Source organism: Thermobia domestica, chromosome 1 (assembly GCF_964235325.1).
Source record: "Thermobia domestica chromosome 1, izTheDome1.hap1.1, whole genome shotgun sequence".
NCBI classification, from domain to species: Eukaryota; Metazoa; Arthropoda; class Insecta; order Zygentoma; family Lepismatidae; genus Thermobia; species Thermobia domestica.
Window position 1 is genome coordinate 1,779,649 of NC_137454.1, and position 144,179 is coordinate 1,923,827.

Consider the following 144,179-nt stretch of genomic DNA (forward strand, 5'->3'; position numbering starts at 1 on the left):
TTATTAAAATACTGATGTTCATTTCATATCAAAATGGAGAGTACACTACACATGTTACAAATAATGTTTTTCTGTCGTATTGTGTTGAGATTTATTCCAGATTTTTAGTCACAGGAGCCTTATTTGTGTATTCAAAACTGAGGGTAGTACTTATACAACTATTGCAAGAATGTTTGTTTAGTTTGCAGTCATGGGAGATTGAAACCCTTTCTTGGGACGTTTCAGTATTTTCACATCATACTAAACTTGCTATGAAACATAATCGTGTTTCGTGAAAAATACTGATAACCTTTGATTAACCTATTAACGGTGTTGAATTTGTTAAGAACACTCCTCGGCCTTGTTTCCTTTTCAGCCCTATTGATTTTATTGTCTGTGGAGAATAATTCTTCTGTTTTCTTCCAAATGAAGCGAAATATTAATTAATTGTTGGATGTTACTGCTTTCTTCATCAAATCTCGTTAAAAGTGTTTTTCTTCGTGAAAATTGAATTTTGTTATGGCATGATTTTAATATTTATAAATCGAATTTAAGTAATATTATGTTTATATCTGATAGAAATTCCTTTTCACAAGATAAAGGACTTTTAACTGGACTTGAAGAAGAAATGAGTAAAATGACGTAATTAAAATTCCAGTTCACCTTACTAATTTATTTATTTATTTATTTACTGTAACAACAATATAATAGGGATTTCACCCATTTACACTGTTTTTGTTTATATTTACCTATATGACATTTATATATTTTCTTCTTGCCGATTTAACACCGTACATAAAACAACGTGTGTGTGCCATTATTTCGCACACCCGGTGGAAGAATGTTACAAGTCAAAATTACTCATTTGTGGGAACATGACTTTTAAAGTTTGCTATTTTATCAAAGTCGCTCCCTGAAATTCTGGCATTTTTGCTATCTAGAGATTAATGTGTTTATGCGAAAATACCACCAGCTAGAGCTCGCTTCTCTATATATATTCTCTTTTGAGCGATGATAACTCAAAATTTCAATTTTTTAAGTTTTTTTTTCACTAACAATGTATTCTTTATTATAACAAGTAGTAATGTCATGTATACACCACGAGAAGGAATTTGGTAAGAATATTGAAAGTAACTGAGTGAAATGTAACTAAAAAACTAATAAGTTTAAATAACATGTACATAAACAGAACAATCCTAATGCAAATCACATACTAGAGATAACTTTATATACAAATCAAATTTCTTCTTCTTCTAGCATAAAACAATCAGATGACTTAAAGAAACGTGTTTTAAAGAAGAAAAATCTCCTCTAGCTCTTTACCTGGTGGTATGGTTCCTAATATAGAGGTTGCATTACCTCTTTGTACTGCCATACTTATTCTCTGAATTAGGAAGGTGCTTGCTCTATCATCACCAGACAATTGAGTGATGCGTTTACCTACTTCCTTTATAAAACTGAGACCTTCTTTGCCCCAGGATCCACTGGATTCAATGGCAATGGGTACAAATTGGTACTTCTCTGTTAGGTTGCTGTATTTTCTTCTTTTTTTCTGTTTCCTTTCGACTGGCTACATTGCCCGCTTGGAGTGAGGAGAAAGGAAGGTTGGAAGGAGCGAAAGTATCTGTGCATGTAAAATCCCAAATCAATGATTTTTTAAGTTGTAACACCCTTCCACCGAGTGTGCGATATTTTCACATACAAAGAAGCGACAGAGCCCCCACATTGTTTTACACAGGCAGATTTCCACCAGATCTAAGCGCGTACGAAGCCGTTTCTTTCGATATTTGACTCGAGAAGGAGATTGGGTCGTCAGACGTTCTGGAGGTTCAAAATATATAGAGTATTTCAGAAGCCCCTCAAATTAGACAACTCGTACTACTCTAATGTGTTGCAGATGGTATAATAATCAGCCATGTGAAGAACAGATAATTCTGCTAGTTTAAAACAAAACAGAAAAATACTTCTCCACGTGAAACAATGGGCTATAAAGCAAAGATGACTTAAATACCTCTCATTGATGCAGTCGACAATGTGGAATTTCTCAGATTATATTAACCCTGAAGAATGCCCTTAGGGATGATAAGAACGAAAGTTCTTAACTCCGTCCGAGGTAGAAACACCAACCCTAGTTAGTAAAAAGATCACAAATACTCGTTACGAAGAAAGAAATAAATGCCCTGTGTATCACATACACAATATAGTCCAATATAGTCTTTGCACCCATCACACATGTTGGTTCACTTATTAATGAATGCCCTCCAACGGTGAGTAGGCCTTGTACTGGTACAGCTCTGGTCCTCCGTAGCCGTACAACAATTTCCCTCGTCCGTGTTCATCGTAGTAAGGGTACCGATACTTTGGCCTGGAACAGAAAACAACAATTAGTTTGTAAATAATTAGGTTCAAGAGCAGCAGGCTAATGATTCTTAGGAGAGACATATACATTTTCAGAGCAGCAGCTGCTTTCTTTATACTGAAAATACCATTTTTATACTGCTTGATCTAAAATACAACAAAACATGAGGGGGTGGGCGTTGGGGAGCAGTTGATGCTACCGGGGGGCGTCCACCTTGTCCCTATCGTTGTCAGTGTTCAAGGGTAACGTCTAACTTTGCAGCCATTGTTAACGGTTTACAATTTATAATTTAGATTTAAAAATGTCGAAAAATGAAGTAACTTACATTTCATATCTTATAAAATTACTTCTGCTATGGGATAAGAGCAGAAGGGTCTGCTGGATTTTTTCAGGAGGGAGAAAAGACGGACACACAAACGAAATTGCAAATATACAAGCTTGATGCTCATAATACTGCATTTAAAACAATAAGATATTATTGACACGCATTGCACAACAGTAAATATTTTAAACACTGCTGTGGGTGATTAATCACCATGACGTAGCGAGTCTAACATGTTTTGACATGTATTGACATGTTGACATGTATTAACATGCATTGACATGTATTAACATGTTTTGACACGAAGAACTAAATCTTTTTTTTCGTACTCCAGAAGAGAGCAATTGCCCCGTCCTACCACCCGCTGCGTGCGCTCAAGGATGAGGGAGGGGGGAGAATCTGGATGGACAACACTGTGGTAGTCAGTATGCGGTAGTTGGGAATAGAATGAAATATAGAACAGAATGGAAAAATAACCATGTTCACATTTTTCACGCACCAGTTTTAAAATTCCAGGAAAGAACGGAACGCTTATATGTAGTAGGTCCTAAATTAAGCAAATCAACAACAATCCGAGTGACTTCTTAATGTGGTACCGATTTTCAACCAGTCCATTTAAGCTACATGAAAAGACATTATGTAGCTTTATGCCTGTCGGCTTAAAGGAAATTGATGCCTAATGAAAGTGAATGGTTACAAAGAATTGGTAGAATGATAATCTAGGAGGAAACTTAAAATAGCGAAAAAAAACTACAAACACGATGTTGTCAACCAAAAACTCACATGCTCTGAGATCGAACCAGAATCCTTCACTAGAGTCGAGCACTCTATCACTGAGCCATCATGCCCCGTCCATTTTATCAAGTTTTTAAGGGTCTTCACACTACACCCGGTATCTTAAAAAACTGATCTTCTGGCGCAACAGCTCTTCGGGAGCGAGAGCCTACCACTCGTTCTGTGGTCAGCACATCTGCTCCCGTAGTCGCTTATACTGGGTCACTCTTAGAATGGAGTTTGCTACTTCTTTCGTCAAGTAGCTCCGCAGTTTTCCTTACGATGATGGTGACGCAAAATCCCAACAACATTTGGTGAGTACGAAGGGTAATCTATCTTTCCTCTGACCATGCCTAGCACTGCTTTATTTCTCTGGTTTCAAAGAAGCTATCTTGCAGTACGGCTAGGACTACTTTCTTTTTTTGTTTTGCTATATTTTGGAAAATATTCATTTAAGAATATGTAATATGTCATTAAACTAAATAACTTTCTAATATTTTCTAATCTTTTAATGGGTACAGGAATTTGAGTCTCTGATAACTATGACGACACAAGTTTCCTTAACTGACATCATTTTTTTTTTAAATTTTATTTAATACCACTTCGTACATATCATCTGGCTTCAATTTTGTTATTAAGTTATTGTTTATTAAGTTATTCGTTATCATTGCTGAAATTATTATGTAGTGGGGAACATTGGAAAAGTTCTTTATGTTGCGTATAAAATTTGGAAGCAGCTGCAGGTTATGGAAAAGAGACCGTAAATGACATGGAATTGGTACAATGGGAATGTGGGGGGAAATGAAAAACTCCGAGAAAATTCACAGACATGATGCTGTCTACCAGAAACGCACATGGCTGAAATAGAAATAAGAACCTCTCTCATTAAAGGTGAACCACGAGGACAAAATAACAGAATTGTGCTGACGTCTACCTATAAATTACAAATCTAAGATTTTTTCGCTACTATCTTCACGCATTTCATTATTCAAAAACCTTTTCTAGTATTTTCCGTCAACTTTTCAAGTCTGTCCCAACAATCCAATTATCATGCAAGAACTAATATCATGAATATTAGTCAAGTATCAAACAACTAACTGCTTGAAGCCTGCAAAAGCAACATGTATTCGTGTGTGATGTTTCAAATATTAGAAATTGAGTTTCAATGTTTCTTTCCGGAAGGTTTATGATATGACTAGAAAATGACTTTTCTCATCGAAGAAGACTCCTCATATTGTTTTTGCTTTTTACATTAAATAGGTAAAATGCTAAAAAAATAAATAAATAAATAAATAAAAAAAAATGCACAGTAGTTTCATACATACATACTATTACTATTAATATCTGTTTTGTTAAGAACAGAAAGCAAAATACTTATTTAAATATTTGAAGACGTAGGCTATACGAGTCAAAATCTTTACTTGACAACCCAGCATACGATTGGGACTGAACTAACCGTAAAATATAACCCTTCAGCTGATTTTAAATTTTATCTGTATGTATGTAACATTTTCCGTTTTAAAATGCTATCTTCCACACTGTTTATTTCTATTGCCAATATACTATTCTATTCTACTTATCTTGCCACGATACTATTTTATTTCGTGTAGAAAGAGTTTAGGAATCATAAAATAACCTCAACTGCAACTGTTCAAACTTGTGAAATGTTCAATATCACGTTATTTGCATATGCATTGGTCTCTAATGCAGTGGTTCTCAACCTTTTTTGACTGACGGCACACATTAATGAACGCTCAGGACATCGCAACAAATTGTTTGATATTTTTACTATAAATAATAATAATAATAAAATTATATATATATATATATATATATATATATATATATATATATATATATATATATATATACATACACTCTGTAAAGAAAAAATAGCGACACTTGCTCTGATATGGTTTTCGCAACATACATTAACCAATATGATTTTTTACATGAATTCCTGATAATACTACAATGTATATCACCAATGAGCAGTTCATTCTTAATACCTGCGCCACAGTTTCAGGCTTTTGACATGAATTTAGTGAATTTATATGCATATGCAAGTAGCTATGTGTGTTTTGAGCAAAATCGTTTATAGGAAGAGTTATACATAAAAGTGAAAAAGATCAACAACAATAGCAGAAAACAAGAAATGGAATTTCTTAAGGGTAAGATATATTGTGTACGAACATCGGGAAGTACAATACAGCAAACTATATTTTGTATATGCACCATAGACTTTCTGCAGTGCAGCGAATCATCGGGGCCCTTTGGTAACAAGGCTATTGTAAAATGCAACCTCGAATTCACGGAATCACACCCGGATTATCTGTTCCTTGAATTTCATTTTATTCGAGATAGTTGTCTATTGAATCATCTTCTCATATCGATCCAAATTTTCAATTGGATTCATGTCAGGTGAGTTCGGAGGCCACATGAGATTCTAAATAGTCATATTCTTGAACCATGTATTAACGATTTTCTCTCAGTGACATGAAGCGTTATCATCCTGGAAAAGGAAGTAATGCATATTTTCTTCAGAAAAGTCATCTTTAGCTGTTGTAAAAACTTTACGTACCAGAATTTGAAGATATTTTCGTGCATCAAACGATCCTTCACATATATCCATCGTTCTGACGTCTTTAGCGGTGAACCAAGCCCATACCCTCACTCAGTAACTGAATATTTGTACCTCTTAAACAAATTCCTTGTCACGTTGCTTGCTCGTTCGTATCCACAACTTCACACCACCATTGTTTCCCACTATGCTAAACTTCTTTCCAACGAAGAAAATGACGTGCTTCCAGTTGTCATAAGTCCAAGTTGCATATCGACTCACAAACCTACATGTTGAAGTCTTCTGTGTTTTTTTCAGTTTCGACTTTCTACACGGTTTCTTCTTCGTAATATCCTCTTTAAGCAGTCAAGACAATAAAGTTGTACGAGTAACTGCAATTACAAGATTGTGTCAAATTACAGAAGCGATTTTTGGGGAAATCATTCCTTAAATCTGCAGTGTTATTGATTTCATTTAGCAATCTGCTCTGGGTGATGCTTTCTTTTTTCTTTCACACTGTTGACAAAGGAACGATTTGTTATGCTGTTTCCGCTTTTGAATTATTCTTCCTGCCGTCGAATGATGGATTTCTACTATTCCATCTATCTCCCTTGGAGATTTGCCTTAGCTGTGCAAAGCAAGAATTATATCTTGTTTACATTGCGACAAATCACATTTCTTACCCATCCTTCTTGTTTAGAATCCACATGTAGCAACAATATCACACAAAAACAGAGCTGCACAACAACAATATTGCCACTTGACACTCTCCAAACAGTGGGAAAGTAAAGAACAATCATAAATTGCTATTTATCTCAGCCTACACATCAGAAATGCAATGCAGAATTCTCACTACAATAATTTACGAGACGCACTCAGTGCCATCTAGCGAAAATATTACAGATACACAAACAATTGGCAAGCGATGTCGTACACCACAGGTGTCACAGATAACGCAAATGAACTATCCCACTCTTTATTTCCTTCTATTCCTCTTCTAACGGGCTGCAATTATGGTTTTCTGTGTACGTTAGTTTGAGAATTGAGGTGTCGCTATTTTTTCTTTACAGAGTGTATATATATATATATATATATATATATATATATATATATATATATATATATATATATATATATAGATGTATTATAATAGTGAAACCAATTAGTTTTCATAATGGCTGTATATAGCACTGAGAATTATTGTTGCCGCTGGAGGTGTTGACTGGTACAGTCTGTCTCGATTTAAAATTAATTATTAATAAATTCTTCATCATTTTTAAATTCTAAAATTTTGTCACATATTAGGGGACTGCGTGACACAGCAGTGTGTCGGGACACCAGTTGAGAACCACTGGTCTAATGAATGAAATGATTAATTGGTGAATTTTTCGTGCTGGATCAGGTGAAAGTTGTCAATTTTAATCAATTGATTATAAAGTTAATTTTAAGCTTACTTTGTTCTTTTCATATTCTTAATTTTTAATTTTAATCTTCTAATATGTTCATTAATTTGTTGTTAATAGTTTAAAATGTTCGTTAATAGTTTACTGAGATGCATCATGAAATTTTGTTTGAAGACTTACCTTTCGAAATATTGGAAATTAGGTGCCCTAGGTGTCAGGGTAGCTTCAGCGGTGTGGAGAAGTTGCAGGAGAACCACAACAGCAAATACGGCCTGTTAATCAAATAAAAACAGTAACACGATTGAGTTAAACATAAACAGAAAGTATTTTAATGGTAATTCTTTACTATAAAGTTCATATCAATCCTTATAAATAGAAGGAATTCTTTAAAACCAGTGGAAGAAATGTTAAATATTAACTGAATAATGACGAACTACTCGACCGCAGTGTTGCTAGATCTAAACTTTAAAAAGAATTAATTTGAACTTTTCGTAGTCCAAACATAAAAATAAATTATTTTGCAACTTCACAATTTTATATATATAGGGTGTTAAAGAACTACACCGACAAACTGTAAGAGGTGACTCCTCTCATCGAAATAAGAAAAAAGTTCACGTGGATCTATGTCGAAGAGTGCATAGTTTCAGAGCTACTGCTGTCCAAAATCTCGCAAAAGCCAAATATCAACCGGCTCTATTTCGAATTCCAGAAACTCTTGATGGTGGTCCTTATCAGCGTAAAGGAAACCACGCATACACAATCTAAAAGTGCATATTTCGTCAATTTTCAATAGGTGTACAGGGAATTCCTACAGGATGTAATTCTCACATATACTCTCAATAGAGTTGTCAGATATACCCTGACTTCAAGGAGGGTCCAAAGTAGGCAGAAGGAAGGCCTTGACAACCATGGACATCCAATATTTCGGAGGGAAGTCGAAAGTGTTAGAAACCGGCAGCTTTATGTTTTTTGGTGTTCGGAATAACGCGCGAATCGATGTATTTCGTGATGGTATATTTCACGTTTTCTTCACTTATTAGCGTGAAATAAAACATGACAGCATGTGTTCTCCCGAGTACAAGAGAACATGCTGCTGACGATCCTTAACACTTCCGACATCTCGCCAAAGGGTTCTGTGTTCACTGCAATCAAGGCTTATCGTTTGCCTACTTTGGGCCAATCATAAAATCAGACCATATCTCAAAATTCGGTTGATGGCATGTCTGGGAATTTCGCCCTGCATGCAATACTCTGTACATCCATTGAGCGTGGTTAGCATACGCGCCTTTGGCGTGGGAGACTCGGGTTCGATTCCCGGCGGGAGCACATGTGCTTCGGATTCCACATTAATCAGTAGGTCCACGTCTCATATAGCCTCGCTACTGAACGGGACGTTAAACTAAAACTGAACTCAACTCAACCCTGTACACCCATTGAACATTAATGAAATATGCATTTTTGGATTGCGTATGCGTGACTTCCTTTACGCTGATAAGGAGCACCATCCACAGTTTCTCGAATTCGAAATAGGGCCTCTTGAAATTTGACTTTTTTTGGGATTTTGGACAGCCCTAGCTCTAAAACTATGCACTTTTCCCTACAGGCCCAGGTCCATCTGAACTTTTTCTCTTATTTTGATGTAAGGAATCGCCTCTTACAGTTTGTTAGTATAGTTCATATGTATATATATGTTCGACACCCTGTATATATATATATATACTTATCAATTAATGGAAACACCTAAAGTTGAAATTACATCAGGTGTCCGAGTTGCCAGCGGTGAGGCGGCGACCGCAGCCCGGGCATGTTGGTGATGGTGTATTAGAGCAATTTCCGTTCTACGTGAGGAGCACTACAACTGTAGTGTGAAGTGAACTAAACGTATTCTAATAGTGTAGAATAGGAAACCTTTCCGTTTTCCAAGGAGGAGAATGTTTCCTTAAGTTCGTTCTGTGGGCTCTGAGATACACTTTACAGTACGATTTTCCCTGCTATTCCTTGCTTCTTCAATTCACTTGCTGAATTCTTTATCTGCGAGACATGAATTTTGGAAGTTTTATTTGTATTTACTTCACTTACTCTTTCTTTATGTTAATATGGATAACGCAGTAACGGAATTAAATGTACAATGTTTACGTTTACATAACATCGTTTAAATACTAGGGTAGGCATTAATTGAGACAGCAACACCATCAGTGGTGCTGCAACACAAACTGTGAACAAAAGTGAAGTGTTATCAGATCTGAGGATTAAAAAGTATTGAAACAAGAATTGAACTATAATTGAAAACGTTAGTATTAGTAAAACTATTGTTCATTGCGAATAGAAATATGCAACTAACAAAAGCTTTATTCCCCTGTACAAAACTAATAATAGTTTATCAATTTATATATGAAAATAAAACAAGAAACGTATTCTTAAGTGTCATAGCGTGCAGAGAAATAAAAGTAGCCCAAATGAAAGAAGTATGTCTCTCAATTTTGAAATTTTTGTAACGAGGGTACTTAAAATATTACCCAATCCGCTACTTGTAGCCCAATCTGGCAACACTGACTCGACTAACAAAAGTAAAATGGGAAGAAATAAGAGTGCATAAAGAAAGAAAGAAAATTAAACTACGTTCGCAAAATATATTCATCAAAAAATCAACATGCAAGAACTCAGGAAGATTTGGTGAACTACCTCCAAGTTTACCATAGGCTATGTAACTAATTCTCAAAGCTAGAAGAACACTAAATAATAAGGCAAGTGCAAAACAACATCTGTATTTAAAAATCGTGTAATTGATATTCAGCCATTGACAGTTTACTAGTAACAAAATACTTTAGTACGTATTTGATTAATTTGTCTGAATAAATTTATTTTAATTCATGTGAACTCTATTTTCAATAATTCTTGATCATTTTTATATTTGCCCTAGTTTTCTGCAATGTTATTATTATATAACTCTGTATCTTCAATTATATCATGTATTCTAAAACGTATTGAACTTTTTTTTTTTTTTTTTGTGCACAAGAAAGCGTTAATGTTCCGAATCTGAGGGTACATGAATCGCAGCAGATCAGACTTAACGTCATTAGTTGAAGCCTGTAGATGTGCAAATTGTTTTGGAATACTTTTAATCAGACGTACTGTATTGCGCCATGAAAATGAGTAAACTTTGCACAAAACTGTGATACATTTTTTCGATTTTATTTCCATAAAGGCACAAGTGCTATGCAGATCCTTGAAGAAATTTGTGCTGCATATGGGCAGGATACGTCATCAAAAGCAGCAATCGAGAGATGGTTCAGTCGCTTTTGTTCTGGAAATTTCGATCTTCAAGATGCTTTTCCAGTGGGCGACATATCACAAATAAAGTGGATGATGTTCCGGCAAAAGTTGAATAATACCGGCGGCACGTAAACAGTCATAACATTGCCAATGACCTAAATATCAATTACCAAAATTTTCAGAAAGTTGGTTTCAAAATAATAATAATAAAAAGCTTATGTTTCGATGCCACATAATCTGCCTCAAAAACTTCTATTCAATCTAATTTCTATCTGCGAGTCTTTGCTGAAACGTAACGAACTCGAGCTATTTCTGAACTGTTTGCTCACGAGTGACGGAAAGTGGATAACCTACCTAAGACAACAACGTGCGAAAAAGATCGTGGTTACAGTGAGTAAAAACTCCACAGTCTGTGGCAAAGTCCACACTGACGCCCAGGGAGGTTGTGTTTGGTGGGATTGGAAAGGCATCGTCCATTACGAGCTGTTGCTGCCGAGCAGAACACTACACTCTGATCTGTACTGTTGACAATTAGCATTTTTTTAAACGGACAGAATAGGTCAACAGAAAGGGTGTCGTGTACCTACCGAGTTGACCATGCGAAATCAAATACATCTTTAACCACCTGTTAGAAATTAAGATATTTGGCTGGAAGGTTTTAATGCATTTATTTTATAGTCAGGATCTGATAATGTTATACTACAGTAGGAAGTTGAAAATCCGAACTAATTGGAACCACACGTAGTTCGGATTTACGAAAATGATCAAGAAAATCCAGTTTAGGCTTACATATAGTATACGATATGTTCTTGTATCGATACAGTGGTTATTCAGTACATACAGTAATTACAACAAAGTACGTAAGGCTATTTACATTTAATGTTTCTGAAGAACCTGCTCGTACACTAAATTACACTGATCTTTTAAGTCACACTTAAAACTTATAGGCATAAGAGAAAATAAAAATAAAAGTATGTATGACAAACAGTTACATATGAATGAACTTTTGTAAAAATACTGACTTCACACGTCGACGGACTTGGAAAAAGCTTCTAGGGACCGCGTTCAGATTTTTGATGTTCAGATTTTCGACGTCCTACTGTATTATTTTTTTCAGTCTCTGTATAACTTCCTGAATGATGTTAAGTTACTTTGAAAAGAGGCCTGCGAAAACTACGTGTCACAAATTATTGACCATAAACCACAAAAGTTCTGTAGAAATTAAGGAATGTCGTGGTGTTGGAAAAATAACAGAAAATCGTCAAACAAAATGGTGTGTATCAGGTTTCACATTGTTATTGTTAGGTCATAATAGATGTATTCTTAAAATGAAGTCCTTAAGTTTTACGTCCCACGGTTTTGCCGGCCAGGCTAAAGGAGACAGTGATGATGAGAAATGAATGATATGGTGGAATAAAAGAAGTGGGAGGAAACGGGACAACCCTGAGAAAACCTACTCACATGGTGTTTGTTCACCACGAAGTTTACTTGGCGCGAGTTGGGAACGAACCCAGAACCCTACACACCAGAAGTGAACGCTCTATCACTGAGCCACCGCGGCCCGCGTGTATTCTTAATTTTGACGTCCAGAGCCTCAATATTTTTTTAGACAGCTTGATGATAAAGAAGTTTTAGGTAATTCAGCACCTTTCACAGATAGAAACGCATTTGTAAGGAAAGAAGTATGTGGCTGTTATAGATAAGGAGGCTTACGAAAACAAAAATTAAATCTAATTTAACAGCCCACGGAAGATTTTTTTTCTTTCTTTCTTTTTGTTTCATTCAATTAAGCATGTCCTTGCTGATGTCAGGTTTCATTACATGAAAGTTTATTGTTCTATCTAAAAATATTACAAAAATAGATTTTAAAAAAAGTATTGATCGCAAAAAAAAAAAAAAAAAAAAAGTTTCAGTGCAGAAACAAATTTTCATGCTATCTGTAACATAAATATACCTAGACAAAGAATAACTCTGTAATGTTTTACTGTTATATTCTGTTTACTAAATATATAAATCCAGAAAGTTCCGCTATGAGTAAAAAGCGGATACAATTTCTCATAAAGTGACAATTGTGGTTGGAAAATTTCTCGAACGTGGCCCACATTCTGAGAAGGAAAGCGACGTGTGTTGCTCCGGTTGTAAACTCTCGCCTGAGTCTTTCTTTTCCGACGGTGAAAGCATTTTATTCTCATGTGTGGCGTACAAATGCTTACAAAAGAGATAAGTATATAGAGAAAGACAATAGCATAAAATACAATTATTTCTGTAATAAATCATATTGTTCCATATGGTAAGAATTTGTCCTCTTCTTACAACAAATGCATTTTACTTTTGCTTTTCTCAAAGCAAACGTTACTAACTACCTCTATTCAACCTGAGGTGCGCGTGCCCCAGGCTTACGCGATGACGGCTTGTTACGGGTACGTAAACATATAAAGCAATACATTATACTATAGTACATGTATAGTATTCTAGTACTATAGTCAGGGATGGTTCTACCATATGTGCATCACGTTCATTTGCACGGGGCGGTAAAATCTGTCGAAAGTATATTACATAAAATAAAGATTTCTTGTTGGAAGGAGACTTCATGATGATGGTGGTTAAATTTACTAAACTGAACTTCTATCTGAATACTACATTCATAAATCATGTTTAGGTCGCATTAGTTTAAGGTCATATGGAAGGTGCTAAAGCAAATAGTCAAACAAATCCCAGCATGAATTGCTTGATTTTTGTCAAATTTAAGGACTTAATTCTCGAACAGTAGCGAACACGTGTTTCATTTAGTTAGTTACCACAGTTTTGATATGAAAACTAGTCTTGTATTTGTCACAAAGAAGTTTATTATCATTGAAGATGGAATTTTTTTTTAAAAAAATTTTTACCAAATGTAGAAGAAAAATCAAGAAACAAAGATAAAAAGCTAGTTGCACTGGAATTGCAAACTGATATACTGAGTTTAAAGTTCGGTATTGATTTCTATAAAAAGGTTTACCATTTTCCTCTGCAGCTGTGTTTGCTTTATCTTTCAATAACAGAGTAGATTATTATTTAAAGAAAAAAAACAGACGCAACGAGATTGTAGTGTTTAGGCCTTTCTGAGTGCGAGTGCACTTTTCCTCTCCTTCGTTGTTCTTGATAGGGTAGCATACTTAAAATTGTGACTTTTTAGATTTGTTCTTTCTGGAGAAAAGGAGGAGCGGCCAATGATATCATAGAAAAAATTACACGATAACACAGTGAATAGAGAAGTTGAAATTAAGTAAACTTTGGAATATCTTAATAATAATAATAATAATAATAATAATAATAATAATAATAATAATAATAATAATAATAATAATAATAATAATAATAATAAATTGTTAACATAAATTTGAATTAAAGTATAATTAGTAACAATATTTAATTGTTAAATAATGGAATATAAAACTATAACAATTTTAAAAGTAACAAAATTATATCACAATATTGTGTAATAAGTCCTTGAATTAGAATAACTCTGAAGATAAACGGAGTGATTGCGTTTTTAAAGGTCAGTCAAGCATAATAAACGCGGTGGAATACTAAAAGCCTTATTTATTGCATTATGAACGTCTCCGTGAAAATTATGTGGAATATATAACTACCGACATGTTTAAATTAGTGAATACAACTACATTCATAAGTATTCATATTCTCAAAAGAGCACTTGTTGAAATAAAACGGAAACTATAACTCTGGACGTTTAGTACCAACAGTAACGACACTACGCGAGAGAATTGTAAAGTTTTTGCTTCCACCAGACTCGATGCTTAAATTCACACTGCTCCGCCAATTAGTATACAGAGTGGCCCATAAATAGGTATACAGACCTGTATGTTTTATTTATGTAGGTCTGTATACTTACTTTTGAGGCACTCTGTATAAATAATTTCTTATTTTTAGTTTAATGTCCCTCGATTATGCTCCAAGGCTAAGGACGATGTTGATTATGAAGGAAATAGTGGAATAAAGAAAGTATGAGGACATGGGATAACTCCACGCATCGAAGACATCCACGCAACATCGCTTGGTGCATGCTGGAGCAATGTTGCCACAGTCCTAGCTCTGAACTTGACTGAAAAATAGTACCCAATCGAAACACAAAGGGCTGAATTTGTGTACCCAATCGAAACACAAAGGGCTGAATTCATTATTTTATACCAATGTAATACATATCTCTATAACACGAAACTAAAAGTTTTAGAACACTCCTTCTTCCTAGAACCAAGAATCAAGAAAGTGCTCTTTTTAAAAATTATTTTCTAAAAACATCCAAATAGGAGGGCCCCAACAGCAGTGGAAGTAGATGAAACTTTTCTCGCACGTAGGAAGTAATAACAGAGGTCGCAAATTAGATAAAAGGGAAAACAGTAATCATTCTCGGTGTGTATTGTAAGGAAACCAAACGCGCCTCTGTTTCAAAGTGACAATAAATCAAAACGGTATTATGGCCAAAATTTCCACCATAGTGCTTCTTTCTCGTCTCCTTTATGCGCGGCGCGCATGCGCCCATCTAGCGTCATTTGTTTCCCGGTATAATTCGAATTACGAATTTTCCACACAAAGTTCGTAGGGTTCTGTGGTGCAACACTACAGAATGAATATTCAACAGCATTTTTAAAGAATTCTACACACTGTATGAGTAACGTGAGATGTAGGAAAAGTTTTACTGACATTTTTGAAAGTGTGACAAGTATTTGTTAAATTGTGCTCAATTATGTAGATTTACAAGTACCAACTTTTTCATAAAAGGGGCTGAAAATGGTGCCAACGGGCGTATGAGTAATGAAAAGAGCTGAATTTGGTACAATTGTATCAAGTGTGGCAACACTGTTCTGGAGTCAAGCTAGAACCTACATAGCAGACGAGCGTTCTGTACCACTGAGCTACAGCAGCCTCCATTTTTTTATTTAATAAAGTTAATTGAATTTTTAAAACTCGTAGTAGATGAACAATTCTTAATTTACTTATGAAGTGCCAATACTAAGAGAATATTCGTGATTGCAAAGATAAACTGCAGTAGACATATCACAACGTTCAAAACAATTCTTTTCTCTATGTCATTGTGAAATCTACGTTCGTCGATGAAAAAAGAATAAGTGTTTTAATGTCACCTTTAATTGGTTTATTTTGTAGTCGGGAAGAATAGAATGTGCATTGTAATTAGCCTCATGAATACTCGGTTCGTGACATCACGACTGTAATTCACGCTCCATGCCTAATGGTGGAATAGAAAAGAAAACGAAGAAAGAAGAAAATGACAATGTTAGGTAACAGACTGTCGCTTACTACTCCATTTGAATCAAAATTTCGCATTTATTGCTGGTAAGCCTTATAGCTTCCTATTCAGAACTAAATACAACACGAAAATAACAATTAAAAATCTGAAATGAGTTTCAATCCGACTGAAATGAATGCTGTCACAGCTTTTGTTTAACCAACTGCAGCACAATCATTTCTAAACACATCCACGTCACGTATTCATCTGACTTGCTATTTCAAGTGTTTAACTTGTTTTTAATATGTGAACACATTAAACTAAAACTGAAATCAAGAATGTGAATGGGAAAAGAATCGCTTTGGAGGAAGAAAGCGACACAGGACTCTATAGGATCATACGCTTTCCGAGATCAGACGTTATATTCACTACATCTTTACGAGATGAGACTTTAACTTTCGAACCTTCATTGAATAAAGAGTTAGGAAAAACACACCAAAAGGATCGTCTAGGGCAGGGTTTCTCAACCTGTTGGTCGCGAAGTGGAAGAGATAAATATAATTAGAATCTAATATCAGAAAATATTTTAAATACTAGGAATGCAATGGATATACCCGATTGCAATGAAATGAGCTGAGCGAGCTTAAACTACGTAATCAGGAAGCGTTTTTCGCTGATTATTCCTCGATGGTACATCGGATTTTTGATTTCGACCTATGTTCTCACTCAGCACGACATACTCTATCAGCGTGCTAAGTTTGGTTGAGATCGGCCAAACGGTCTAGGAGGAAGCGTTTTTCGGTGATTATTCCTCGTTGGTACATCGGATTTTTGATTTCGACCTATGTTCTCACTCAGCACGACATACTCTATCAGCGTGCTAAGTTTGGTTGAGATCGGCCAAACGGTCTAGGAGGAAGCGTTTTTCGGTGATTATTCCTCGTTGGTACATCGGATTTTTTATTTCGACCTATGTTCTCACTCAGCACGACATACTCTATCAGCGTGCTAAGTTTGGTTCAGATCGGCCAAACGGTCTAGGAGGAAGCGTTTTTCGGTGATTATTCCTCGATGGTACATCGGATTTTTGATTTCGACCTATGTTGTCACTCAGCACGACATACTCTATCAGCGTGCTAAGTTTGGTTGAGATCGGCCAAACGGTCTAGGAGGAGTTCGCGGACAACCAAACGGCTAACCCGAGTATAAGAGCTTAGCTTCGCTTCGCTCAGCTCAATTATTTTGAATTTTGTTCTGTTGGGCATATTTTTATATTTAAGAACAACTTTTAAGAACAACAAGAAAAATAGGTCTACTAAACATTTTTAACAGGTACAGAGTTGCTTAAAAAATGAATTTAAATAAAAGAGGTACGATATGAAACTAATGAGAACTGCATATTAAAATACCAGAAAAATACAAATGTAAAAAAATACAAAAAAAACTTTATATTGAAATATAATTAAATTAAAAGTTAATGAGATATCTGAACATGGTGTGATTTCCCTAGTGCGGCAAAGTCCGGTTCAGTTTTTGTGACGCACATTATCAAGTCATTTAAAATACTCAATGACTTTTTTTTAAAAAATAAGTATCCAAGTTTTTTAAACCAAAATTAGAAATCACTTTATATTTCTATGATACGTCCCAAAATTAAGGGAGTTATGAAGTTTTAACATTTTCAAACGGCCTCCATTTTGAAACAGTACCACAGATCGGATTCGATATTTGTAATATAAGTGAACTGACCAAAGTTGATTTTAATCCATTCCCTTTTAGGGAAGTTACTGTATCCACTATATACAAGGAATGGATTCTACTATTATAGAAATAGATGGATATCGTAAGATCCCCTAGGTATATTAAAAAACACCTGCAAACCAGAAATTATAAGGGGGTTGCTGGCAAGAGGATGTGACACGTTGACCGGCGTAATGTGACATGTTGACCTACAGCTTAATGTGGGATTTGTACTGTACCACATGAGCTCCAGCCTGGAATCGAACTCGGATCACCTGCGACGAAAACACGAATGAAAATGGCAAAATTGCTAGTTTGGAGGAAAACTAAAGAAGAAGAAGTAAGAACGGTAAAATATGATATTGAACGAAATTAAAAAGAGGAAGACAGACGTTGTCTAAAAAGAAACTCTAGGATATTTTAGAAAGAAAGAGGGAGAAGAGGACAATTGCAATAGAAATTAATATTTGTTACGTGGAAACGAAGAGTCCCTGGTTCGATCTCAGCTCGCGCCAAGTTTACTTTGTAGTGAACAAACACAAGGTGGGTGCGTTTTCTGGGGTTTTGTTGCCTCCCACTTTTACCTTCCATTATTTCATTCACTTTTATTAGTGCCTTCCGTAGCTTACACGTCATAATCGTGGGACGTAAAAGTGAAAGACTTTGTGAAGACGAAGATATTCGCTGAGGATCGTGGTTCTTGGAGGCTTGCAGCCGCGGTGGCTGTAGAAGAGCGTTCACCTCTGGTGCATAAGATCTTTAGTTCGATCCCAGTCGCACCAAGTGAGCTTTGTGGTGGATAAACATCGTGTGCATGGGTTTTCTTGGGGTTCTCTCGTTTCTTCCCACTTTTTTCATTCCACCATTTCATTCATTACTCATCAGCTCCGTCTCCTTTAACCTAGCCGGCATAACCGTGGAACGTAAAACTTACAGATTTCACGTTTATATGGATGCTTCTCAGCAGTATTCCTTGCATGCATACTTAGCCATTTCGAAGTCCAGCCTTTCCAGTTCCACAGCTAAGATAAATTGCGATTATGTTGTTAAGTTCAATCTTCAGATGAGGCAGATCTTGGCAACTGAATATGTGTTGCCATGTTGATGGTCTGATACAAGCAGTGGTCGAAGGGAGACGGTATGCGGTGGTATGCCATACCGCCTCTGGTTTTTCAGTAATGAGGACATACCGTCTGTGGTTTTTCAGTGATCAAGACAATGTTTAAATAGCCGGAATGTTGAGTCAATATCATAATAAAACATACCGCCTCTGCTTTTTTTTCCCACTTCGAACACTGGATACAAGAAGATAAAAAATAGACTGTTAATTTGTTATGGCTTTATGGTTCGTCTTTATGAAGCTCACTGTTAATACTAGTTTGTAAAGATGCTTTTGTTATATACAATTGAGGTAGGCCCGAATTATAATTTGAAGCTGTAACCTATTACGGTTAGCAGGGTTTTGAGCTATAATTACGGTTGTAGATAATTAAATCTCGTCTGACAAGGAGTAGCAGTTTTCTATTTCTTCAGATTGGAGCAACCGAAATGACCTATGTTTTAAAACTCACTTATTATATATATTTGTTGATTTCCCGTAAGCTCCGTTAGGCAAATACCGAAATGATAGCTTTCATTAGAATCAGGGATTTTATTTCTCCAGTCATTAAAAAAAAAGTAAACATCATATATACACACCCATAGAAGGCCATGTTTCTGACAACATTGGATAACCATTGACGTTAATATAATGACTACCAATACACAAAAGACATCCAGGATTCCATAAGTCATGTCAATCTCACCAGATATGGATGAAGGTAGAGTCATCCGGACAACCACTGGCCCCTCTACACAAAATAAATATCCAAAAGGTCTTCCAATACGTATTGGTCAATTTGTACCTTACGTTAAAAGTAATTTACGGCAATATCAGTAGTGTAGTTGTATTTATAATGACAAGAAACAAAAAAGCGTCCATTATGAATTTAATCCCTTGGTAAACTGTAGATCTACTGGTATGTTTCATATAGCCTCGATGCTACATAATGAGGCTTCAATTCCAATCAAGCAGGCAGGGATGCCTACACTCGAGTTTTGAGGCACAGATTGTGCCAATGAGAGTTTTTCAGAGAAGAGGGGGCGGATAGTTAATTGAAAATGGCACCATTGAACTTTAATCTTACCATAATTATCCTTTTAACAGCGGTAAAAGAGTTCCAGAATTCAATAAAATTTAGTCTACAAAAAAAGTTATATTGGTTTAGCCATAACCAATTCCAGCATCTACTTGGTGTGTAAGGTTTCTGGTTCGATCTCCGGCTAAGTAAGTTTGTGGTGGACAACATTGTGTCCGTGGGTTTTCTCGAAGTACTTCCGTTTCCTCCCACTTCCTCCTTCGCCTGAATCATCGTCTCCCTTAACCCAAAGGACATAATCGTGAGACGTTAAACTGAACATTTTCAACTTTTTCCCGTTTCTACTATTTTAAGTGGTGGTGGGGGGAATCACACATTTGGGAGTATTCTACCCAAGCACTTCGGGGCATAGGCAGAGCACCACAAAGCAGAAGTATAATGCAGGCGATTAAAACACATCCAATGAACCATAGATAGCTATCCAAATAATAAATAACGAATGTCCAACTGTCTCGATGTTTGTTCATTTTAGGACAGACACTTTGTTCACGTAGAAATACCATTGTGCAGCTATCGAAAGAATGAATATTCTTAAAGCATTTCAGAACAACATAATACTTGAAAAAAAAAAATGAAATCTTTAAGTTTTACGTCCCATGGTTATGCCGGTTAGGCTAAAGGAGACGGTGATAATGAGAGATGAGTGAAATGGTGGAATGAAGAAAGTGGGAGGAAACGGGAGAACCCCGAGAAAACCCACGAGCACGATGTTTGTCCACCACAAAGTCCACACGGCGCGAGCTGGGATCGAACCAAGGACCCCAAACACCGGAGGTGAACGCTCTACCACTGAGCCACCGCGCCCCCCAACATAATACTTGAGTCAGCTAATTACGTGGACTTATAAGTATTATAAATATTATAGTAAATAACTGGACTATATCTCTATCTTTATATTCTTGCAATAGAAAGTACGGCGCTGTTAATTGCATTTTTTGTTTACTTGTAGGCCATTCTGTCTTTGTGTACCAGGGAATGTCCTTTAGGCTAAGGTAAACAGGTGATTGAGGCAAGTGAGTGATGACGGAAGAATTGGTGGAATGAAAATATGGGAGAAAGTGGGAGACCCGACAAAACCCACGGACACGATGTTGTCCACCACAAACTCACTTGACCGGGGATCGAACCATTGATTCTACGCACCAGAAGTAAACACTCTACCACTGAGCAACCGTGCCCCCTTTCTGTCAAATTGGACATCACAGTTTGAACCAGTTATATCACAGTATCAGACCAATCAACTCATTTCTCTAATCAATTAAATAGTTCTTGTTTCAACATTAGACTACATACTACTTTACAAATGCATCGAAATGTAATTTTTCCAATATGATACACCTAAATTGAAACACAGGGATCAGCCCACCGAAAATCTCTTTCGTTTCCACCACGAAAGGAAGAATATATTAATCTGTGATGCTCATGTGAAACAATCACAACTCTCTACAGCCTCTTTAAATCAATTTTTAAAAAAATCTAAGAACCTTCCCTGGAAATGCTTGAGCAATTTTTGAAGTACTAGTTACACGAGTGAGTGCGCACGTGTGTTCACTATTATATCTCGCAGATACAGTACTTACCCAACAGACAACTTTTGATGACAACATTTTGCCACTCCTCCCAAAAATCTTTCCGGGGCAATGTGCTTTAGCTCTTCAGCTGTTACACTTTCGTGATTTGCAGCGAAGGAAGGAAGGAAACTGAAAAGTGCACTAATGTACTGGAACGGCAGCTGAAGTTCACGGATAACATATGCCAAACACTTCCAACAGAACTGCAAGGCAAAGGATACAGAAAGTTCTTGAATTGTTGCTGTCACTATTTCAAAGTGAAAGTCACTGCAGTGATTTTGTCACAGTACCAAGCAAAGAACCAAAGAAAGTCACATCCAACATACGTATCCTGTATCAATGACGGTTCAATTGCCTCAAATTGAGAAAATTACATGTTGTGCTTCTCCCAGGTGTACTTCCGGTCCTCTAGATTAGGGCAACCGTCCCTCCCTTCACTGCTATTACATGTCACGCTTGTGCAGGGCACATTCTTTAGCAAATAACGTCGCAGCCGCATCACATTTTAATATTGCGTCCAAATATTGAAACTAGAAATGGTTCATTTTAACCACTTCTGAATTCAATAAAGGGCTAAGAGGGGAGATAAAACCTAATCTTCAGAAGCTAAATCGATTGAAAAAAAAACTACATCTCAACATCTCTTACTATTTTTGTTCTACAGAGATCAGTATTGAAATCGGAAGTAGTAGTAAATTTCAACCACTTCCGGTTTTGGTAGAGAGTTGCGAGTTGTGATGGTACGTTGTCTTGACAGCCTGAATCATTTGCAGAAAACTGCTAGTCGCTACTAATACCAATTTGTTCTACGGAGATAAATGTTGAAACCGGGAATGGTTTATTTTAACAACTTTTTTTTAAAATAGACGGTTGGGACCAAGGATGTTATAAATAGAGGATCTGCCCATATGTATCTTCATGCTACTAAATCGATGAAGCCAAAAAACAACCGAGCATCGGCACATCTGATTGGCTACTCTCGTTTCTGCCATCGTCTGATTGGCTACTTTCGTTTCCGCCATGATTGGTGGCTCAAAACATTGCGATTCTATTGGGCAGAATGGGCAGAGTAGGAGTGGCGAAACTGTGACGTATGGCTTCAAGATTTTGTTGTAGGGGCACATTCTCTATTTTATAAGATCCTTGGTTGGGACGCTGAATCAATTGCAGAAAACCGCATCTCAATATATATATATATATATCTTACTGTCTTTCCTCTACGAAAATAGTATTGAAACTGGGAGTAGTAGCAAATTTCAACCAGTTCCGATTGTTTTAAAGACTGTTCGGGATAGTTATGAAACGTTGCCTTGAGACGCTGAATCGTTAAAAAAAAAAAACCGCTTTTCGCTACCTGTTTTCGTTTACGTTCTATGACGATAACATTGAAATCATAAATGACTAATTTGAACCACTTCCGGTTTGAATAGAGAGTTAACGAACGATATGGAATCTTTTTTTGGGACGATCAATCGAGTTTAGAAAACTACATCTCGGTATGTTTTACCGCTTTTTGTTCTGATACCTGTCGACAGACGGACAGGCGGACAAAGCCGTTCTATTAAATCTTCAACACTTATGCCTAACATAGTTTGGAAGTCTAAAAACAAAGAGGAGTAAAGAAATTATGATCAAAGTCTTCAGGAAAAACATTTAATTTGTGGGTCGCTAGATACGGAGTTAAGGAACAGAACTCATCGAGTGTTTCAAACTTCCTCTCGTCTAACTACAGTGAGGATAAACAAAACATATGTGGTGTACGTGAAAACGTAGGTTACATACGTAAATCCTGTAGTTTTTGGACTTAACTTACAGCACACGTATAATTGAAAAATTATGCTTTATACGTATTTTCCGTGTAATGTTCTGAATAAACATACTTTCCGTACGTATATATGCGGTCGGGATCCCACAAGGATGTATATAACATATAGCTGACGTATGTAAGATACGTATACGTATGTAATATACAAAGAACTGTTAGATGCCACAAATCCTGCAATGGCATGATGTAACATCTAAGCGGCAAAAAGTGCAGTACGTATGTAGCATATGTATAACGTGTGCTTCGTACGGACTTCTCTAGTAAACGTAAGGATTCCATATATTTGTACAGTATACTGTTGACCGGATAACGGACTTTTCTCATGTCAATATATAGTGAACATGTTTGTATCGCCCCAATCACCATTGATTTCATCTTTTTAATATTTGGTTTTTCAATCCCTATTCTTCGATGCGTTCCTTATAATTTTCGTTTCAGATTCCATTACCAAAGGCGCATCATCTGCAAATTGTCGTATAACATACTTGACCTTTCTATCTCTTACCCAAAAGTAATCTGCTTTAATATTGCTTCTGAATAAATGGTAAACAATGTTACATAAGGTTTGTGATTGATTCGAAGCGTTCCTTCCAGCAGCGAGGCTATATGAGACTTGAATCTATAGCTTAACGCGGGATCCGAACCAGATAAGCTCCCAAAGGGAATCGAACTCGGGCCTCCCACGCCAATCGCACATATGCTGACCGCTTACTCAAGAGGGAACTCTGTTGCACGAAGGCAACACTTCTGCCAAATTCGTCTTTTATACATTGCCCTGCGTTATTTCATATTCTGTTCTCTAACATATTAACACATGCATAAATTACAAATGTGTGAATGTGTTTTAAAGGAATATTAGGAACTTACAAAGCAAGTGTGCTGCGCTTGTCTCTGGGAATCCAACGTTAAAACTGCAAGAGTTTTAGCTTACAGGTTGAATAGAAAGGGAACATGGGGCAGAACCTATTCTTGCAATGTGGGATTCATAAAGTTTCTGTCTTATTATTATTCTTGCTATGGTACAGACAGATTGATAACTATTTCTATACCCAGTGGTGCCCACCCCCCCTCAACTCCATGACGCACCCCCCCTCAATTGTCTATCCGGAGGTGTTCTTCCATGAAAAAAAATCTTTTCGATTAATTTTTACACCCCCTCAAACATATTTATATAGATTTTTAACCCCGCCAAATATTTCAATGACGCAGTTTGCGTCATAGCCCCCCCTTGTGGGCACCCCTGCTATACCACTTCCTAGAATTACATAAAGCATTATTAGGAAATCTACAAAAGTAAAATTAAATGAAATGAAAGGAAAGGAAATCTCCCACGATTATGACTTTTCGGCTAAGGGAGAGGAATGATTAAGGCAAGTGAATGATGATGAAATAATCAGGGGAATGAGAAAGTGGGAGGAAACGGAAGTACCATGAGAAACCCACGGACACGATGTCATCCATCATAAACTTACTTGGCCGGGGATTAAACCAGGGACCCTACACACCAGAGGTAAGCATTCTACCAGTGATCCACCATGTCCTCTCTACAAAAGTAGCATTAATCTTAAAAAAAAAAAAAAATCCTTTGTGTTTACTAAGAAACAGAGAATGCTTACAGATCTTTAGGAGAATATTAAACATTGGAATGGTCCAAAATATTCAAACATAAGCATTTTTATTTTCCATACGATGTTTGAAATGCTATATCGCTCCTATGTCTTCATTTTTGTTTATCGTTTATTTAATCAAAGTCCATCTTCACCGCCAAGATTATATAAAATGAATTATATATGAACTCCACCACATAAAAGAACTCAAGCATTCTCTCTGGGAATTTAACCTAAGGCTAAAAACACTTCATGGCTAGCAGTTAGCACCTAATTTCTAGTGGAGATGGAGAACTAAGATATTTTTACTCGAAGGTAATATGAACGTTTCAGGAGGAAGAGACGGAGAAGTTCTTTGATAGGGAAGTGCTTTAGTACTAGAATATGTAATTAGAAAAATGAAAAATCTATTCGGAGGGTTTTGCTTCATCCGAGGGAAATTTCCACCGGATTCATCCCTGCCAATGCTTATCCATTTGCTAACGATGTTCCTATAGTATCACAAAGTGGCAAAAAAATAAAATAAATAAATAAATAAATAAATAAAACGCATGCAATTAGATATAATCGAGAGACCAGCCGTATACCAACTTACATGTCGGTATTAATAGTTGTTCGTAGGTTTTCTATTTCAAGCATCCTTTACTTCGTGTACAGCTATGGATTAGAAGATATCACACTTGATTTAGTGGGCATTCTTTACTTCAATTTTGAGAAGCTTCCTTTACCAAAACTCCAATGACATTTACTCTGTCTGTGTTTTCCGTACGAGAGACAAAAAGAAAGAAAGAAAAGAAAAAGAAAGAAAGAAAAGAAAAATAAAAGACAAAAAGAAAATCAATTTTGGTAGAGAAGTACAGGGTGAAAAGTTAGAAACCGAAGTGTTTAATGTAAGTAATCCATTCACCGAAAGTGGTGGAAATCAACCATTTCTTTTTTTGGCGTCCATAGCTATAGTGTAAACACGGTAATAGATAGCGAGAACCGATCTATTAAGCATCTGTAATCTATTAAGCATCCCAGGAATACATTTCATAATCATTCTTAACTGTCTACTAAAACCAGAAGGGATAGAACTGCACTACACCTTTCCTTTCAATATTTATCTACTCGTACATAGAACAAAAAGATAAATGATAGAAGCGTTTTAAAAAAAAATCTATGGGTTCCTCTTATTTCTTAACCCTCTATCCAATCCACAAGTTGCAGGAATCAACCACTTCCGGTTTTAACGTTGATTGTTGAGGAGTAAAACGGTAATACATAGCGAGAAACTGTTTTCTACAATCAATTAAGCCTTCCAATAATATGCTCTATCTCCAGTCTAATATCTCTCTCTACTAAAACCGGAAGTGGTAGAAAACTACTACTACTTCCGGTTTCAATATGAATTGAGAAAATACCACGCCATACAAACCAAACTCCTTCATACTCTGTGCACGTGGCACGTCTAGTTTTTTCTTTACATTTTCTTTTTTCAGTGTTTTTAATCGATTTTTAAGCAAGGAGTTTTATTATGAAGAGGAACAAGGCAAATCCTGTTCTATGGTTAGGGTGGTGATTTGACAAACACTTGAATAAACCTATTTTAAGGTTATCAGACAAAAGTCTAATATCGTGAAAACATACCGTAAGTAATAACTTTAACGATCGTAATAATTGATGCGTTCACTTCAAGTACAATGTTACGCCACTTCCACTAAAGTCTGGCAATTTCTTGTTTTCTTCCTCTTAAGTACGGAAACAACTACGTGGTCTAGTGGCTAGCGTATGTATCTTTGGTGGACATGGTTCCAGGTTCGATTCCCGGTAAGAGATGATTCAAGGCATTTTAGAATTCCACCTTGTAGGTCATGTCTCGTATTGCCTCGGTGTTGTAAAATGATTCTAAACTTAAACAAAGAAACCTAAACTACGGTCGATAGATATCACACATGTTAATGATTTAGAATTACAAAAAAGAAGAAGAAGAAGAAGAAAAGGAAGAAGAAGAAGAAGAAGAAGAAGAAAAGAAAAATTACCAAGTTACATTGAAATATTTTAAGCAATTATGCCAGGAGAAGCTTGAAAGGATCAAAACTATTTTTTCTAAGTTCATGGTTCACAAGGGAAGTTCCGGAGAAAGCACTCGCCTGCAGAGAAGTTATGTATGCCATTTGAAGGACCAATTGATGCTGATTACAACAAGCTAATAAAATTCCTGATGGTTAAGAACTGCTCAAGAGATTCAACTTGGAAGTTTACATGAAAAACTGGCTATATGCGCATTTAAACGCGTTAAGTACAACATTATTAGCAACGAATATTGACATACGAATTGAAATCTATTGGAGGCAACAGAAAAAAAAAACTGTTTTACAATAACTAATGGTTTGTTAGTTCGAAATAATGATAGGTTAGAGATAAAAATTGATCACTCTTGTTGTTCTGTTCTATAAAGAAATGACGCAGGCAAAAGACTTCCTTGCACCATGAACATTTTATATGTGCAATTGCGTTGTATCCGGCAAGGGAAAAGTTCGCATAACCAAAGTGAAAAGTAAATTCGATAAAATAGCAAGTTCAAACCATCAAGCTTTGCCATGGGAGAGAATACTTTATAGCGTTTAAATCAGCATATAGGCCTACTCATTTTTTCATGTAAACTTCCAAGTTAAATCTCCCGAAAAGTTCTCGACCGTACAGGAATTTTATTAGCTTGTTGTAATCAGCATGAATTGGTCTTCCAAATGGCATGCTTAGTTTCTCTACAGGCGAGTGCTTTTTCCCGAACTTCCCTTGTCAGTGCCGTCTTCCAGGGGACATTTAAATTGTAAGGAAAGAACAATAATTTTGTTATAAAGAAAGAGAGATCCACTAGTGTTCCGTAACTGTCCATGGCTTTAACTTAATCACAAACGAACATTTTAATCAAGAATCACGATAATCTTTCTTTTCTCTGTAGTTGATAGCAGTCACACCATTTGAATATCAAAATGAATAGTTTAATATTACTTGAACTACACTACAATACAATTGGTCTGGAGGCAGTCGGGAGGGAAGAAGGCATAGCCACCAGGGGGCACTCACTTCCTAGACCCCTCTCTGGCGTCGTCACTACTAGTTTAACTTTTATTGGTCAAACGGTTTCCTATTACATCTTTTAATTTATTTGATTCCTTCAAACAAAGCTATGCATAACATATTTTCTGTCCATTGAGAGGAATCTTTAACTAACTTTATTCATTTATTTATTTAAGAAGAAATATATTTGCTTTGAAAGTCTGCACTGCTAACTTTTGAATATACTCAACAATATGTTATTAATGTATTTATCAGAAACTGTCGATCACTGGAACAGTTGGAACTAGTGAAAAAGTGACTACCTGTGACAAGTGAGGTAATATAAACGAGCGAATGGACACGTAGCGTAGTGCAAAGGGAAAAGTGGGTCAGGAGGCCAGTGGCGTTTGCTGTTTGGATTGGAGAGTGGCTGAAGTGGTGGGACGGATGAAATGTAGGTCTCCCGCAGAAGTGGATGTAGAGTTTAAGCTAGGAAGTGAAAGCGTTTCTCGTAGCCACCGGGGAAAGGGAAAAGTACATTCTTTTGTCTTTCTTAATTGTTCAATGGTTAATTTTATCTCAATTCAGTGTTGCCAAGTCATTCAAATACAGCACAAATGAAAAGTTACAAGTCATGGTGTTAAGTTTCAAAGTAATTTATTTTTGTTTGTTTTGGTGAATGTCAAGGTAATGGACCCTATGCCACATCTTTCATTTTTATTTATTTAAGCAATTTTGCTGAAGCAATTTTCCTCTTTTGAAAAAGTGGGAAAGATGTGGGAAAAATGAAAAAGAACGGAAAACTTTCTGAATATGGATAACTATAAAATTTGCGGTGATACTAGAGATTCGAGGTAGGCAGTTCATAAACAAAATACCGTCTTTGTTCCAGAAAATTGAAGCCATGATGATCTTTGCTGGTTTCTTTAACAGCGGAGATTCGGAATGGCGTCACTTCATTGACTACTCCTTGGTTTCAGGATCATGAATATGGAGCCAAGTTTTATCCTTAGTTGCTGATCAGACGAAACAATTCGAAGTACTAGCTTCAAAACGGGCCTGAAGCACCTTAGATGTTTGAATTCGTTCACTTCCGTGAGACATTGTGCATCTAAATTCCCTAATGATATTCTTCTGTCCTCAAGCTCATGGACACATCACATGTCGGATCAGTTGAACTTGAAAGGCACCCACTGCACGGCTGATCAATCGTGAAATGGACAGGTTTTTGATGGTGCTATAGAAATGACACTGCTTCGTCATTGTATCCGACATCTCACAGTCAGTGTGAATGTTCTTTGCAGACCTTCACTGTTAAAAAAAAAAAAAAAAAAAAAAAACTTCATGACGATCCTATACTTCAAAGCTGTAAAAAAAATTACTTTAGTCTTCGCCATTACTGTTTCAAACCTGGAGAGAAGAAGAAAAAAAAAGCAATCACAAGGAACATATATTTACACCATTACTTACTTATAGATACTAAACTTTCAAATGAACCAACACTCAAGATTTTATGTGTAGGGGAAAGGTACAAAGCCAGGAAGTTTTCAGCATCTCTGTGCATATTTCCCCGTATTGCGTAGTTTATGTTAATTTTAATAATCTTTGCATTTTGTGTGTATTTTCAAATATTTTTTCATTTCGTACAGGTTCACCGGAAACATCGGCATATTTTAGAAACTAATACCTTTGTTGGCTACATGTTGACATCCAGTAAAATTATTTTTAAGATTGCAATTCCATTCTGTTCCTCAGGGTATTATTATATATAAACATAAACTGGAAGTATGTTTACACTTTTTGTACAGCAAATGTTGTAATAAGTAAATTATTACATAAGACAAACTAACGTACCGTTGCTTCCTTTGTTTTCTTCCGCTTGCAGTAATTACTATAGTTCACAACAAGTCTAGAGTGAAGAAAGAGCGTTGTTACATCATCACTTAAAAACATCTTAGTACTTTCGTCCTCATAGAATACAATTGTATTGATTTTACATTGTCATTTAATTTCTTCTGGTTTAAGAGCCACTGACAATTTAAAGTGACCAGAATTACAAACTTCCTTCGTGTAGTTGTGCACATCTGTCATTATAGGTCAGTGGACCTTAATGCTCACTGACGTCCCTCTTCGTAAACTCACCATACTTCAGCCCAGTATCATTTTCACTAGTTGGTCATACGCCCCTCTGTCTGACCCTTTCTGCGATTTCAGGTGCAGCATTGTATTTACAAGTTTTCAATAATAATAATAATAATAATAATAATAATAATAATAATAATAATAATAATAATAATAATAATAATAATAATATGTACTCCTAATCTCGACCAGTGACGTAACTACGGAGTTCAAACGGGGATTGTGCCCCTGGCGCCGGATTGGAAAGGTACAAAACTGGGCAAATACTTATTTTTACTATAGGACAAGGAAAGGAGTATTAGCAAACTAAAGATCATAAAAAAATTACATCAAAAACTTAACAGGACAACAACGACTCACCAACCTTATTAGGATTATATCCATAGAGCATAACTTAGCTTCAAAACTATCTTTTGAAGACATTGTAGAAACCTTTGCAACCAAAAGAGCCCGCAAAGTGAAATTTTAGTTCCAGTTTTTTGTATTTTCATTTAACTTATATCGATTTAAAAGACTTGCAAAATGTCCGAGTATAATACTTGAGAAAACAGCTTGATTGTTTGTCATAATTAAATATTCTATTCTAAAGCAATAGACTGTTCATTCATTCTACACATATGTACATCCCGATATAATTCCAAAAACATTATGATTTGCAGTTATTATGATAATGTGTCAAGCATTCTAATCTCCGATTATTTGGCAATCAAATACTAATTAGTTTGGTGTTTTACACGTATTTTATACTAAAATTAAATTATGTACTGCAATTTTGAAATCAAACTTTACCATTTGAAGAAACATGGAACACGAGAATTATTGTGTGATGCTATATCAGGCGTAGTCGGACAGCGTTTCGGTTTGGTTGATCATGGGGGGGGGGGCATTAATGCGAGTTCTTGCCCCAGACGACAACTATATATATACCACATTGACTTGACACCTAGTCTTCCGTTCCAGGTGCTGCTATCGGCTGAAGGAATTCCACTCCTCTTTGCTAAGGATCTCTTGCTTAGCAACAGCTGAACCCTTATTGGCTCAACGCGTGGGTGTGAGCTTTAGTTTGCATTTTTGCCACGGCTCAAGACATTTTGGCAGCACTATTGCTTTGTTGCGTCGCTGATCTCGGTCGTGGTTTGAGCCCGGTATAACTGGCAGGCTCAGAGACCTCATGCAAGACGAGCTGTCAGGTTGTTTTTCACCAAACTATCTCGCCTATAATAAAGTGGTGTACAAATCATGCCACCAGACTCAAAGAATATTGAGTATATCAGTTAATATATGAATAGGATACTGTACATACCTGCTAATAATATAAATGGTGCCAAAGCCAATGGATTTCAAAGTTTTGTATTCACGGCGCCCATAGTGTGAAAATGAAATGAAGTATTTCATTTTTACGTCCCAATATTATGCCGGTTAGGCTAAAAGAGACAGTGATGATGGGAATGAATGAAATGGTGGAATGGAGAAAGTGGGAGGAAACGGGAAAACCGAAAAAAATCACGAACACGGTGTTTGTCCTCCACAAAGTCTACTTGGCGCGAGCTAGGATCAAACAAGGAAGTCAACGCATCAGATGTGAACGTCTCCTATTGAGCGGCCCTTCCGTAGTGTAACACGGTTATTCCATGGAGCCCAGTGAGAACATAATCCAAAATTCTATTAAACTTCCGACATTAAGCTCCATCTAATATTATCGTTCTCATGTGAATGTGTTAGCGGGTATACCATATGCATGAAATGTTATTGCTACCATCATCATACTGACGAGCTTTTTTTTTTTTTTTTTTTTTAACTTCGTCTAAATATAATTCCAGTAGAACAAGCAAAACACGTTAATTAATAATCTAACATAATCCTCTGAAAGGTCTTTGTAAATAGGATTGGAAAACTTTGTCTTCATTTTTTTTTTTTAACTTTAGACTTGAAGTAAAAACATGATAAGAGTTTCACACTTTCTAAAAGTATTGGAGAGGTTTGAGAAAAGCCTTCGAGTCTCATCCTAAACGAAGGGAAAATCTCAACATAACCTCCTCACGGGAGAAAGCGGGCAACGTCTTTGGCGGCTAACTTAGATGGGGACCGACCGGGATAAGAAGTCAGTTTCTACCAAGTGCCAACGGCCTTTTCGGAGGGCGGATGAGCGGGTGGAGGTCAGGCCACCTTTTTGTCCTTAGGAGGGGAAACTGTTCTAAAAGGTGGTGGGGAATACTACCACATTATCTTTTTCCCAGGAGGAGCGGAGGAGGAGAATAAATAAATATGATGGTTCTTCCTGAGGTAAAAAAAAAAAAAAAAATCCGGAGGTAAAATGTAAAATAGTCCTCCGTTCGGATCTCCGGGTGTGGACTACTCCGGGAAGAATCATCAGAGGAGAAAATAATAACTTTCATTTCAGTATGGGAACCTGAAACGTACGAACTGTACGACGTGCAGGTAAACTTGAAAATTTAAAATTGGAAATGGACAAATGTAAAGTGGACATAGTGGGCTTGAGAAGTGGGATGGCCAGGAAAAGATGAGATACTGTTGGGGCGCTATATAACCAAGATCATTCCATGGACAGACATCAGTTTCGAGTGTCAAATCCCGTTTCTGAGCTTGCAGTGGAGCCTAGGAAATACCTACCATAATTTAAAGCCTTCGCTTGCAATGGAGTTATCGTTCCTTCTCCTTCTGGCTTATAGTGCAATCTTATGGGAGACTTTACCTCTCTTTCTGCTTGCAGTGGAGCTTTGTCGAGATCTCTAACCTCTCTCTTTGCACTGGAGCAGCAAGTGTCCTACACCCTCTCAAGTAGTTCGCTACTGAAGAAACCTTCCCGAGACCTTAGACCTTCAGGGTAAAGGGAGACTATTACTAGCTTATTCTAGAGAATTTACATTATTGTAGTATTTCTGTAAAATACTGTTTATAGAGGATTTTTATAATGAGAACCAGTAGTGAGAAAGGACTCCGGACTGTAATTTGCTCTACCTACTCCTGCACAAGCAGAAATTTATGATATATTGGTGTGTACACTATTATGTATGTAGCTTCCCTGATTTCGGAAGACCATTTTAATGAAGTACGTATATGCAACAAGTACATCCTCTGGTACAATACAGTTTTGCATTTATATTTTACTTAGAAACATTTCTTTTTTAAAACTGATATACGTAAATCTACTGTCACCTCGTAGCCACATGCCTTCTGTGTGTGTGTGCTTCAGAGTTTGATCATCGTCACTATATTTATTTCGAGTAATGTTTAGTACACTACATGGTTAGGGGACAGAGGCGAGGAGTTGAAAACGGAAAGCAAACTGTGAAGAATGAATATCGAATGTTATACTAACCTAGTAGCTGGCGTTTTTCTCTTCATTCGCATATTGTTCCTCCGTTCTTCCTTTGTAGACGCCAAGCTCTCCTCGGCCAAGCATTGCTATCAGTCTCTCTCCATGACGACCATAGTTTGCCTCATACGCCGGCCGGAGTCGACGCCCGGCCTCTGGGTCGAAGGGCCAGCTTTGTACCTTATAGATAACGGGAGGACCAATCACGTTCTGTCGTATAAGGCGGTAGATGAAGGAGATGCTATGGCAGGGTGACGTCATCAACAGAATCACCAACTGCAATCAAGACAAATACAATTTATCAGAGATTAGATAAAGATATAATCTCAGTAATTATCATGAAGTTACTGTGATGATTTTACATCGTAAGGAAAATTATATGGAGTAGGAGAAATGTTATTTATCTTCTATCAGTCAATTGTATTTACTTTATTAAACAAAATGCATTATATAAACATGGAAGTACACTAAGAATAAATGTATTATGAATTGTAAGACTTAGTTGCAAAAGTTTTCTATGCTTGAGGTAGCAACATAGATATATTTTAGTTTTATTTTTGATGGTTTTCGATGCACTATGTCAGTGGTTCTCAACCGATGTGTCGCGACAGACTGCTGTGTCACGCAGTCCCCTAAGATGTGTCGCAAAATTTTAGAATTAAAAAATTATGAAGAATCTATATATTAAAATGCTAAAAAAAAAACTTTGTATGTTTGTGGCCAATCCTTTCGAGTTTATATGTTTGTGGCCAATCTGTCGACAATGAGATGTCGAAAACCACAACTGCTAGAAACGTGCCATTTTCGCTGGTTGATTCCAAATTTTGTGTAGATTTGTCAGTAATCATTAATTTTTAAAAGTTGTCTTTCTTTTTCTATTCTACATTTTACGCGTCGTTTTGACCCTATTAGTTTAATATTGCCACCAGGACGTTAAGGTTGATATCCTTGTGAAAGGCAGCCAGTACAGGAGCTGTGTATAGCGGGTTTGTTGGACATTCCAGGCGCTTTGCTTTAATCTGAATAAGAAAACCTACTGCATGCTGAAAGGCTTGTGAACCCACAATGAGGTGTACTCGGATATGGATTTATGAGAAAAAAATATTCCCATCTGGTATCATCTGTTACTTATCCAAGTTTGCCACAAACTCACCCCAACATTCTATAGGCCTATATTAAAATACTACATTTATATGTTTGTCTATAGCAATTCACTCCCTTTGAAAGTCTTCCTGTCTTTTACTTGTGTCAGTAAAATGACTTGCACAGATAAAGTGAGAAATGGGAAGGAGATTCACGCTCATATTAGAACTGTGCGCTGTGTAAATAGCGCAGGTTCAGCTAAACAGCGTGACAAACATCTTGGCATTTGAAGGCGGCGCTCCAAGTTCCCTTTAAATGCTGCTAGCAAATTAGAGGCCAGCGGTATTGCCACGTTTATTTTGTACACATCCACGTCTATCCTCTGCCACCTGATCGCGCTGTAGTTCGTCTGCTTATCCATAACCACACCCCTTAACACTCGGCAACATCGCGTCAGAGCTTGCGCTTTATTCGTTTAGCTGAAATGCCAAGATGTTTGTCACAGGCCTTAGTTTAATAATAATTAGTTAAAATCGAGACAGACTGTACCAGTCAACACCTTCAGCTGTGCAATAATGCTCAGTGCTATATAGAGTCATTATAAAAAATTATTGGTTTCACTATATTATTATTATTATTATTATTATTATTATTAATAATAATAATAATAATAATAATATTCTCTATAAATTATATTCAAGAGAGTTTTTATTGTGCTTAATCAAGAACTACTGCCTGGGACCAAACGCTATACTTTTGTGCATAACTGTAAAGGTAACCAAGAAAGTTTTGTCCCTTTTCGTTGAGGTCTGTGTTCAATTGGACCTCACATCGTGAGTTGGATGTGAGTGGAGATAAGGCGAACGTCAGTTGTTGGTGTGGGTATATCCAACATACTAGCTGGTTGTGGCAATTCAGATACACCGTGAACTTGTGTAAAGACAGGGGGAACATGGGACATCCACAGAGCGTCATAAGAGCATGTATGCTGAACGAGTTCAAATGGTAGTCAAACGCTGCTGTAGCGGGATAGAAGATATGCCAGGCCTTTGGTGAGGGTGTCGTCACGACGCGAACATTGCAGCGATGGTTTAACAAGTTTAAGGACGATGACGAAACACCCGAAAACATCACGTGCCGGAAGACCAACACATGTACAAAGAGGAACTAGGACTACAATTCAGTGTGTGGAGAAACCATTCGGCAGCACATCTATCAACTTGTGAAGCATTACAAGTTGGGTCGATGGGTCTCACATGTTTTGACTCCGGGCCAGAAGGTAACGCCGCAGTCGCCTGTGTTTATTTACTGTTTCGGAGCCATTTCTGGACAGGGCATTGACATGTGATAAAAAGTGGATTCTATACGAAGCTTCAGGGCGCCGTCATCATTGGTTAGCATCCCATGAACCGATTTCAAAACAGCCGAAACCAGCACTGTACCAGAAGTAGGTCCTTCTGTGTGTTTGGTGCATCGTGCATCGGGAACTGCTACCAGCTGGTCAGAGTATCAATGCAACAGTGTAGTGTTAGCAGTTGAGCTGTGCTCAAGAAAAACTCAAAACTCTGGAGCCATCACTTCTGAATTGCAAATGGGTCCTCGTTTACGGGACAACGCTAAGTCCCACGTGGCTAGGATGACTCAGGACACCATTCTCCGCCTTGGATGGGAAACAATATTGCAACCACTATATTCCCCGGGTATTGCACCGTCCGATTATCACCTGTTCCACTCTTTGAACAATCACCTTAGAGCATGCCAGTTCAAATTCCTAGTAAAAGTCCAAAATGCAGCTGATACTTTCTTCGTTTCACGGCCCACTAAGTTCTACCGCGATGGATTCCATGGTCTTCCAGAACGTTTTCAGAAGGTCGTCGATGCTGATGGAGACTATTTTTGATCTTCCAGGTTAGGTGATATATTGATGTTCGAAGATGGTGGGTGAAAAAGCGACAGAACTTTTCTTGCTTACCTTTATATTTAAATTTAAGACCTTGTATACTTAATTTCTTTACGGTTTCCTGACAAAAATACTTATTTATTATTCGTAAGTAAAAAAAAAAAAAAAAAAAGAGCGAATGAAATCCAAATTGAATAAAAACATTGTTTCCCACCAAATTTTCCATCCTCTATGTCTTTTAAAACACTTGTTAAAGCATATAAAAATATACTGTCCTTCAAATCAGTTTAGTACTTTTGTTTTATGGCTGTATTTGTAGTACCTTGTTAAAACGTTTGTCTTCAAACTGTCAAATATAAATCGCAGTAAATTGTGTAATCTGCTGTCACAAAAAAGTATCCTATTTTTCGATCGGTATAAGGAAGAGATACTGTACTATTTTTCGATCGGTATGGAAAATTTCCAATACTATTTCGCCATACTATTATACCATAAATTATTAATTGTCAATAAAATTTGTTACTTTTAAATAAATGAAGCGAGATAATTTTACTATGATGTTTTAAAAGCTGGTCATTTGGGGGGGGGGGCAGGAAGTAGTAATTGACGTACTTCTACACAGCAGAGGACTTGCCGCCGCTGTGTATATTTTATTACGTGTCTCTGTGATCTTTTGCGCTGGCGCCATTACTGTCTGACCGTAGTGCGAGTTCCCTTTATACTTTTACCGCCTGCTTTATATATTTTATTACGTATGTGATTTTTTGCTGTAGCCATTATTGTTGGAATTAATTGCGACTTCCTTTTATACTTTTACAGCTTGTTTTGTATAGCTTATTACGTATGTGTGATTTTTCCGCTGGCGCCATTACTGTCTGACCGTAGTGCGAGTTCCCTTTATACTTTTACCGCTCGCTTTGTATATTTTATTACGCATGTGTGATTTTTCCGCTGGCGCCCTTACTGTTTGGTTATGCTTTGACTTCCCTTTATACTTTTACCGCTTGCTTTTTATATTTTATTACGTATGTGTAACCTTTGCGCTGGCGCCATTACTGTTGCGAGTTTTGCACACCCGATTTGTATATTTGCTGCTTGGTAGCCGTGGACGTTAATGGTATTTTTCGGCACGCTTTGTATATATATTTATTATTGTGACTTAAGTAAGAAGAGAAAGTTTACGCACCTTTGATGACACGGCCGCTATTTTGTTGGCTATTTCCTGGTTGTTTGTTGTTGCAGTTGTATATAATTTATGTCCATATTGCAGTGTTGTTTGTAATGAGAATAATTACACTGATTTTTCCATAAATAGGTAAATTTTTCTTTTAGGGATGTTTTGTAGTGTTGCAGCGAAAACTAATTAGATTGTTGTTGACTTTAGTTTAGCGTTTCTTTTAGCAGTGAGGTTATATGAGACGTGGACATACTGATTAACGTGGAATCCGAACCACATGAGCTTCCGCCGGGAATAGAACCCGGGCTGACCACGCCAAAGTTGCGTACGTTAACCGATTAGCCAGGGAGGAGCTCTACAGTGATTAGACTACGTATAGTTACCTATAATATAATTTTTACGTAATGAGACCAAGCCCTAATTATGAATTATACTTTAATTTTTACTAGATTAATTATGAATTTACCTTGAACATTCTTTTATTTATATAATTGGAAATGATCAATATTAATTAACCTATAATACTTATTATATGTATATACTTACGTATGAAGAATTGAGCGTTGCCGATTGTGGTTTTGATGGACGGATTTGTTTTTCCAATATGGCGGCGTTGCGTGATTGTTGAACAGAGGTTCCTCCATAGTAGGACTCTGAAATGCGAATGCGCGCGTTTTGCTTGCATTGTCGTATAGATTGATGGTAATTAAAATTGTGAAGAATTTGGCTGGGCGAAGTTGCATAGTTTAACATATTATTGCATTATGTGATTAATTTATATTATTTTTTGTTTTAGCATGTACTTAATTATTATAAAATTGAAATAATAATAATAGATAACGAGACATTTTGATAAAGAAAGCGGAACCCCACAGTACTACGATATGTACAACTGTGCTACCATCTATTGGCAATAATTACAACTTTATTTAACAGCCACGTTATATGGGAGACTGATACAGAATGAAGGGGGAGACTTAAGGTGAATTACATGAGATTTAGATGTACAAGAAAGAGAAGAGAATAAAATAAATAGAGAAAGCTATTATTGTTTATTGAATTGAAGCACCATTTAAGCGTAATATATTAGTTTGTAATGAGGTTATTAAATTAGGTTTAACTGGATACGTATGCACTTTGTAGGGTTGTTTATTATTTATTTAGGATTTTTATTTAATAATATGGTTTGTAGAAGTATATTGAATTGCTATAAAATAGAACAAACTTATATTTTATTTGTATAGATGTATTTAAGATTATATTCGGGTGCAGTTTTAGTATTGGTTTGCGTTAACGTAGTGAATGTGCGGAACGGCACACGATGGATTTGGAATGGGTGGAGTATTACAATTTACACGTTGCTTGGGAATTGTTTAGTATTGGTTTGCATTGATGAATGTTGCACATATTGAGGAAATGCTGAAGATTGTATTTATGCTAATTGGCACTACGATTTCCATTTGAAAGAATTAAATAAATAATAGCTTGAAAATATTTTAAATTGGATTACGGTATGGAGCATAATATTTAAGTATATTGTATTTACTGCGAACTAGAGTATTTATGTAGCTGCTATTATAGAATTAACAAGTACCAGAGATAATTATATTGTTTTTTATTTACAATGTATTGAATTATAAGAATATATATTCCTTATAATATTTGATAACAGTTGGGAAGCTTTATATGGTGATTGATTTTTTACGTGTGGAACTGATTTAATTTGAAGCAACAGCAAATACATTTGACAGATAATTGACGTATTTGCAACTATTGAAATGGGTATAAAATGCTTTATGTATGTAAAAATATTTAATATTTTTTGTTTGTAAAGTATGAGGCAATTTTAACTGCTAATGTATAACATTACAGATAGGGTTTTAAGCTATTTTAGAATGAGCTTAGGAGATAACAAAATTATTATGGAATGAGACTAGCATGATGCATAGGGAAGATGACATGTGGAATGTTTGGGAAAGTTTTATTATTTTAGGAAATAATATATTAATGAATACAACGGGTAATATTTTTAAGAGAAACCCATATTTTAGTATTGGTGTACTATTGAAAGCATGAATCAACAATTTTGAAGGCATAAGACATAGGCAAAGACTTGTATTTACTGGTGTTATTGTTTTACGTTTACCGGAGAGGATGTTGCTCCCATTATGTTAAAACAGTTTTGAATAGATTTGAATTATTGGAATATAGTATTTTTTATACTTAGGGACTTATTTATAAATACAACTTACGAAATTAGAATATTATCGATTGAATTATTTACAATGTATATAATTATTTATATTTTAATGTTATTGACTAGTTATTTAAAATTTAGACGAATTGTACTTTTAGTGCTGGAATGGTATATTTATATTGGTATAGATCATGTACTAATATGGAACACATTGATTAGCATACAACTCTGCAGATTATATATTTGCGTAGACGAAATTATGAAAACTGTTGATTTTTAGTATTCAACGCACTTACACGAAAATAATTGTACAATTAGAAATTGTTGAAAGTTTTGAATGGGCAATTATGTATATGCGTGGTGTAGTACAAGTATTTGGAATATACGTATTGTATTGTGTTATCAACTATTGATACAAATAGGCTGAAGGATTTACGTAGTATTTGCGTTTGCGACAATATAAAATGTTATGAGAATGACATGATACCACGTGATTGTCAGACTTGCATTATATAGTAATTAGATTTATGTTTTATTAAGATATAGAGGTACATATTACGCATTAATATAGACACAGATTGATTTATTTTATTTTAGGCATGAAAGAGAAACTCCATATATTGGCGTTGACTGTGGAAAAACAGAGACGTGTGTACATTACAATTTTCCATTAGTATCTGAAAAGTTACACAGAATATAAACCTTCATCCAGCCTATGAGGTGGATGCTCTTTGACTTGGCTATGGAGGCGATGCAATTTATGCTTAGAGCAGTTAAAATATGGGATTATATATGGGAACTTATATGCGAAAATTTGGTAGACAGAACATTTTTTTGTCATTTATTTAAAAAAACTATTGTATAGTTACAAGAGAATTTTGAATCGATTTTAATTTATTTAGGAACTACCATATACAATATTATAATTATTTACGGTGAATGCAGTAGCAACACATGATTGCATGAAAATATGTGGAGCCATCTATTGTATAATATGGAAAACACAATTATGACTGTACTCGATAGAGGCACACGATGATGAATTACACACTTGTAACATTTTTGATAACTACATAAAATGTTATGAGAACGAGATGATACCACACGAATGTCAGACCTGCATTATATACTAACTAGATTTGTTTTATTAAGATATAGGTGTACATATTATGCGTTAATACAGACACACAATGAATTATTTTATTTGTGCATACCACATATATGCGTTGACTGTGGAAATGCAGAAGCATGTGAACATTGCAACCTAGCATTGTTATGTGAACTAATACACAAAATATAAACTTTAATGTAGTTTATTGTAATATTTATCAAGAGTTTCATTCCCATCCAATGGATGGTAGGACCGTAGAAGACAATACCTTTTTTTTTTTTTGTGGCCAGAATTCTAGTTTATATTTATGACACTTAAAATATGAGAGTATATATATGAGAACGTATATGCGAAAAAAATTTGTAGACAGAACTTTTTTTACTTATTTAAGAATGCTGTGTAGTTACAATAGAGAATTTTGAACCCGATTTTTAATTTATTTAGGAACTACCATATACAATATTATAATTATTTACGTTGAATGCGGTAGCAATAACAGATTGCGTGAAAATATGTGGAGCCATCTATTGCATAATATGGAAAACACGATTATGGGTGTATTTGATAGAACTACCCGGTGATGAATTACACACTTGTAATATGTGTGATAACTACATAAAATGTTATGAGAACGAGATGATACCACACGAATGTCAGATTTGCATTATATACTAACTAGATTTGTTTATTAAGATATAGGTGTACATATTATGCGTTAATACAGACACACAACGAATTATTTATTTTGGCATGAAAGAGAGATACCACATATATGCGGTGGTTGTGGAAATGCAGAAGGATGTGAACATTGCAACCTAGCATTGTTATGTGAACAAATACACAAAATATAAACTTTTATTGGAACTTATACGTTTGTTGTTCGTTTGTTTGTTTATAGCTAGTTATATTGACTTGTACCATTTTAGAGGGTTATGCAGTTTTTAGGGAAGAGTGATGTATAATTGGAGGATTTAAGGATTGTGTGATGTTTCATAGAAGTTTTTATTACATTATAATAATTGCTAAGGTTTTAAGGATCTTTCCAATCCTTAACATTTGCTAGGAAATTAACGAGGAAATTGCAGTTAGTGTAGTATTGTATAGAACTGGAAGAGTAGAAATATGGAAAGAATAATGAATATGTACTGATAAAGTATATTATACCTGTATATTGTGAATGATGAGCATGAGGGATGAGGCGAGGTGTGCTAGTATATCACAGCACAGAAGTGTTAGGCAGATGAAGTTTTTTTTTTTTTTTTTGCCTAGGGGCTGCTTAAGCTTTAATGTAGATAATGGGAACCCTGGTAGTGGTAGATGGATTTAGTGTACAAATAATGGAAATATGAGTGGCAGATGATCATGAACTTGATAATTTGGGAGACCCTACTGGTCAAAGGGCTCAGGAGGTAGATTGTAGCAATAGAGAGTATAGACCAATGATAGCGTTGGAGGATAATATTAACATGGAGAAGGATGGAGAGCTAAAAGGCACATAGTATTTTAAAGTAAGGGGTCGTGGGTTATAACGAGAGCATATGTATGCGAGACGCAAAGTTTTAAGATGAAAATGGAGTGTAGGAAACTGAATTTGGTTGCACAACTTTGCTGTAGGACTAATTAGTTTGACTCGATATGCAATGTGGAAAGCACATTGTTCCATCATTAATAAGTTTTTGTAAACTGTGTGGATGGTTTTAACTCATGCAGCATTTTCGTAAGTTAGCACAGGCCGTAAAAGACGCCTTGTATGTATTTAGAATTGTGTTTGCTTTCAGTATTCAGGACGTTTGCCGACACTTTTTTTTTTTTAATAAGTTAACTTTATTGTATGCTTTTTTTTTTGCGATTGTTTGAAGATGTTTTTAACTGAGATGTTTAGTGAATGTGACCATTAACTAAGTTACACTTGAATGTGCTTGGATGAGAGCTTGATTTAGTTTTAGGGAAAGGTAGTTAGGATTTTTTATGGATTTTTGATGTTTTACGGAGGAATGATGATGATAATTTGTGTTTTTGTGGTGTTGATTGCTAGTTTTTATTTGCTGCACCACTGAAGAAAACTGTTAATTATTATCTGTAGAGCAATGTTGATGGATTGGATACTAGATTTTAACGCAAGAAAAGATAGTGTTGGTGGCATATTGAAAGACCTGAAGTTATCAGGAAGTGGATACATATTGGGAACATAGAGATCTGGTGACAGACCAGATTTTTTGAGGTACTCAACAGTGAAGGAAAATACGATGGGAGAAGCAGTTATATATTGAAATATATGACAGCCGGTTGATTTAAAAACTTGTATATCAGTTTTATATACAAGATAGGAAATTGAAGATGAATTATTGTGTATGCAATTGTGTGGTGTTTACTTTGTTAAATATTTTTTGAGTTAAATAATACAAGACATGTTGGTTTGATCTAATTATAATGTTGTGTAACCATGGTAGTTAAGACCGGTAGTTGATTGTTGATCGAATATCCTGGGTGAAATTTTGCTTGATGTATGGGATGTATTTTGTGTTGTTATGTATGCATACAGACGTCTTACTATAATACGTTATAGGGTTTTACTAAAAGCAAACGTTAATTGAATTGTACGGTAGGATGATAAGATGGTATGAGTTTTTTTTTCTTGGTCTGGAAACATTAACGTCTTAGAGGGTTTCCAGGTGACAGGAAAATATCCAGTGTGCAGAATGATAGTAAAAATTGTGGGTAACAAAGTAAGTAATATAAGAGGGCATAGTTTAATATGACGATAGTTTATTGAATTAAAGACAGGGGAACTATTCCTTTGTTACGAATAACTGTACGGATATTTGAACTATGAATGGTTTTGTTTGAGATTTATTTTTGCGGAAGAGTATGAAGGATATGAGGTTGTAATGAAACAGAAGATGAAATGAATGTGTTGGATGGATGTCTATATGAATATGTGGGACGGAGTGGTGTGAAGAAGTCTTGAAGGAAATTAGCAAAAGCAGCAGCTTTAAAAGAGTCTGTTTATATAGATAACGCATTATTTAATAATGGATATGGTGTTTTACTGCTTTTGCAAAGAGCATTGAAATGTTTTCAATACTTGTTAGGATGAGTGACCTCAGAGAGAGTATTACAGATTTTATACCAATACCATAGCTTGTAAGCACAGATATAATTTGATTAACCTTTGAACTTTTGGTGATGATGAAGTGTTTTGGATTTTTTTTTTTTATTTTTTATACGCTGATATTTATGATAAAACTGTTGAGAGCGAGTGATAAATGTGAGATATTTTGCTGACAATGTTGGTCGATAAGTGGATAATGTAGTTACTGGTATGTAAAGTGAACTAGTTTTTGATTGAAGTTGTGATGATATGATTGTTATGATAGTTTTTTTTTTTTTTTTTTTTTTTTTTTGATGTAGGAGCTTGCAAAGGGTTTATTGCTCCCGATAGATATGTTTTGTATTGTTTTCAGGTGAATTTATTAAAATGGTCTTTAGTTCTTTGAAATTTGTAGACTGAGACATATCTTGAGTACTATAATGTAATTTGATTGGAACATGATTACATCAATTTTTAATGGATTGAGAACATTAATATAGATTTGTGAAATGTGATTAGCAGAAGTAATGACAATATTTGGTATGTTTTGTGATATAAACCTATTGGGTTTTTGGAAGATTATGAATGATATCAGTTATGTGACTTGTGACAAAGGTTTGAAAACTAGACCCCCACCCCTATTAGTTTTAAATACTATTCTTTTATTCAAATTAGCTTGAATATTTCATCTTTACATCAGTTTACAACCGACAAAGTCACCCAGACCGTTTACTGCGCGTGCTTGAATTTCTATATATTCACATTGAAAGCAATAATTAGAAATCACTATACCTGAACCCCAATAGCTCCTTTTGTATTTACTTGTCTTTTAATTAGCCTGTTGGATTTCAACGTATCAATAAATAATGCTTTTAAATCCATTTTTTAAAAAGTATACTTTTGGTTATTGTACATTTAAGACATGGTGGATTACTTCCTTTTGTGACAACTTTTAGTAATGAGTGGTGCTATCTTATCTACAGAATACTCCACACTTGAAAAATTTATTACAGTTGTTATCATAAGACAATAGTTATTGAACTTTCGCTAAATATGTTTACAGATAAAGTATTGCGTACAATAAGGAGGAACAAATGCTATCGAAAACTCGTCAAATGTTAAGGATTCTTGTAGACAATCCATGTAGTAAGTTGTGAATATATGTTAAAACTGAAGCCTACATTATGTATTTGATCAGTGCTAAAAAATACCTGTGAATTTTCATTAGGTAGGCCATATGTTAAAAGCATAGGAAAGAAAAAACTAACACCAACTTTGCAATGGGAAAGGAGAATAAACTGTTTCACAAACTTCTTCTTCTTATGTCTGAAGTTTCATGAAAGTAAAATTTATTTATTTGTACAAGTAATCACCGATTTATTTCCTATTTATCTGTATTCTTTTTTCATGTCTATATGACATATATTCAAAGATCATTTACTTATTTAAACAGGTTTTTATGTCGATGCGCTAGGTTATATATTTCTATTGTATTGAATTAGATTCAATCTCCCAACATGACCCTCCTCCTCTTTGCTAACCGGATAGCGTCCCTGCTTTCGGGGTTGGCAGACTACAGTCATAATTCGTTATGGTTCCTTATCGATTTCGACAGTGCAATTTGACCTTGTATGTCCATATCAGATAACTCGCGGCCGAATGTGATTGTCGACATAGGTTGTGAGAGGTGCTGTTTCAGTTTTTCCGTCACTTGCACCACAGATGCACGTTGGTTCTGATTGATAATCCTCTTTAATGCTAGGCGGAACCTGTCACTGAGGATTTCCTTCAGACCAGTTGTTCTTCTTCATCCATGTGGTTTTGTTGTGAATTTTGTAGACTGTCATCAACTACATATTTAATAACACATTACTTCGTCACGCTCACACCACATAAATAAGCATCAACTTAACCATTTTGGGAAATCAGAAAAAAATCGTACGCACATTTTACAGTATCAGTTTGCTCAGTTCGCTGCACACTGGCGTTCTACTGATCCTAACATATTACGGAAAAAAGTGTGATTTACCATATACGAAGTAGCGTGCACCTTTGGCGTACAGGGTTCCGGGTTCGATTTCTGGTGGGAAAGCCATAAAATATTTTTAAACCCATTATTGTGATTCGGATTCCATGTGTAGATGCATATAATTTCTAAGTTTCGGAAGTCCTGTTTGATAGAGTGTACGAATGAGAGAAAAAATAAAGTAAGAAGAATGGATGGTCGTGTGTAACTGTCATACATGTATACATTTAAAATGACTGATCGTTACAAGCGATTGTACCCATATGGCAGAAATCTGGTAGTATACATTTCCTGGTAGAGAAACGAATAATGACACGTCCGTGGTATTGAGATCATTTGTTATTGATCACTTCGCTCTACAGAAAGTTTGTCATATGGGTTAGATGATGGGTTTACGTTTGTGCTTTGGAGGAAAGTAATATGATGTTTTGTATTTGTTAACGTATTAGATAATTAGAAGAATGTTTAGTTGCTTGGCGTGTGACAACAGTGAGTGATAGTATTGGCAAAATGGCTTTGGATCATTTCATATTTGTTTCTATCTTGCCTCGACGAAGACTAAGGGGGAAGGATGGAAAAAGCATACCAATTATAAGTGAGATGTTTGTACCTGTAGATGTGTTCTAGCCATACCTTTGATACTGTGCGTGAACTTCCATTCTTGTAATGCTGTATATGTGTACATGGCGATATTCATTTGTGAAGGATAGTTTATTAATTAACTGTCCAATTTGGTTGACATAAATCTCATCATTGGGGAGGGAAAAAGTAAAAAATGCAAAATGGGACATTGCCTTATCGTTATTTCTTTCAAAGATTGGATTTTCGAATCTGGGAAGATGGCATTTTCCTGAACTGAATATTTCTCAGCCATTGGATTGGCAAAGTAAGTCTTAACATTGTCAATCCAATGGCTGAGAAATATTCAGTTCAGGAAAATGCCATCTTCCCAGATTCGAAAATCCAATCTTTGAAAGAAATAACGATAAGGCAATGTCCCATTTTGCATTTTTTACTTTTTCCCTCCCCAATGATGAGATTTATGTCAACCAAATTGGACAGTTAATTAATAAACTATCCTTCACAAATGAATATCGCCATGTACACATATACAGCATTACAAGAATGGAAGTTCACGCACAGTATCAAAGGTATGGCTAGAACACATCTACAGGTACAAACATCTCACTTATAATTGGTATGCTTTTTCCATCCTTCCTCCTTAGTCTTCGTCGAGGCAAGATAGAAACAAATATGAAATGATCCAAAGCCATTTTGCCAATACTATCACTCACTGTTGTCACACGCCAAGCAACTAAACATTCTTCTAATTATCTAATACGTTAACAAATACAAAACATCATATTACTTTCCTCCAAAGCACAAACGTAAACCCATCATCTAACCCATATGACAAACTTTCTGTAGAGCGAAGTGATCAATAACAAATGATCTCAATACCACGGACGTGTCATTATTCGTTTCTCTACCAGGAAATGTATACTACCAGATTTCTGCCATATGGGTACAATCGCTTGTAACGATCAGTCATTTTAAATGTATACATGTATGACAGTTACACACGACCATCCATTCTTCTTACTTTATTTTTTCTCTCATTCGTACACTCTATCAAACAGGACTTCCGAAACTTAGAAATTATATGCATCTACACATGGAATCCGAATCACAATAATGGGTTTAAAAATATTTTATGGCTTTCCCACCAGAAATCGAACCCGGAACCCTGTACGCCAAAGGTGCACGCTACTTCGTATATGGTAAATCACACTTTTTTCCGTAATATGTTAGGATCAGTAGAACGCCAGTGTGCAGCGAACTGAGCAAACTGATACTGTAAAATGTGCGTACGATTTTTTCCTGATTTCCCAAAATGGTTAAGTTGATGCTTATTTATGTGGTGTGAGCGTGACGAAGTAATGTGTTATTAAATATGTAGTTGATGACAGTCTACAAAATTCACAACAAAACCACATGGATGAAGAAGAACAACTGGTCTGAAGGAAATCCTCAGTGACAGGTTCCGCCTAGCATTAAAGAGGATTATCAATCAGAACCAACGTGCATCTGTGGTGCAAGTGACGGAAAAACTGAAACAGCACCTCTCACAACCTATGTCGACAATCACATTCGGCCGCGAGTTATCTGATATGGACATACAAGGTCAAATTGCACTGTCGAAATCGATAAGGAACCATAACGAATTATGACTGTAGTCTGCCAACCCCGAAAGCAGGGACGCTATCCGGTTAGCAAAGAGGAGGAGGGTCATGTTGGGAGATTGAATCTAATTCAATACAATAGAAATATATAACCTAGCGCATCGACATAAAAACCTGTTTAAATAAGTAAATGATCTTTGAATATATGTCATATAGACATGAAAAAAGAATACAGATAAATAGGAAATAAATCGGTGATTACTTGTACAAATAAATAAATTTTACTTTCATGAAACTTCAGACATAAGAAGAAGAAGTTTGTGAAACAGTTTATTCTCCTTTCCCATTGCAAAGTTGGTGTTAGTTTTTTCTTTCCTATGCTTTTAACATATGGCCTACCTAATGAAAATTCACAGGTATTTTTTAGCACTGATCAAATACATAATGTAGGCTTCAGTTTTAACATATATTCACAACTTACTACATGGATTGTCTACAAGAATCCTTAACATTTGACGAGTTTTCGATAGCATTTGTTCCTCCTTATTGTACGCAATACTTTATCTGTAAACATATTTAGCGAAAGTTCAATAACTATTGTCTTATGATAACAACTGTAATAAATTTTTCAAGTGTGGAGTATTCTGTAGATAAGATAGCACCACTCATTACTAAAAGTTGTCACAAAAGGAAGTAATCCACCATGTCTTAAATGTACAATAACCAAAAGTATACTTTTTAAAAAATGGATTTAAAAGCATTATTTATTGATACGTTGAAATCCAACAGGCTAATTAAAAGACAAGTAAATACAAAAGGAGCTATTGGGGTTCAGGTATAGTGATTTCTAATTATTGCTTTCAATGTGAATATATAGAAATTCAAGCACGCGCAGTAAACGGTCTGGGTGACTTTGTCGGTTGTAAACTGATGTAAAGATGAAATATTCAAGCTAATTTGAATAAAAGAATAGTATTTAAAACTAATAGGGGTGGGGGTCTAGTTTTCAAACCTTTGTCACAAGTCACATAACTGATATCATTCATAATCTTCCAAAAACCCAATAGGTTTATATCACAAAACATACCAAATATTGTCATTACTTCTGCTAATCACATTTCACAAATCTATATTAATGTTCTCAATCCATTAAAAATTGATGTAATCATGTTCCAATCAAATTACATTATAGTACTCAAGATATGTCTCAGTCTACAAATTTCAAAGAACTAAAGACCATTTTAATAAATTCACCTGAAAACAATACAAAACATATCTATCGGGAGCAATAAACCCTTTGCAAGCTCCTACATCAAAAAAAAAAAAAAAAAAAAAAACTGTATCATAACAATCATATCATCACAACTTCAATCAAAAACTAGTTCACTTTACATACCAGTAACTACATTATCCACTTATCGACCAACATTGTCAGCAAAATATCTCACATTTATCACTCGCTCTCAACAGTTTTATCATAAATATCAGCGTATAAAAAATAAAAAAAAAAAAAAATCCAAAACACTTCATCATCACCAAAAGTTCAAAGGTTAATCAAATTATATCTGTGCTTACAAGCTATGGTATTGGTATAAAATCTGTAATACTCTCTCTGAGGTCACTCATCCTAACAAGTATTGAAAACATTTCAATGCTCTTTGCAAAAGCAGTAAAACACCATATCCATTATTAAATAATGCGTTATCTATATAAACAGACTCTTTTAAAGCTGCTGCTTTTGCTAATTTCCTTCAAGACTTCTTCACACCACTCCGTCCCACATATTCATATAGACATCCATCCAACACATTCATTTCATCTTCTGTTTCATTACAACCTCATATCCTTCATACTCTTCCGCAAAAATAAATCTCAAACAAAACCATTCATAGTTCAAATATCCGTACAGTTATTCGTAACAAAGGAATAGTTCCCCTGTCTTTAATTCAATAAACTATCGTCATATTAAACTATGCCCTCTTATATTACTTACTTTGTTACCCACAATTTTTACTATCATTCTGCACACTGGATATTTTCCTGTCACCTGGAAACCCTCTAAGACGTTAATGTTTCCAGACCAAGAAAAAAAAACTCATACCATCTTATCATCCTACCGTACAATTCAATTAACGTTTGCTTTTAGTAAAACCCTATAACGTATTATAGTAAGACGTCTGTATGCATACATAACAACACAAAATACATCCCATACATCAAGCAAAATTTCACCCAGGATATTCGATCAACAATCAACTACCGGTCTTAACTACCATGGTTACACAACATTATAATTAGATCAAACCAACATGTCTTGTATTATTTAACTCAAAAAATATTTAACAAAGTAAACACCACACAATTGCATACACAATAATTCATCTTCAATTTCCTATCTTGTATATAAAACTGATATACAAGTTTTTAAATCAACCGGCTGTCATATATTTCAATATATAACTGCTTCTCCCATCGTATTTTCCTTCACTGTTGAGTACCTCAAAAAATCTGGTCTGTCACCAGATCTCTATGTTCCCAATATGTATCCACTTCCTGATAACTTCAGGTCTTTCAATATGCCACCAACACTATCTTTTCTTGCGTTAAAATCTAGTATCCAATCCATCAACATTGCTCTACAGATAATAATTAACAGTTTTCTTCAGTGGTGCAGCAAATAAAAACTAGCAATCAACACCACAAAAACACAAATTATCATCATCATTCCTCCGTAAAACATCAAAAATCCATAAAAAATCCTAACTACCTTTCCCTAAAACTAAATCAAGCTCTCATCCAAGCACATTCAAGTGTAACTTAGTTAATGGTCACATTCACTAAACATCTCAGTTAAAAACATCTTCAAACAATCGCAAAAAAAAAGCATACAATAAAGTTAACTTATTAAAAAAAAAAAAAAGTGTCGGCAAACGTCCTGAATACTGAAAGCAAACACAATTCTAAATACATACAAGGCGTCTTTTACGGCCTGTGCTAACTTACGAAAATGCTGCATGAGTTAAAACCATCCACACAGTTTACAAAAACTTATTAATGATGGAACAATGTGCTTTCCACATTGCATATCGAGTCAAACTAATTAGTCCTACAGCAAAGTTGTGCAACCAAATTCAGTTTCCTACACTCCATTTTCATCTTAAAACTTTGCGTCTCGCATACATATGCTCTCGTTATAACCCACGACCCCTTACTTTAAAATACTATGTGCCTTTTAGCTCTCCATCCTTCTCCATGTTAATATTATCCTCCAACGCTATCATTGGTCTATACTCTCTATTGCTACAATCTACCTCCTGAGCCCTTTGACCAGTAGGGTCTCCCAAATTATCAAGTTCATGATCATCTGCCACTCATATTTCCATTATTTGTACACTAAATCCATCTACCACTACCAGGGTTCCCATTATCTACATTAAAGCTTAAGCAGCCCCTAGGCAAAAAAAAAAAAAAAAAAAAAACTTCATCTGCCTAACACTTCTGTGCTGTGATATACTAGCACACCTCGCCTCATCCCTCATGCTCATCATTCACAATATACAGGTATAATATACTTTATCAGTACATATTCATTATTCTTTCCATATTTCTACTCTTCCAGTTCTATACAATACTACACTAACTGCAATTTCCTCGTTAATTTCCTAGCAAATGTTAAGGATTGGAAAGATCCTTAAAACCTTAGCAATTATTATAATGTAATAAAAACTTCTATGAAACATCACACAATCCTTAAATCCTCCAATTATACATCACTCTTCCCTAAAAACTGCATAACCCTCTAAAATGGTACAAGTCAATATAACTAGCTATAAACAAACAAACGAACAACAAACGTATAAGTTCCAATAAAAGTTTATATTTTGTGTATTTGTTCACATAACAATGCTAGGTTGCAATGTTCACATCCTTCTGCATTTCCACAACCACCGCATATATGTGGTATCTCTCTTTCATGCCAAAATAAATAATTCGTTGTGTGTCTGTATTAACGCATAATATGTACACCTATATCTTAATAAACAAATCTAGTTAGTATATAATGCAAATCTGACATTCGTGTGGTATCATCTCGTTCTCATAACATTTTATGTAGTTATCACACATATTACAAGTGTGTAATTCATCACCGGGTAGTTCTATCAAATACACCCATAATCGTGTTTTCCATATTATGCAATAGATGGCTCCACATATTTTCACGCAATCTGTTATTGCTACCGCATTCAACGTAAATAATTATAATATTGTATATGGTAGTTCCTAAATAAATTAAAAATCGGGTTCAAAATTCTCTATTGTAACTACACAGCATTCTTAAATAAGTAAAAAAAGTTCTGTCTACAAATTTTTTTCGCATATACGTTCTCATATATATACTCTCATATTTTAAGTGTCATAAATATAAACCGTCATACTGTCGATCGATATTACATTCGATCTTAACAGCTGTGACGTACCAGACGTCAGAACAGCTGCATTTTGATATCCTTCCTGTTCCTTATCCCGGACTTTTTTCTGCGTCATTCCTTTGAGCACTACTCTCCAGACTAATCTAGCCAAGGGTGTGTAGTGCTACGGGTTTGTCCAGAGAACTGTTCCAACCTTGGTGGCTATCCAAACGGGTCACCTTACCTACATCAACTTTCATAATCATCACACACTGCATCTCGTTCATTTTTCAATCTAGGGGCTTCGGCCCGCTTCCTGCTCTCTATGGCGGATCCACCTCAGATCACTGGGGCTTCGATGGATGGTCGGCATGGAGGACTACCTCCAGTATTCCTCGCTCCACCGGCTCAAGCCACAAAGGTGGAAAAGCGAAAGGATGGCACACGTCATCGCAGAGCTTCTGAACGCTCCACTGCCTCCACCGTCTCGAATGCCTCCAGTCGATCGCGATCGCCAATTCATTCAGAGACCTATGCTGAGCGTTTAGTGAACTCACCGCCAGCAAAGAAACAACATTTAAGTCGCACATCAACTTCCGTAGACATGGACGCCGAAATCGCTCACTCTTCATCTTCGTATCAACGTCAAAACCAAGTCATTCCATCATTATCAAAACCAGAGCTTCATTGCTTTCTTCTTCAAAATTTTGATCCAAAATTCGATAACGTCAAATACGTAGTTCTTCAACTTCGTAAATATCTCCCAAGTATTGATCTCACTCAAGTTGTCAAATCCCGCAATGGGATAATCTTGAAATCTACGGACCCACATTTCGCTACTACTGTACGAAACAAGGCTTCTTTCGAAATCTTTGGGAAAACAGCCAAAATTGACACCCTCAGTTCCTCTCGCCGTAAACAACCACCACCTCCGAAAAAGCCTCCTCTTCTCTCCGTTGTTATCAGGGGCGTTGATCCCACATACACGGACGAGGAAGTTTCTGACGAGCTGAAACTAGAAGGCTTCACCATCACCAAAGTACTCCGCATCCGGAACGATCAGGGACCCACTTACATGATGCGAGTCTTAACAACATCGCAAGAAACAATTGACACCATGCTCGCACATGGCGCCATGATCTATAAAAAACGTCATCGTGTAGAACCCTCCCGATCATCCCCGCCACTTCCAATTCGTTGCGAAAGGTGCCAAGCATACAATCAGCACACCACTACTAACTGTCGCAACACTGCTATCTGTGGCTACTGCACAGGCACCCACCCTACCCGTACTTGTCCGAATTTAGAACTTCCACCCCGTTGTGCTACTTGTAACGAACAACATCCCACATACAGTTACAAGTGCAAAGGAAAACCTCAACCTGAAAGTACTCGACCTGAATTAGTTGCTCCACTTCGCACTCATGATACTTCTACCAACACAGATTTCCCCATTGACTCCACTCCTGTTACTATAGATAAACTTCTCGCTTTTACTACACTTGCCTTGCAAAACATCCACCCCTTTATCCGTCCTCACATCCTTCAACAAATCATTCACGCAGCCCGTATCATTTTTCACGTCTCTTTCAACGCAACATACTCGAATACCGATGCTCATTTTCATACGTCACACCTTCCGTCTTATTCTTAACAGCCAACTCTTACAGCATATCATCATGACTTTAGTGTTTCTATTTCTTAATATCCGGTCCTTTTTCAAAAACAAACTTCTCTTCGAAGCGCTTCTACTCGAGGAAAAAGTAAATGCATTTCTACTCAATGAGACCTTTTTCAAACTATCGGATACTTGCCATATAGCACGCTATAACATCCTCCGTTGTGACAACACTCTTCCAGCTCAGCGAGCAAACGGTGGGGCAGCAATTGGTTTTTACCACAACCTACCATATAGACGTCATTCTAGCGCAATACTCAATCTCCCTGAGTATGTAATAACTACATTATATTTCCCAAATATAGCCATCACACTCATTACCATTTACGTCAGACCAGGTCATCCGATTCCACTTCATTTTCTCCAAGATATATCCAATACATACAAACATTACATCATCATGGCAGATATCAATCTTCATAGTCGTACAGACAACGAACGTACCATGTTCACGCAATTTGTTGCATCAAATACAACAGGCATCATCCACGCTTTACCATCCCCATCTCGCCCTATTTCTCAGACAACTCCCGATATAGTCATCACATCCAATACTCTTGCTTCCCATTGCACTGTTGACGTTCTAGCACTACTTGGCAGCGATCACGCACCTATTAAACTGACGTATCGTCATACCCAGGCCACTAAATCTGCTCATCTACCACCCCCACGGCCAACACTTAGATACGATAAAGCTGATTGGCAAAAATACCGTGACTACATTTCTCAGTCTTTACATCATCACACACCACCTGCTACCGAAGAGCAACTATACGACAGCCTCTCTACCATAAACTCGACTCTTAGCCATGCCTCCGAACTGTATATTCCAACTACCTACTCTACTCCCTATAAACCACATCTTCCACCTCAATATTTATCCATGATCCGTCGCTCCCGTCAGCTATACCGTGATTATCTCCGTACTAGGAACCCTGAAACCCTCCATCATCACACTCAACTACAACGCACTGTTCGCAATTACATCAAAGCGTACAAACTGCGGAATTGGGTTAAGACCTGCAATGACCTCAACGAAACCAGCCATCCAACCAGGTACTGGAAACGATTCCATGCTCTCTGTGGCAAGTACTCTAAGCCTTCTTACCCTCTTCTTCATAATAATGTACCACTCCAAACAGATCTGGAGAAAGCCAACGCCTTTGCAGACTACTTGCAAGATATCTTTACACCTGCAGCACCCTCCACTCCACATCCAACAGATCGCCTAAATCTCGCATCTCCTCACTTACAGCCCGACGTCACTCATTCACTTCCACATCATCCTCTTACCATATCTGTTACTACTGATGAAATCATGACTGTTGTAAATCGCAAACGAAATTCCGCCCCAGGCTTTGATAATATTACATATCGCCACATTAAAGAAGGTCCATTATTGTTTCTCAATCTGCTTGCACTCATCTACACATTCATCCTTCGAACCGGCTTTTTTCCGACAGATTGGAAAACTTCCAAAACACTCATGTTTCTGAAGCCTAACAAGCCTCCTACTGCTACCTCATCTTACCGCCCTATTCAGTTGACATCCACTTTTAGTAAAATCCTGGAGCGCATCCTCGTTAAAAGATTACATCCATATCTCGAAACTAAACATCTTCTTCCCATTCACCAAGCAGGATTCCGCCCTTCATATTCAATTAACGATCAGCTTCTTCGCCTCACCAGTCTCATCACCTCACATTATAATTCCGTCAAACCTTCTTGCCTTCTGTTATTTGACCTCGAAAAAGCATTTGACAAAGTTTGGCACCTGGCACTTCTTCACAAGCTCATTCAGTTCAAATTTCCCGTTGCCTATATCCGTTTCATCTATCACTTTCTGGTTGGTCGCCTCTCTTACGTCTACATTAACGGTCAGTTGTCTCATCCCATTTTTCTTTTGTCGGGAGTACCTCAGGGTTCAGCTCTCTCACCGCTTTTGTACATCCTTTTTGTAGCAGATTTTCCTCCGCTTCCTCCTGACATATATCTTTTTCAATACGCGGATGATACTGCTTTGCTAGCCTTAGGAAAGACTATTCGCCAGATTAATCAGGACCTGCAAGAGGCTATTAATCGTTTTACTCGCTGGTGCACTAAGTGGAGTCTCTCTATAAATCCAAACAAAACACAAGCCATCACTTTCATTCCGCCACGCAAACGCTCAAAAGTCCACCGAAACCCGTCGTTACTCTCCCTCCACATCCACGATACTCCCATAGTTCCTACTCGCACCGTTACCTATCTTGGCATCATCTATGACCAGCATCTCACATGGAAACCATATCTTCAGAAAGTCGCTGCCAAAGCCTACCAACGCTTAAACCTCCTCAAGCGTCTTACTGGCACTACCTGGGGCCTCAAACCAGCTACAGTTCTCAATACGTACAAGGCATTTATGCGCCCCGTCCTTACGTACGGTTTCCCGGCCTGGCTTTCCGCTCCGCCCACCTTTTATGAAAAACTTCGCATACTCGAACGACATGCATTCCGAATCGCTCACCGCATACAACTCCCCAGTCCGACCCGAGCACTCTATGACCTTATCACCTTTCCAAGCATTACCCACCATATCGAATCTCTTAGGCAGAAATTCATCACAGCGCGATATAGTACTCAACATCCTTTACTCATGGATACTATGCGCTATCATGAACTCCATCCTGTCCGCCCTCGCTACGCTTATTCCCCACTATGTCTGCTTTTCACCTTATACTGCTATACTCTGCCACCTGACCATCCGGATTTATTTCTGCTCGAAGACTACCAACTTCATGCTCATCTACCACACATCTTTCCATCCTTCACTGCACAGTAACACCTTTTGTTTCTAACAGGGCTCCCCATGTCTTCATCAGCCTAGAGCAGCCCCTAGGCAGAAGATAACACGCATTTGTTTTACTAATGTACCCTGTGTTGTCTCGTGTATTGCACATCGCCCCATCTCTCACTCTCATTGTTCATTGAATCTCGTTTGGCAGTCTACCATTCCAAGATCACCTACTCAATAACCATATATATGTATTGTAACTCCATTCTTTATCTATTTATATCATCAATCTCCTTGAAACTATTGTGCTTATATTTTGCTTTATCATTTCCTTTTTTCTTTTGTGTACACTTATATTTATATTATGTTATTGTTGTTATGTTCTTATGTTTTTCAAATATTCCTACCATTCCCATATGATTATGATCGAAAAGATCATAATGTCCTCGTTCTAAAATAAAATTAAATAAATGAATTAATAAAAAACCCTTAGCCCACCTATGCCTTACTCCTATATAGATAACCATTCCTTCACTTCTGTCACCTAAGAGAGGGTATAGCCCTCTAAAAGGAAGCTAGCCTTTGGCTAGCACTAAAAAAAAAAAAAAAAAAAAAAAAAAAAAAATATAAACTAGAATTCTGGCCACAAAAAAAAAAAAAAAAGGTATTGTCTTCTACGGTCCTACCATCCATTGGATGGGAATGAAACTCTTGATAAATATTACAATAAACTACATTAAAGTTTATATTTTGTGTATTAGTTCACATAACAATGCTAGGTTGCAATGTTCACATGCTTCTGCATTTCCACAGTCAACGCATATATGTGGTATGCACAAATAAAATAATTCATTGTGTGTCTGTATTAACGCATAATATGTACACCTATATCTTAATAAAACAAATCTAGTTAGTATATAATGCAGGTCTGACATTCGTGTGGTATCATCTCGTTCTCATAACATTTTATGTAGTTATCAAAAATGTTACAAGTGTGTAATTCATCATCGTGTGCCTCTATCGAGTACAGTCATAATTGTGTTTTCCATATTATACAATAGATGGCTCCACATATTTTCATGCAATCATGTGTTGCTACTGCATTCACCGTAAATAATTATAATATTGTATATGGTAGTTCCTAAATAAATTAAAATCGATTCAAAATTCTCTTGTAACTATACAATAGTTTTTTTAAATAAATGACAAAAAAATGTTCTGTCTACCAAATTTTCGCATATAAGTTCCCATATATAATCCCATATTTTAACTGCTCTAAGCATAAATTGCATCGCCTCCATAGCCAAGTCAAAGAGCATCCACCTCATAGGCTGGATGAAGGTTTATATTCTGTGTAACTTTTCAGATACTAATGGAAAATTGTAATGTACACACGTCTCTGTTTTTCCACAGTCAACGCCAATATATGGAGTTTCTCTTTCATGCCTAAAATAAAATAAATCAATCTGTGTCTATATTAATGCGTAATATGTACCTCTATATCTTAATAAAACATAAATCTAATTACTATATAATGCAAGTCTGACAATCACGTGGTATCATGTCATTCTCATAACATTTTATATTGTCGCAAACGCAAATACTACGTAAATCCTTCAGCCTATTTGTATCAATAGTTGATAACACAATACAATACGTATATTCCAAATACTTGTACTACACCACGCATATACATAATTGCCCATTCAAAACTTTCAACAATTTCTAATTGTACAATTATTTTCGTGTAAGTGCGTTGAATACTAAAAATCAACAGTTTTCATAATTTCGTCTACGCAAATATATAATCTGCAGAGTTGTATGCTAATCAATGTGTTCCATATTAGTACATGATCTATACCAATATAAATATACCATTCCAGCACTAAAAGTACAATTCGTCTAAATTTTAAATAACTAGTCAATAACATTAAAATATAAATAATTATATACATTGTAAATAATTCAATCGATAATATTCTAATTTCGTAAGTTGTATTTATAAATAAGTCCCTAAGTATAAAAAATACTATATTCCAATAATTCAAATCTATTCAAAACTGTTTTAACATAATGGGAGCAACATCCTCTCCGGTAAACGTAAAACAATAACACCAGTAAATACAAGTCTTTGCCTATGTCTTATGCCTTCAAAATTGTTGATTCATGCTTTCAATAGTACACCAATACTAAAATATGGGTTTCTCTTAAAAATATTACCCGTTGTATTCATTAATATATTATTTCCTAAAATAATAAAACTTTCCCAAACATTCCACATGTCATCTTCCCTATGCATCATGCTAGTCTCATTCCATAATAATTTTGTTATCTCCTAAGCTCATTCTAAAATAGCTTAAAACCCTATCTGTAATGTTATACATTAGCAGTTAAAATTGCCTCATACTTTACAAACAAAAAATATTAAATATTTTTACATACATAAAGCATTTTATACCCATTTCAATAGTTGCAAATACGTCAATTATCTGTCAAATGTATTTGCTGTTGCTTCAAATTAAATCAGTTCCACACGTAAAAAATCAATCACCATATAAAGCTTCCCAACTGTTATCAAATATTATAAGGAATATATATTCTTATAATTCAATACATTGTAAATAAAAAACAATATAATTATCTCTGGTACTTGTTAATTCTATAATAGCAGCTACATAAATACTCTAGTTCGCAGTAAATACAATATACTTAAATATTATGCTCCATACCGTAATCCAATTTAAAATATTTTCAAGCTATTATTTATTTAATTCTTTCAAATGGAAATCGTAGTGCCAATTAGCATAAATACAATCTTCAGCATTTCCTCAATATGTGCAACATTCATCAATGCAAACCAATACTAAACAATTCCCAAGCAACGTGTAAATTGTAATACTCCACCCATTCCAAATCCATCGTGTGCCGTTCCGCACATTCACTACGTTAACGCAAACCAATACTAAAACTGCACCCGAATATAATCTTAAATACATCTATACAAATAAAATATAAGTTTGTTCTATTTTATAGCAATTCAATATACTTCTACAAACCATATTATTAAATAAAAATCCTAAATAAATAATAAACAACCCTACAAAGTGCATACGTATCCAGTTAAACCTAATTTAATAACCTCATTACAAACTAATATATTACGCTTAAATGGTGCTTCAATTCAATAAACAATAATAGCTTTCTCTATTTATTTTATTCTCTTCTCTTTCTTGTACATCTAAATCTCATGTAATTCACCTTAAGTCTCCCCCTTCATTCTGTATCAGTCTCCCATATAACGTGGCTGTTAAATAAAGTTGTAATTATTGCCAATAGATGGTAGCACAGTTGTACATATCGTAGTACTGTGGGGTTCCGCTTTCTTTATCAAAATGTCTCGTTATCTATTATTATTATTTCAATTTTATAATAATTAAGTACATGCTAAAACAAAAAATAATATAAATTAATCACATAATGCAATAATATGTTAAACTATGCAACTTCGCCCAGCCAAATTCTTCACAATTTTAATTACCATCAATCTATACGACAATGCAAGCAAAACGCGCGCATTCGCATTTCAGAGTCCTACTATGGAGGAACCTCTGTTCAACAATCACGCAACGCCGCCATATTGGAAAAACAAATCCGTCCATCAAAACCACAATCGGCAACGCTCAATTCTTCATACGTAAGTATATACATATAATAAGTATTATAGGTTAATTAATATTGATCATTTCCAATTATATAAATAAAAGAATGTTCAAGGTAAATTCATAATTAATCTAGTAAAAATTAAAGTATAATTCATAATTAGGGCTTGGTCTCATTACGTAAAAATTATATTATAGGTAACTATACGTAGTCTAATCACTGTAGAGCTCCTCCCTGGCTAATCGGTTAACGTACGCAACTTTGGCGTGGTCAGCCCGGGTTCTATTCCCGGCGGAAGCTCATGTGGTTCGGATTCCACGTTAATCAGTATGTCCACGTCTCATATAACCTCACTGCTAAAAGAAACGCTAAACTAAAGTCAACAACAATCTAATTAGTTTTCGCTGCAACACTACAAAACATCCCTAAAAGAAAAATTTACCTATTTATGGAAAAATCAGTGTAATTATTCTCATTACAAACAACACTGCAATATGGACATAAATTATATACAACTGCAACAACAAACAACCAGGAAATAGCCAACAAAATAGCGGCCGTGTCATCAAAGGTGCGTAAACTTTCTCTTCTTACTTAAGTCACAATAATAAATATATATACAAAGCGTGCCGAAAAATACCATTAACGTCCACGGCTACCAAGCAGCAAATATACAAATCGGGTGTGCAAAACTCGCAACAGTAATGGCGCCAGCGCAAAGGTTACACATACGTAATAAAATATAAAAAGCAAGCGGTAAAAGTATAAAGGGAAGTCAAAGCATAACCAAACAGTAAGGGCGCCAGCGGAAAAATCACACATGCGTAATAAAATATACAAAGCGAGCGGTAAAAGTATAAAGGGAACTCGCACTACGGTCAGACAGTAATGGCGCCAGCGGAAAAATCACACATACGTAATAAGCTATACAAAACAAGCTGTAAAAGTATAAAAGGAAGTCGCAATTAATTCCAACAATAATGGCTACAGCAAAAAATCACATACGTAATAAAATATATAAAGCAGGCGGTAAAAGTATAAAGGGAACTCGCACTACGGTCAGACAGTAATGGCGCCAGCGCAAAAGATCACAGAGACACGTAATAAAATATACACAGCGGCGGCAAGTCCTCTGCTGTGTAGAAGTACGTCAATTACTACTGCAGGAAACCATTTTGGGGGGCCTGGCCCCGATGGGCCCTCCTTGGCTACACCCCTGTGCTTACTGCACCTGTATCATTGTTCATTGTCATCTAGTGTTGGTTTCCAACAACACCAATGAAAAATCACAAACAACAGTTTCTAAAATCATTGCATTTGGACAAGGGCGCCGATTTCTCTGTAAATTTGGGGAGGAGGCATTCAGATGCAGAATGTGTTTATATGATTATTTTAAGGAAAATTGTATTCAAATTATGCCAAATATTGTATATTCATAAATACAATAGGATGACCGACATGAGCTTTCTGGGGAGGGTCCGGTCCCCCCAGGATTGGCGACTTGCATTTGGACGATTTTCTCGAAAAGGACTCAGGCGATTTTGTTGACATTTTATAAATAAACGTTTCATTAATAATCTAAAATACAGCATAACTTATTTGTTCTGAAAGATCTACGAGGGTTACTTTATTCTTTAAGATCTTTTTTTCGGTCCATTTTTATCAAAAACAACTCAGGAGATGTTTTCATATTTCATTAATATCCCCATAATATAACATAACTCAGTTTTCATTAAAAAAAATGCACATGGATAGTTTAGTCTTGCAGTTGACTATATTCGAACAATTTTCTCAAAAATGATTCTCACAATTTTGTTCATATTTAATTATTAAATGTTTCATTAATGAAAGTAAAACACTCGAAACACAGTAATCTCTTATAAAATAATAATAATAATAATAATAATAATAATAATAATAATAATAATAATAATATTGCATAAATAAGTTCCAAGGAAATATCCATAGGGAGTAGTTTAGAAGTGAGTTTGGCGGTTATTATTATTATTATTTACAACTTTCTGAAACACGACTCATGGAATTTACTTTAATTCTACATTTAAAAAGTATTTTCTTAATAACCGTAATTTATGGCATTAATCATTGCGAAAAAAATCCACGGATAGCTTACTTTTGGGGAGAGATTTTATTAGGAAAAGTTTTCCCAAAACTTTCTGTTCATATTTCAAAAGAAAATGATTATTAATAACTGCAGCGTTCTATGATTTACTTTAAGCAGTTGGAGTGAGAAAGTCTAGTGCAGTGATCCTTACCTTTTATCTTGTTTTATTCTTGACCGATTTTCTTTCATTCTTTTCTCTTTCTCGTGGCTAAGCGATTAGCGTACGCACCTTTGGCTGGGAGACCCGGGTTCGATTTCCGGTGGGAGCTCACGTAGTTCGGTTCTCAAGTTAAGCTGTAGGTGTACGTCTCATATGGCCTCGCTGCTGAAAGAGATGCTAAACTCAAATCAAATCAAACAAAAGAGCTTTTATTCTTGATTTTTCCCTTCAGAATACAGTAAGTAAACGTTTTTCGTATTATTATGGGAAAAAAGGTAGAATTTATTGTTATTTCTTTAGTAAAATGGAAATGTTCTAAAAAGTATAACATTTTCCAGGCAAAAAAGCCTTCGTTTTTCTTTCAAGTCTTCTATCGCTAGTTTTGACATGAAACGAGCTGAAGTCTAATGAAACGAGACAAATGATAATATATTTGAAAGAAACCTGGTTACAAATTTAATAACAATCTATTTTACTTAATATTTGCTCTTTTTGGAGTTTTACGACCCACGATTATGCACCGTCTGAAGGACGATGATGATGAGGTGGATGATAATATGGTGGAGTGCAAAAGTTGGAGAAAACCCATGCACACTGTGTTTGTCCAGCACAAAACCACGTGGCGGGAGCTGGAACCGAATCACGGACCCCACGCGCTAGAGGGGTGCACTCTAGCGCGGCTCCTATCTGGTTATTTTCGTAGACATTGCTTATGTGTAAAAAGTAACATTTGTGAAAATTGGTTACTCACTTGTAACGTTAATTATCAAAAAATAAGGAGCTGAATATTAATATCAGTGTCCGTGTCAATTATTGGATGAGAAACAAAATTCAAATATAAAAATTGCGTCGAAAGTTTTTGATTTGACTTTTCCTTTCTTTCTTTCATTTTTTTAAATAGTTTTGGCGTTTAAGTTTAGAGAGTAAGATTAGGAAAGTTCAGACAGACAGTAATCTGTAAAACAACGAGTATTTTGAACTATACCTATGTCTTGAATACAGAATGAAATATTTCAGTTTAACGTTTCATAACTACGTCCTTCAGGCTAAGGGAAACAGATGATTAAGACAAGTGAATGGTGATGAAAAATTAATAGAGTGAAAATGTGGGAGGAAATGCAATCATCCCGAAAACTCACGGACACGATGATGCCCAACACAAACTTTTTTGACCGGGGATCAACCCAGGGACCTTACGTACTAGAAATAAGCACCATCATCTACTACTAAATCACTGTGCCTCTTTGGGTATTGAATTACTGTTTGATTTAGCTGTTAGCAGGGGTGCCCACAAAGGGGGGCTATGACGCAAACTGCGTCATTGAAATATTTAGGGGGTTAAAATCTATATAAATATGTTTGAGGGGGTGTAGAAATTAATCGAAAAGATTTTTTTTTCATGGAAGAACACCTACGGATAGACAATTGAGGGGGGGGGTGCGTCATGGATATGAGGGGGTAGGCACCACTGCTGTTAGTAATTACGAGTATTGAACAGACATGATTATTTGTTGCAAAAGTAAAGTAGTGTAAATACGCAGTTAAAAAAGGAAATGTTATCACATGTAAGCTTATAATGATCATATTTTTTTTATATTTTTGTTACAAGTGTTGTAAACTATTTTGTTTTATCACGTAAAGTGGGCAAATGCTTGTCGAAATAAACATGTGGCGTGTTCCTAGAAATCCATTTTTCTTGGAGGCAAGGCAGAATGATGGAGGAAGGTAGGTGATCTTCTATTAAGGGTATATGCACTGCAGCGGATTCAACTTCTGGCGTGGTGTAAATAATAGGGGTCTTCTTTCGTAACCTAAAGATAAAGCTGCATAAGGATGTAAAGCAAAAAATTAATCAATCAATCAACATGAACACGAATGTATCCATTAGCCATTGCACGTATTCTCGTTCTCATTAATGCATACGTAATGCAATCGTAGACTATTTTTAGGTTTGCATCCCGTGTGAGGTCATTACTGGACTCTTTCGACTCGAAAAGGTAAGTGAAAGTGCTTTCTCGTCTCCAAAAGTTATTTACTTCTATTGGAAGAGCTCTCTCGGAAGCTGGTTTCGTGGGCAACGTTAAGTCATATTCACACACGCTCTAAAGATAAAGCATGCCTCAACTGTATTAATTCTGACATTCGTCAATGCCACACGCTTCGCCTCACAGCTTGAGAAAAAAGTAAGACTTAGGCCTAATTGCTTTTCGAGTATATGTCACAAGTTTTTCTTTTTTTCTCTCTTCGTTGTTATGCATTCAGTGACTACGCGCGCGAAATGGAGCGTTTACCTTATAATAAGGTCAACAGTTTGTTGAACAATCTCTTGCAGGTGGCAGCACATGTCGCAGTACTTTCCAGTTAACAAGTATTATTAGGAACGCCATTCTCCTGGAATTACAAATTATAAACTAGATATATTACGTACGGGGTAGATTAAACGTTAAGCAAAATAACCACCTACTTAGGGGATCAATTGAAGGGGGCATTTTCCGTAGCCGAATTTATCATGGCTCTACCTACCATATGCGCAACACATGTATTAGCAAAAGGTGGCCGAAATCTGCCATAATTATTTATTTAAAATAAATATTTCTTGTTGGAAACAGACATGATGATGATGATACTTACATTTACTAAATTGGCCTTCTATTTGAATAGTACGTTCACAAATCATGTTTAGGTTACATTAGTTTGTGACATGGACAATGCTAAAGCAAATGGATAAGCAAATCCCAGTATGAATTGCTTGATTGTTGTCAAATACAAGAATTCAATTCTCGAACAGTAGCAAATACCTGTTCCATTTAGTTAGTTATCACAGTTTTGATATGAAAACTAGTCTTGTCTTTGTCACAAACAAGTTCCTTATCATTGAAGGTGGAAACAAGTTTTTCTTTAATTTTAATAGATGTAGAAAGAAAATGAAGAAATAGAGATAAAAGAGCTAGTTGCACTGGAGCTGCAAACTGATATATTAAGATTGAAGCTCGTTATTGCATTCTAGAGAAAGGATTACCATCTTTCCCGTGCTGCTGTGTTTGCTTTATCTTTTACTAACATAATAGTTTATTATTTAAAGAAAGAAACAGACACGAGATTGTATTTGTAGTATTTAGGTCTTTCTGAGTGCGAGTGTACTTTCCCTCTCCTTCGTTGTTTATGATAGGGTAGCATACTTAAAATCGTGGCTTTCAAGATTTATATTTTCTGGACAAGGGGTGGTGACAAATGAGGCCATTGTAGGGGGCGGCAAATTACCTAGGGTCGGCCCTGGCTGTATGGTGAAATACTGCAAATGGCGCAGGTGACGCAGTATGCGCAAAAGGGGCTCCCATATCAAACGAGAAAAATACATATAGAAAAATACGTATATACAATAAGAGAGTGCAGACCTCCTTCAATGGTCATGAAATCGAAGGAAAAAAATCCTCCTACATTGCCTAAACAATAGTTGACGAAACTTTGCATGCAGTTTGTTTAAATTTGTACAGTTTGTAATAATGATAATAACATCCATTTGATGGATACGAGAAGACCATTTTCACGTAGGAACGACAGCCACGTAGCTTTACCATACATCATTTTCTTGTGTCTTAAATACAATTCTGGATTTCGTAAAAGCTTTTAAGAAAAGTTACATATCCAGCTTATAATTATCATTACAGAAACAAGTAATAGTGTCACATGTACACCACGTGAAAGAGTTTGGTTTATATTGCGTGATATTTTCTCAATTAATATTGACACCGGAAGTTGTTGTGATTTTACATCAGTTTTGCTTTTAATAGAAAGTTAAGCATAGAAATGAAATATATTCTTGGGACCCTTAACACATTGCAGAAAACCACCCTCTCACTATCTATTACTTTTTTCCTCTTTTTTGCTCTATTACTTTTTTCCTCCAACGTTAAAACTGGAAATGATTGGTTTCTACCATTTCTGCTAGGAACTCGATTCAAGGGCGCCGATTTTCCTGTAACTTTGAAGGGGGAGGCATTCAGATGTGTGTTTGGTTTCAGACAAGAATCTAAGAAGGTATATATGAGTATTTCAAGACAAGTTGAATACAAATTATGCCAAATATTGTATATTAATAAACAATACAGATAACAATAAAAAATACATATAAAAATACATGTCCATAAAAATACATAGGGCCCACATGAGCATTGAGGGACTCAGGTCCCTGGACCCTTAGGATCGGCGCCCTTGATTCGATTCCTAAGTTTTGACTGTTCAGATACTGCCATACATAAAATTGATAGTTAACCCACTGACAGTTCTTGAGATTTTTCCAATGGACAGAGATGTAAATATCTAAGAGGAGTTTGATAAATTAAACTTTTTAATGAGTAAAAGAAATGCAAATATTTTGAGATTTAAAAATGTTTTCACGTTTACATCGTTCTGTCCATACCGCAGAGATAGCAGAATCCTTTGGGAATCGATGAAAAGTAATGCTTTTATTCCAACGTCTGCTATTGTTTTTACAAGCAACCCCACATGACATTTTATTTAATAAATATCCATTCAGTCACTCAGTATTATGAAATAAATAAAAGAATAATAGACAAAATACAAAATACAACATACAAAATAAACTTCTAACTCAAATTGTTGTTTTCAAGCAATACATGTTTCTAATTTTTCTGTGAGTTTATGTGCATGCGAGTCCTTTTTGTTGTCGTTATTTGACGTCATACTTTGACCACTGCTTCCGACGACAAGAAAGGGATATGCAAGGGACATGTAAATTTGGGAGGGGGGACATTCAGATGCAGAAGACACATATGAGGATTTTAAGACAAATTGCATTCAAATTATGCCAAATATTGTATATATATTCACAAATACAATGACAAGGGCTCACATGAGCTTTGGGGGCCCGGCCCCCCTGGCCCTCCAGAATCGACGCCCTTGGGGACATGTCTCACTAGTAGCGTCACTCCAAATTTTGCCAGAAGAGGCAAGATTGATGCGATATATGAGTTTCCGATTTTTTTATTAGCATATTACTATACAATTTATTAAGGGTCTTCACCACAGCGAAATTCAACTACCGCTAATTTTAGAGTTTTTCTGTAGTATCTTCAAAACAAATAAAAATACTCGAAAAGCAGAAACGTAGTGAACTAGACAATACGATTTTGCATGTGGTATCGTTATCACAACTCATCTAGATCTGCTTTTGATTTGCAACTGTAGGTAGGTTTAGCATTTTTTGCGGGTTCTGTCAATAGCGGTATACCAAAAACAGATAGGTGAATTGTGATAAAGATATCACATGCAAAATCGTATTGTCTAGTTCACTACGTTTCTGCTTTTCGAGTATTTTTATTTGTTTTGAAGATATTACAGAAAAAAAACTCTAAAATTAGTAGTAGTTTATTTTCGCTGTAGTGAAGACCCTTAAAAGACATATGTTTTCAAACTCAGGGAGAGTCAATTGCCCCTCCTGCCCTCCCCAAATGACGACCCTGTGTCTGACTCTAGCCTTGTGTAGAATAGTCTTGGAACGTGAGGATTTGCTTAACTCAAAATATGAAAATTAGCGTACGAACAAGTATTCATTAAAAATAAATGAACACGAATTCTACAGTACATAAATCGTTAAACCTTTTCTCAAAGTAAAATTTATCCGCGTTTGTGAAGTTGGCTCCCCAAATGTCTGGGTCAACCAAGATAATGATGAACCAGGTGCTACACCCTATGCGCTCAGAAGGCCAGCAAAGAAGGTCAAGAGGAATAGTACCATCAAAAAATAATTTTAAAAAAGATCTTTAATTGAAATATTATGGTTTGCATGAAATAGATGTGGGCTTCCTTTGAGATATCCAATAAGATCGATCTGTTGTTTTAGGTTGACCTCAGTTCAAATCAAAGCAACTTTAGTGAAAAGATTTAAACATGAGAAAAAAATCCTTTGCTCTTTTTCATTATGAGGCGCAGCATCAAATACGTCACTGACCTTGGTTGTCTTTGAACGATGTAAAAGGTTTGGGCAGTGAAGGACAGCCACTGGACGCTGGTCAGTGTTTTAATCGTGAGGAAACATTAATCATGTTTTACGGCAAGGGTATACCACCGAGTCTCCTTTAATCATGAAAAAAAAAAAAAAAAAAAAACTGTTTATTTTATTTGAAAAGAAGAAAGTAACAACCTATGGATATTTCATTATGATTAACAAGAGATGTTCTCCAAAATTACAATGTTCAACAAGTTTTAGCAGCCAAGGTCGCTTGTGACAGGTAAAAGTTGGCATTCGCATATAAACATTTAACCTTTTACATACAAGGCAGAGAATAGTCAGCTAATTTCCGTTTGTTGTATTTGATTGTATTTCTAACTTGTCTAGATTTTCTGTCTTTGCTTACTAACATTTTATTTCAAAGGACATCAAAACATCTCCATGTTGACCACATTGATTTCATTGAAACAATTGCAAGCACAAATGACTAACTTACTAGAAAAAAGTGAATTTTTCAGAAAGTACTATTAAGATTATAACAGTTGCGTACGCAGAATTTCATCAAGGGGTCAAGCTCCCAAGTTCATATTGTTTCATGATTTTGTATACAGTATGTAGTATGGTATTCTTTTTTATTTTATCCATATTATTTTGTACGAGAAATTGTTATTAAAAACTCGGAAACACCATTACTTTGCATACAGCACTGGATTATCCGCAAGTATTTTTAAAATATTACCTTCATATAAACATCTGTTTTATAAGTAATCTAATCTAATATAAATAAAATAAAGAGTTTGTTTATGTGTTTGTCTGTTTGTCTGTTTGTGTGCGGCCTGGGGACCAGAGGAGTGGACCGACAGTTACCAAATTTTGGTCAGGGGTACCTTGGTCCGAGCCCCAGATCAAAACGAAGCCCTTTTTTTAAATTTCGAACCAGGGGGTCTCAGGGGGGTGTTTTTCGGGACATGTAAAAGTAGTAGAAAATGACCGATACTGTCGAATGCATAGTTTCCGCGGTCGCTGAAATCAATGGTGAAACTTCGATCGCATTAACTTCCAAATTCACGCTCTCCAGGTCGGGGGTCATCGGGGGTGTGTGGGGTGAGATACCGAGACATATAAAAGTAATCCAAAATGACCGATATTAGTGTCAAATCCATAGTTTTCGCGGTCGCTGAAATCAATGGTGACACTTCCATTAGCGACAACTTGCAAATTTAGTTACAATTGTATGCGAGCCGGGAGTGAGCGGGGGGAGGGGATACCGAGACACGTAAAAAAAATAGCCCAAAATGACAGATATTAGTATCAAATCCATAGTTTTCGCGGTCGCTGAGATTAATGGTGATACTCCCACAGACGTTGATTTCCAAATACTGCCCCCGTGCGAAGCATGGGTATATTCAACTAGTGTATAATAAAAATACTTTGAGCACCATGAAAATATTTTTATGTAGAAAACAAATACAAAAAATTGTAGATATCTCATCTCTAATGTTTTCTATAATGTTAATTTTTTATATCATATTTCTTTTGTAAATTTTATGTTAATAATAATAATTATTCAATTTTTCCAAGTTTTCGTTTACGAGAATTAGTTGGTCATGTAGTTACTTAACTAGCTTATATGTGGGCGTAGTGATACTAGTAACCAAGCTTTTACCTATGGAAATGTATATAATTAGGAAAAGTCTTCTAAATTCTGTGAAATTATATTATTTTAGGATTGTCATATTTTAAATATTCCATTTCATTAATTGTGATAAATATTTTCACAATTACTCAGTTACAAACTTCGATGATTATTATTAAAAATAGGTGGATTATATTCATAGTCTCGTAATGTTTACTTTCCCTATGTTTTAATGTAACGTTGCCATGGAAGAAGGCGTGTGAACCCCTGATTTGCTGATCGTCTGGAGTTCAGTGTTGTCAATTTGGGGGAAAAGTCGCTAAATCTAGAGGATTCGACTTCCAGGATAGCGACAAAAAATAATTTTTCCGATTAGCGACTTTTTTGGTGATTTTTGAATGACAATTTGGCGACTTACTTACAAATCTAGCGACTTTGGTGCTGCGAAACTAGTCCTGTAGACAAGTACTATTAGCTCGAATAGTTCAGATATATATATTTATTTCCCTTTTGCCTATTTGAATCAGCGCAAGTGTTGAGAAGCTGGCAAAGTACGTTGCATTTATCTCCTTATTCCCGCTTTGATTGCTGGTATCCCTTGGCCTCTAACGGGAATCAACTCCAATGTTCAATGTGTTTTAGTTTGCAGAGCTTTCGTTTAGAGGCACAAATAATGCATTACCGATAGCAAGCTGATTATCTGTAGAAACTTCAGTAAAAGGGGATAGGAAATAAGGTTTTTTTTCTGTGTAGATTTTTACTTTTGTTCATTTTTCTAAACTAATTTTTGATTTCGTTGAAGTGAAATTGACCATATATATAGTACTAAAAGTGAAATTGTTATTTGTTATATATGATTGATTTACGTTTTTACGTATACGCTTTCCTAGCGCCGATATATTATGCCTTGAATTAATCACATATCTGATATATATGATCACACACTTGATGAGAGAGAACGAGAGAAAGAAAGACGGGATTTCAGGAATAATTTTTTTAGCGACTTTTCACCCCTCCCATTTAACTACTTTTTGTATCAACTTGTTGGCAACTCTGCTGGAGTTGAGGCTAGGTACATCGATGGTGATTTTAAATGGAGGCAGTTTGTACGGGATTTATGTTTCGATACATATTTTGCAGTTTTGGCGCTCTTAATGGAAATAAAGTATGTTAGATACCTGAAGTTTAATAAGTAAAGCACAAACGCAAATATGGAACTGAAATTGTGGAAGAAAGTTCACTAAATAAAACAATTGGAAAAATATCTCAAGTGCCAAACTATTTCAACATTCTTGTGAGTAGAGAGGCCATTATTTTTATCAGTGTTGGGTAAGTTACTTGTAAAAATGTAACGCGTTACAAGTTACTTTACTCTATCTTAAAATGTAACGCGTTAGTAACGCGTTACTTGCCCCCAAAAAGTAACTGTTACTTTACTTCAAAAGTAACGCGTTACTAACGCGTTACTTTTAGATCCGAAACTTTAAAAATGTGAAAAAAAAATTATGACTTCAATTTTCCGCACTACTATTACTATCGCTATTATTATTATTATTATTATTATTATTATTATTATTATTATTATTATTATTATTATTATTATTAATAATAATAATAATAATAATAATAATAATAATAATAATAATAATAATAATTATTATTATTATTATAACAACACTGTACATAAAAAGAGAGATAGGTCATTTGTATTTGAATACTAAAAACTAGTTGATTGCCAACTTCGGTAGTCGTGAAGTCTAGGAGTCAAGGACATTGTTCACGAGCTTCTGAATTTGGGTTGAAGGTCTAGGTTGAGTATTCGGGCTCGAGCCAAATACTGTTAAAAGTTATAGGGCACTGGCCAAATATCTTCAAAACTGCTCGGTCCGGGTTTAGAATTGTCAACGACTCGAGCGGCACGGCTCACAACTCATTCACTATCGACCCTAACAGAAAAGTGAGCCGAGCCAACAGTTCACCCAACCGACTCTGCTAGAGCCCTTGGCTTAGTTGAGCCGAACCGGGCAAATGGCTCATCCCTACCAGGTCAGTTCGAGCCGATGGTTTACCCCAAGTGAGCCAGCTCGAGCCATCTTCTCAGTTGAGCCGAGCCGAGCTAAGCTTGTTATAAAAAATCTCTTGTGGTCTCGTTATCGAGACGAGACGAGATGCGAGCAGTGTTCCCTCTCGGGAGCAACACTAAAACTATTCCATGGCTTTCATTTTCCAGTGTAATCAGGCCATGATTTCAAGACGACTTAAAACGAACGAGCCATTTATCAAACTTGACTGGACTCGAAACTTGATGCGAAAAACTGAATCGACTCGGAACTCGACTCGAGGATATTACCCTTGACTTGACTCGAAACTCGACTTGAATTCGAGTCGAGTCGAGTTTTAGCTTGACTCGTGTTCATCCCTATGCGTTAGAAAAAATGGTTGCTTATTATTATTCTGATAAACTAATTATATAATAATAACAATGTTTTATGTAAAATTAAAAATAAAGAATATAGAGAAACATTACACTACTCTATAATCAACGGGACTCTAGGATAAGCAAACTGATCTGAAAGAACTGCAATATTACATCCATCAACAAACTATTTTCTAGGAATAAAGTAGGCCTGCTCATCAAAACACAGTTTATTCATATTAACCCCTTACTGTAAATCGTTAATTATGGCACCCTAGTTGTTGATAAATATTTTCCGCCGGGGCACTTCAGACACTTTACTTTTAAATTCTGTCCACCATCATCTTCAGCTCTTAAGAAAAAAGTATTCTTTCAAATGTTCGAACGGTAAAATATTTTCGTTCTCCATCTTTATAAAAAGAACACCAATCAAAGTAAAATAGACTACTGGTATCATTGCACTCACAGTTCACTCACTGAAGATATTGATTTGGAGCTGTCAAAATCTACGACAAAATCTTCCAGGTGCTTGCAATCAGTATACGTGATTTCCCTAAGGCTGTCCTCATCTTCAGAAAACAGCAAGTGGCACTACGAACTTATCTGTTTCTCTGCGTGTCTGTGACTGTCGGTCATTGACATACGTAGTTCATGCTCGATTGTTTCATTCTGAGAAATTCACTTACAGGAAAGAAACGTTTCCGAAAAAAATATATATACATATATTGTAGTTACTCATCCGAAATGTAACGCGGAAAAAGTAACGCAAACTAGGTACGTTACTTAAAAATTTGTAACGCGTTACCGTTACAGTTACTTTGGAAAAAATGTAACGCGTTACTAGGAAACGTTACTTAAAAAGTAACGCGTTACAAGTAACGCGTTACTTGCGTTACGTTACTTCCCAACACTGATTTTTATCAATAATATAATTTGTTCACCTGCTTGGTGATCAGTGATTCTTGGGGCTACCGTAAGCTGAAACATTATTTTGTTTGAAGAGTTTCCTCAAAATTAAGGTAAAAGTAGATATAAACGTTTTGGAGGTTTTAATAGTGCAGTTCAAATTACTTTTACTAGGCAGAAGTTGAATTTTGAGAACATGGAAAAGATAATGAATATGATTTGAGCCAAGTTTTATTTTAGTCCTTCCTTCTACAGAGTAAAATGGCTGTATTTTCGAGCATTGCAGAATACTTTACTACATATTTAAATTATTGATATTTTGGCAGAATGAAAGAATCTCGGTGAATAAAATGCAATTTTATTTTTTTCAATTAAGTGACTTCAACTTTAGAGTATTGACAAAAGCCTTCAAAGTCACAGCAGGTAAATATCAATTGAACAAGTACAATTTAATGGATACTTTTATTTTATTTAGAATTGTTCTTTGCTGATGTTTACAATAATAGTTAATTTGCACAAATATTTAGACTTGATTACATTCCTATTTTGATTTTTGGTACAAATGTGTGCTTACCTAAATGCATTAGACGCTCTAAATGGTTCGCTATAATCCATTCTAATCAAAGACCCCAAATGCATTTATAGTTTTAGACCCCTTTTTTCATTTTACCCACAAAAGAAGCTCCTGTTTGTACATTTTATAAAAGCATTAATTATATAATTTTTTACCCATATTATTAGGATCACCCAGTTGTACTGTTAATGCGTCCATCCGTCCGTTCGTTGCTCCCCACGATGGCTCTTGAACCGATGCGAGTTTTTTAATTCTATTTTTTGCATTCGATAGCTAGAGCAATTATCTTGACTGATGAATGGAAATACACTGGATGTCCCCCTTATATCTATAGGTTTACATACGCGCTGAAAGCATTCTCTGTATTTAAGATAGAAACTACGATCACTGCTAAATACTACGAACCTCCATTCACCTTCTCCGGATACCACCAAAAACGTCCTTTACGATGATTAGGTGTCAGGAGTAATCGTACGAAAGGAACTGAAGATGTTAGATCAATATTCAACAACCGACGAACGCGTGCAGTTACAGTGTTTATTGTTCTGGGAACAATGGTGACTCTGATTGTACTGGTGGTTGCCGTCCTGCCAATTAAATAAGCCCGAAGGGTCCTTTTTCTCAGGAGCACTTCAGTACGTCGCGGAAGCACCGAAGACTGGACGTCAACTATGGGAACCCTCTTCCTCCTCCATCATGTATAGCACTAATGGACCACTGTGAAGATATGGGGCACGCGAGCGACATTCAAAAGAACCATCATCCGACATTTCGCTGCCTCAATATGTGGTTACGCTCGAAGACACTTACTTAATTGAACATAGGTGTTTGCTGGTGTCATCCTGAGAATTCATAATTAACTACATTCATCTTATTGTTCGACAACTTTCATACTACTAACAGCATGCCCTCTATAAATAGTACAATCTGCCTGCGGTTCATATGGTAGCCAGTGTGCTGAGACCTTCAAGCATGCACTCTACAGTCTACACACATTTTATGGCACAAATTTCGTACGAATCGGGCAATGTGGTGTGTATTAAGAAATCTAAAATACTTTTCCACTGGTATTTTAGTTTCTCACTGCAGGCAAAAAAAAAAAAAAAAAAAAAAAAAGGTTCGCATACGAAAGATATTGTATGGACAAAAAAAGTATGGAAGTTGAACAGTTATAATTTGGGAGGAGACATAGCAAAAAGATGCAATTAGTTTCCATCGATTAAGGGAGGAAGTACACGTAATATTAGTTAATTTAAAAAAGGCTTTTAACTGCTTGAACTGGGTAATCTGAAAGTTGCTTGAGATGAAATGGAAGACCACCTGGACAGAAACTTACATACAAGCCAACTATTAAAAGCTGGAACACAGGAAATAATATGAGATAGTGAAGTTAGAAGAGATATTCGACAAAAATTTCGCATTTCAGTGACATCATTTGCTATCGAAGGGTAACGAAAAAGAGTTTATTAGGGAACAGGCTAATTTAATAGGAACTAAAACGACTAGCATATTTGATTTTTTAGATGATATGGCTTTTGTGAAATATGAATTGAAAATTACTATGATGTCAGAAAAAACTTGAATATAATGTGAGAGGAAAATAAATATAAAGAAGATTAAAATAATGGTGGCTGGGATGATTCAGACTGACAATTATAGAAGTCTTAGCAAAGAAATTAGAATAGATGAATAGCTTAAATATCTAGTTAGCATTGTTAACGAAAGTACGAAATGCAAACAACAAACGAAAAGTGAGAGTTACAGAATGAAGAGTTACAGAAATCACTCAGATATATAGTATTGCACTATATGAAGAAGAAACATGGACATTACGAAAAGATTATTAAAAAATATTAAAAGTGAGTTCTTGAATATTGTATGTTGAGGATGATGGGATAACGTTGCTGACCAAAACGGTAAACGAATGAGGGATATTAGGAATAGTAGGGACGAAATATCATAACGTGAATAATTAATAAGAAATTAGGATATCATTGTAGAAGAAATTGTATTCTGAGTGACGTGGTAAAAGGTATGACGGAAGGAAAGCAAGGAAGGTAGAGAAATATAAAATTAATGCATAGTATCAATGGTATAATTCCTATCTCAAGACGAAATCCCTTAAGGGTCATATTATATACAAAGTTCTAAACAGTGGCGTAGCACACTTTTGCGGCCCCCCTGCAAAGTATAGAGAAGGGGCTCTAGTTGTAAAGCCGATAGAAGTAAGGTTGAGGTTCTACTTCTTTAAATCTTTATTCATCGCAAGACTTCGGGGCCCCCTATACCTCGGGGGGCCCCCGCACTGCGGGAGTTGCGGGAGCAGCTGCTACGCCACTGGTTTTAAATATGTAACAACCGACCTACCAGTGATGGAAGAATATACCGTGTAATTCATTGTACTTGCAGAGGTATAGAAACCAGATACCGCTAGCTCAAGCAATTTTCCATTTACAATTTTGACATAAATTTAGTTGTAGTCTACAATCATCATTTGTTCGAATCGTCTCCCTCAATTTGTACATGGGGGTGGCTCAGTGGTAGAGCGTTCACCTCCGGTGCTTGGGGTCCCTGGTTCGATCCCAGCTCGCGCTGTGTGAACTTTGTGGTGGACAAACACCGTGATCGTGGGTTTTCTCGGGATTCTCCCGTTTCCTCCCACTTTCTTCATTTCACTCATCTCTCATCATCACCGTCTTCTTTAGTCTAACCGGCATAACCGTGGAACGTAAAACTTAAACATTTCATTTCATTTTTTCAATTTGTACATGCCAGAGCCGCCTATGACACATTAAGGCCTTCCGACAAAAAAGATTTTTCAATTTCAATTGAAAAAAAAATGTTTCACGCATTTTAATACCTGCCCAACTTCCAGTTAGCAAATTAAGAATCAATTTCGGAAAGATGGATAACGCCGATATAGAAACTTCATAATTTCAAATGGAACTGATTGATTTGCAGTGTAGCGATATTTTTAAATTCATCTTTTTGCTGGAGTTTTATAAGAGTCTTCCACTACACACAGTTTGATCAGTTGAATAAATTTGCTGGTGGCATTCTTTTCACTTTCGGAACTTCTTATCTGCGTAGAAAAAACATTCTCCAAAATTAATTACACAAAAAATATTTAGAGATCGAAGTTAATTGATGAGCATTTGAAGCCGCTGCTGATAATTTCCATTAATAAACTTGACACACAACTACGAAAAATTGTTACCGGGAAGTTACAGCTACATAAATCTCATTAATCTATATATTAAAATGGGTTTATATGTTTGTCTCCAATCCTTTCGACAATGATATCTCGAACGCCACAAGTGCTAGAAACTTGCCGTTTTAGCTGGTCGACTCCAAACTTTGTGTAGATTATCCAAAACGTGGATGTTATTTCTTTATTACATTTTTAGTGGTACACTGGAAGTGTTGATATTTAAAAAAAAGTAAACATCATATCTTATGAGTTATACATTTCAACACAATATAGTTGTATACAGGGATTGTATATCTCTGAAGTATTTGTTTCATGGGTAAATGATATCTAATGAAAAACGAAGGATAACAATTTCTTCAGTAAAATATGTCTTTATTGTTTGGAGTGTTTTGCCCAATGAACACCATATATCACTGACATTATAATTAATTGTGTATGTAATGTATTTGCTTATTACATACTGCATACAAGAAGAAAGAAAACACTAATCATACATGAATTAGAAACTCCAACCGGAAGTAGGTTCAATCTTGCAAACGATGCGAAACATTGAAAGAAATACTCGAAAATTCTTGCCTGTGTGGTACCCTTTGCCGATTTTTTTTTTTTAAATCAGGATGTCTTTCACTTGTGTTTGTAAAGGAACATGTACAGATGTTGTGAGGAATGAGAAGGAGATATATGCTCATATGTAAATGATGCGCTGTGTAGAGAGCGCAGGTTCAGCTAGTCTATATATTAAAATGTTAGGTTTATATGTTTGTTTCCAATCCTTTCGACAATGAGATCTAAAAAAGCACAAGTGCTAGAAACGTGCCGTTTTCACTGGTCGATTCCAAATTTTGTGTAGATTGTCCAGTTTTAATTGAATATTTAAAAAACATGGCCGTTATTTCTTTATTACATTTTAGGGATATTCTGGAAGTCTTGAGATTTTTTTAAAAAAAGTGAAGCATTATATCCTACGAATTATACATTCCAACACCATATAGTTGTAAACAGGTGTTGTATATCTCTCAGGCGTTTGTTTCATGGCCAGATGATAATGAAAAACAAAGGATAATCATTTCTCCAGTAAAATAAATCTTCATTGTTTGGAGTGTTTTGCCCAATGAACACCATATCATTGTATGCTTATGCTACTGAGGCTTACCAAGGCTCAGAGACACAGCGCACACTAAACGCTCTTTTCCAGATGAGGTTTCCATACCTACAAATCTAGAACGTATCCTCATGTTTATTCTACGAGGGAGATTATTAGAGTAAATAAAGGGTACACAACTTTCGTGGAGGAAATTGTGAGCAAAAGGAAACATTCATTAATAGCAAAGGTAGTGTGTGAGGCTCAATGCGAGTACCTTTGTTTTCTAAAATGAATCTAATTTGGAATTTAGTTTCTAGGAAAATTTTGATTAGTGTCGGACTGAAAACAACACTTAGCCTAAAACAGACATTCAGACGGGAGAGCAGAGTTATAGGCATTTGTAAAGAAGTTGCAACAGATTCAGATGTATGTCAATGAATGCTTACTACTTACGGACTTAAAGTTCTCCATTCCAGTTCGTCGTAATTGGCACCAAAGTAGTAGAAAATGGATCGATCTGGCTCAACCTAGCTCATAAGAGAACAACTCACAAGCCCCTGGGAAAATGACCACCGTACACCGTGAGCCCACGGTCTTTTATGACCTCAAATTTAGGGGTGAATTTAATCCCTTTTATGAGCACCTTTAAGGGGGTGTATTCGTTCTCTTTTACGAGCACTTTTTAGGGGGTGAACTCGTTCCCTTTTACGAGCCCCCCTGGGAAATTGAACACCGTACACCGTGAGCCCATGGTCTTTTACGACCTCCATTTTAGGGGTGAATTTATTCCCTTTTATGAGCACTTTTTAGGGGGTGTATTCGTTCTCTTTTACGACCTCCATTTTAGGGGGTGTACTCGTTCCCTTTTATGAGCATATTTTTCAACCCTTATTTTAATATAGCAGAAATTACACTGAGACTATGAACATACAGCAGAACAGATAACACATAAGATTACGAACACATAGAAGAACAGATAACACGTAACACTACGTAACACACAGCAGAGCAGATAACACATAAGACTCGTACCCTTTTATGAACACTTTTTCAAGGGTGTATTCATTCTCTTTTATGAGCATATTTTTCAACCCCTATTTTAACATAGGAGATAACACATACGATTACGAACACATAGAAGAGCTGATAACACATAGCACTATTTTAACATAGCAGAACATAAGACTACGTAACATAGCAAGGGTGTACTCGTTCCCTTTTATGAGCATATTTTTCAACCCTTATTTTAACATAGCAGAAATTACACTGAGACAATGAACACACAGCAGAACAGATAATTATCTGTTCTGCTGTGTGTTCATTGTGTTCATTATAATACATAGCACAGCTAATAAAAGAGCACGGCTTATTTTCCAACCCCTATTTTAACATAGCAGAAATTACACTGAGACTATGAACACATAGCAAAGCAGATAATAAACACAACAACCTCCATTTTAGGTTCACCCCTATTTTAAGACAATGAATACCTATGTAACATAGCGATTCGATACGCTCTTTGAACTGATTTGGATGAAACTCGGCATATGGGGGTTTTCGACCATGCTGAGTACGAATATCATACTTATTTTTACCTGGGTCCTATAGTTTATATGGCATACGCCCTTTCTATGACAATTTTAGCCGATTTGGGTGAAACTCGGTATATGGGGGTTTTCGGACATGCTGATTACAAATATCATACTTATTTTTATCTGGGTCTGATAGTTTATGTGGGATACGCCCTTTGTATGACACTTAAAACCCAATCACTCGTAAACGAAGCAACATATTGAGATGGTGTTTCCAAATCTAGTAATAGGTCATCAACTAGTACATGTTAAAAAGTACTGATCATCGAGGTCAAAGGTCAACATACTTAAAACCTAATAACACGAAAACTGAGCCACATATTGAGGTGCTGTTTCCACATTTAGTAATCGGCCAACAACTACTACAAGTTCCAAAATAATGATCATCGAGGTCAAAGGTCAACATACTTAAAACCCAATCACTCGTAAACGAAGCAACATAGTGAGATGGTGTTTTCACATCTAGTAACTGGTCATCAACTACTACAAGTTCCAAAATAATGATAATCGAGGTCAAAGGTCAACATACTTAAAACCTAATAACTCGACAACTGAGACACATATTGAAGTGCTGTTTCCAAATCTAGTAACTGGTCATCAACTACTACAAGTTCCAAAATAATGATCATCGAGGTCAAAGGTCAACATACTTAAAACCTAATAACACGAAAACTGAGCCATATATTAGAGGTGCTGTTTCCAAATCTAGTAATTGGTCATCAACTACTACAAGTTCCAAAAATAGTGGTCATCGAGGTCAAAGGTCAAAATACTTAAAACCAAATAATTCGAAAATGGAGCCAAATATTGAGGTGCTGTTTCCAAATCGAGTAATAGGTCATCAACTAGTACATGTTAAAAAAGTACTGATCATCGAGGTCAAAGGTCAACATACTTAAAACCTAATAACTCGAAAATGGATCCACATATTGAGGTGCTGTTTCCAAATCTAGTAACTGGTCATCAACTACTACAAGTTCCAAAATAATGATAATCGAGGTCAAAGGTGAACATACTTAAAACCTAATAACACGAAAACTGAGCCACATATTGAGATGCTGTTTCCACATTTAGTAATCGACCACCAACTACTACAAGTTTCAAAATAATGACCATCGAGGTCAAACGTCAACATACTTAAAACCTAATAACACGAAAACTGAGCCACATATTGAGGTGCTGTTTCCACATTTAGTAATCGACCACCAACTACTACAAGTTCCAAAATAATGATCATCGAGGTCAAAGGTCAACATACTTAAAACCCAATCACTCGTAAACGAAGCAACATAGTGAGATGGTGTTTCCACATCTAGTAACTGGTCATCAACTACTACAAGTTCCAAAATAATGATAATCGAGGTCAAAGGTCAACATACTTAAAACCTAATAACTCGACAACTGAGACACATATTGAAGTGCTGTTTCCAAATCTAGTAACTGGTCATCAACTACTACAAGTTCCAAAATAATGATCATCGAGGTCAAAGGTCAACATACTTAAAACCTAATAACACGAAAACTGAGCCATATATTGAGGTGCTGTTTCCAAATCTAGTAATTGGTCATCAACTACTACAAGTTCCAAAAATAGTGGTCATCGAGGTCAAAGGTCAAAATATTTAAAACCAAATAATTCGAAAATGGAGCCAAATATTGAGGTGCTGTTTCCAAATCGAGTAATAGGTCATCAACTAGTACATGTTAAAAAAGTACTGATCATCGAGGTCAAAGGTCAACATACTTAAAACCTAATAACTCGAAAATGGATCCACATATTGAGGTGCTGTTTCCAAATCTAGTAACTGGTCATCAACTACTACAAGTTCCAAAATAATGATCATCGAGATCAAACGTCAACATACTTAAAACCTAATAACACGAAAACTGAGCCACATATTGAGATGCTGTTTCCACATTTAGTAATCGCCCACCAACTACTACAAGTTTCAAAATAATGACCATCGAGGTCAAACGTCAACATACTTAAAACCTAATAACACGAAAACTGAGCCATATATTGAGATGCTGTTTCCACATTTAGTAATCGACCACCAACTACTACAAGTTTCAAAATAATGACCATCGAGGTCAAACGTCAACATACTTAAAACCTAATAACACGAAAACTGAGCCACATATTGAGATGCTGTTTCCACATTTAGTAATCGACCACCAACTACTACAAGTTTCAAAATAATGACCATCGAGGTCAAACGTCAACATACTTAAAACCTAATAACACGAAAACTGAGCCACATATTGAGGTGCTGTTTCCACATTTAGTAATCGCCCACCAACTACTACAAGTTCCAAAATAATGATCATCGAGGTCAAAGGTCAACATACTTAAAAACTAATGACTCTAAAACTGAGCAAAATATTGAGGTGCTGTTTCCACATTTAATAATCGGTCACCAAAGACCACATGTCTCAAAAGTGTCAACCATCGAGGTAAAACTCGAAAACGTAGCCAGCAAGAGATTTCTGTGACCTATTCAATTTTTTTGTTCCAAGCAGAAAAAGTGAAGAATGAATAAATTTTAGTGACTTATTTGCTATTGTACTAACGAGAAAAAAATCAAAACAACGCCATTTTTAACTAGCTCAGAATTTCTGTACATTTTTGGGTTATTCAAAATAAACGAAAAAATAATTTGGATGGACTAACGAAAAAGAAAGCAAAGATATGCCATTTTAGCTAGCTGAGAATTTAAAGAAACAAAGGGAACCTACTCAATTTTCTATCAACGAGAAATGCCATATTTTAACTACCTCAGAATTTATGTCTTCTTGTACTAATTAAATAAACGAAGGAATATTGTACCAATGAAAAATGACATTTTTTCTAGACCATGTTCTAATATTTAAACAAACGAAGGGGTGAATTTGAGTGACCTATTCAATTTTGCACCAATGAGAAATAACGACGTATTTTAAATCATTTTGTACTATTTAAATAAACAAACAATCGGATAAATTTAACCGGCTCAGAAGTGTACTATTTAAACAAACGAAGGTCTCTTGAGTGAGTTTTCCAATTTTGTAGCAAGAAGGACTATTTTCTAACTAACTCAGAATTTCATTTCATTTTTGTAATACTCAAATTTGGATGGAGTGTTTAGTTTTGTACGAACCAGAAAAATTTGATTGGATTATTTCCTTAGGTACCAACTGGAAAAAGTGAAGGGCCATTATTCAAATAAACGAAGGAATAGAGTATTTAGTTTTGTACCAACTAGAAAAAAAGAAGTGAAGTATGAATAAAATTTAGGTGGATAATTTAACAATATTTTCTTTTGTACGAACTGGAATGTTCTATTTTTGTATCAATCAGAAAAAAACAAAGAAGAGTCATTTTAACAAGTTCATAATTTCTGTAACGAAAGAATAATTTCGATGTTCTACTTTTTATACCAACGAGAAAAAATGAACTAGCTGAATATTTAAATATACGAAAGAATAAATTTAAGTGACCTATTCAATTTTGTACCAATGAGAAATGGCTCAGAAAAAGGCGAAGAAGGACTATTTTATATAATTTTACTACTCAAATAAACAATGGAGTATTTAGTTTTGCACCATTTTGGAGTATTCAAATAAACAAAGGAATTATAATTTGTGTCAACTCTAAAGTCAATTAAACGAAGTAATGCATTTGAGTGAGCTATTTAATTTGAAAAACCGAAGTTGAGTATTTTATACCATTTTGTATTATTTCAACAAACAAAGGAATAAGCAAAAAAAAAGGTTCATTTTATATCATTTTAAACTAGTCTAATAAACGAAGGCATAAATATGAGTGAGCTATTTAATTTTGTAGCAACCAAAGGATTTTCACGAAAGAACAAAATTGTACTAACTGAGAATTTCTGTACCTTTTTGTACTATTTAAACAAAAGATGGGATAAATTTCAGTGACCTGTTTTTTGTACTAACCAGAAAAATCGAAGAAGGTACCTTTATACTAGCTCAATGAACGAAAGAACAAATTTGGGTGTTCTACTTTCCATTTTAACTTGCTGAGTATTTTATACCATTTTGTACTACTCAAATAAACGAAAGAAAAAGCGAAAAAAGACCTTTTTAATTAGCGCAGAATTTCTGTAACACAAAAATTAATTTGGATGGAGTAACAAGAAAGAAAGCAAAGATATGCAATATTAACTATTTAAATAAACGAAGGGATAAATTTAAGTGATCTATTCCATTTTGTACCAAGGAGAAATGTCATTTTTATCTAACTTAGAATTTCTAGTGCATGTTGTATTATTTAAACAAAACGAAGGGCTAAATTTGAGAAAGCGAACATGAATCATTTTACTCAAATTTGGATGGAGTATTTAGCTTTGTATGAACCAGAAAAAAAAGTAAAGAAGAACCATTTTAACTAACTCAGATCTTTATACCATTTTGTACCAATCAGAAGAAAATCAAAGAAGGGTAATTTTAACTAGCCAAGCAGAAAAAAGGAAAGAATTAACACTTTGTACTAACCAGAAAAGGAGAAGAAGGATCAGCATTCTATACTTTTCGTGCCATTTATTGGGGTGTTCTATTTCTTTTCATTTCTTTTTTTTTACCAACGAGAACCATTTTTAACTGACTTAGAATTTTATACCTTTTTGAAAAATTTGTATCAAATCGAAAAAAGCAAGGAAATACCATTTTAAATAGCTCAGCATGTTATAGCTTTTTGTGTTTTTGGTCTACCCAATTTCTTGACCATTTTGTATTATTTACACAAACAAAGGAATAAATTTGTGTGACCTATTCACTTTTAGAGCAAGCAGAAAAAGGAAAGAATAAATTTGAGTGGCTTAAGCAAAGAAGGTCAATGGTAACTAGCCTTTTTGTGCTATTAAATTTGAGTGACCTTTTCAATTTTATACCAAGTAGAAAAAATTTTGTTTGCAATTAGGGTATCGAGGGTATCTCCAATACGTCGAGGGTATCTTCTAAATACTCTGAAGGATCCAAAGAATTGTAAAACAGTCTTTTTACGTATTGGCTATCTTCTTCCTCATATTAAATTTGTTTTTCGATGATGAAGTTAAGAAAATAGGATGAGCTCGCACACGGAGATCTTGCGCGACAGAGTTTTAGAGACAGAAGCATTCATGTTACAAATCGTTGGTCCTATTTGTAGCTTCGTATGGCGTTTTTCGAGCGATGAAGCGTCCATACCTCAGCAAATGGATTTCCTGGCAATGGGAAAGATCTCCTCGATGCATTTCTATCTTAGGTTTGCAGTTTCGTTGAATTTTTTCAATCTTCTGCTCTGTCTGCATGTCTGTTTCCCGGCTAATGTTGAAGGCCGATTTAATGAAGTAAGAAAAGTAATCGTTTCTATGCAATGAAAATTAATTTGGAATAGTTGCGTTTTTCTCCGATTATTTCCTTTTACTCGTTCTTATTTATTTTTGCTTTCTTTCTATAAATTACAAATTAGATAAGTTTTACGTTATATTACTGACATTATAATTAATTGTGTGTGTAATGTATTTGCTTATTACATACTGCATGCAAGAAGAAAGAAAACACTGATTATGCATTAGTTACAAACTCCAACCGCAAGTAGGTTCAAATCTTGCAAACAATGCTAGATATTGAAAAAATAATCGAAGAAATCTCCCCTTTTTGATTTTTATCAAGACGTCCTTCATTTATGTCTGTAAAGGGACATGTACAGATGTTGTGGAGAATGACAAGGAGATTCATGCTCATAAGTGAGTGATGCGCTGTGTAGAGAGCGCAGGTTCAGCGAGTTATAATGAATTACCTATGTCTCTCACTTATTGTAAGTTTTTAGGATAAATCTCATATCTTTAAGTATAGTTAAAATGTTCAATTTCATAATGTACGTCAATTATTGTGTTTTTCCTAATTGGTCGTATAAAAGCATCTAATTATTTTGTATAATTTACTTAGTAAATTTTATTATTTATTCGAAATAAACTGAGGAAGGGTGCGAATTTATGGTGCTCTCGGATTGTAGTTTGGAGACCTCTGGATTAAAAGATAACAGGGGCGGGTCCAGGACCGACTTCTGGGGGGCGGTGGGTTGTCATACTGCTACTTTTAAGGGGTCCAAATTTTGGGATGGGTTTTATTTATATATATAAAATAAGAAAGTTTCCTCTTCTGGGGGGGCGATTGCCCCGATCGCCCCCCTGGATCCGCCCCTGAAAGATAATCACATAAAAGTGAAAGCATTAGTACGCAATAGACTCATCAACTTCCTTTCGATGTATTTCATGCTCTGTGCACTTACGTAGATGACTGTAAGATTTTAAAACAAATCTTCTCATATAAATGCCAATTTAAATAATTAAAATGTTTGAAAAAATCTCCTCCTTCTGGTGAAAGGCTATAGATAGAGGAAAATCAAATAACAGTGATTATGAATAATGCAGGAGGATGCACATATTACGTAAAGTAAATAAAGGAGGAATGCAGAGGAATTTCTCGGCCGCCTTTCGCCATTTGTTACTTTTCTCTATTTCTTCTGCCAAAGCCAATTGTCCACCGACAACGATATAAGATGATGGGTCCTGCCGAGGCTCTGACAACATGATAAAAGCGCCTGTAACATATAAATCATCTGCTGGGGGCGTTGAATGGATCTCATCTCCCACCTCCTGCTACAGCTATTGTTCTCAACATGACAAAGTAATTTTTATATCTTGACACACGTATTACACAGCACGAAACAAAATTTGTTCCTGTTGTCAAAGTATTATACGGTCGTTAAGTTTGAACTTTGAACCGTAAAATTTTCATCACTCAATATTGTGTTGAGTTGTCTATTTACTATTCCATTAAAAAGTCGCTTCATCTCTTTAGTTCTTTCTATATACAGTAGTATCTTGACTTACAAGATTAATTCGTTCTACAAGTTACTCTTATCTTGAAAATCTCGTGACCGGGATCGAAATTTTCCTTACAAAATGATGAGGGATTCCTTTAGTTCGTTCCACATCCCAATTTAGTTTTCTTTGATAATGTGAATTAAATGAACTTTATGGGAAGGATGCCCCTGTTTAACACATCAAACGTTAACTTTATATATAGACTGCAGAAAAATAAGATCACCAAACTCCAGGAGGTGATACTTTTCTCATCGAGAAAAACTCCTACTTTCAGAGTTACTTCCCGCCGAAAAGTTTAATATCACGTTTTTAAAACGTTCTGTTTTGAAAACTTTGGTACTTATCACAAACGGTTCAGGACATTACACACGAGTTAGTATGCGCTCTACCTAAATACCCTTGTTTTACAATCCTTCGGTACCGGAGAAACAAATTATATAGAAGCTAGGGTACAGGAATACATTTTGAAGTACTAATTAAGCATTAATGACTATATTCAAGTAAGATGACTTTTACAAATAATTTCATTTCTTTACTAGTGTTCGAAAATTACTTTTATTACTTTTACCTTTCATGTGATACCCAAAATTATTTTCAAAAATTATGTAGGCACATACTACATATCCATCTTTAAATTGAATTATAATTTGGTAACATTTCTAAGGATAGACTATATTTACTAAGTTGGTCTTGCTACAACAAAAAGATACAAAAGTATGTCATATCTTAGAATTCGAAGTCATTTCTATTTCGAAATACGTATAATCGTAATTGGAGCGACGAATTTACAGACGTCAACAAAAGTAATATAATAATGTAAAACAATATCTCATATAGAGACTAATCAAGTTTTACCTATGGCCCAGCGTGGCATAGTCGCTAATACTCTCGTCTTTGGTACGAGCGGTCCCGACTTAGACTGCCAGTGAGGACACTCGGTTGAAAAAATGTAAAAGCTTTTTGAGGTCAGCCATCTTGAGTGAGGCTTTTCTGGGTTTCTCTCACTCACAGCAAGGAAATGCCGGGATGGTACATCACATAATGGTCCTAGGCCGTTTCCTTTCTTCAGGTTGCAAATGAGTCGTCGGTCTCTTCAGTTAACCCCAATTTCTTTAAATATTTTCCGCAGTTTGGTCCAATTGTCTCGGTCAAAAGCTTTTTTGCCAGTTGATGAAGCATTAGCGCAACTGTTTATTTACGTCAAGAACTCGTTCTTATATAATTCTTATACTCAGTCATGTCACCATATAACGTGATAAAAATCTTTACAAAGGAAATAAATTAGCTCAAAAACATCCAGATTTTGAAATGAAATGAAATGAAATCTTTGAGTTTAACGTCCCATGATTATGCCCTTTTGGCTAAGGGAGACGATGATTAAGGCAATCGAAGGATGACGCAAGAATTAGTGGAATGAGAATATAGAAGGAAACAGGAGTAACCCGAGAAAACACACGAGCTCAATGTTGCCCACCACAAACTTACTTGACCGGGGATCGAACCAGGGACCCGTTGCACCAGAGGTCCAAATTTGGAATTTTTAGCAATTTTATACCCATAAAAGAACAAGATGGGTCAACCAAGCTTACAATGGTATATATTTGAATCCAGAGAACATTTATCAATCTTTGTTTTTTTTTCCACAATCTACAAATTTAAGGGGTACTTCAATGGTCTCTCCCAAAATTTAAGAGAGGCCTTAATCCACCCATGTCTTATAAAAGGGAATGGACCTCTATACTAAATCGTTTAACCATATAATTTAATACAACCTAGTTAAAGAGGATAAAATGGGTTTAAAAAACCTCCGAATTTTACATTCTTTACAATCTTTTACGTATGAAAGAGAAGGAGATGGACCACCCGAATTTATAGAGGTACATACCCTAGTCCTATACTACCATATCAAGTTTTTAAATTCGGCAATTTTCAGTATTTAAGGGGTAAGGGTTCTACGTACAACTCCGCAATTTTTGCTGGTGGGCCAAGGTACCCCTTCTAAATTTTAGAGGAGATAGTCCTCTGTACCCCTGTACCATGGCCCCTAAGCCAGGGACCAAGTAAGGGGTTCAAAAGTTACTCTCTCGTCCCTACAAAGCTCAAGTTGTGCAGACTTTATTGCCAAATGATCAAACACTTCAGTATAAAATTGCACTGTGAATGTTATTCCGAGTTCAAGTCGATTACGACGATCTGAAACGTGTTGTTTTCGGGTGAAGGTACTTGTCATGAAAGTGGTTGTGTGATCAGACACAGTGTCCGAATTTGGGGTTCTGTGTGTCCAAGATTTCTGAGACAGTCTCTAACTGAAGGTGTGGTATGCATGCTAAACTTGTCGTGGTTTTCTTTTTCTTGCTTTGTTTCTTACGTTTTCTTTCTTTTTCCGTTTTTTTTTCAAAGTATACTATAACAGCAATGTGTATCTGCACGTGTTACAGGTGCTTGCTGTTCCCCAATCGCTGGACCATAATCCTATAGATATTTTTCATTAAGAGGCCTCATCCCGGCGAAATTAAAATACCGCTAATTTTACAGTAATTATGTGATATCTTCAAATAGATAAAAGATAATTGAAATGCGGAACAAGAGCGCCCTAGACAATATTATTTTGCATGAGGTACCGTTATCACAAGTCACCTAGTGGCTTTCCGTTTCCAGCCGTTTAGAAACGCGAAAATAAATGCCGATTTTCAAAATGGCCAGAAATCGAAAGCAGATAAGTGAGTCGTGATAACGATATCTCATGTAAAATGATATTGTCTAGGGCGCTCTTGTTCCACATTTCGATTATCTTTTATCTATTTGAAGATATCACATAATTACTGTAAAATTAGCGGTGTTTTAATTTCGTCGGGATGAAGTCTCTTAAGATGGCGCTCCTCCTCATTGGAAGCCCGTGGTTACCTTGGTACGATTTTTCTGGACAAAGAATTGGTCATAGTGAACCAACAGCTTGCTTCCCACTCTCCTGACATTACTCCTTTGTGATTGTATGAAGGACATGGTGTGTATAATACAAGTACCTCCACTTCCAACATTGAAAAATAGGATATACAGGATGATTATAAATGATTAATCGAGTTTGAAAGAGCTGTATTAAAAATGTATGAAAGATAAAATAACGAATGATATATGAAAATATATAGAAACTGTCTAAGTTTCAAATATACTGTTAAAATGTTCGATGTGACTTCCTTTCCTCACACGACACACATCTATTTAGTAGTCCAGTTCGCCCCACATGCGCTCCAGCATATCCATACTAATGATACATGCAGCTCTAACGCGATCCTGGAATTCAACCAAAGTTATTGCTGGTGGAGCACATATACTGTGTTGCACATATCCCCAAAGAGAAAAAAATCGCAAGCTCTCAAATCTATAGGAGATATAGGAGGCCAAGTTAACTTGGAGGAAAGCGCCAAATTAACTTCAGGACATTGCCCAATCCAACGACATGGAGTTGTTCGTTCATGTAGGACATAGGTGTGTGTCGTATGACGAAAGGGAGCCGCATTTGTAACAGTACGACCGAAACTAGGACAACTTCTCTATATCTTCATGTATCATTAGTTATTGTATATGTTATATATTTTTTTAATTTGACACTTTCAAATCTGATTAATCATTTGTACATTTTCAAATACAACCCTTTGAAACCCTGTGCATAACCAGTGCATCAATCTCTGCAGTAATATTAGCCAATACATGGTTGAAATTGAATGTGGTCTAAAGGGTTACGTGCTACCAAAAAATGTTGACATGAAGATTTGTTAATATCCCAAGAAAACTTTGAATAGTTTGCTAACAATCTACTACTATTCCAAATTTGCATCATTAACCTAATAAAAAATATTAATTTTTATAATGAGGTAAAAATTTGTAGGGCGCCGCGTATTGTGTTTTATATAAACCTATGTCCTAGCTGGTACAATATTTCAAATACGAAATTTATATTTTTTCTTTCTTTCTACACTGAACTTTCATGAAAATATGAATAGTCACAACATTTTTGAACATGATTCTACCTCATATCCAGAATGTACCAGGGCGATGAATATCTCTCTGACACATGTTTCACTGACAACAAGAATTCTTATCATCTGTTGAGAAGCTACTTACCGTATTGTTCCGAATATAAGTCGATCTTTTTTCCTCAAGAATCCTGCTTAAAAATTAAGGTCGACCTATATGCGAAGTCGACTTATATTCAGGACACTTGTGATATGTTCAGATCGACTTATATTCAGGACAATGCGAAAATAGCAAAATTTGCATTCTCTGCAGATGATTATAGATGCCTCTTACGGAACTCTAAATTATTTCATGTTGTAGGAGCCTTCTCTTAGCAGAACTATATGTATCTGAGTTCCGTTTTTCTCCTTTATTATTTTAAGTCACTGTTAATTGATTTTTTGTCGTAAATATGTTTCTTTATAGAAAGACGAAGTGTTTTGCCATCATTCTTGCTGGTGTCTTTTCTGTAATCTGACTTATAGTCCATGAATGTGTGCTTTATCCAATTGAATCACTCCCGAAGAGACGACGTTATCGTCTGCGGTAAAACATACTAAAAAAAAAAGCTTTATCCAAAAAGTAGTGTGTAGATTTCCAGATGTCAAAAAGCTTGATAAAGTGGAAATAAGGGATACACAGCATGCAAATTTCAAGCTCATGGTGGTGTAATATACAGAACGACACAACAATTGTGAAACGTCCAGACGTTTTGGGGTGTCTGAGAAAAATGTAAGGGACTGGAAGAAAATTGCACAGCAACTGAGAAACTCTTGTGCCAGAAGCAGGCCCGTGCCATGGGAAATCAGCGCCCGGGGCGAGAGTATACGACGGCGCCCCCATACATATATTCCAAACCATTTTTCGTATCTTTTTCCTTTTTTCTCCCGAATTTTTCACCCCTCTTACTTCGGCGCCCGGGGCCGTCGCCCCGCTTGCTCCCCCCACGGCACGGCCCTGGCTAGAAGGAAGGCTTTTAGAGGCCTGAAGTCCAGCAAATTTAAGAACCTGGGAGAACAAATTGTGGCGTTTATTACAGAAAAGCGTGGTCAGGGTCTTTCTGTTACACATGAAGTTATTCACCTTAAAGCTTTGGAACTTGCACATGAAGTCAATATCCAAAATTTCAAGGCAATTTAGGATGGTGCAGGAGGATGATGAGAAGAAATGGTCTCTCTCTCTGCGAAGACGGACAACGTTGGCACAACGTCTTCCCAATGATTTTGATGAAAAATTACTCAAGTATCAACGTTATGTGATAAACTTAAGAAAAAAACTCACAATTACCCTTTGGAACAGATTGGAAATGCAGATAAAAGTGCAGTGCACTTCGATATGCCGACTAAGGTGACTGTTAATGCTAAAGGAGCAAAGTCTGTTTCGGTTAGGACAACTGGAAGTGAAAAAATGCGTATTACAGTGATGCTGTATGCTTTAGCCCACGGAATTAAACTCTCACCTTTCGTTATCTTCAAGTATAAGAATTTACCGAAGGAAAAATTGCCGGACGGGGTTATTGTGCGTGTTTAGGACAAGGGATTAATGACGGAGGAAGTGATGAAAGATTGGCTTAATGTCGTTTGGAATCGACGTCCAGGAGGGATGCTGGTGCTCGATGCTTTCCGTAGGCATGTCACTGATGGTGTCAAGAGGAAGCTCGAGAATATGAACACTGATTTGGTCATTATTCTAGGAGGAATGACATCACAACTTCAAGTCATTGGTGTTGTTGTAAACAAGCCGTTTAAAGACAAAATGCGATCCTTGTACACGAATTGGCTTCTTGAGTGAAACCATTCCCTAACCCCAACAGGAAAAATTAAGAAACCGACGGTATCGCTTCTTCTACAGTAGACCATCGCTTCATGAAGAAGTGTATCCAGCGAAAGCATCATCAAGGGATTCAAGAAGTGTTGTGTGTCTAACAGCCTGGACGGGTCGGAAGATGATGTGTTGTGGGACGATGCAAATGATGAGCAAAGTCATACCATTTCAAGTGAGAATGAAAAAGATAGTGAGAGGTCAAGTGACAGTGGAGAGGCAGACAGTGAGACGTCAAGCGAAAATGAAGAGGAAGACTACAGCAGGGGATCAACTGGAAGTGAGTAAAACATGAAAGGATGTCTTTAAAAAAGGTTTTAAAAAATGACAGTGATGTAATTGAATTACGCTAAACGCACTACTAACGCTACCTATAATAAAGATACTTACATAACACAGTATATACAGAGGTTTAATAAAATTTGTAAAACGTTCTGTATTTTCTCAATAAAAGCTGTTTATTACATAAATAAAAAATCGACTTATATTCGGGTATATATATATTTTTTTTCTGTCAAAGAGGTCCTAAAAACAAAAGTTGACTTATATTCGGGGTCGACTTATATTAGGAACAACACGGTATCTATTGTATTTAGACCTATTACTGAAGCTGACTCACTGGTTAGGCATTTACATAGTGACCCATAATTATGAATATGAAGTTTGGCTGAGTGTAATATTTATAACTCTGGACAAAGAGTTTCGATATGGCAACACTGTGTATTCTGAGAGAGTAGATAATGGTCATTGGCCATAGAACCGTTAGTGTATGCCAGAGTAGTGCGACAGTGGCTGAACGAAACATTCTCGAACCGCTGTATCGGATCGGTCGAAGTAGGTGTGTAGAATGGCCAGCTCGATCTCCCGATTTGTAATTACCTGACTTTTTCTTGTGGGTTGTTTTAAAGGACAAAGTGTATCAACATCACATACGCAATTTGGCTGAACTACGGGACGCTATCACAAAAGAATTCCACAGGATATCAGTACGGGTTTGTCAAGCTGTTTGTGACAATGTTACTCTTCGTCTCCAGGCATGTAGGCCTATGGACTTGGGTGGTGCAGTGGTGCTCATGCCATGGAGAAAAGAGATTAAAATTCTTGTAACGAAAAGTATGAGAGTAACGTGTTAATGTTCAAGTTATGTTGCTAGTTTCTTTACCGCAGTCTTTGAAACATAACATACATAATTATGGGTCACCCTGTATTTTATTTTATTCAACTAATGAAAGAATAATTTATTAGCATAAAATGTGGGTTGAGTGAAACCATATTCTTAATATTCCCTGACCTAAAAATTCAGCAGTGTTTAATTGCTTTTGTTAGGTAATGCAAAAACAATATTTTGTGGTCAGCTCCGTGTATAAATAACACCCTAAGGTTATCCAACATTTACAAAAGAAACGAACGTTTTGTTTCATCTTTAGTAGAAAGTGATTAATAAACTGTTTTTTATTTTTATTTTTATAAGGATGACATCTATACAATGAAAGTTTTATGATTATAGTGTTTGACAAGCAAAGATTTAACTAAATAATAGGAAGAGAAAAGAAAGATAAATGCTTAGAAGAAGAAGAAGTATTCTCATTGGTTCATACTTTGTTGTTGGCGCCATTTATACATTGTGTAATAAGAACTGTTGGTATGGGAATCTTGGAACCTTTCCCTTTTCCTATTGCATTATGGAGACGATGATCTTACACGTTTACGTGTTCGACAAATGTTAGCGCACATAGATTGTTTTTCTTTCTTTATAAAATAAATATCATCCATAGCATCATGGACGCAATTTAAAAGTTAAATGCAAATATTAGGATATATTTCGAGTTTCAACGTTATCTAATACACGAAAGTATCTTGATGTTTCAAGCATATTACGGTACGTAGTTCATTTTTATGTGTAACGATTACGAATATTCATGTAGTTCGTGAGTTTGTAAAATGTCAAAAAGATAGGAGATGTCGTGGCTTAATGGCAGACCGTTCCATGCAGTTGAACAATCTGGCCTCCACACAATGTTGGAAAATTGACAAATATGATCCATTCTGTTACCTTAAAAAGCATGTTTGATTAATACTTTCCCAATTTTACACCCACCATGCTTCCCCAGGAATTGATCTGAGTGCTACCATAATTATTCATAATTCCTTTGTACGGGATACGGACAAAATCTCGCGGCTGAAACAACGCCGCCCAAAACCTCACGTGCCAAAACCTCGCGTCCCAAAATGTCGCGTGGCCAAAACCTCGCCGCCCAAAACCTCGCGGGACAAAATCTCGCCAGGTCGAAACCTCACGTTGCCAAAACCTCGCCGCCCGAAACATCGCGGGCTAAAATCTCGCCGGGCCAAAACCTCGCGTGGACAAACCCTCGCCGCCCAAAAACTCGTGTGACCAAAACCTTGCTGCCCAAAACCCCGAGAGTCAAAATCTCGCCTGGTCAAAACCTCGCGGACCAAAATCTCATTTGAAACCTTTCCTTAAAATTTACCCAATGTGTTTCTTAATATGCAATTCCATATTACAAATAATAATAATAATAATAATAATAATAATAATAATAATAATAATAATAATAATAATAATAATAATAATATACAAAACATCGTGTGTGGGGGCTTTCTTGGCGTATTCCCGTTTCTTCCCACTGTCTACATTCCATCATTTACTTCATCCTGATCATCTACGTCTCCTTTAACCTACAGGACATAATCGAGGGACGTAAAAACTCACATATTATTTCATACTTTCATAAATATTATTAGATTTTGTTAGAATTTCCTAAGGTCACCATCAACGTGAAATAAAAACCATCCCAGGTTCAAACTCCATCTATATTGAAAATTTGATCGAGACGGTCGGGTGGTTCAAGAGTTATTAAGTCACAAACGCAGCCAATTTAATTTTTATGTATTTCTATATGTTTCCCCCTTTCCCTTCGCCTTCCCGTCAAAGTAAAATGATAAACACCATTCCAGGCGGTAACCTGATTTGTCTGGCAAATTCGATCGAGATTGGTCTCTTGGTTCAAGAGTTATTAAGTTTTATTTATTTTTATATATCTCCCCCCCCCTCCACTTCATTATGCCGTCAATGTGAAATTACAAAAGACATCCCAGGCCCGAGCCTCATCTATGTTGAAAATTTGATCGAGATCGGTCGGGTGGCTCAAGAGGTATGTCACAAACATAGTAATTTTCATTTTTATATATACAGATTTTCAAAGCACGCGTTAGAATATTTTCTTGCATATTTTAATGCAATTATGTGTTATTACAAAATATATACAAATAGCAATATATTGAACATTCTACATCGAAGAAATCGTCGTGACGACATTCCTTCCCAGGCAAAATTACGTCCCGCGTAGTTTAGACCATGCGATATTCTGTGTCCAGAGATCAGGACCGCGAGGTTTTGGCAGGCGAGACTCTGTATCCAGAGATCAGGACCGCGAGGTTTTGGCAGGCGAGATTTTGGGACGCGAGGTTTTGGCAAGGCGACGTTTCGGCCTGGCGAGATTTTGGACCGCGAGGTTTTGGACAGGCGAGGTTTTGGCCCGGCGAGATTTTGACCCGCGAGGGTTTGGGCGGCGAGGTTTTGGACTGGCGAGATTTTGTCCCGCGAGGTTTTAGGCGGCGAGGTTTTGGCCAAGCGAGGTTTCGGCCCGGCGAGATTTTGGGCCGCGAGGTTTTAGGCGGCGAGGTTTTGGCCAGGCGATGTTTTGGTCCGCGAGGTTGTCGCCGCGAGGTTTTGTACCCATACCCCTTTGTACAACCCAACTCCTTTTCTTTGAATTCAGCGTCCCAAACACGTTCTGTCTCCCATACTGGACCCCGGTATGTAAGGAAACCCACTTGTGTCAGTATATAATCAAGATACTATTCTATTCTTAGGATCCATAAACCATATAATGCAATAAAACCGATCAAAGAAGATATGTAAATTAAGGCCAATAACCTAGACATGATCGGATTAAGGGAGGGCTTACGGAGGCTATGTGGACAGGGCCCTTCACTCTGATCAAAATCTCAACTGGCTATCTAAAAAGTATAATCAAGACAGAATCACCATCATAAAATAAAACATGACGAAAAATATGAAACATATTCCCTTAACTTTCCTACTGTACTTTCACAGAAATGTATCAGATGAAGTCAGCAGGGGCCACACATTTTTACTAGCCCTGGGCCTGCAGATGGGTTGATCTAGCCCTGAACCTAGATCATAGTAAAATGTATTAACATCGTATATTTTTGGCAATTTTTTACCCATGGAAGGATATGAGGTGGACCAACAAAATTTACAGAATTATGTACAAAGTTCTTGAATCCTAGAGAACATTTACAAATATTTATTTTTTGATATTTCCCAAATTTAAAAAGTGGTCCTATGTATGCTCGCCGAAATTTGATAGAGATCATCAATCTACCTATGTTTTTTGAAAAAGGATGGACTTCTGTAGTAAACCATATAACAGCATAAACCCTCATTAACAAGCATAAAATAGATCTAAAGCCTCCGTAACGAGAAATTTTGTCAATTTTTACTCAGAGAGATGAACCAGATGAAAGTTACGAAGATAATTACATGCCCTGGTCCTGTACTCTCATACGAAGTTTTTACTTTTGGAAATTCCCAAAATTTAAGGGGTGGTCATATGTACCTCTCACAAAATTTGGGAGTGGGTAAAGGTACCTGTGCCGAAACTTAGAGGGGATGGTCTTAAATGACCAGTTACCGCGTGATTTGGTCACGTGATATCATTCGGGCAATCAGAGCAAAGTGAGACCAAATGCTGGGAATGCTAGTTGTGCACATAATTTGTTCACCCTCTAAGTTATCGTTCAGCCACAAAAACAAACTATAATCGTTTTCGTTACGTTTTCCCCTCTGTTACACCTGAACGTCCAGTTGTCTCCCCCTTTACATAGGCATCTCAACCCGCCGCTTATTTATAAGTGGTAATGTGCTCCCCTCTGGTTCGAACTCTTTCTTGTTCGAATCCTAGTCCATGTAAATTTGTGATGGACAAACCACAGCTTACAAACCAGCGAATGTACAATGGAGATAGACCTATGTTTCTTAATTTGTCAATAAGAAGTTCATGCTCTATGGAATCAAAAGCTTTTGACATATCTGTATATATTGTGTCTACTTGTAAGCTATTCTTAAGTCCTAAATGTGTAAAATCAGCAAAATGTACAAGATTTGTTACAAACAATTTCCCTTTATAAAATCCATGCTAAAATTCACTTAATATGTTTTTTACATTAAAATATAAATGTTTGTATATTATAATTTCAAAAATCTTGCAAAATGCATTCACTAGTGTTATTGGCCTATAATTTTTTTATAATTCTACGATCACCTGTTTTGTGCACTGCTATAATGTTTACTTGTTTCCACATCGAAGGAAACTCACCATTTCTCAGGGATGCATTAAATATATTTGTTAAAACAGTTGACAATTCGATACTACAGGCTTTAATTGTATAATAGGGGATATTGTCAGGACCACGAGCTGTGCTCGCCTTAATAACTTTGATTGCATGAATTACATCTGAGTCAGTGATATTCGGTATATTATGACGTCATGGTTGCTAATGAGCGAAGGAGAATTCATAACCTGGCTATCTGGGTAATGTCCTAATTTTAAATTAAAATTTTCACTAAACACATCTTTAAATAATTCCACAACATTCTGTGATGTTGTGGAATTATTTAAAGAAGTTTTTAGTGAAAATTTCAATTTAATAATAATAATAATAATAATAATAATAATAATAATAATAATAATAATAATAATAATAATAATAATAATAATAATAATAATAATAATAATAATAATAATAATGCATTTCTCTCTTTTTCATTTCTATGTCCAGAGGTAAGAGGGATGAAATTTTATTCGATCACGCATCTTTCGACTCAAGGCCGTTTAGTACAGTAGCTATCAGTACCTTCCGGCTAGTAGTAGCGCTGATAAGTCTATTTTTATTTTATTTTCTTTTTATTTTTATGAAATAAACCTATAGTTTGCAAAATCAAATTGCACTTTGCAAATTGATCCCTGCACGTGTTTGCAAGAGGTTACTATTTAAGTGGTTCAAGGTGACTTTGGATATTATAATAATTGACTCCATGTGGCGGTACACAGAATATAAAGTGCAAGAAATAAGAGCTTGAATCACGATATCCAAATGCAAGGCGTGATGTTTATTATTTATTAAAGGCTTCAGATACAGCCGAGGCCAGTTCACGCTGAGACGTTAACGACAAGGAAAAACGAAAAGTCTGAAGGAAGTTGGTTAGCAAGAGTATCGGCCAGTCTTTTCCTCAACAGCTTTCGTAATAATTATCCAATTTTAGTGATCCTTACTGTCTGCTTTCTTTGAGAATTGCGAAATAAGCTTATCGCTTTGGAATAGACATCTGTAAACAATAAGAAGATAAAATACATCCGAATTTGAAAGTTCGTATTTACAAGTTATTTGATGTTCATGTAATAGGGAAAAATGAAATCTTTAAGTTTACGTCCCATGGTTAGGTAGGCTAGGCTAATGAAGACGGTGATGATGAGAAATGAATAGAATAGTGGAATGAAGAAAGTGGGAGGAAACGGGAGAACCCCGAGAAAATCCACGAACACGGTGTTTGTCCACCAAAGCTCACTTGGAGCGAGCTGAGATCGAACCAAGGAATCCATACACCAGAGGTGAACGCTCTACCGCTGAGCCACTGCGGCCCCTTCATGCAATAGGGAAACCTCGTAACCTTAGTATAACTACCACTTGCACGCGGATGGCTCTACATATTCATAGTTACTTGGTGTAGGGAATTAGGGGATATCTAACATTGTGTTGTAGGCAGTGCCGTGCCGTAGGGGGGAGCAAGCTGGACGCTAAAGTAAGGAGGCTCAAATTCGGGGAAAAAATGCATGTGCACATCTATAAAATGGAAGGGAAAAGTAATAAAATATGCTCAAAATCAAGGAAAAGCAGTGTTTATTTTTCAAAATTTTCTTACGTTTAGCCAACTATGGTGGCGCTTCGCAGCTGGTCTGTCGACCACACTCATATGTACACTCATGTCCAAAATTATTGTCGCATGTCTATAAATATGTTGTTGTGGGAATATAATTTGATAACGAATTCACCCGGTATTTCTTATGATGTTAGTATGTGTACAATCGGCAAAGACATGTATGTGGCAAATTTCATGTCGAAAGAGCAGTAAATAAGAACAATAAAACGAAAATAAAACTTTCATGTCCATTTAGCAACATTTTGTTTTACTCATTCTAATTTTCGTATTTATAATTATTTTCCTATGAAATTTACCATATATACATTTCCCGATTGTACACATAGTATCAGTATTAAAAGTACCCAGCAAAATCATTATTACATTATATTCTTACAAGAAGACAGTTATAGATATGCGACAATCATTTTGGACATGAGTGTACGTAGGCGCCGTCATGTACTCTCGCCTGATTTTCCACGGCACGCCACTGTCTGTAGTTAGGACTTAGGTAAGCAAAGGCATGAGTACTTAGGCTTAGCGTCTAAATAAAATTCAACATACTAAGATAAATGGAAGTAAGTGGAAACATGGAGAAATAGAGAAATTAGAGAATAGATTGGTTGGAGTTTTGCGTCTCTTTTAAGCGGATTTTCTGTTCAGCTCATCTTTTCTGTTTTCATTCTACTTTATTTAACTTCTTCTGCATTGGCCCCAACAGCGAGTAAAGGCTCCGTCCCATCAATATCTGATTGACAGGCCATACTTCTCCAAAACTGTCCGATTATTTCTGATTCCGAACGCCTGCGAAACGAATGCTTCCACACGTTCTTTTCTAATTCCCACTACCTACTCATACACTAAATTTGGTGCAATTATCTCTGAGTGACATCGCGCCGTTCCCTCGTAAGCTTTGAAACATTAGCAAGATCAAATTTGTAGCGTGTGTTTCCTTTGGAGCTAAGTTTTACCCTCTTGGTTGGGATTCAGATTAGTAAAGTGAAAGATGCTGAAATATCCAAATAGTTAATAATAATAATAATAATAATAATAATAATAATAATAATAATAATAATAATAATAATAATAATAATAATAATAATAATAATAATAATAATAATAATAATACAGTACAACCCCTCAAATCCGAACTAATTGGGGCTGAAGCCTGTTCGGATTTCGGGGGGTTCGGATTACCCGGGAAATAATATTACGTACTTATTTCGTCACTGAATTTCTAATCTTCGACAGCTAAAGATAACTGACTTCAAGTGAAAAATCAGTGTTTGTTTAATCTTGTGTTGCAATTTTTCGTGTGAATCGTAATCCAGTTAACCTAAAATGAATTCATTGTTTTGGATGTTTTGAAATACGTAAATAGACGTAAACTATTGCCTATTTTATCTAAACTTAACTGTATTTTATGACGTTTTGAATAAGCATTAAGTCTAAACGTGTTAAAACCGTAAAAAAACTAAATTTATGTGATTAAATCTATTTTTCTTTTTTAATTCTCTATCTGAAGTTATTTTTTTCCCCTGAGAACGTGTTCGGATTTGCCGGGTTTTCGGATTTCCGGGGTTCGGATTTGAGGGGTTGTACTGTAATAATAAAGTTCCCTTCAAGAGTGCAGACACTAAGGCCCACCCCTGCATTCGGGTAACGGAACTGAGGAAATCTTCCCGATTTCAAAAGGTCAATGGGAACTCACTTACTTCCTGTTGTGCGAAATAATGTTATGTCAACTGTCACTTTGCTGTGTGAAGCAGATGTTTACCTTAGTATCCGGTTGATGTGGATTAATCAAGGAAGAAAAAAATGGAAACCAAGTAGGGCAACGTATTAACCCAATCCCGTCGAGATATAGCTCTGGGAGAGATTCCTCACTCCCAGAGTCATACCTATCCCCTTATCAAGAAGAGACAAAGCAGGGGAACACACAACCAGTTTTCTGTATTTATTGCAGAGCTGCCAGAAAATTAAATTATGTTATTCTCCAATTTCTTTATTGTTTGCTTTGTTGAGTTTTACACTCAAAGGTTATTCTGTAAGAAAATATTAGGAGTTAAAAGAGGGACCAGAAAATCGAGAAGCGTAGAAGAAACATTTTGATAACCTAAGGGAGGAGTCTCCTATTAGTCCCAGGATCTGCCAATAGGCAAGAATACTTAACAATAATAATAATCCTAAGAAGGGAGAGGAGGTTCAACAGTTATGCCAGGAATAATGCATTTCATGACTCCATCAAATTAGTGAGATGAAACTCGGTATATCAATTTATTATAACTAAGCGGATACGTGACTCACTGTCTTTTTTAAAATACACTTCTAAGGGAGGAAGCAGGAGGTAATTTTTATATATTTTTTTCTTATATATAATCTATTGACGTTCTGTCTTATTGTCACGGAAAAACTTCATTCTTTTTAGCCACGCATAAATATATACTTTTTTTTTTTTTTTTGAATATAATGAAATCTTTCCGTTTAACGTCCCATGATATATGCCCTTTAGGCTAAGAGAGAGGGATAATTAAAGCAAATGAGTTATGATGGAATAATTGGTGGAATGAGAATGTGGAAGGAAATGGAAATACCCAAGAGAACCTCACGGACACGATGTTATCTACCATAGACTTATTTGGTTGGGGTTCGAACCAGGGACCCGACACACAGAGGTAAACACTCTAGCAGTGAGCTACCGTGTCCCTCACTATTTTTGTTGAAAACAGAATTGTTCGTTTACTTTTTAGTAGATTTTGTTTCACTTTGTTAATGTTTAAAAGAAAACGCTTTTAAAAATGCATTTTCTTTTATGTTTTATCTTGTAATCATAATTAATATCTTTTTATAGTTGTAGAATTTTGTTTGTTTTCTTCTGTACATCGTGCTGACAATGTCTTCTGACACTACAGTTTGCTTTAAGAAGATATTCAATAATAATAATAATAATAATAATAATAATAATAATAATAATAATAATAATAATAATAATAATTCTCAACAACTTATATTTATTTGCAGTAAAACTTCTGCGTATCATTGTACCGTAGTATTATTTTTTTCTTTACCAACTTTGTCCTTAATGGAATCACAGTTCTTATTCAATAGTTATTTTCTATTCTCACAGAATTTAATTTAACACCTTTTTCTTTTTTTACATCACAATATTTGTAATTATAAATGTAGTTTATTTTTGTCATTAGCGTGTACTTCCTTGCTGAGGCGCGTCTTCCAGATTGGAAACTACTGATCTACATAAATATGAAGCCCGACAGATATGTCTGTATTGATTTATTGGTTTGCCATCAGCGGCAAAGTTAGTTCCAGGTATAGCACGATATTTACAATTTAAAGTAGAATCTAATACAGTGGTCGAAGTGAGACGGTATGCGGTGGTATGTCATACCGCCTCTGGTTTTCTAGTGATCAAGACATAGTGTCACTGGAGAGTTGATGCTAAATACCTTTAATAAATCAATTTTTATTAAAGTAGAGTACAGTACAAATTTTTTATACCGTAATTGACGAATAGCTTTACACGTAAAAAGATTTTATTTCCTATGTAGAAATAATTCCTAAGTTGACAACACCAAGATTTTTGTTATCTTTTTTCTACCTTTTATTTTCAAAAATGAGATATTTTCAAAGAAGTTCATTTAACTGATATTTTGATGTGCCATATTGAATTGTTTCTTATATATATTCATCTTGCCTTAATGCATATAAATGTAGTGTTTTGAGCATGGGCGGATTTAGGGGTTGTCTACTATGTGGGGCGGCTCTTCCGGGGGTTTGGAATACCACTCAGTCAAGTGGGAGGTTCGAGAGTTTTCCCACAGGAAATGTTTAATATGAACACTGTTCTTGTGCATTTTCACGTATAATTCTCTATAATACAACATTAGGGGATATTTTTTAAAATTTTTGTTTTCAGAAAGTTGTTGGCGAGGGACCAAAGTCTCTTCATGCTCTCCCCCTGTAACTACAGAGAAGCTCTCCAATGGTTTTCAGTCGTTATATAAATATAATTGCAATCTTTTAGGCAACATACCCTCACTGTATTTCAACATTTAGATAGCCGATATGTCGAGTCATAATCGTAATAAAACATAGCATTTCTGTCTTTTTTTTCCACTTCGATCACTGAATCTTAAGCACTGCTGTATGTATGGAACCCTTGACCTCCTGTAGGACTGCCAGCCACAAGCCCAGCGATCCGAGGGCAAGTATGTTCCGACCTCGAGTTTCACAAGTTGCGCTGCCAGAAGGGGGGGAGGGGGAATTCAGAATATGGTGAGTTCCTACCGTGTGTACAATCCTCAGGACAAGCTGCTTTTTCTTTTGTTTAATTTAAATATTGTAAGCAAATTAGTAAACAATTTGTAAAATCCTAGTTATCCTATCAGTTTTTCAATTATTATAACACGGAATGAAGTTAATATTAAAATCAGATTTTGAAATCCTGGAATATGGGATGCCAGGGAATTCCCCCAATTCAATATCTTTTGAAGGAAATTCCCCCACTTTTTTGGGAGAAGATGCCTCCTGGGAAACTGCTAACTTACTCATTGTATGAATAAAATGACAGCATTGTCAGAAGTTTACAAACTAATTACAGTAATTCGTAAGTAATTAACATGTATTTCATAACTAATTAATAAGTTTTTTTTTAACTCATCTCTCTTCCTACGCTCACTCCGACTATAGTGATTTCACTTCCTGATTAAAATATGAAACAAAACAAAATAAAACAAAATAAAACATAGATGTAGTCATATTTCGCAATATGTTCGTACCTTCGAAACGAGATTCTAGTCGACCTATCTTAACTGAGCTTTAGATGGGGCCATTTAGTCCATAGGGCAGGAGTAGGGTGTTCAGCTTGTCTTCTATGTGCTTCGAGAAAGGAATACAGCAAAAAGATGGCTACGAGCTAAGTAGAAGAATAAGCTGATAATAAACAGTTTTTTAAAAAGTATGTACTCACATTCGTATACGCTGATTCTTTCATAAATTTGAGGTGACTAAACGCTGGAGTAAACAAACAAACAAACAAACAAAAAAGTATACGCCTTATCCTCCTGTATATGGCCCTTACGTTCCTGGTTGATAATAAGGATTAGGAATATTCAGGCGCGCACCTAGAAATTTGTGTAAGGGGAGTCCAAAGTTTGAGGGGTCCACCACTAGTAGTTATTTCCTTTTATGTAGTATTGAAATGGTACTATCCCACATTCGATAAAACAATAATTAATTTTAAAGCACTGCCATCTATATTCTCAGCAAAAATAATAAAACTAAATTGTTTTTATAAGAAAATAAAGAAAAATGAAATGAAATATTTAACTTTCACGTCCCACGATTATGCCGGCCAGGCTAAAGGAGACGGTGATGATTAGAAATGAATGAAATGATGAAAATGGGAGGGAACGGAAGAACCCGGAGAAAATCCATGCACACCGTGTTTGTCCATTACAAAACTCACTTGGCAAGAGCTGGGATCGAACCAAGGACCCAATGTACCAGAGGTGAACGCTCTACCACTGAGCCATCGCGGCTCATAAGAAAAGAAAGAGGACAGATGTAGTGTAATGTCAAATTTATAAGGTACATCAACCATTTCTGTTCTAGAGTTACCATAGTTTTCTTAAGAAAATGTAGAAGTGTCTGTCAAGTTACGAAGTTTGGAGGGGGATCCGGATCCGATGGACCAACCCTGTTGGATGCCACATATAAAAAATGTATAATTATGATTTCATTGCACTTATATTCGCTTGCACACTTACTCCTCCTTTAAAGCACTCGAATTCCATATAACATCAAGAATGGAAGTGAATGAAAATTTGAATGAAGATAATTGAAGAAAGAAAAAAAAATACTTACAATCAAAATTTTCCAGTGGGTCAACATGGAGGATTCACGTGTTCATAATCTCATTCGTTGGTCGTCTGCTGAACGAAATGCTCTCACGGTCCCAAAACCCGCTCTCCGCGAAATCTATGCGTTGAATGTGAAGCAACCAACCGTTTGTGTGTGTGTGCTTTCGTTATTGCATTATCTGTTGCCCAACGCTTCTTCCTATCTGCTCAGCTCTTTGGCTCTTCTCAACAATCTCCAGAGCGACACGGGGCGGGATTTCCCGTTGTTTAAATAAATACGTCATCCAAAATATCCTTGTCTGTACGCCTCTGTAATAATAGCGTCATCAGCGACTAGCGAAAGAGACAAGGAAAATTTCTCAGAGTTACCTTGTTTCTCTCACGCCAATATCTGACACGCTCACAGTACCTTGGGTTCACCAGGTGAACTTGAATCTTTTTCTAATTCTTTTTACTTCAGAGTGGACAATGGACATGTTACAATTTCCCCTGTAGTATATACTTTGGGACGTTTTTATAAAGTGTAATTGACTTTTTCTGGTTAGAGGCTACTGATCTTCACGTGGATGCTTGTTTACAAATTTGTTTATTCCCACGTGGAATATAATTGCGTTGACAGAGGGTGATGAATGAGTTGTCAGTAGAAGTCTTTAAGAATGGCACTGAGGACAGGGAACATGACGCCAAATAAAATTCAATATGACAAACACCAAACGACGTAATTTAAGAAACAAAGTTTCACATAATTCAGAGGGTTCTTTCGCCTCTTTCATCATTCACCATCATTTTTTACAGCTTTTTTCCATTAAAATTACTTTATTACAAAACAACTATTTTATAACAAAACTCAGTAATATAGGTGACTCGAATTTCGGGCTGTATCTGATAAATTAAATGTTCAATACAAGAGTTGAAGTTTTAATTCATCAGGTACAGCCCGAAATTCCAGTCACCTATATTAAAGAAAGAAATTGTCGAATAGAAATATTTTGATAAAGAATTAGATATTTGATACTCTCAGGAATGATACTGGGCATCAATATGGCAAATGGTAGCCCGTATTGTTAGAACACAGCATTAAGGTTATTCAGGAACCTGAGCCCTTCTTTTTTGACTTTTAGTTGTTAATTTAAGACGAAAACCTCGAAACATTTAGAAAATGAACATTTAGAAACATTTATATTTGCAATATATTACAGTACAAACTAATAATTCTTTCGTCGATTGATTCTTTGAATATTCTTGAATGAATTGAACAAATATTTATAATAAAAAAATAAATAAAATGCTACTATTTCATTTGCGTTTTATCTCGATTTTAAGTCCACTCCATTTTCGTTTCGAAACACATAACTTTTTCTTATTACCAGAAAACAGCCACAGTCCTTTGTAACTTAAGCATAATTGACGAAAAATCTAATAAAACAAGGGTGAAATGACACACAGACACACATGTGTGTATATTTACCATTTCCTTTATGTTTTTATTTTATTTTATTTTTAGATTTTACATCAATTAATGATTTGCGTTAGTTATTTCATTTAATACAGTTTGCATCCATGGTGCTGAAAAGCAGTATGCAATTAACTATTGAGACGGGCTCTCAGTAGTAAAGCGTTCATCTCTCCTGCGTGAGGTCCCTGGTTCCATTCCCGCTCGTGTCAGCTGCCATATGCATGAGTTTTCTCACAGTTCTCCCGTTTCCTACACAATATTTATTTCATATATCATTCATTCTCATCATCACCATCTCCTTTAGTATCACCAGTGGTTCTCAAACTTTCCTATAACGCGGACCCCCTGTTCATACGGGAAGTAATCTGCGGACCCCCTATAAATTCGGGAAGCGATCTGCGGACCCCGTTGCAATGCTGAAATTTCACATGGTATTAAAAATATACTAATTAGAATTATCACTGACAAGAAAAAGATCAAGAAAAATCATACAATAAGTTATTTATTCTAAAGACACATTATTGTTTCCTAGTGAACGAAATTTCAATTGAAAATGCCGTAACTTTCAAGACTAATTTTTTAAAAGGAAATTCACTTGATAAACAATGTTCTCAAAAGTGGGGTCACTAATGTGAGGAATGAATTTTTTTGTGCTTTTCCATAATTGCATTGAAATCTGGAATAAATTTTGTCACCATCAGTCTTAGGTCCGATTCCACATTAAGACGACTTCGCTTTAAAGTTTTAATACTGCAAAGAGCAGGAAAGGTTTGCTCACATAACTAAGTGGTAGGGAAAGGCATCAAATGTTGCAATGCCTTTTTAGACAACTCTTTGTACTCACAGCGCACACACAAACCAATGAGTCAAAAGTTACTCGCAAAGGCGGATCTAGGAACATGTTTTGGGAGGGGTTTCTAATTTTCTCTCTGAAATTCCGAGGCGTCGTACAGTTAATGTACAATTAATTTTGAAAAGGCGCCATAACAAAGAAGAAATTTCTTCAGGGCAGAAATTTAGTAAAGTAGGAAACATTTAAACTTAGAAAGGTAGGTATAATTTCTAATTGCTTTCTTTTTAGTAACTGAAAAAATACTTCTGGCGTAACATCTGTGAGTTCCATTTTATTACAACACATCTTAATTTTTTATCACCGCGGACCCCCTGGCTAGGTCTCACGGACTCTCAGGGGTCCGCGCAGGGGTGCCCATCCCCCCAAAGCTGATGGCGCACTCCCCCCCAAAAGTAATAATCTCTTCCCTCCTCAAAACTCAAGTCCTCTAAAAACAATTGCCCAGTGTAGCAGTAGTTTTTATAGTACTAGTAATTGTTATTTTTGTTGTTTTTATTTCCTGTAGTAGTATTATAGAATGCTTGTAGTAGTAGTAGGGGCAGTAGTAATTATAAAAATGGCATTACTTTTATTAGTAGTCTTGGTAGTGTACAATACTAAATATGTTCTATAAGGATATTGAAGGGTATAAAAACTTCTACACACTGTGTATGGCACAGGTATTCTTTTTTTTTTTTTTTTTTTTTTTTACAAGTAGTAGTATTATTTTTTTTCTTTACAAAATATTGATATAATTCCCTTGTACATGGAAAGTAAGACGCAAGTTACAAGTTATTGAGTTTGATACCAAAAGAAAATGTTATCATCGAAATTAGCCTACAAAAAGAAGTGATATCCAACAAAAAACATTCCTGTAAAAGAGCCAAGTACGAGTGACCTTAAAAAGAATTGAAATCACAAAAATAGTCGCCAAGTTCTGGTGGACAACAGTTACAAACACTCACTGGCTCACTTCAAATTTAGATTTGAAACTTGGCTGTTGTCTGTATGGTTACCACTAGCTCACAATTATGTCAAACTACTTTATAACTTTCAACAGACAACATAGGCAAGTTTCAAATCTAAATTTGAAAGTGATTCCTTGAGTGTTTGTAACTGTTGTTCACCAGAACTTGGCGCCATCCTTTCATATAGCAACTTGCGCGGTACTTCATTCATAGAGTTTCTAAGCAGGGGGTAGGGGGATTCATTGTCGAGATTTTTTTTTTAAAAATCGCATCGCGTTCCAATGTTATTCTGACGACAGCAAAATTACTTATTCGACATTAGAGTAAAATTCTTCCCCAATTATTTTATTCCCCTCAATTTTTTTCTCGATGGCACAACTTGCGCCATTCATCCCTCCTGTGGGCGGCCCTTCTCTCTTAAAAACGAACCAACCTTTCCTTTCATACGGCTACTTGCGCGGTACTTCATTCATCGAGTATCGAAGCAGAGGGTACGGGGGTTCACCCCGGAACATTTTTGAAAATTATCTTCTCAAAATCGTGTTTTAATGCTATTCCGACAGTAAAATTGCTAGTTCGAAAGTAGAGTAAAATCCCCCCCAAAATTTTTTATCAATGGCGCAGCTTGCGCCATACATCCCCCCTGTGGGCGGCCCTGGGTCCGCGGATCCCACTTTGAGAACTACTGGCCTACACGGTATAACCTCGGGATGTAAAACTGAAATGTTTTATTTTCAGTTTTTGAGGTTAACCATGAAATGGATATATTGTTTCGATTTTTTTTTTATTTTTATTATTGTTACTAACTTATGATTGAATTTCAGTCTTCAAAGTTCGAATCATTAACAACCATAAACTGTACAAATGGAAAGATTACACAAATTCTATAAAAGATTTCGAAGTTGAGATTCTGGAAGAATTGCTATCAAGTATAAAAGCCTACTAAAACGTGGTCTTCGAGCTTGTTTTCGTCTTCTGTGTTGACTTCATGAAAGTTTCTAAAAACTTTGTTTAAAGATAGTCTTACTCTTTGTTACGGATAGGATCAATCTCTTTGTGTTCAATATTTCCTGATTTCGATCCCTGGTTGCGGCCACCTGATTTCGGGACTTCAATCAAGCTGAGAGAAGTGTGCTGATTGTTATGGATATTTTTGACAGTTCTAAATGTTCGAAACTGTTTTAACAAATGAAAATTTGCGGTTAAGAAAGCAATGGAGAACTATCAAGTACAGCATGCAAGTAGAACTAAACTCGAAACGAAAGGAAACTGAAGCTCTGCTGAATCAAAATAGAACCAGTGGCGGGATCTAGTCCAGGGCTGGGGGCCTAAGCCCCCCAGTTTTTTCAGTGACAAAATAATTTCAACTACTATCTATATACTTTTGAAAGTTTATTCATACCTATCATAGTCTGGGTACTGGCTAGCCAAGTTTTTACCTTCCAGATCCGCCACTGTATAGAACTAAAGTCAAATGAACCTTCAACCCAAGCAGAGGTTGCTATTCCGTGTCTGATAAATCGTAGTTTCATTGCTCTTAGCATTGAAAGAAACTCCTCACTAAAATTAGTCCAAGGACAATAGTGCCTTTGAGATCTAGTAATTTTGGCCCAGAATTCGAACTCCCCTCACGTTGTTCGTTCCCCAGCTCTCGGACCATAACCTTTGTTGTTTAGTTTGTTGTCGGAAATTGTGATGAAAGCATCTCTTGTGATTTTCATTGCTTTTTTTAAATGATTTTTCGGCCTGTTTTTCGTAAATGTAATAACAAATTTGTGTATTCGCCATGGGTTCGAAAAAGTCACTTTCTAATCAATTATTATTATTATTATTATTATTATTATTATTTTATTAGTTAATACTTTATCTTAAAATCCAGTGAACTTAGTGCTAAAGTCATTTTGAAAATTCGAGTTCCTGACACCCAGGAACGGATTAATCCAGTTTCTATTATGTGAAAATCTTGAAAATCGAACTGGGTTCGGGGACCGGTAAAGTTGAAATTGGTGGGTGTATCACTAAACGTTATGAAAATCCAAACTCGTCTCTTATCATAATCAACGTTAGTCCACGGGAGCATCAAATCATTCGACTTTCATTTGAGTTGTTCTCTAGTGAAGGGATTACACATCTCGTACTGAATAGATGGATTTCTTAGAAAATTGTTGCAAATTACAGAGTGAAATGGCGAGTCTTCCTTTATTCTCGCCGTCAATTAACGTGTGTACACGCGTCTAGTGCTGCATTGTGTTTGTAGTTTCCATCTATTGTAAGACTTCAAATGCGGCCAAAAGCTTGTTGACCCTTTTTATGTGATAGGTTCCATGAAGAAGGAAGTGAACAGGTGTGTCTACGAGAATAACAAGGGAAATGAAATAACAATAATAAATTGAAGGAAAACACTACAAAGCATTACACGTCTGTCTTCTTTACTTTAATGTATCATGATTATGCTCCGAGGCTAAAGGAGACGGTGATGATGACGATAATGAAGAAAATGGTGGAATGAAGAAAGTGGGAGGAAACGGAAGAATCTTGAAAACATCCAAGAGCGCGATATTTGTCCACCATCAAGTCTACTTGGCACAAGCTGGAATTGAACAAGGAACTCCACGCAATAGAGGTAACTGCGCTATCGTTGATCCCCACGTCTGTCGCATTTACTTGGAGTCTCGTAAGTGGTCAATACTTCCTTTCATAAAAAAAGTGCACTTTGTGGCCCAGGGTGGACTTTATATCTAATTATGAACGGAAATACTTATATAAAATTTATAACTCTTAAAAAATTCAGGCTATCTGATACCTATAGGAAATGTATATCATATATCGATGTGATAATAATAATACCAGTTAGCGGTAGAGATACAGAAAAAGCAGACTATGTTCAGATAAAGCTTTCTTTTTCATAAAAAGTGCTCTAAAATTATTTCACAGATGTTACCAACTGGGCAATTTATTGTCAGAAACTAGCACTTCAGGAGAGCTTCAGTAAGTAAATACTTTTTTCCATTTATTTCGTAATTTGTGGGTTTTATTCCATTTTATTTAACGTAGTTGACGTACAATACAATTGGAGGGTAATATGGTGAATATTTAGCTTGATTTTGGATTTTGGATTTAGATTTCTGTTCTTTCTGCATCTAAGGCCATTTTAGCCCATCACGTATGAGGGATGTCGTCCCTCGGCGATAACACTATCCGAGAAGGAAGGAAGCGACCTGTGACCTGTATGTTAGGTACCATCTCGATATTTGGCTGGTGTGAATGAGGAAAACCCAGGAATACATCATTCAGGGTGACTGGCCTGAAAAAGCGTTTTACACTTTTTCGACCGAGTGCAATATTTAGCTTGAATTTGATTAGTATGATATGATAGGTTTCACTAACTACAAACTCAGTAATTTATAATTATTACATTAAAATTACTATTGAAATTATTATAGTTACACAACGCCTATGTAGTATTGAACGGGTATTATTTTTTACCCGATAAGTAACTATAAAATACTTTCACCTATATTTTCAGAAAAAAAAAATCAGATTGTTTTTATAAAGGAAAGAGTAAGATTAAATTTTCTATCACATCAATGTCAGGGCTGGATTAACCCAAATGGAGGCTCGGGGCTACAAGAAATATGTGGCCCTTGCTGACTTCATATACATTTCTGTGAATGTACAGTAGCCAAGTTAAGGGAATATGTTCTTTTTTTTTTTTTTTGTCATATTTTATTTTATGAAGATGATTGTGTCTTCGTGATTTTTTAGATAGCCAGATGAGATTTTGATCAGAGTGGAGGCCGTTGTCCACATGTAGGCCGGGGCTATAGCCCCCTAAGCCCCCCTTTAATCTGGCCCTGCATCAATCATTTCCCTGTTAAACAAGTATAGTTTTATTAAGAAAGTATACAAATGTATGTTAAGTTAGAAAAGTTTTGGGGGGTCCGAACCTGTGAGTGCGTTGGTGCGTCTCCGCTTCTGCGGATACGGGTGTGAATACGTACAGATGTATTGCGGGTGAAGTGATATTTAATATCCGCACTGACATACCTCACCTCACCTCAAGAAACAATCAACCACGCACATAATCAATATGAACAATGTTTCGAATATTGAAAACTCAAGAGCAAAAGAGAAAGGAAAGAAATCGAAATTACAGAAAATACTGAAATAATTGAGTTGTATCTTGTTTAAAAAAAAAAAAAAAAAAAAAAAAAACTTTACACACGAATACAACACGCACATTAATATTGTTTGTGAAGAAAACATGACTTCCATTGAACCTTAATCAATCAATCTTTTACTTATTTATTTATTTATTACAGTATAAAACATATTTGTAATTATTGGAAAGAACTCAAAACCAGACAGTAATGACATTCTGAAGCCGCTCTGGCAATCATCCTAATTAAAGAAGCAAGCTATAGTATCTGCGGATAACTGTAATCAAAGAGCAACACGTTCCACTGCCTCTGTCAAATTAGCACAAACACTTTCACTGTTTTTTTCTCTCTTCTCTGCTGGCGGCCGTGATTTGCTGAACATACAAAGCGTGATCATTGGCAGGTTGCAATTACGAACGTTGGCTGAATTAGCTAGTAGGTGATGAAAGACCCAGATTGTATTGGCTGCTTAGAAACAGTGTTGCCACCAAAAACATCATGGATACAAGGAGCAAGCTTAAGATTTCTTTTCATATAATTAAGCTATTTAAGTGCATTGCGTCAATTAACGCCAATCCAAGTACTGTATTAAAGATCCATTAACTACACAAAATAGCCAATTGATAACGTAGAATTAATGGTGTTCTGTATTAATACTAAAAGCTTTTAGGAATTATCTACTACATAAATACTCTAAATATAATTTCCTCGGAAAAGACAAAGACCTAACTATTGTGTAATTCACTGGTGCATCATTCAAGATATATATATATATATATATATATATATATATATATATAGGGGGGCCGCGGTGGCGTGGGTTTTCTCGGGGTTCTCCCGTTTCCTCCCACTTTCTCCATTCCACCATTTCATTCATCTCTCATCATCACCGTCTCCTTTAGCGTAACCGGCATAACCGTGGGACGTAAAACTCAAAAATTTCATTTCATTTCATTTCATATATATATATACACGATACTTATTGTGTTTGGTGTACCTCTAAAGTAGTGGCTAACGCTCTCGTTTTCGGTGCGAGCGGTCCCGGGTTCGATTCCCGGTGGGGCACTCGGTCGAAAAAGTGTAAAATGCCTTCTCAGACCAGCCATCCTGAATGAGGTTTTCCTGGCTTTTCCTCATTCACACCAGGCAAATGCCGGGGTGGTACCTAACTTCTTCCTTCCCTTTCCCCGGATTGTTTGCTCGCCGAGAGACGTCATCCCTCATACATGACTGACTAAATGGCCATACATGCCGACAGCCCAGAAATCTAAATCCTAAACTTCTTGCGTCTATGGTTTATTGTGTGGTCCACGTATGCTCGAAAGTTCCTTAGGATTTTATACATAAATTAAGTTTCCATCCTACACAGTGTGTAACTTGGCTAGAAACTTGGGGGCCTTCAACATGATTCCCAAATCCTAGCTTAGGAACCAAAACTCATAATAGCGTAGAACAGGATTGCCGACTCTTAATTCAGAACATTGATTGAAAGACAGGGAGAAAGTACCAACTACATTCTCCGGCATTTATCCCCTGCAGTTATATAAGCCCGCACAACTATGATGTAATGGGGTTGTATACACACAAGGCGTTATTAAAACAGAAACATGGGTACGTTTTCGTATAGCCTCCAAATCCGACCTTCCCGAGTCGAAAATTGAAAATAGGGATTTGTACAGAATTAAACCTGGTGAAGATGTATCCACATACCAAATGTACTGGCTGTACCTGGCTCTACCAGAACCAGAAAGGCGTGAAAAAAAAATTTGAAATTTGCCTTAAGAAAAAAAAGTCACGCCCCTCCGCCCCCACTTGGCGCCACCAAGTTGACCATCCGGTTCCGAAACGCATCTGGGGTATTCTTTGGTCCATTCTTGACTTGACCAATAAAAAAACGGCTTAAATACCCTTTATAGAAACTAAACAAGCGATCAAAGACGATACTGCGCCATGGTAACGAAAGTTACCAAAAACCCTAAAACGGTTAAGTATTACTTTTAAATAAGTACAGTAAAGCCACAATTATCCGCGGAATTGGGTGGTAAGGACACCGCGGATAACCCAAAAAAGACTAAAAATGAGGTGCAAACACGAGGGAAAAAAACAGTATTTCCCATAAAAACATGTTATATTGTTTGTATTGTTCATGTTGTCAACGTCATTGATCAGAGAATGTGGAAGCCATGATGAAGAGAAAAGTGCAAGAGCCTCTCACTCACTCAAATTCCGAGAAGGCCTATAGGATTACGAGTAGATACCTTCGCACTGTGGGTCTTATTGTATTTTCACGGTTGTTGGCTTGTATTATTATTATTATTATTATTATTATTATTATTATTATTATTATTATTATTATTATTATTATTATTATTATAGATTCGTAATTAACCGTCCAGTGGTAGCCCGCGGACTCTCACTCTGCAATGAAAAATTAATGTAATTTAAGGGTATTACCACACAAATTACTCTTCCCAATTTCCATTTCTCAAACCTTACAACAATCGGCTTCTGCTTAGCAGAGTAGAGTTGCACTTTGAAACGTGGACTATTGTTGGGAATATTGATTTCTCACAATACAATTTACTTTTATCTTTTAGAACATACAGTGCTTATTTGCATGGGGAATGTCAGTCCACAGCGACTACTTGTGAAAAATAATTGAGTGCGATTGCAGCAGGATTAAAAGTTTTTTCGCGACTCTCAAGGATAATCCTCACCGCGGATCATCTCACTTGCAGATAATCGGGACTTTACTGTATATTCAATAATCAGTTCTGAATTATACAGTAAATGTGAAGACAATCACTTGGTCATGTCAAAGTTCGATGTATCCTCTAGCATCTTGCAAAGAGATCAGTGTGTCTCAATATATTTTGTGATGTTTGCTGAAGAATAGCTTCATTCCTGATCATTCTTAGTCACTCAAAACAACCGATATTGAGCTACAAAAATCTCAGTATTACTGTCGAAAAAATACTGAATCCGGAAAAAAGTTGGTGTCTGATATACAGAGTCTATTTTCAGAATTCTTGCTCTCATTTAGCTTTATTATATTCAATAAACTTGCAGAATAACTCGAAGATATTAATACAATAAGATGGCGCTATATGTCATATGTTGAAACACCTCCATGTAACTCATCTTTGATGACCTCATCATAATCTCAAAAAAACATTGGCCTCCCCAACCTCTTGACCAAACCTCTCATAGTTTCTCCTATGATGCCATCCATAAGTAAAGAGTAGGGCATATAGAAGTCGTGCAAGAACACTGATGAACTAGGATGGACCATCAGCAAGGAAGTTAAAACATCACAGTTTACACATTACAGTTAACATCACAGAATATGAAGTGATGGGTTCAGTTGTGTTGCAGGAGGACTGTTTCAACATTTCCTATCACTAAATGATTCTCTCATGTTTACTGAATAGTTCAAGGCTGATCATACACGTTTGTTGAAATTTATTTTAAATTTCTAAACCATTAATGATCTACATATATAACTCAGTACAGGCTGGCTTCTGGAGTTGATTTTAAGCTTCCAAATTATGCTATGCATGAGTATGGAAAGCCTTATAGTATGGCTATGTTCATCTGTGGATAGGTATCAGAGGAAAAACGGTAACAAATACAAAGAAAAGTTTTCTAAAATCGATTTAGCGATACAGGGATAGGTTCATTCTTCTCTCTCAACCTTTTATTCAAGCCAGAAGTGGTAGAAAACAACCATCTCTGGTCTCAACACTGATCTCCAGAGAATCAAAACGGTAATAGATAACGAGAAATGTATTTTATAGTTGATTCAGCGTCTGGAGAATTTAATCCATCTGCAATCTTATCCAACTTCATGTGTATATATAACCATTTGTAGCTATATTTCACCGTTTATGCTCTGAGCAATCAATAGTGTTGGTGGAATAGAGTACAAAGACGGACAGCATTCTATTCCTGGGATATTGAATCAATATCAGAAAACCGCTTCTCGCTATCTTTTCAGTTTTCGTTCTGATGACTATTTATACACGGATACAGTGGCGTATCGAGGGAAGTTGGTGAGAAATGCAATCCTTGCAATTGAATCTTTCTTATAGTATACTATTAAAATGAAAGGGATTTCAGTTTTGTTAAATCTTGGAACTAGCAACAATATCTGTATGTGGAGGAGGGTTAATTTATACATATTTTTCTCTATGCCATTACTTGACTTCCGAGTATTTAGAAGATGCGAATAAGCTATATATTATAGCAGGGAGGGCAAAGGACTTTCTTTTTTATTTATCGAAATTAAATATAGTCCTTATCATTTCTAGTGATTTGAGTGTTAATTTAATGTTGCAACTAATCGAAACTGGAAGAAAATATATTAAGGATCACTTGAATTATCGCACTTTACCAGCACTGGACGGGAGATCCGGGTTATATTTCCCATTGTAGTACTACATTTCCACGGTTTCGTACAGAAAATATTGTGTCTTACAGAACGCTACAAAATCTTTCAGGGGTTGTAAGCCTAAATACTTTAGTATTTTTGTGTAGAGGAAGAAAACTACATTCAAACTGCCGTATTCCAGTGAAATGGACAGACAGTAGGGATGTCGAATCATTTATTTGAAATCTGAAGAACAAGGAGTGGGGGCCGCGGTGGCTCAGTGGTAGAGTGTTCCCTTGTGGTACGTGGGGTGCCTGGTTCGGTCCCCGCTTGCGCCAAGTGAACTTTGCGGTGAACAAGCACCGCGTGCGTGGGTTTCCTCGGGATTCTCCCGTTTCCTCCCACTTTCTTCATTCCAGCGTTTCATTCATTTCTCATCCGTCTCCTTTAACCTAGCCGGCATAATGATGGGAAGTAAAACTCAAAGATTTCATCTCATGAAGGAGTGGGGAAACATGGTTCTCAGGAGAGGGACAATATCAGAAAAAGAAGTGAACATGTATTCTACGAAACACAATAAGAAGATAATAGTAATAATTATTATTGATATTTTATTACACTTGTGACATCCCCTCCCATCGAATATTTCCGGCTACGCCTATGTAAAGACAGAGGAGAATAGGTGTTCTATAAGACTTAATACTCGTGCATAACGCACTTTGAAGTGGAAAAAGACATTTAGAGTAGATAAAGTAAGAGGAACCGAATCAGAATTATTTCCGATCTAACCATTACTCAATGCAACGCCCTTGTCTTTCCTTTAAATACTAAAAATATGCTGGCATTGGTCAATCTTGGTCTTATCTCCATTCCAAATTACATTTTGCCTCCTACCCACAAATTTATAGCTTAGTCGTAAAGCGCTTACCTCTGATGTGATGGTCCTTGGATCGATCCCACGATATGACATTGTGTCCGTGGGTTTTCTCGCCTTTTTTTAGTTTCTTCCTTTATCCTCCTACTTACCCTTTAAACTATGAGTCAGAAAGTGGAAGCTAAATCTTTGATTATATTTTGTTATAATGTTGTGTTATTAATATAAACTGAACTTGAGTAATTAATTTCACTGACATAAATCAACATATGATGTGCATATTCTCATTAAAGAGCGTTTACTCTTTCTTTTCTCCCAACATTAATGTTACGAGTGGGAATTTCCCATAGTTTTCTTCACTGTGCGCAAAACAAAAACACATGGATTTACCTGCGCGAAACCATAGTTTGTACGTTGCAGTTCTTGTATATTTATACTCTTACACTGTATAACACCATCATCGAGCATAAAGTGACTCATGATCGGCCAGGTCATGTGTGGTGCATGCTATGGGCAGAAGCATGAAATTTAAAGAGAACACCTCCCATGTCACGAAAGCCAGAGATAAAAAAAGAAAAATGATTTAAAAAATAATAATCACGTATCTTAAAGGAGGTTTATATTCTGCCAAGAAATAAGTATCTCAATAATATGAAGTTAGAGGAGATAATAAATGAAATCTTTAAGTTTAACGTCCCACGATTATGTCCTTTAGACTAAGGGAGACAAGGCAAGTGAATGATGATGGAAGAATTTATGGGATGAGAATGTAAGAGGAAACGAGATTACCTTGAGAAAACTCACGGGCATTATGTTGTCCACCACAAACTTTGTACTTGGCCGGGGATCGAACCAAGTGCCCCACACACCATAGGTAAGCACTCTACCACTGAGGCATCGTGCCACCCTTAGAGGAGATGAAACTCTGGATTCATTGAAAATCAAGAGAATTATTGAGCACTTTCTGTAGGGCAACAATGATTAAATTTGGCATGTACCTTTCCGCAACTAACCGACAGGAAAATTGCCAAAAGTGAATATTTTTAATTTTTACGAAGTCTAAACAGGGGATGAAGAATTTCCCCATGTTACTTTAATGGACCTTTTTCTTTGACCTATAATCTCATGTTTTAGGTACTTAGAATTTGAATAAAAACTTGAAATTCGGTATGCTTGTACGTTTTCGTTAGCACTACCTAAGTAGATCAGTAAACATTTTAAAGAAAAATCCAACTTTAGAGTGATTTTATAGGGAATTGAAAAATCTTTCCCGTTATTTATATGGGACATCTTTTATACCCCCAAATTATTGGACACTTCCTGTAGGGCTACAATGACATGATTGTAGGTTTTAGAGACAAACCCACAGAAAAATTCCCAAAAGTAAATATTTTTAATTTTTAGAGGGTCTAAAGAGGGATGAAGAATTTCCCCATGTTATTAAATTGTCTTTTTTTTTTTTTTTTAGTTATAATCTCGTATTTTAGACACTTGGAATAAAAATTTGAAATTCAGTATGTTTATATGTTTTTGTTAGTGTTAACTAAGTAAATCGCTAAAAATAAAAATTTTCAACCGTAGAGTGGTTTTGTGGGGAACTAAAAGACCTTTCCCATGTTATTTATATGGGACGTCTTCTACACTCTAAAATGTTTAGGCACTTCCGGCAGGATTAGAATAATGAAATTTCGTATGATTGTAGCCTTCCAGGACTAACCGACAGGAAAATTGCCAAAAGTGAATATTTTTAGTTTTTAGGGGTCTAAAGGGGAGGATGAAGAAATCCCAATACCATTTAAATGGGCGTTTTCTTGTGATACAAAATCTCTTAGATAGTTGAAATAGGAAAAAGTTGAAATTTGGTAGAATTGTGGATTTAAGAGGTATCAGGGGACGAAACTCCCAGCTGGACCAAATTTAGCAAATATGAAAAGCAAATGCACTAAATTCACTCTTGATGCAAATGCTGATACGTAAGAGATACGAGGCCGTAGGCCGAGCAAACGCGAGGGTCTGGGGGTGGAGCCCACAGCTAGCCAAAGGTTAGTATATACATAAACTCCTAGTGAAGAAAAGGGAATAGACCTATGTATTTTCAGCGTATTCGAGAATCTGCTCATGAACGAGAAAATGAGAAAAATTACTATAATATTCAAATTTTGTATTTTTTTTTTTTAATTGAGAAAGTGTTCAATGTGAGGATTCATTTGAGTTTAAGGATGCGCACGAGACAAGATTTGAGGCTGTTTCGTTTTCGAAAATGTGCTGAAAAAGTGACGTCTTGACTCGAAAAATGTATATTTCTCTATTGAAAGAGCTGTGTCTCGTCTCGAATTTTGTCTCGTTTCGTCTCGTGCGCATCCCAATTTAAGTTGAAGGTGTGAAATTTCGTATGTAAATTCATTAGAAATTAGGAATATATATATTTCGAAAATTATGCTCATAAGAGAAAAGGAGAAAATTTCTATTGTATTTAAATTTTGTTTTTTTATTCACAAAGTGCTTAAAAACGGGAATGTTGGGATTCAGCTGGTGGAGTTCGTTTTTAGGTGATACCCAGGAAGATGTTGCGAGGGAAAAGTGTTAAAAATTAGTATGTAGAGAAAATGAAGAGGGGGTCCCGGGGTGCATGTCATAGTGATAACATCTCTTAAAGTGAGGTGCAGAAGAGGAAGTGGATAAAGTGAACATTTCTCATTGTACACTTTTTATACACTTTTACAAATATTAATTAAAACATCCACATTCATCTACAACTATTTTACACATCTTCATTTCATTTATTTTTCACTTTTCCAAGTTTTACACCCTGACTATCTGAGTAACTCCGTCTTCGTCCCCTTGAAACTCCTCCACATTTGGACTATTATTACACCCTATTGTGACTATACATTTCTTTACCTGAATTTGACAAACTGTTATTCCTGATCTTGAGTAAGCACAGTTACAATTTTTACTTTACTACATTTTCTTACTATATATTGCGGGCAATTCGACTCGAAAGTCGGCCCAAAAATACAAATGGCGTCATCCGCCATTTGTAAACTTCTTTACATTTTTTCAATCCAAGTAATTCAATTTTCGAATAAGTCATTCGAGTTACACACACATTTATAGCATACTTGGCCAATAAGGCTGATGCATCTATTAATTAAAAAGACCGTTAATGGTGAAGAAGACAAGACAGGAAAATGAAGAGCTTAACTATGTGATTGTTTATATGTGTAATTGAGTTGTAGAAATGGAACCTTAAGTGGGTGAAGAAATTGATATTTAGCTAAATGAGCCAAGAGTGGCAATTGATATATTAGATTTAATGTAAAGCCAAGGGTGGCTTACATTCAGAGCCGGTTCTAGACATTTCTTAAGAGTAAACAAATAATATTTCGGCGCCCCTACCTAAGTGATAATAAAAGAGTAGAAAGTTGTAATGGACAAACATTCTTGAAATAATTGTTACAATTGCAAATTTCTTCAGCATCTGTAGTCTCCCTGTGAACATTAACGAAAAATGGGGAAATCATAACTAATTGATTGAGTAAATAAAGATGGCGTAGAATGTTCTACACAATGGAGCGTCATACTCTTCAATTATTTCAATCTCATTTTTAACAACAATTTCAATTTTGGACATAATTTAGTGCATTACAATTTTTATAGTGATTTACATAATTTTTTGTATGTTCTACGCTTCTGCCTTCCTTTTTAATTCACAAACTAGTGTGGAAACAGAACTATTCGAAACAGGCCAACTCGTCCATTTTGGAACGGGCCATCTTCTACAATTATAATAACAAAAATATTTAAAACAATTCTAGTGAAGCAGTCAACTTGGCCTTAGTGCTGTGACTTTTAGTTATAAAATCTCCCGCGAGGGAGATAAATAGAATAGAATAGAACTAATTGATTGTGGATGAATAAGTAAGTAAGTTTCAATTTTAATAATTATAGTATTCTTTATTAAATAAGCACAATCGCTCACCCAAGATTTCTTTTTTGGATCTGAAGATTTTTCGGTGTAGCCTACAAAATGCAAATAATTTTGTGTATTTGCCCCTGAAATTGAGTTATTTCTGGATCCAGACTCTCGGACACCTCTGTCGGTGCAACCCTGATCACAAGTAACTAATAATCAAAACTCTACTTTGCATTAGGACTATTTTCAAATGTTTAAAAATATCACTTCATCTGAATTTAATTCGAGAGAATGGATTGATAATGATTGTTATACTGTTATAATACGAGCATATGTATACACTGCTGTGATTAACAGACTTCTTAAAAAAAAAAAGTTACTTATAATCCTAATAACCTTTCGATTACAGTTACCCTTTCGACTTATATACACATATACTGCGTGAAAACTAATTGTGTGCAATCAAATTTTGAAATACACTAAATTTAACTCAGACCTGTAACCGAAGAGGCCGTGTCCATTCCATTTTAATTTAACGATTAAATCACTGTAATCAAGTAAAATAAACTTACCGTTTCAGAAGTTTGTTGACTTGTAGATGCTAAGTTAGCAGAACTGGTATTGACAACTCCCCCACCTCAACATTTGTACGATTATAATTTTCAAAATTTTGCCCAGAAGCTCAAAGAATTTTTTTAGTGTCTTCGCTTGCCTCTCATCTTCTTTCAAGTTTCGTAGCTTTCTTTTCCGCTAGAATAGTCTACTTGATTTCTTATCGTCGGCCATTATTATGTGGAAAACAAAGTTCCATCGAAAAGTGAAAACAATCAACCCTTAGCTGTTCTCATTGAACCGAAGCACTTTGCAGGGACACTGTTTATGACAAGGCGGAGCACCCTTGAACACATTTGTTTCTACTGTAATAAATGCCACCCAATCCATAAGCAACAAGACCAGTTGACTTGATTTTGTTTGTTGATCCATATCCATTTCGAAGACATATTTGGCAATGATATTCTCTAGCAAGGTCGCGGAAGGGTTGTTGGAAGAGAAATGAAGGTTCTGTTACATTTATATTTTGTGCATATGATGGGATTGTGGAAAGAATGCCGCTGTCTTTGGTCGTACTGCTGTAATGTTTAATATAACATCTATTGAAAAGCTAACTTTTCCTATATTTTATCTCATATTGTAAAATTTCCCTTCCCCCCTCTTTAAAAAAATCTCCTCTAAGTCTCCCTGTGCCGTGGGAAATTTTCCTCAAACTAGCATCACTTGTGAGTGTGTCATTGGCGCTAATTAATGTATTGTAAAGGGGAATTTTACAGCCAACCACGCAAAGATTCGACTCTGTTATCCTTTTGATGTATTTTATCTGTATTTCAGTCTGTACAATATTTATTTGGAGCTATTGGAAAATTTTTCATCCCAACATTTTCCCTAATAAATATTCACATATGAAACATAACATTCGTTTTCAAGTTTGGCGCCCTCTTCACCTGGCGCCTCCTGCGAACGCGTAGTTTCCAGGATTCAACATACGGCCCTGCTTACGTTATTAGAATGTCTTGCGGAATACAAGGTTCCTGTTTAATTATAGAAGCTTGTGATTGTTGTACAAGCCAAATATTGACGGTGAAAAAGATAGTATTGACATTTATTAGTAATTACTAGCTGTTTGGGAAATCTATTTAAAAGTAAATACCTTTGCACAAATATATTCTCCACACCTAACAGGGAACTTCTGCTACTACAATATAAAGTCTGTCTACGTATGTTGGTGGATACTTGTAACTTAGGAAGTGTTTCAAGACTGCAGATTTCAAAACTAGATTTCAACTCCAAATTAATTTCTTTTTAAATGAAAGCGAATTTTGAAAATCCTAATTTCGATAGTTTATCATACTTTTAAACATGAAATTTACTGTTTTTTTTTGTTTGTTTTGTTTTGTACACGTTGTTTGTACCTAAGTTTATACGTACATGCATATTAGAACAGGAGAGGACCAAGTATTGTATGTGAGGTGAAAGTGCGCGAATTTGTCATTATTTCCGTGTAAGACTTGATATCAAAGTGTAGTAAGACCTCCAGACAATAAACTGAAATTCAACTAACTAATCCTAAACGATAATAAAACGCAAATGTTTGTTACAGTAGTGGAAAACTAGTCCTTGTTTCTAGCCAACCTGGTGGCAATTGTTCTTTGTTTATTTTTAATATTGGCTCTGTTTATTCGGCACATCTTGGGTTTCGTTTTCTGCGGTATTAAGATTTTCACTAACGCGTGATGCTAACTTCCGTATTTGAAAACATATTAATGAAATAAGCAACGACTTATACCTATCGAAAAAGTCAACACGACTTTGCTGCAGGGTTGTCCAAGCACATTAGAAGATATTAGTCACTCTTAGTGTAATTTCTTCTAATGTGTCTGGACAACCCTGCGAAAAAGTCACAGCTGGCCTCTTTCGATATAAATCATTAGTAACTTCACTAATGCGTTTCTAAATACATTAGTTAGCATCATATATTAGTCAAATTCTTAACACGACGATAAATTTACTCTGAATAGGGCCCCTTTTATTTTGGGAAGATCATAATTCTTAACTGATGACTTCAATAGTGCGCTAGTCCTACAATAGAAGAGCCAGGGATTATCAGAACGGTAAGTATAAGATTAAGTAAAGGTAACATGAAAGTTTAATGCCGATATAAGTCCACAGAGTCGAATTTTCTTTGGATTTTTGATTGATTTGGAATTTCACGTCCTTCAGCATCGAGGCTGTCTGAGATGCGGACCAACAGCTTATGCGTAGGTCTATGCTGATGGATGATACAGCCACAAGGAAGCTCTTAATTTTGTTTCGCAGATGGAATAGCAAAAATGACCTTTTCACAATTATTCACTGTCATTAGTCACCCGTCTCCTTCAGCTAAAAGGCACAACCGTAGGATATTAAGATGAATGAAATGGTGGAATGAAGAATGTGGGAGGAAACGGGAGAATCTGGAAAAAACGTACGTTCATGGTGTTTGTCCACCACAAAGTTCACTTGGCGCGAGCTGGGATCTAACTAGGGACCCCATGCACCACAGGTGAACGCTCTACCACTGGGCCACAACGGCTACCTACCACATAACAAGTATTATTATTACAAGAGAAGTTAAAAACAAAAAGAAACAACGAAAATATTAAAAATCAGATTTAGAACATATTGCTTGTGGCCGGAAACTTAATTCAAATTATTGATTCACTTACGGTTTAGGAAGGAATGGGTATATGGTATATATGGTATAGATAGACATATGGGTCAATCCATGCTAAGTGGTCGAGAAAAAAGGAAAATTGCCGCTCGACTCGTATGGCGACGCAGCGGCTGCCACCATTTTGCGTTTTCTCAATTCCAAGCGTTTACGTTGTTTTGAATATCTCAGCATGTATTTGTCCTACCAAATTGAAAATTGCGGTACTGGTAGGATGGTAATCCGCATTGCTTTAAGGCATCTGCAGGTGTTCTCTGCAGTCTGATATGTGGTGTGGTGTGTGTCGGACTCGTGTTGTGAATGAATTCTTCATCGACGGGACCCTAATGGCAATAGGTTATAACGCAAATTGGAGACGACATCTTGCCATCACTCCTGTCGGATGATCGGTCATTCCCTAAGTTCTTCCAGCACGATGGCGCCCTACCCCATTACAGTACCTGTGTCTGAAGTACCTCGATTAGCAATTTCCTCATGCGTAGATTGGTCGACGAGGTGCTGTGGAATGGCCTTCTCGTTCCTCTAATTTGACGTCACTGGACTAGTACCTGTGGGGCCTTGTGAAACCTGTTGTATAAAGGTAACCAAGAAAGATCTGTCTCTTTTTCACCCACCACCTTCGAACATCAATACGTCACCTAAGACGTACATGGAAGATCAAAAATAGTCCCCATTAACATCGACGACCTTCTGCCTACGTTCTGGAAGGCCATGGATTTCATCGCGGTAGAACTTGCTGGGCCGTGAAGCGAAGAAGGTATCAAGTGGATTTTGCAACTCCACTAGGGATTTGAACTAGCGTCTTTTAAGGCGATTGTCCAAAGGAATGGAACAAGTGATAATGGGATGGTACAAGGTCCGGGGAGTATGGCGGATGCAATAGTGTTTCCCATCCAAAGCAAAGAATGGTGTTCCGGGTCATCCTAACCATGTATTGTTTAGCGTTGCCCTGTAAGAGGACGACCCCTTTGCGATTCAGAAGTGCTGGTTCCAGAGTTTTGAGTTTTCCTTGAGCACGGCTCAAGTGCTGATAGTACACAGTTGCATTGGTGCTCTGAACAGCTGGTAGCAGTTCCTGATGCACAATGCCGCGAGCAGTATACAAAACACTCAGGACGACCTTCTTATGGTGCAGTACTGGTTTCGGCTGTTTTGGAACCGGTTCATGAAATGCTAACCAATGATGACGGCGCCGTGGAGCTTTGTATAGAACACACTTCTCATCACATGTCAACACCATGTCCAGAAATGACTCCTTCCTCAGACGAGACCGCAAAGGAACACAGGTGCCTGCTCGCGTTGCCTTCTGGCCCGGAATCAAATCATGTGGGACTCTTCGACCCAACTCGTAGTGCTTCCCAAGTTAATGGAGGTGTTGCCCAATGGTTTCTCCACTTACACTGAATTGTAGTTCCAGTTTCTCACATGTCTGGTCACTGTTCGTCTCAATTGCTGCCTCAAGATCTTCATTTTGGACATGTGTTGGTCTTCCGGTACGTGGTGCGTCTTCGAGTGTTTCTTCACCGTTCTGAAACTTGTTAAACCACCTCTGCACTGTCCGTGTAGTCACGACACCCTCACCAAAGGCCTGGCATATCTTCCGCCCCGCTGCAGCGCGTTTGACCCCAGTTTGAACTCGTACAGTATACACGCACTTATGACGCTCTGTGGAGGTTCCATGTTCACTCTGTCCTTACGCAAGTTCACGATGTAACTGAACTGCCATAACCAGGTAGTATGTTGGATATACCCACCCTAATAAATGGCCTTCGCCTTATCTCCATTCGCATTCAACTCACGGTGTGAGGGCCAATTGAACACAGTCGCCATAAAAAGCGACAGAACGTTCTTGGTTACCTTTATATATGTACTGAAAATTAGGATGTTCAACATCTAAAGAAATGAATTGTGGACGCTTGTTCTAACAATAGAGTCGACATTTTGCGTCATTGCGAACTCAGAATGCATCTGATAATCGACTGGAATGGAGAACGCATTGAATACATCGTGTAATAGTGAGTGGTATTTGTCGTATGACTATTTTTCTTTTGTCAGGTACAACAAATGAGCAATCATCTCATAACTTCGTAGTTGTTAGCGCTAGAGCAAAAATAATTTAATTTCTGCGAAAAATTGCTATTAAAATTCCATACGCGTATCACATGCTATGATTTTCATGTAAGACAATTACATAAAACTCGAATGACTGATGCTATTGTGATGTGCCATTAAACATTTCCCCCATCTCTATTTCCCACCTACGTTGTTTCTTTGGTTATATTTTTAAGCGTTTACCACTTATTAGAGTGTTTTCACACTTTTAGAACACCCTGTATTATTATTATTATTTGTAGAGTCATAGTTAAAAGTTTTTGGGTGCTACAAATAAAATTTCATGTATAATTTTCAGGGAACTTTTGATAGTGGTTGTAGAATTAATTATCTATCTTAATATTTAATAAAGTATGAAACACTTTATTCAAATTTAATTTTGAAAATGAAAAGTAATGCAAACTCAGTTCATGTTTTACATTATAAATACAATGAGTGTGATTTTTTACGTTGCTTTCTTTCAGCACACGATTTAAGAAGTCTTTACTTCACAGTTGGAGAGCAACAACTGTGTGAAAGCTTAGTTATGAACTTAGTACGCTTCCAGGGCCGCCTCGTCCATACTCTTCAACCAACAGCGACCCCATTTTACCATATCGAGCTTCGAACTGTGGACGCAGTCTCTCCCCTTCCTCTGGGTCAAAGGTCCATCGCTGCAGCCGGTGGATGATGGGTTTTCCAAGGGCATGGTCTTGGATCAGCTGCAGGACGGTGGGATGTGAAGAAGCGATTGTCAAACAACCGACCAGAAGAACAAACAGAATCTGAAAACAAAACAAACATATTCTTGTTTAGAAAATTACTCTTTTTTTCTAAACCGGAAATTACATGACTTGTTACACACAGATGAAATGTTGACGTAATGTTTATTCTACTTTCCAGGTTAATGACTGCCAACTGAAGTGTTACAGATAAAATTATCATTACATTATACGGTATTACCATACATTAGCTAAGAAACTCACGGGTGTCTGATAGGAGACAGGAGGGATGTGTCTCCCCAGATATATCATAAAAATATTAAATAGATCAAGGCTCACTGTACTTACATATAAGAAGTAAATGTGAAGAACAAATAAATGGAACACATACGTCGCTAAGTAGGAATTGTTAAATAGGGCTGCGGTGGCTCAATGGTAGAGCGTTCACCTCTTGTGCTTAGGGTCTTGGGTTCGATCTTAGACCCCGCCAACTGAACTTTGCGGTGGACAAACACCGTGTGCGTGGGTTTCCTCGAGATTCTGCCGTTTCCTCTCACTTTCTTCATTCCACCATTTCATTCATTTACCATCATCACCGTCTCCTTTAGCCTAGGCAGCATAACCGAGGAACGTAAAACTCAAAGATTTCATTTCATTTCATTTCATTTTAGGAATTGTTAGATAGGTGTGATACATGAAGGTTGATACATTTTAAACAAATTCAGAACTGTTCCATTTTTCTTTCACCAGAGGGATACCATTATTCTTTTATCTTCAGTATCTTTGAATTACTTAAATGTAGCTAACGGATCTGCACACATTAGAGTAAGGTATAGAAGGTAAAAACTTTGGGGGGTGATGCAACCAGAATCCAGGCTATGATAGCTATATCATGAGTTTGCAATAAACTTTCAAAAATATATAAATAATAGCTTGAACTACTTTTGTCACCCAAAAAACTGGGAGGGTCTAGGCCCCCCGGCAACTAGCTAGATACGCCACTGCACACTACCTATACTATGTTCTTTGTTCTTCCCATCTACTGTTGGTATGTTAATATTCACTTATTTTATGTAAGCACTTTCAACCTTAATCTGTTTGGTATTTAAGAATTCACCTAATCAAGAAATAAATAGAATAGAAAAGAGGTCACATCCTCTGACAAAAATTTCATTACTGTTGTTTGCCACGGTATTTTTCTTGCTGATATGTCTTATATCATAGTCGTAAGGATTTACAACAAAATCAACTCATAAACTAAGGGTTGCTAGATGACTATATTATAACAATCAAATCCATTATACGTATTTATAAACATAATACATACAAATGATCTCAAGCACGTTATTAGATTACTGCGCTATCGGCTGTTAGCGTCACAGTTAAATTAATTCAAGTTGAGTTCAAGCGTTTGAGGTAATCATTTGTGTTGCTAGAAACCGGTGCCGTGCTGCGGGGAAAGGGGGTAGCGGAGAGGCGGCCCCGGGCGCCGAAGTAAGGGGGTGCAAAATTCGGGAGGAAAAATAAAAAAGAGAGAGGAAAATTATTTGGGATATTTTACATCAACAGCAGTATTTTTCAATCTAATATTTAATTTGACTAGGGTCAGAAAATGCATGTGTACATATATAAAATTGAAGGAAAAAAGTAATAAAAAATGCTCAAAATCAAGGAAAAGCACGGTTTATTTTTGAAAATTTTCTTACGCTTCGCCCCAACTCTGGTGGCTCTTTGCGGCTGATCTGTCGACTTCACTCATATGTACGGAGGCCGTCGTATAGGGGTCTACTCATGCCCCAGGCGCTGATTTTGCGGTTAGAAACACCAAATACGTTTCAAAATTGATATTACGTACAAATTGTGTGTGCTTGAATGTGTAGCCAATGTTGAACCTAGACATATCATCAGGACCTTCTATAAGAGGGGTAGCAATCCCGATAAATGGCGAGGATCAGGACCTTCGGGAGAGTGTGTGATAAAAATTAGGCTATATCTTCTTTTAATTTTTCATAACTTTCCTAGAGATTAAATTAAACAAAATTAGATTTCTGTATATAGATTTAACGATATTTTAAGCACAATTGGTGATGATAATAAAGTTTAGTCCATTGATAGTGACTTTTGTATTATTAATTTCCTATTTTCAAGCCCACAGATTATTATATTAACATAAATATAATAAAATTTATTATAAATATTATTAGAATACGCTGGTAAGCAATCTTTTTTTTCCATAGCCTTTCTGAAACAAGATGGAATGTGCACTAATTGAGACAATGGAATCTATAGCTGAAAAACTACTAGAAGTAATGAAAGTTATACGAAATACACAAAGACAATGTAGTTTATGTAAGGATAAAAAGTACAGGTGCCTGGCGACTCTTACATTTTTTTACAGCAGGTGTGTGGGAATGTTCACGATAATGAGATTTGTTAAAACAGGAATGCAAATGCTGTAAAAATTATGGCAAACAATACCAAATCCGAGTTGTGGCAAACAACACGGTAGCAAACAACACACCATCCAAACAGTTACCCAGAAACAATTTTTAATCTGCATCGTAATTTGTAATTTTTGTATAACATTTTCGCCAGCAACTTACATGGAAATTATTTGTTTTACTATAACATGTGGACATGAAATCACGAAAACACTGAATCTTTTATATACCCATGAAAATGAGAAGCAAAATAGAGAAAAAAAAAACTATGGCAGTATTAATACTAACTTTGTCATTCAACAGATTGTCTAAAATGATACATATTTCTGAATGTGTTTACATGCAGCTTTTACTAAATGCTAAATCCATCAAGAAATGAGAATTGGCATTACGGAACTCACGCATTGATCCTTTATTTCTATGAAAAAATACAATAACTTAACTTCCTAACTCATATTGTAACGAAATGAAACCAGGATCATGTTTTCCATTTTTAAGACTTCCAAACTATGCCATGCGTAAGTATCGTAAGTGTTATAGAAGAGTCCGTCATTCCGTCTGTCGACAGATACCAGAGCAGAAAGGACAAAATATATCAAGAAACGGGGTTTTCCAATTGATTCAGCGTCCGAAGAGTAGATTCCATCTTCTCCGTCAAAGATCTATTCAAACCAGAAGTGGTTCAAATTCGCCATTTACGTTTTCAACGTGTATCGCCATAGAACGATAGTGGTAACAGATAGCGAAAAACAGTTTGTTTTATAAACGATTCGGCAGCTCAAGTCAACATGACTATCTATAACATTGTACCAAAACAGAAAGTGGTTCAAATATGTTATTACTTCCGGTTTCAATACTGATTTTAATATAGCAAGAAATATCAATATGTAATATCTTGCAATCGATTCAGCGCCTCAACAATAAGTTCCACCTTTTTTGTTGAACCCCTGCTCAAACCAGAAGTGGTTCAAATTAACCATTTCCGGTTTCGAAATTTATCCGCATAGAACAGAAGTGGTAATAGACACCGACAAATTGTTTTCTGCTTTCTATTCAGAGTCTCAAGAGAACATATCAACACCACCAAAACCGAAAGTGGTTGAAATTTACTACTATGTCCAGTTTCAATACCAATTTGTGTAGAAGAAAAACGATAACAGATATCGAGATGAGGTTTCTTGATATCGAATCAGATTGCCAAGAATAAGTTCCAACTTTGACGTTAATCCTCTGTTCGATCCGGAAATAGTTCAAATTATTCATTTCCGGTTTCCAAATTTTTCACCATAAAATAGAAATGATAATAGACTGAAATAGTGTGACGTCACATCCTTCTCGTTGCCATGGTGATCGCCATTTTATTTTCTAAACAACAAGTAGCCTAAATACCTAAAGAGCCTATGTGCAAAACGAAAACAGTGATGAAATATTTCAGAACTGCAAACATTAGTGTGGAACAAATACTTATGTTTCTTTTTAAATATTTCTAATGATTGAAACTGAAAGAAAAAAAAAGGTAGAAAAGGTAATTAGAAAAGAAATATGTTAAATAACGTTACGTGCATGACAAGAATTGAAACTGAAATTAGTGAGTTCACATGTCTTGTGAAATTTTCTCTGTGATGTAGATTTTGAGAATTTCTATATTTTCAGGTTAAATTAAACCTTAAAGTGAACTCACCCTGTTCATAATCAGATATTAACTTTAATTAATTCCGGACAATTTTTGATTCAGTAATATGAGTATAATATACTATTGCAAATTTGAAGAGGATTATTGTTTAACAGTTGTTTAAAATATATACTGAACCATTCATAATTGGATGTGTAATTATTGTACATTTTCTAAATGTTTTTTTTTTAATTGATAGAGAATATAAGAAAAGGTGTTACCTATATCCACTGATGGTCTGGATTGAATATTTCTAAAGGCTAGCCTTTCCTTTCTTTTGTAATGTATACTTAAAAATAATATTGTGCACTACCATTATAAACAGTAGACATTAGAGGTGTAAATGCCCCAATAGAATTAACATTATTCTAAAAGACTTTTTTCTTTTTAAAAAATCATATATTTTTACAGCATTCTCTGTGCCGACAGTTTGTCAATCTACACGTTACGGAGTTTATATTGGGTATAATTGCTTCTTATGGTGGATTACATGATAATTGTGCTTACATTAAGTATTCGATTTCTACCTTATTACTTAAGGATGTGGAGCTTTTAGAAATAAGCTCTTCAGCTCCATTAGCTTGACGCGTTTGTATATATATATATAAAAAAAAAAAAAACACATGGCGATCACCATGGTAACGGAAAGGAAATGACGACATGACTATTCCAGTCTATAGATAGCGGCGAACAGTCTTTGCAATTGATACAGTGTCTCAAATGCGCATATATATATATATATATATATATATATATATATATATATATATATATATATATATATATATATATATATATATATATATATATATATATATATATATATATATATATATATATACCCAACACTGTATCGGAACGGGAAATGGTTGAATTTACTAGTACTTCTGGTTTCTGATTTTCATAGAACAAAAAGTGTAAGAGACATCGAAAAGTTTTTTTTTTTTTTTAATCAATTCAGTATCCCAAAAATAGGTTCTATCTCCTCCCTTAATCTTGTAATGAAACTGGGTGACGTTGAAATAAACGATTTTTGGTTTCAACCCTTATCGCCATAGAACAGAAACAGTAATGGATAGTGAGTAATGGCTTTTTGAAATGTATTCAGCTTCCGAGGAGCAGATTCTATTGCAACCGTTACTCATACATGTTCCACTTCAAGATTGAGTAGTGAACTAGCATAGTTTGGAAGTCTTCGTTTCACATTGTGAAACGATACTTACTTGTTTAAATTTGTAAACCGAACACTAATTTTCTTTCGTCAATTCAGCGTAAACAAGAGAGCGTCACAAAAGAATATTTTTTTACTTTTCTCATTACATGCTTTTCATGCTATCACTTTAAATCACCCATGTTACATATAGTTGCATGTAGTTACATATCTCTTCATAAGAACATCAATTACAGGCAGCAGTATACTTGCCTGCATCATCAATCGCTCGACTAGTGTGTGCTTGAAGGACCCCAGTTCTCCTGCAATCGTTTCTGTCTTTTCCTTTAGCAAACTCTGTTGCAAAATCTGGCCATAGTTACTCCTTAGTTCTAGAATCTTCATTTTCTTTCATAGAAATTCCACGTGCTGTTCTTGGCAGAAGGCTACCCCTCCTCCAGATAGGTTTGTATTATAATGTGCATCTATCATTATAAAACTATCATTTTTGATATAAGGAAATAGCTTCCCCCCCTAAAAATTTATCTGCCCTTTTCCCTCCTTCAAGAAATTAAAGCTGGCGTCATCACTGATTCTAGACGTTACTTTGCTTCTGTGATATATTGCGCATTTAGCCTCTTTAGGAACACGAGAAGATATTATGGTTTCGAATGATGTACTTGGCGTCTATTATTTGAATCAACGTTTGGAGAAATTCGAACGCATATGCATTTTATCGTCACGTCAATACGCGCATTGTCCCCCAACATGTTAACTTTATTACTACTGGCAACAGTTAGAACTGACTTTGCTGGTGGCTCCATCAGTTGTATAATAGGGAATACTTTCAGTTCATATTTGTAATCTTACACGGACTTCACTTCAAACAGAAAGAGGTTGCTTTTATAAACTACTACTAGTATATCCTGAAATTACATTAGATCATGTGGAAATACACATTTACAAATATTTACTACTTTTCTGCGTTGTATTTGATTTCCAGCGGGAGCTCATGTGGTTCGAATCCCACGTTAAGCTATAGCTTCACGTCTCATGTAGCCTCGCTCCTGAACGGGACACTAAACACAAATCAAATCCAACCTACAATGTATTTATCAAAGTTCACAGTCTTCGCAAATCTCACCCCACTCATCCAGTGTTACCTGGGAATTTTGTCTGTATGTGCATTTTCCCCTGAATGACTATATAATTGGTTAAGAAACGTTTTTGAAAATATTATTATTAGAGCAGGGAGATATAGTGAAGGAATATAATGAGCATTATGGTTACCACACATAGAAGCTGTGAGTAATTATGTAGTGCAGTTCAAAAATTTTAGAAGTTGGGACCCCCAAAGATATTTTTGGTCCCCTCCAAACTTCTATGGATGCCTGCGAGTCTCTCTTGCATCATTTATCACCCGCCAACTGTACCTGATTTAAGACCGGTTCAGAGCTCACGTTAACAGCAAATCCTGCAATTTTATTTAATAAAATGCAAATATGGTGTCGCAAAATGGCCCAAAAATTCGAACTCCAGGATGTATATAGCCCTACTGTATATTTCTAATTTCAACTGTCGATTGTAAACGGGAGTAAAACAGTGTTAAAAGGAGTGACATTGGACAATGTTACACTGGGCCGGTCCTAGGTAATTTTTCGCCCCGCGCAATGGCATTTCTTCTGTAGAAAGAACAAATCTTAAAAGTATGCTACCTCATCATGAACAACGAAGGGGAGAGAAAAAAGCACTCGCACTCACAAAGGCCTAAACAAACAAATATTCGTACAATCTCGTTGTATCTGTCTTTTTAAACAATAATCTATTGTATTAGTGAAGGTAGTGTTGTAAATAGAAAAAAAAACCGTTCGTTTTTTTCAGAAATGTACATTTTTTTAGAAAAAAAACATTGCCTCTCGTTTTTTTTTCTAAATTTCGTTTTTTTTCAAATAGTCATTTGTAATGTATCTTACGTCATTTAAGTCTGAAGTATTTTTATGTAGGTGTAATTACCATAAAATGCAACATAAATTAAACACTAGATACTCATATGGTACAAATATTTTACAATTTATATGAGTAGCGTACCTACTAATAATCCGTGTTTCTGTACTGTTTCACCAATATCAACGAAGAAATAAAAGTATAAATGAACATTTGTTTTTTTTCGTTTTTTTTTTCGTGAAAGTAGGCCTTTAATAAGTACGAAAATAATATCACGAACAGTATAAAATGCAAATAACTTGTCTAAAGGTAAAAACTAATACTAATTTGCCTACTAATATTTTCTGAATATCATATAAATAATTTGTCGACTAGATATATGATATGCATTGCTGGCTCTACCATATGTGCAACACGTGCATTTGCACTGGGCTGCAATATCTGTCATAAGTGTTTTATTTAAAATAAATATTTCTTGTTGGAGATAGACTTCATGATCATGGTAGAGACCTGCACGGGCCGAATTTTTCGGCCCGAGTCCAATCCGGCCCGAACGTACCTAGGCCCGGCCCAGCCCGGGTCCGAAAAGTTTTGGAGATTTTCGGCCCGAGCCCGGCCCGGCCCGATAAGTTTTAAAATTCTTGGCCCAAGCCCGGCCCGGGCCCGATAATTTTTTTAAAAATTAGCTCGATCCCCAAACTTTCTCAAAATTTAGTACTAAATTTGACCTAACCCTCAGAAACATTTTCTAAACTTTGGGTCACAACCTGACGCTTGCCTCCCGAATGGTACCATTGCCTCCTAGAACTTTGCCTATTATCGAGAGAACAAAAACTCCATTCCCTGTAACAAAAATCTAACTTAATTGATCTTTAGCATAAAGTAAAGATGGCAATATTGTTTAGCGACAGGCAAAACATTCCCACCCCTTCTTGTTATATTTTGAGTTCAGTGAAGGTCAAAGTCAGAGCTCAATTTACCGCATAATGCCTGCAATCCTCTATAGTGAAAGTGGAGCCGCTAAGCAACACAAACTGTAAATAGCTATTGCATCCTTTGTAACATTTTTCACGGACACACTTCTTCAACGTTTGGCTTTATTCCAATTATCGTTTAACGAAAGTCAATAATTATTAAAGAATTGCAATTGATCGGTCCCAGCCCGGCCCGACCTGAAGAGAAATCAGTGTCGGCCAGCCCAGGCCCGGCCCGGCCCGGCCCGGCCCAAAGAAATAGCAGAGTCGGCCCGCCCAAGCCCGGCCCGTGCAGGTCTCTAGATCATGGTAGCTAAATTTACTAAGCCAGGGGGGCTATGACGCAAATTGCGTCATTGAAATATTTGGGGGGATTAAAAATCTAGATAAATATGCTTGAGGGTGTGTAAAAATTAATCGAAAAGATTTTTTTTTTCATGGAAGAACACCTACGGATAGACAATTGAGGGGGGTGCGTCATAGACATGAGGGGGTGGGCACCACTGTCTAAGCTGACCTTCTATTTGAATACTACATTCATAAATTATGTTTAGGTCACATTAGTTTAAGTAACATGATCACTGCTAAAGCAAATGGTAAAATAAATCACAGAATAAATTGCTTGATTGTTGTCAAATGCAGGAACTCAATTCTCGAATGCCTGTCCCCTTTGGTTAGTTATCAAAGTTCTGATACGAAAGCTTCTCTTGTCTTTGTCGCAAATAAGATTGTTATAATAGAAAGTGGAAACACTAAAAAAAAAAAAAAAAAAAAAAAAAAAAAAAAAAAAAAAAAAGATGTAGAAGGAAAATAAAGAAATAAAGGTAAAAGAGCTAGCTGCACTGTAATTGCAAACTGATATGTTGAGATTGAAACTCGATATTGAATTCTATAAAAAGGATTACCATCTTTCAGATGTATTTGCTTTATCTTTCACTAACATAATAGATTAATATTTAAAGAAAAAAACAGACACAACAATATTGTATTTGTAGTAAGTATTTAAGCCTTTCTGAGTGCGAGTGTAGTTTCCCTCCATTTCGTTGTTCATGCTGGAGTAGCATACTTAAAATCGTGACTTTTAAGATTTGCTCTTTCTGGAGAAAGATTTAGGCGGCAAATTACGTCATTGCGCGGGCGACAAATTGCCTGGGGTCGGCCTGATGATATGTACATTCATGTCCACAATGATTGTCGCATATCTATAACTGTCTTCTTGTAAGAATATAATTTGATAATGATTTTGCAGGGTACTTTTAATATTACGTGTATAGTCGCAAAATGTATATTTGTTGTAAATTTCAAAGGAAAAGAATTATAAATATGAAAATGAGAAAGAGTAAAAGAAACTGTTGCTAAATGGAAAGAAAGTTTTATTTTTGTTTTATTGTTCTTATTTACTGCTGTTTTGACATGAAATTTGCCACATACATGTCTTTGCCGATTATACACATACTAATATTATAAGAAATACCAGGCAGATTCGTTATCAAATTATATTCCTACAACAACATATTTATAGACATACAACAATAATCTTGGACATGAGTATACATACAAGACATGAATATAGGATGACATAATTTGAAGTAATGCAGGGTGTTTCAAAATGAATATTAGGGTTTTGAAACTTTGTAGTATCTATTACAATTAACTTACAATTATAAGTATTATCAAATAAAAGAGCAACTCAAACAGTTTTGTACACACGCATGCCATGCATTGTTTCCTCTGTCTGCCGTTAGAAAGAGCAAGTAGCAAAGATGGAGACTAGAGACCAGAAAGCTTTGTGTGTTTTAACTTTGCAAAGACTGAGTCTGTAGTTACAGTGCTACCGTCTGTGTGAATTGAATGTTTTGTGCCATATGGCGGAAAGTTTATGGGCCTTTCTCACCTATTGACTCTATGTGTGCCATGTGACGAATGAAGCTCACATCGAACACTTGAAGCAAAAACTGTTTGAGGTGTTCTTTTATTTGATGTATTGTTTATAATTGTGCGTAAAATGTAATAAGTACTGCGAAGACTTAATTTCCCGATATTCATTTTGAAACACCCTGCATTTCTCAGCATCAGTATTGGAACTAAGATGTAAAAAGAAGAGATTGTGATTGTTTACAACAACGATATTATTATTAGTCAAGACTATAATTAATACTACAACACAAGTTAGTAGTCAGAAAATGTAATTAAATGTACACTCGTAACCCTTTCGTACCCAGGTGGCCAAAGTGGCAAATACGGATATGTCAATTTTTTAATCCGCTCCTGTATGGTCACTAATTAAGATATCGGTATATATATATTTCTTGCCAAATATGGTTGGTCCATAGTTTATCATTTTAGTTTCTTTTTCTTCTGTGTGTCGAATCTCCCTCTCAAATTTCACCCCAGTCAAAAATTCAGAATTTTCGAATTTTCTGTATTACTTTTCCCCTGTAGCTTCATTCGTTGTAGAGAGACTCCTTAAGACTTGTCAGGTAGATACGTCGGATGGATACCTAATTGTTGACTCAATTGGACGGGCTTGCGCGCAGTGTTGCCAACTACGGAAATTAAAATCTCCTTAAATTTGGGCAAAAAATTCGAAATTTTTGTTATAAACCGTACCTATACGTCGGAATGCAAGTCAACTTACGTCAGTCGAACATTTGTTCTTACTGAACAAACTCGGGTACATATCGTTACAGTGGGGTAATTAGGGGAAGCACGAAAAATTCGGATTAAGGTTCTAACTCTTGATTTTCCCTACTTTTCTCTTCATCGAAATATATTTTTGGTAATTAAAAGCATTGTTTCTTAAATATCGCCATGATACTTGTAGGATATATTAGTAATGTACCAGTGTTTATTTTAAGATAGTTTTCGTCTGTCTGGTAGCAGTGTTGCCACCTACGGAAAATTTTAATTCAATATGTTAGGGGAAAGTTACGTGTTTTGTCTATTATATCCCTCTTGTTGGCTACATAGGAACAAAAGTGCCAGTATCTGAAAGTCTTGTCTTTACCCTTCACAACGCACTATAGAAAGTTTCAATAGGATAGTTAGGGGAAGTACAGTTAAAGTTTACAGCAGATCTTGTTCTCTAAGTGGAAAGATAACTGTGATTTTTTTTAGGTAGACTGAAATATTTTTTAATGACCTGCTTACTTTATTAGATATTGTCACAATACTTGTAGGGTATATTATAGGGATACCAAAGCTTCTTTTAAGATAGTTTGTGTGTGTCTACTAACACTGTTGCCAGCTACAGAAAATTTTAATTTCCGATTTTAGGGAGAAATTTTGTGAAAAAATCCCTTTTTGTCTCTATTATTTCCCTCTTGTTGGCTACATTCGAACAAACGTACCACTGTCTGAAAGCCTCGTCCTTGGCCTACACAGCACATCATAAAAAGTTTCGGTAGAATAATTAGGGGAAGTACAGTTAAGGCTTATAATAAACTATGTTCTGTAAATGTTAAGAAAATTGTGAATTTCTGAGGTAGAATGAGATTTTTTTTTTTTTTTAAAAAATCATGCTTACTTTGTTAGATATCGCCATGATACTTGTAGGAAGTATTCTTGGGGTACGAAGGTTTACTTTCAGATACTTTACGTCTGTTTTATGACAGTGTTTCCAGCCAAAACAATTAATTCCTGATTTTAAGTAAAAAAAATTGGCAAATTTCCCTTTCCCCTCTATTATTTCCCTCTTGCTCGCTACGTTGCAACAAATGTACCACTACCTGAAAGCCTTCTCTTTAGCCTACAGAACGCACCATAAAAAGTTTCAATAGGATAATTAGAGAAGCTGTAGTCCCGGCATATCTGTTGGTTTTTGCTTCTGAGGCGTAAAAAGTGTCAACATTTCATGTGTATGGAAACAGAATTTTTTCTTTCTATCGTTGAATGGAAGCCAGCGACTTTAGATTTTCACTGTACCTTGTCAACGCATCAAAGAATTTTTTTTAGGTGACTTAGACCCATATGGCATCAGTGGTGCTAGATACAAAAATCTTGAAATTCGGTTAGGGATTTTTTGTAAATTTTCACCCCTACATTTCCCTCAGTAATTTCCCACCCGCTCGCAACACTGCAATGCAATGTACACCAAAAAATAGCCATATTCCTTTTCTAAAAAACAAGGTCCTAACCATATCAATAGGGTAAATGGTTTTTGAGCAGGAAGTCACTAATTGACAAAGTAGGAAAACGCCAAAAATGATCTGGGTCCGAATGGAATAATCACACGATTTTGCTCGTATAGGTACAAGGAAACAAACGATTTGTAAGTTACGAGGGCTTCGATTCAAGTTCTATTGATTATTTCAATAATCTTCAAGATAAATCAATAAATAATAGCTGCCAGAAAAAAAAAAACAGACATTTGAAAAAAAAAACATGAAAAAGAACGATGTTTTTTATTGAAAAAAAAACGTTTTTTTACAACACTAAGTGAAGGACAAAGCAAACACACCTGTAGAGGAAAAATGGTAATCCTTTTTCTAGAATTCAATATCAAGCTTCAATCTCAATATATCAGTTTGCAATTCTAGTGCAACTAGCTCTTTTATCTTTATTTCTTGATTTTCCTTCTACATGTGTTAAAAAATGCTTGTGACAAAGACAAGACTATTTTTCATATCAAAACTGTTATAACTAACTAAATGGAGCAGCTGTTCTATACTGTTCCAGAATTAAATTCTTGTATTTAATAATAATCAAGCAATTCATGGTGGGATTTGTTTGACCATTTGCTTTAAAACTGTCTATGTGATCTTAAACTAATGAGACCTAAACATGATTTACGTATGTAGTATTCAAATAGGTGAGCTTGGTAAATTTAACTACCATCATCATGAAGTCTGTTTCCAACAAGAAATATATATTTTAAATAATATCGTTATGACAGATTTTACCGCCTCTCGAAATTTGTCGCCCCGTGCAAATGCACATGTTGCACATATGGTAGAGTCGCCCTGGTGTTGCAGTAAGTTCGTAAATTACTATTATATAGGAAAGTTTAAGGCCGATCAAGTTTATTCAATCACTTACAAGCTAAGGTATCGCCTCAGATATCTGTGCAAGACGCTACACACACATTTGAAAAAAAAAAAAAAATGAAATCTTTGAGTTGTACGTCCCACGGTTATGCCGGTTAGGCTAAAGGAGACGGTGATTATGAGAAATGAATGAAATGGTAGAATGAAGAAAGTAGGAGGAAACGGGAGAACCTCGAGAAAACCCACGCACACGATGTTTGTCCACCACAAAGTTCACTTGGCGGGAGCAGGGTTTGAACCCGGGACCCCATGCACCAGAGCACACACATTTGAATATTCATTTCACATTTCTTCATCATTGTCGTTATTTCCTCGCAATGAATTAATTACAATATGGAGAGAATATAAATGTTCACCGTTTTAAATGATTTTTATCTCTCTTTCCAAAGAAATTGGTGAACAAATACAGTCTTCAATCTCAATGTTAAAAATATTTCGTTCCCTTGAGCATTGGCGTAGGGATGGGGATCTTTGCAGACCTTTAAACTTCGTCAAGGTCAGCAAAATATTTCCACTTTGCAATGTATTATTTTATTAGAATGATCGGTGTTTTGATTCTTTATTTTTCCATACATACTCAAATTTTATTATCTGTAATTTTTCGATTGATTGAAATAACATTTTATCTTATTTTAAATAGAAATAGCAAATAGCCTCTGGACAAAGTACAATGTGGTTTTCATTTTTTTTTTTTAATTAAAATATCGATGTGTACGGTTTGACCAACTAATTAAAGTTTGGCTTCATCAGATAAGACAATGCGTGCATGCTTATGCTTTTCTCAGAGGCTGTGTCATTTCTATTTTGAATTACTAAAGTAAAGTTAACATCAACCAGGCACGGGTCACAGTGACTCAGTGGTAAAGTGTTCACCTGTGGTGCATGGAGTCCTTGGTTCGATCCCAGCTCGCGCCAAGTGGCTTTCTGGTATGCATGAGTTTTTTCTTGGCTCTCCTGTTTCCTCTCACTTTCTTCATTCCACCGTTTCATTAATTTCTCATCATCACTGTCTCCTTTAGCCTAACCGGCATACCCATGGGACGTAAAACTCAAAGATTTCATTTTTTTATGAATCAATTATCTTATCCTTAAAATCCAATAAAATGAGCCCTGGGAATGTTTAAGAGGGGTTTAATTGGCTATGTGCACATATGAAAAGCCGTGGATACGCCTACATTCTTGATAATAAAAAAAAAACGAAATGAAGTCTTTGCGTTTTACGTCCCACGATTATGCCGGTTAGGCTAAAGGAGACTGTGATGATGAGACATGAATGAAATGGTGGAATGAAGAAAGTGGGAGGAAACGGGAGAATCCCGAGAAACCCACGAGCACGATGTTTGTGCACCACAAAGTCCACACGGCGCGAGCTAGGATCGAACCAGGGACCCCCAAACACCGGAGGTGAACGCTCTACCACTAAGCAACCGCGGCCCCAATAAAAAACTAAGAGACAAGCAATGCATGGGAAAGGGATGCGAGTTCGATTTTCATAAGGTATCCAATTTTTCGGTGTTGATGCAGCATAATCGCTAATTGAGAAACTATTTGAACAAAGAACGAGCGACCTTTGCTCTACAAATCTATAAGTTTTAGAAGCCGGTGCTCTGACCTTGCAACAGTAAGTTAAAAATGGGCCATTTCAGAGGGCATAGGACTTAGTTGCTTGGTATTTAACATCTGTTGTCAGTACCAAAGTTATGTGACATTAGACTTAATGTTTAAAGCTATTAGAGATCTACTCGGTTTTCTATCCTATTCAATACCCCTCACCGGGAATTGAACTCGGATTTACACGCATGCAAAGCTCCAAGGATAAACAATTAGAATACCTATCATCGAGACTGTGTCTTTGACGATCTGAATGCTTACTAATACGTAGTAATGGTTGAAAATATACTTACCCTAAAATTCTTCATTTCTAAAACGGAAGAAATCGACACTATTAACTAAATGAACTGGAGCACTCCGTGTGCAAATCAGGCAGATTAAACAAACAACCAAATAAACAGTACGAAGATCACCTGTTGACAAAGATGTTGAGGCTTTTTGATGGAAGGGGAGTGCTTCCTGTTCGTCACTTTCTCCTCCACTTTCACCTAAAGAACTCCTTAGACCAGATTTTTCCTTTAATTATGCAACTTCTGTTCACTTCCTGTTTACCTCTCTTCATAACAAAAGGCATTGCCTCAGACGCTAAGATCTTGAACACTCCCTACAGAGTTTGTTTAGATTTAAATTAAAAAAATACCTTTCTTTCAAACCTTTGTTTTGTTATATTTTAATATTGATTCATAGTTATTTACGGTGTTATTAGTAAGAAAGGAGAGAGTTCTATGTTTGAGACATC

The 144,179-nt window shown here is 36.0% G+C and overlaps 1 protein-coding gene and 1 long non-coding RNA gene across 4 annotated transcripts; both read right to left on the reverse strand.

Annotated features, from left to right (window-relative positions):
* Positions 1-214: 214 nt before the first annotated feature.
* LOC145683060 (uncharacterized) lies at positions 215-106,164 on the reverse strand. Of its 3 annotated transcripts, none has more exons than XR_014130967.1 (4): positions 105,955-106,164; positions 33,381-33,653; positions 7,578-7,669; positions 2,299-2,344 (listed from the first exon to the last, which is right to left on the reverse strand). XR_014130967.1 is itself a non-coding variant. In XM_081754423.1 (3 exons), the coding sequence occupies exons 1-3, from the start codon at positions 21,458-21,460 to the stop codon at positions 2,227-2,229; spliced, it is 237 nt and encodes a 78-aa protein (XP_081610549.1). In that variant the 5' UTR covers positions 21,461-21,657; the 3' UTR covers positions 215-2,226. The 3 variants fall into 3 exon arrangements, 1 of the variants encoding a protein (XP_081610549.1); XR_014130966.1 differs by lacking the exon at positions 105,955-106,164 and adding an exon at positions 38,084-38,489; XM_081754423.1 differs by lacking the exons at positions 33,381-33,653; positions 105,955-106,164 and adding an exon at positions 21,434-21,657 and having other exon boundaries at positions 215-2,344.
* Positions 106,165-128,244: 22,080 nt separating this feature from the next.
* Positions 128,245-143,890, reverse strand: LOC145665786 (uncharacterized). The gene is made up of 2 exons (XR_014127651.1): positions 143,734-143,890; positions 128,245-128,666 (listed from the first exon to the last, which is right to left on the reverse strand). It is a non-coding gene; the product is annotated as an uncharacterized LOC145665786 (long non-coding RNA).
* Positions 143,891-144,179: the final 289 nt, after the last annotated feature.

Excerpts from the sequence above, each read along its gene's own strand:
- LOC145683060 (XM_081754423.1), bottom strand. The coding sequence starts at position 21,460 with ATGTTGTCATCAAAAGTTGTCTGTTGG. Across the intron at positions 7,670-21,433 it reads CATCAAAAGTTGTCTGTTGG|GCCGTATTTGCTGTTGTGGT; the intron begins GTAAGTACTGTA and ends TTTGATTAACAG. Across the intron at positions 2,345-7,577 it reads AATTTCCAATATTTCGAAAG|GCCAAAGTATCGGTACCCTT; the intron begins GTAAGTCTTCAA and ends TTTCTGTTCCAG.